Raw genomic sequence first — 112,729 nt, forward strand, 5'->3', positions numbered from 1 at the left:
TAGGATGGGCATAAAAAAAATGGTAAATTTATGCAAAACAGTTGTAGCATTCCGTGTGCGTATATATACCAATATGTATTAATGTGTTCTAGCAATCCGTGTAACATGTGCCGAAACGTGTTAGGTAAGCAATAGGATGGGTAAGAAAACTTTGTAAATATCTAAATAAAATAGTTGTAGCAATCCGTGACAAACTTGACTATCATATTCCTAACATAACACGTATTGCTGCATGTTACACGGATTGCTAGAACCTTGCACACGGATTGCTACAATTATTTTAAATAAATTCGTCGATCAAACGATAGATATATAGAATAAAAGAAAAATGAGCCCAACTAATTTAACTGGAGGTTGAAAAAACTGCTGTTTATCTTTTGTCGATTCTTAATTTCTATATCGATACCTTTAAGCACGATTAATTCAATTATTGTCGTCTGCTTTACAAGTTTCGAAACGAGACGAACTGTAATATCACAAAGAAGACTGAACGATCACTTTTTTACACTTACGAAAAGTATTACAGCAAATAAAATGATTAATTTGAAATGTGGTCGTCGTGTAAAGTGTTAACTCTGCTGTTGTCGTGGCTTTCCATTCCACTTTACGCTGATTGACAGGTAAATAAAACTGAGAAAACAAATGGAATGATTATTGGAGGTAAAATAGAATAGAAAACCTGTTACAAATTTCTGAAATTTAATTGTTTTCAACTAACATTTATCATGTACTGTCACCTATCAATGCAATGGCAGTTTGTTTGCTGTATGTAACCTTTTTCCTTTGTGTAGATTTGAGCAGCCTGGGTGAGCTTTCACAACAACACAAAATGCAAGTTGTGTTTGTGCCGGTATTGATGTGTCAACAACAACAATCTCGGTATGTTCGCTTGGATAATGGTTTGATTTGTTCCTGCGACTTGTTAGATTTTCAATGAAGCATGACTTGCACAAATGCATTTCATGGTAACCTCCAGTTCTCCTTTTATTAACAATAAGGATTTACCCTCTTTCATACTTTTAATTTTTTCTTACTTGTTGTTTCTGTTAAAAGTTTTTGTAACCAATTTTTCATTTTCATTTAGATACAAGCATCCCTATTGATTGGAGAACCTACTGATGTCGGATTATGGATCTCTTCTTCCCCTTTCTTTAAATCCCCTCTGTTCTCGTGTACGCCCATGTGAGTGTGGGTGTATTCACGAGTCTGAGGCCCTTTTTCCTATCGCCCCTCTTGTTGGATTCAACTTTTCAGCGGATGGATGGAGCACTTGCGGATTCCTGGCCGTACTTCCCAGTCATATTTAAGGTAGGAAAAATCTATCCCTATTCTTCATTGGTGGCATTAGGTTATAAATCGTGACAGAGATCAGAGTACGAATATTCCTGAGCTAACAAGCGGTTGACTGGGACAATTTTCTCTTTACGTTTTTGTTCACTCAGTCAGGGTTTTTTTAAATAACTGAAATAATTATAAACTTTAAGAACTTAAATGTATTGTTATTTCTCTGCAGGTTTATACGAAAACATAAACACTTTAATGCATTTTGCTAGAAAAAAATATGTCACTTTACAGAATTATTAAACATAAAAAATGTTTCAAACTTTGCCGTACAAAAATACGGAGAAAACGTTTCACGAGGTCTTATGGCTTGGCGAAAAAGACTGGTTCCAAATGAATTACATCTAGTTCTTTGGTTCCATTAGCTCGATGCTCAATCTGAATTCCAATCTCGTAGAACTCGAACAAAAAACGATCAATCAATTCCCTCTTATATTCGTCCGACATCGAAATAAAGAGCTCCGGCTGTGGTAAACAAATAAATTTTTAAAGTGCCAAGCTAAGTACCAAAGTCTTAAAAGTTTCTTGGCTTTATACCGTAATTTGACCGAATATTTGAACAGCAAAGTCGCCAGAAATGCGCAACCACTTCATCGATCCGGTCGAGTCGCCAATGGAAATGTTGAAATCAAAGTAATACTCGTCGTTTGATCTAATATTGCGACATGTTTTGTTGACGCACTGCTGCACGAAATCCTGATCAAAATATCCAATCCGGTTCCCGCAATGCCCACTGTAGTAACATAAATACTTGATCAGCTAAAAGGATCAATACGTAAGAAAGGGAGACGATGTTGTTACCATTTGACGCTGATTGCTTGATCCAAATTAAATGTCATAATCATGACATGAAGAAGAACAGCTTGCTCGACGTTGCCGGGACTAATTCGACTAATAAAATCACCCAGAGCAGCAACATTCCCTTGTTTGATAGCCTTGTTACCTTAAAACATAATTTGGTATAAAATTTTAATTATTAGAACATTAGTTTATTAATTTTATTTTACGGAAGAATTGTTCTGGTTGGATTTGCTGAGGGAAAGCGTTCATCAGTTCCTCCGGATTGAGCTCAGTTGCATAGTTGGCCAATTGATAACCCTCTTCCGTATTTGGATCGATCGTCATTATAGTGCTGGATGTTGTGTCCAAAAACTTGCGGTTCATGTTCTTGTCCACCTGCAGTATCACGTCGGTTAGTTGAATAACTATGACGAAAAAGCCAAGATATAACTTCATTATTTCAGTTAGCATTATAACATCATTACCGGTAGCAAAGGGTTCCCATTCCATTGTGTACGCTTGACAAACAGAATCCCACAAGAACAATGATATGAACATGTCTTTATCTGATTGATCGACGAATTTAATCTCCTGGCGTCGGGCTTTGCGATCGTTGACCTTTAAATCCAAAATTGGACCCACCTATGCAGGCAAACAAAATTTTAGACAAATAAAACAAAAACATTGTAAATTAACTTCATACTTCAGCTACTAAAACAGTTAGGTTAACGAAATCGCCTTCTGAAAGTTGTGGATCAAGTATCAAATTTCTAATAGACACTTTTTTCGATGGGTCTCTTAGTGTTGGTTGAGTGTGGAAAGAATTTTCGTGTGCGTTGGTGATGGTGTAGTCGTCATCGTCACCGTAAGTTTCATTCCTTACTGAATATTCTAGTTCCTTTCTGAATAGTTTTTCGCATTCATCATATTCATCGCATTCATCATATTCATCGCATTCATCGCATTCATCATATTCATCGCATTCATCATATTTATCGCTTTCTGTGGTTTGATTATATGAACGATTTGCCACGTCACCGGTGCCACGGTTATTATCCTGCTGATGAGGAATGGACGATCCGTCGTACAAGTAGGCTGAAGGAGCCGTAAAATCACTTCGCCTAGGAGAAGAGGAAAGGCAAGATTGTTCCCTCGACGGTGGTGGTCCAATTGGCAGCTGGAACAGCCCTTGAACAGACATTCGTGGTGGTCCGCTCTTACCCATTTCCAGTGGCATTGCTTTGGTAGCGAATCCTGTTACTTGCTGATACCGCCCTTGGCCTCCGATCGGTTTGTCACCGCCTACAGACCCTGGTCGATGATGTTGTTGCGGTGGATGCTGCGGCTGTATGCTGGAGACATGAGGCGAAGATCGTTGGAAAGGATGAGGCAACGATGGTCGAACTGCTGGGGCTCCGGAAATGTTGACAGAAGTACGTGAACCGCTATCCAATTCGGTTTCGATAGGACTCGGATGAACGGCCGTTCGAGGAACCTGATCTTGTTGTGTTTGTTGCAGGCGATTCTCTTCGTGTTTTTTCTTGAAACTAAGTGGAAGCGAATAGTTTTTGTTGGGCAGCGAAGGACGTTCGTTTAAAGAGTATCCACCACGGCCGGATTGGGGTCTTTCATCGGACTGGTAAGAGTCCTGAGATCTTTCATCAAAGAGTCCTTCCCTTCTCTGGTCTCGCCCGGAATTCTTCTGCGCTTGGCCTTGGAATTTAGGGTTGCCGGGCGGTTCTGAACTCTGTCGATAACCAGGTGACGGTGATGGCGACGGCGAGGTGATCGATAGCGGGCGACGAGAAGTGCTCGTTGAAGCGACTGCGTTGGCTACGGGATTCTCCTCTGCAATCATCCCGTTCCTGCTGGTGCTGCTCTGAGGGCTGGAAGTGTGGCGACTGCGACTGTTACCAGTGGCCTGTAAAAAACCACCACTTCTAGTTGTTTCAATTTCAGTAATTAAATTGTCCAGCATTTCCTAAATAATTTTAAAAAGAAAATAATTAGCACACCAACAAATTAAAGTAAATTTTTGTCTTACCTTTAACTCTGGAATCAAAAAAACAACAAAAGTTTCTTGTCCAAGTAGTTGGTGTCTCATTTTCTCGAGTACTTGTTGAACCTTTTCATCTGACAACAAGTCAGCGTTTGTGTAGTACTCTTCAACACATTTGCCAAATTGATTTGAATGTTCTTTTTGCAAATGATTTGTTATTTCGGCTGAACTTTTGAAAACGTGGATTCCGGAACAGAATTCGCACATGCGACCCTCATACTGTTTCTGCTTCTTTTGAGTAACTTTCTTCAAATTATGAATAATAGTTCTCATTTCTGGAACTTTGAGATTTGGCTCCAGTTTGTTGATTTTTTCTAAAAAGTAATTACAGTTGAAATGAATTATTTATCATTATTACTTCGAATATTTAAAACAATTCTTAATCAAGAAATTAAGAATTTCTTATACGTTGATGACGTGAGTTATATCGCTAGACGGTAAACAAAAGCTTCATTAAATCATTTGATAGCACTCGAGAGATGCGCGCGCAATGTACATATAACCAATTTAAAGAGCAATCTGTCCAATCCTGCGATGGTGTCTGATTTCTGATGCTGCTACCCAGGATAACGATCTTTGCTCATTTATAAACGGTACTGTTAATGTATCACGTACACTCTCTTTCTCTGCTTCACAGTGCAAACTAGTCTACATCTCATCTCTCTCTCGATCTTTTGGAAAATTGAATTGAAATCAAAGAAACGGTCAGTTATTTTAACGAAGTCTTTTATTATAGAATTTGGTTTTAACTTTTTCTCAGATTATTTTCTTTAGATGTGAAATGCGGGTTCACCTAGGATTTCTAAGCCAGAAGAGCTCAGAGTCGCCTCTGTCGACTTGACCGCTTCCGGAAGAGGCCAAGAAATGGTCTGAATGTTTCTCGACCCTCATGACATCTAAATTTAATTTGATTCGCACTCAAATCTACTTTCGAATCTTTACTTAATGACACATTTTTATTTCTACAGATGGATCGTCACTATACCGGGCGTTTTTACTCAGCGAATACACAAACAAGAACCTGGTATTTTGGCCGGCCGTCGAATATTACCGCAACACCAAACCCAAGAAGATGTCAGCCAAAGCACAACAGATTTACAAAGATTTCGTGGCCGTCCAGGCACCCAAAGAAGTACGTTTTCAATCCCATTAACATTTAATTAAAATGAATTATTTTTCAAATCTCTTTTTGATTTGAAAAATATTAACATTCGACAGATAGCTAATTCTTTACTCTCAATTGTTGACAAGAGAAAATAGATGCAATCATCCGCCTAGTGTAATTATATAATCAAGTTTACTTACTTATAAGGTCGTCTACTGTTTTCATGTGTTTTTGTATAACAACATTTTCACGTTGTTTTCTAACACTGGCGAACATTGCTGATGCTATCGAGAGCCGTTCACAAATCCCTTTCGATTCTTCATTTAATTCCTAAAAAAAAATTATTGTTTTAAAAAAAGTTAAGAGTAAAAATTTTAATACAATTAGAATACTTTGAATTTATTTCTGTAGTATCCAACCATGGTCTTCGAGTTGAATTTTTTGAGGTAGTGAACTTCACTGATCTTTGCAAAGCTTCCTAATGGTGTATAGTGAGTTGTGATAGCTTGTTTGATCAAAGACAGTTCAATATTCCTCTTTTCGTCAGCAATTTTTTTCCAAATAGTAGATATCTGGAAATAAACGTAAAATTAACGTTCAGGAATGCGATTTTAGGCGAGTGTAGGTTTCAATCAGTTGTTTTCAAGGGGGCGGAAACTCAAAAAAAGGGCGCAAAAAAGAGAGAAAAAAGAATATATCGCCGCTTCCCTCTCTCTCTCTCGACTAGACTCGGATGCGCTCATCCGCAGCAACAACAGCAGCCACTTTAGCCGAAGAGGAGGAAGTGGTCGGTCGGTCGGTTGGCCGATCACAAAATTAAAAATAGACACCCATTGCTGTTCTTCTAGTCTTCTTATTCCCTTTTCGAATTTTCTTTTTATCCTCATCGAAAAGAGAAAAAACGAGGAGTTAAAGGGACGGCTAAAAAATCTGTTCATTTTTTTTTTGTTCGTTGCAGCTCCACACAAATAACAACAACAATATACCCCCGCCAATTTCCTCTCTCACTCGCTGCCCCATATCGCAGCGGGAGGAACCCACAAAATGTTGAGCAAAGTGATGACATATCCGTGTCAAAATTGGCTTCTCCTTTTTCTCTTTTCCACCCACCCCCCGTCAAATGTTGTTGGTCGGCCAGGAGGGCAACGGAAAGGAAACAACATCGCGTGGGCGGTCGCCGACGTATGACGGAACCCTAAAAACCACTCGCCACCGCAGAGCCAAAAACAATCAAACAATATAAAATCAACAACAACAACAGCAAAGAGAGAAATGATGACGGGTCAAGTCAAGAGTCCAACAGCAACAAAGAAAAGGAAAACATCAAAACCCAGTATTTGCGTCATTGCAACAACGGGCAACCCAAAACGGCCCAGTTTCCACATCTCTCCAGCAACAGTCAGACGACCCTTTTTTGATTGATCTTCCGTCAACAGCCAAAGCTGCTCCGTGGATTGCTAGAAGTTGATCGATTGACCACACCACCACCACCACCGCATCGGCGCTCGCCCAAACCTCATCACAACAACCAACAACAACCGACAATAACATGGGGAATGGGGGTGGCGGTGTGTGCTGCTACTCCTCGCAAGGGCAACGCAACAAACAAACCACCACCGACACCACCACCAGGATCCATTGGCGATACCACATGACCGAAAGCCATTCGGTGGAGCAGAGAGAGTCAACGGACTCTGCTGCCCAGATAATGTCCGTCGTCGGAAACAAGTGGGAAACAAGAAAAGATGCAAAAGAGAAACAAGAAACACAATTGGGAAAAGATATTTCCCCCCACCGTCAAAAGATATGAGAAAAAAGGAACCGGTCATGCCAAAATTCGTTCTCGTCTTCCCAAACAAAACAAAACAAAAGATAACAACAAAAACAGGAGCAATAGGAGACAGCAACCGACTGCGCGAAATTAAACGTCAAGTCCTTGTTTGTTATTGGGCTCTCTCCTTCTTTGCTCTGCTCACGATAAAACTAATTTATCCCAGGGTCGTTTGTCAGGTCGTTTGCCGTGAAACAAGTCAAGTAAACCGGACACCACCACACCTAGAAAGGGATGTGGCCACTCGACTACATGTTGGTTTTTTGTCCAGCCCGTCACCTCCACAGGCAACCGGCCAAATGTCCAAGACCGAAATCATGTTACATTTCGCTCAATTGTCCGTGAGCTTTTTTGGGCCGGCCAATGAAAGCTCTACTACATTCTGTGAACTCGGCAGAGAAGTCTGAGTTGAGAGTTTTGACCATATCAGCGCCGTCATTGCGCCAAACGGAAATGGCGATGTGGCCCGCAGAGTTGCACATCCTATTGGCCAGCGACCAGAGTTATCATTTTCTTTTCACATGTTCTTCTAGCCCACAACAAAAGTTGATAATGAATTAGAGATATGAATAAGAGGCGGAATGGTCTCGATTTTTTGTCATTTCTTTATTATTTATTTTTTGTTTTTCCATCATTTCAAGTTGTTTTTTTGACAGAGTAAATAAATGCACTGACAGGACAACAACAACAAAAGCGCTTCGGATTTTCATCATTCAATTTTCATCCAAAAAAAGGTGTTTTACTGTTTTTCATCGTCGTCATCGTCATTTGGTTTGCTCGTCGTTGACAATCAAATAATTGGCAATTCAATGGCATTGGCACACACAATTAAAAACACAAACGGATAAGATAAGAGTCTGCCGGCAAAAAATATATGTAGTAATTGAATGAAAACGGGCCGAAAAGAAGAAGAGGCAAACGAGTGCGGGGGCGGACTGTACATTATGTCATTGCGAATAAACAGATTTCGGGTTGAGGAAAAAAAATGAAGGTGGTGGCTCTACAATACGCACTTGAATGAATATCTATTTATAAACGATCGAACAGAGTGTTGTACGTGTGTTCAGAAAAAGACCCTTTTTTTCCTCAGAAATCAGAAAAAAAATCCTTTTTTTTTTAAAGGAAAACAAAAAGAAAATGAAGACAAGGACTCAAGAAGGGGATTCTTTGCTTTAAAAAATAAAAATTCCCTTTAGGAGGATTGTGTTGAACCAGTTTTGTGATGAGAGAGAGAAAGATGAGATGAGATGAGATGAGAGAGATGAAAGATGAAGAAGATGAGATGAGAGATGAAATGAAGAGATGAGAGAAAAGATGAGATGAGAGAGAGAAAGACAATGATTGGTTGCGGTTATAATAAGAGAACACACAACTTCTCTCTGCTAGGCTGTTGCCCAGGTTTTTTACTTCTTCTTCTTCCCTCGGCTTTTTTCCCAGACACGCGATCCCCCCAGCTCTGGCTGCGCTGGCCCGGTTGGCCCTGTGCGGTGTGTAACGGCTGTTCGGATGGCTCCTCCGTCTGCTGTCTCACAAAATCTCTCGACAAAACAACAAAATGTGAGCTGTTCCTCGCGCATCAGTGTTCGGCGGCAGTTCATATTCAGTTCACCACTAACCGAGAAATCGAAAATGAGGGCCGACGTCATGCAGGCGCTGCCAAATAACAGGGGGCCAAGCAACAACAGCAACAACACAAGGAGGACATCACAAAAAGACACAACCGCAAGAGCAATTTTCCATTTTTTGCGCATACATCTGTCGCTCTGGGCTTTTACTTTAAGAAGAGGTCGTAAGACAAAAGGTCACGGCGGAAGATCATGTCATTTGATCCGGCCTCAATGACTCGGAAAAAATAAGCGACTCGACGTCTTGTTCATTTCGAGACGTGAACGACATCACGTTTTTAAGCAAGAGAAAGAAAACTCTTGGACGGTACTACTATTGATTCAACGCAGCTTGTGAGAGTCGGGCCAACACAGCAGCCGAGGGCAAATGCCCTCGGCTATCATTGATCTTTTTCATCTTCTTTTGTTTCACAACCAGGTCTGGGCTGGGCCGTTAGGGGACATCAAAGGTTATCACCATTAGTTTCAGTTTTTTACCTTTTGGCGGGAAAATGGTTTCTTTCAAAAAGACTCGCCAGAGGGGGTCAAAACAAAGTCAACAATTACAACACACACGCTCTCGTTTAAGATACCTTCGTCCACAGAGACCTTTTTTTCAAACTTTTTACAGGTACAATAACAGCCAACTAGAGAAAGAAAAATAGGTCATCAGTAGTTGTTGGTGTAACCCACGGTACTTGTAGCCTACATTCTCTCCCCCTATCTTCTTCACTTGTTAACAGTCCGAGAAATAAAATAGAATCAAGAGGGCGGACCAGTCGAGCCGTGTAATTGCAGCTCAAAGTTTCTTTTCTTCTTCTTTGTTACCCGAAAATCTGAAAGCTGATCGTTTACCTGCCAAGAACCGTTCCTACCTATTACCAGCCCAGTGACAGAGTGTAGTACAACAGTTGTCCGAGTTCAAATCGCCAGAGACAAGGTTATGACACACACTACAATTTGTCCAAACGGCGTGGCATTGGAAAAAGAAAAAAGTGAAACTCCTGAAATTTCCAAATTATATCGACGACTTGACAGAAGTAACCTGACTCTGAGTCAAAGTCAATTCATCATCATTTCAAAGAACTTTGAATCATGTCGGCAGTTGTAAAAAGAAATTCCCCAGCCAACTTTCCAAAAACAAAAAAAAAATGACACACAAAATTTTTTTTTTGAGATTCTTCCCCCTCGGTTGTTTTAACAATCAAAAATGAAAAATGGTTCACTTCACATACCTCATCTTTTACTGAATTATGAATCTGTCTTGTTGCTAAGTATTCCTCGTATGAAATGGTTGAAGTTGAATTATCTTCTTCGTCACTACTACACAGATCAACAACGAACTTTGAAAGCGCCATTGTTTACGAGAAACAAAAGTTGTGGTACAAAAATATGAAGAAAAACGTTTCACACGGTCTTATGGCTTCGCAAAAAAGACTGGTTCCAAATGAATAATATTCAGATTTTTGGTTCCATTAGCTCGATGCTCACTCTGAATTCTAATCTCGTAGAACTCGAACAAAAAACGAAAGAAAAACAAGCAAAAGTTGCAAAGACTGCATCAAAATGACTATCGTCAATGTGACTGTCGCATGCGCCACGAAATGTAACTGCGCGTTTCTTCGACTGCCGTCCAGCGTCCACTGCCATTTCCAGTGGACGGAAATGCCGTGGACGGAAATCCTCCCGCCATTTCCAAAAACGTTGCCAGATTTTGGCGCCAAAAAAACTGGCGCGCGACTCGTGCCTGCAAACAACATGGCGGATGCAGTGTGATCTCTAATCCCGCCCACCAATATAGCCTGGAGGTATATTCATCGTTCTCGTGGCATTTCTGTGGCGTGTGTCTACGGTTACACTTGGTTTTTTTGTTGGTCGGATAACGGATAGTTCTACTCTTTTTTCACTTTCGTGTTGTACGATTTCTCATTTAATTTCAATCATCATGAGTAGCTACATTTCCAAAAAGGAATTGGTAAGGAGACTGAATGCGAACATACAGTCTTGTTCATCGGGATTTACTGGTGAAGATCATCTTAACGGCGCATTGGCCGCCAGCAATTCCAACAACGCGGACGACATGCTGAAATCATTCCACGAAACAAGTAAATCTTTTCTCCTCAACATTTATTTTTACATGTTATATGTTTACAAAATAAAAGTGGTGTGAAATTATATGACAAAAATACGAAGAGAAAATTTAAAAGTCGATCTGTCTGCATGGAATTATTGTTAGCCACGGTGTTGTTGGTAATTTTCATTCGAGCAATTTCTTCATCGCGCTGCTTGACCTAGTCTTCCTACTTCTTGACCATTTCACGCAATTGATCCACCAACATCTTGCGAGATGGTTCGTTGGCCGTCGAGAGATCCAGCTGGACTTGGCAACCGATTTCTTCCATGTCTAAGCAAGGCGGATGTAGTTTGTCGACACGACTTTTCTCGACTCATTTTCAGCTGCTATGAGAGCTCCAATTGCTGCTAGTAGTAGAGAGCGAACTGCTCGAATGTTGTTGCTGGGCGTCGTGATTGACGCCAATCATCAGCGATTGCGAAAGAATACGAGACAATTCTCTGCTTTGCAGGATGGAATGCTGCAACGCTTGTTGACGTTTACTGCTAGCCGACCAATTGCTCAGATTGAGCAGCTCTTTTTGGCTCATCGCAAAAATCTCTCCCAGTCATCTCTTCAAGCGGCGTACGTAACAAATCACAGGCATTGGTTGAATCTGCCAAACTTTGTCGTCAACGTAGTCAACTCCTTTTTGTAGGTTTCACACTTCATGATCACCTGCACGCATAGACCAGTTGAAACTCGTTTCTGCTTGTTTCTTCCAGCTGCGAATCTCCGCCTTGTGACGCTGTAGTTCTTTATCCATACGCTCATCTTTTTCTTGTGATTTTTCATACCGTACTTTCCATGTCGTGTAATCTGTCGGCTCGCCAATGTCATTTTGATAGGCCAACAGCTCGTTTTTTAGACTTTGTACAATCTCGGTAAGATCCTGGCGCTCACGGACGTAGGCTGCCAATTAGGCAGCGAGGGCAGTATGTTGTTGTTGTTCTGTCGAATTCAAGGAATCGAACACCTGATCGAATGGCTCGAGAATGTATCTCTTGTTGAAGATCCACCATCTTGTGCTTCAGGGTGGCCATCTGCATCTCAGCTTCCGCCACAGCTTGCTCCTTCTGGCCTATTTCTATATCTTTTTCGACAGCCGGATGACGGATTTTGCTTATTCTAGTGTGGTTGTCCTGCAGGGAAGTTAAATTAGCTATCTTCAAGTTTTTTTCAACTTGGTTGTTCTCCATTTGAGTGATGTTATTCTCCAGAGCCTGGACTCGTTGCTGGAATTCTTTCATTTAGGGACTCTTTCAGGGGACATTGAAAAGGCGGGAGCGTTGTCGTTGATATCGAGAATGAAGACGTGAATCCGGGCTCTGTCCCGCAATCGGATCACGCCATTGACAGAGACGACAACCTCCAGGACGATGTAATCCTGCCCGGTGGTTTGGAGCAGTCGCTCACGATCGAAATAGCGCAGCGTTTTGATGAAGCCGTTCTTTGGATAGATGCTGAAATCACTTTACGATGTGGCGATCGAAAATGTCCGTTCGGCGTTGCGACCCACGTCGCGATCCGTGGCTGTCATACGGCCGACGTAAGAATCCGTTGCCTCGTTTTCCGGAATGTAAAAGGAGAAAGTTTCGTCATTGAAAATTGGCGGGTTGTCGTTCCATATCGATGATGTAGATCGTGACCGAGACGGACGAACTCCTTGGCGGCATCCCTCCGTCCTCGGCCACCACCGTCAGGGCGTTATAATCTTTGGCTTCGCGATCCAGCTTACTCTTGACGTACAACATTCCGTCAGGAAAGATCCCGAATTTGACAGCTTCGTTCCTCTCGCTGATGAAATAGGAAACACGTCCATTCGCTCCCTTGTCCCGATCCATTGTTGATAACGAGAAAAATCGCTAATTCACTGAAATTAGAAATTACAATTAAATATTTAAACCAATTAATCCACAATAGAAAATATTACAACAATATTACTAGAAATTTGGCTTATAATAAATAATAATTTTTTTAAATTTGCTTTATTACTAGTGACAGGGAAAAAAGGTCCCATTTCACGTCTTCCGAAAATGGAAAGTGGCTTCCGCACTCCAATTGGCGGAGTCATCGGAGTGATTGACGTAAATAAGGAAGGCTTGGGTGTCTGGTGCCAGGACGATGGTCATCAAGGGCAAGTGGATAATGTGGACATGTTTCGTCATATTTGCATTGGATGCAAAGAATTTGGTCCACCAATAAAAACCACTGGAAAATGGGTTGTACCTCCCCTTAGTCTTCTCCAGTCGTCCGCAAATGTATTTTGCGTAGTTCTTACCACGAGATCCTCATCCGGAAAAGCGATTCCTGTTTCTTTTTTTAAAAAGTTACAAGACACTGTTGTCGAAAATTCTCCGTAATTTTTCACTTATACATGTCATGTCGTTCACTTAATAACTGTTGTTTTAATTATTTCAGGCAAATTAAAGCTTTTCTTCGTGAGCAAACTGGACTGGATTATGAAATTCACATAATTCAAGAAGCTGGTGGTCGCGGATCAATTTTGAGCACCGAAGAACGTCAGGTTAAACATGATCGTTCAGCACCCGGCGAAGAAGATCTACATCTGCCATTGGGTTATGTTTCCTATCTTTTTGCTTACCATTACGCCGAAAATTGGAAAGTCGGCTATATGATGAATTGTCCCGGCGATTACAATGCCAAGATAGCTAATTATGTAAGTAACTGTAAGTTATTCTTATTATTAGTTACTAATTTTTTTTTAATTAGGCGGCGAATTTGAAGAAATTACAGAATGCTGGCATCGAACCGTCGTCCGTCATTTTCATGACTTACGGACTAGAGGTATCTGAAAAAACAACCGATGACAGTTTTTTCGGGGTTCCGAAGAACTTTGGCATTTTTACTGGTCAGCAGTTGCTAGTATTAATTGATGAATATCATTCGTCAAACGTTATTCCGCAATCGAAAGAACCAAACGCCAAGGGTTTCCTCTCTGTCGTTTCCAATGGTAAGGGAAAAAGTTTCCGTTCTTAATTTATAATTGTTTTTCATTCTTAAATTTCAATTTACTGTAGATGCAGCATCGCGCATGACCAGAATGTACAATTATCGCAAAACGCAGGCAGCACCCAAAAAGAAAAATTGAGAGGAAGAACTTACATCAAAGGGGGTCCGATGTTTTCCATGTTACGCGTAGGCAGACGAAGGATGGTATCTTTGCCAATTTGGTGATGAGTCAAGCGATAAATGTATGTGAAAGTTGCGATGACGATGGAAGAGTCATGGGCGGAAATAAACTCGCAGGTACGGACGTCTTTGTTCAAAGTCATACCAACAGGGCAGGCGCAATTGTAGCCTTGAACGGTTGATGAAAGAAGACAGAGATGGTTACAAATCACGTTTCGGCAGGGGTCGGTGAGATGGCTTTGCTTGGAAGGATGATGAACGTGGATGCCAGTTGGAGTTAGTGAAGCTTCCTTGATTAAAATCTGAAAATATTCAAAGAATTCAAAGAGTGAACTCGCCGTTATTGACCACAAAAATTTGAATATTAGCAATACCTTGTAATCCTTGCCGGTAAACTTGTTGACGGAAAGAACTTCATGCTCCAGAGGATCGCACCAAAAAATGTTGTTTTCAAAGATGTTGAGAGTGTACTGATGGGTCACTTTAACGGGAAGGATATTACGATCTGATCCATCAATCCTCGAACTTTCAATGCGATTAAGTTTAGCGTCTCCCCAATAAATGCGTTGAATGGTTTCATCCACAACCAATCTATTAGGCCAGATAATGTCTTTTTGATTCTGTTTGTCAGCTGCGATCCATCCATGCCAGCAGAACCAATGTGTGGAACTGATTTATCAAAAATTCGAGTTATCCACGATCACCATTAGAAAAAATATGCAGTTGACTTACCACATTTTTTTTTCATGGGACCCATCAGCACAGGCTTTGACACCATCACAGACCCACTGGTTTAAGATGCATTCTTTTCCACATTGAAATCCATTTTTGCACTCCTAGTAAAATAAATAATTTAACATAGGTAAAAAAAAACAGAATAATCAAAGTCTTAATTACTGTTGTTGTGTTATAATTTATCTCGTTCCTCACATCAGATCAATCATCCATGCCATCACGTACCCAATTTTGAGGGATGCACACTTGACCCTCACAGTGGAATGTGTTTGATGGGCAATTCAGTGTTAGGCCATACAACTAATAATATACACAACACACAAGTTAATAAGCAAACCAGGGTTTAACACCATTACTCTTTAGTTACCGTCCTAGTGAAGTTGAATCTGAATAATCAGTTGTTATCCGAGGAGATGAATTCTGGTAAGGTAAGGAACTTGCAGAATTGTTCTCTACTGGATTGATGGCTATCAAATTGTGATTGCCAAAATGACGCTGAAAGCCCTGTGTAGAATTTTATTTAGTATGCGAAATCAATGTACTAGGTGCACGAAAAATGGGCTTGAGAAGCCAGACTTACTGCAGTGCTGCAAACATTGTGTTTGGGTGACAAACGCTGGCCTTGCAACACAATAGGTGGAGGAAGTCTTTTTGCACACAAACTTTTGAGGGCAGCCAAACACAAAGCTTCCAACTCATCTTTGTCGTCTTCTTCATTGTTCCTCGACATAATGGAGCATCCACCTTGTTACTGACTGGCAGATCTCATTTCACTGAAAGCACAAAAAACTATACTAGTTGAGTAAGATGATCACTTTTTTACATGCAAAATTCGCAAATTTGTGCATTCAGTAGTGTAGTGTATCGTTTTTTTTTTTTTTTTTAATAATAGGTGTTGCTATGGACGCAGCCGCGCGGTGGCGCGGGGGTCGCTAGCATTGGACTGGCGTCCATTATCACCACCAGGGTGTAGTGTATCGTTAAATAAGACTAATTGGTGACAAGAAAGTGGCAGCAAAACAATCGAAATGAGGGCTAACAAAAACAGTGTGGGGAGGAAGTTAATATTGTAGTCGAAACTGCGTCGTCCAAGACCTGCCAAAACAAAAACTACTCACACCAATTTGACGAAGCCACTTCTTGCTCGTTTGTATTGCGCCGCAACAATGAAATCCCCCTTCCCTTTTTGGCTTTTTTTTCCAAATATTAAATAACTAATTTATATAAAAAGACTTGGCTCATTTTTCTTTTATTCTATATATCTATCGTTTGATCGACGAATTTATTTAAATTAATTGTAAAGTTGACGCTGTTTTAAAATTTTACGAAGTTTGACGCTGTTGGAAAGCAATATGCAAAGTTTGATGTCGTCTCGGATTTCAATTAGAGACACGGTTGCACACATTTGTATACTAGAATGACATTACAAAATTTAAGAAAAGATTATCGTACCTACTGATTAGTCTCGGCAGTCATGCGTGTATAGCTGTGAGACAAGCTAGCTTCTAGCTTTAAAATTGTTTTGAATTACACATCACGCGGTTCTACCATGGACGATACATGCAATATTTCATTTAGCTCTATAGGCTAGCTGCTAAATAGATTTAGGAGCGAATAACAGCTTCAAAGTTGAGTCAGTGTTCAAATTAATAATGTGACTGTCAATTTTATCGGGCATGGGCTGATGGCAAACATGTATTATAGTCGGCTAACAAGATTAATACAGTGGGAATGAAGCTTGACTGACAATTGCACACATGTCTACGTTGTTTATCTATTTGGATGGCTGTGGTTTCGATTTGAGAGTCTATACTATAAGAAGGATGAAAAGCAAACTAGGTCATAAAAAGAAAAACGAAATGAAATAAATAACTTGTAGTAAGGCAACTTGCATCGCTTCGGATGGACCCTCCAACCGGCGAGAACTCTTGAAACCAGCGCCAGTCCTCCTTTTGTTGAGCGTGAGTTTGCAACCCCCTCCAATCCTCCTCCTATCCCTTTCCCTTCTCGTGATATAAAACGACCAGCACGAGATATTCCAAGAAAGATAAAAAAAATAAGGTCCCACCGAGGGTTGAACTCGGATTGCCAGATTCAGAGTCTGGAGTGCTAACCATTACACCATGGAACCTTGGGCAAATTCTTCACTACTTTGAAAAAATCAAAAAAGCAATTGAACAGAGATACATTTATTCAAATTTTAAAATAAATTAAACATTACATTTAATGAATTTAGAATTAATTGGCAATTGTCTTGCCCAAACTGAAATTGAACGAGACTGCATCTATCCTTAAATCGCTGTGATCCATGAAAACCCGGACCCAAACCCGTTGTAAATAGGGAAAACCCGAAATACGGGGAACCGTCAAGGAAATTTTTTTCGGTCGGGCCGACCCGAACGGTGGCGTTATCTAGTAGTCAGTTAGACAGTTGGGCTCAAACGAAGGTCTAGGGGTAAACGAAGGTGTCAACAACAACAACTATCCAGAACACAGACGAACACAGGACGAACATAAAATATAATCAATTAATCATACCTGTCAAGAAATCCAATCGTCTAATTTTCACCATGACCGAATTCGATGTTGAAGAAGTCTTTACCGTCGCATTGAAAGCAGTGAAAGATGCAGGAGAAGTATATGATTCTAGTCAACATGTTATTATGATATCATATCTAATTTTATCTTTTTGTGTCGTCATCAATTAGATTATCAAAGAAGCATTCTACAAGAAGAAAGCTGTGCTCACTAAATCATGTGCTGTCGATCTCGTAACCGCAACTGATCAGGCGGTGGAGAAAATGTTGATTGGTAGAATCAAAGAAAATTTCCCTAACCACATGTAATGATTTCATTGTTTGCTGCGGTGGTGTTTCAACTAGTGATAACATTCAAATCTGTGGTTTCCAGGTTTATAGGAGAGGAATCAGTGGCAGCAGGAGAAAAGTGTGACCTGACGGATGAACCCACCTGGATTGTTGACCCAATTGATGGAACAATGAACTTTGTACACTCATTTCCTCATTCCTGCATATCACTAGCAGTGCTGTACCATAAAGATATCCACATTGGCATAATCTACAATCCAATTTTAGACCAAATGTTCACTGCCAAACTTGGTCAAGGAGCTTTTTTAAATGATAAACCCATTCAGGCCTCTGAAGAAACAGGTATCAAAGGAAAGGGAAACTCTCCTCTACTTTCACATTTGAATTTTCTTTCAGATTGATGTATTTTTTTTTTCTCCCAAAGAATTGGGAAAATCTCTTGTCATTGCCGAGTATGGTTGCGGTTGGGATATCCAAACAATGGAAAGTGTACTTAAAAATATAACAGCGCTTATGAACAAAGTTCATGGGTAATAATTTATGATACCATACTTTGTTAAATAGCTGTGCAAAGAATTTTGAGGATGAAAAATTTTCTCCTTTCGGAGCCGTAAGACATCGAATTCAGCTGAAATCTGATTTAATTGGCAGGCTTAGAGCTATGGGAAGTGCTGCATTGAACATGGCCTCGGTCGCTTCGGGTGGAGCAGACTGCTACTTTCAATACGGGAGCCACGTGTGGGATATAGGTAAAATTATCTCCTCATTTTTGAAACAGCAAATTTATAAATGTGCTTAATTTATTTCAGCCGCTGGAACGTTAATTGTAAGGGAAGCTGGAGGTATTTGTATCGACACGGAAGGTACTTCATAATAATTCTCCGTTTCCGATTACAAATGATTCTATAATTTTTTTTTATTTTTTTTATTTAATAAAGGAGGACCATTGGATCTGATGTCTCGGCGGATGATTTGTGCGTCATCTGAAAAACTGGCCCTTCAAATCATTCCTCTTCTTACGCCATTGATATTAGAAAGAGACTAACGTCGACTAACACAAAATTATGTTCTTATCTGGCTTAATTTCATTTGAAAGTTTTGTGGTGATCTCAAATGTGTCTGCTTAGCTATCAGGTAATTTGCACTTTTGCAGATATATTAAAATGTTAAGATTCAGCGGTATTAAATATTTTCTTATTTGAATGTCTGGTCCTCTGAAGTTTCCTCAGTCCAACAGCAACTGTTCAACCAAATAATGCCATGACGTTGTATAGCAGAACCATGGTTATTTGGCTTCGAATCATGAAACTTCAATGCTGAGTTAGGGCTAGGAAAACTGTCCCGATAAATTTATAAAAACAGACTTGTCGTCTTGCCATGTATGATGGACTTGAGTGTTTGACTGTAAACAAGAAAAGTCCACATAATCATGTGAGTGCTTCGCATTTTTGTGAACTTATATATTCTAACAGCTATTGTTGTTCTCATTGTCTATATATTTAGTTGGTCTCCAGTCGACGACATGTTCGAATATTGTTCAGATACAGAGGAGCAATGAAGAGAAACAGATCTATATCTCAAATGCGAGAGTCACAAGGCGCAATGTACGCTAACAGCCGCAATAGGAGTTTGAATCAGAAGGAAATGGCTGAAATTACGGATGCGTTTTTGCGTAACACTTCCATCCATGGAATGCGATACATAGGACAGCGAAATAGGCCCATTTTCGAAAGGTAATTGCGCTTTTTTTGTATTTTCTTTTTTTTTTTTATAAAACTCGTTTTGTATTTCTAAAAAAGAATATTTTGGATGTTGCTTGTCGTCGTGGGTTGTGTCATTTCGGTGTATGGATGTTACCTAGAATGGATTAAATGGAGCGATTCTTCCATTTTGATCACTCGTGATCCGTCAGTTACAACCCACGACCCAATAAACTTTCCCGTCATGACTATCTGCAGTACAAACAAGATTTCTTCGAGCAAATTGGAGGCCGTAATCAACGAACCAAAGTTGTTATTTTTATTTAACATTGTCGCAGGTTCAATAATGGCAAACGAAGATGAATGGGCTGCTTTTCGAAATTTGTTTTTATAGATATAGCTGGATGAATTATTCTTCCATGGTCATGGCTATACGTTACTTGACAAAATTTGACGGTCTGGTAAGCAACACTGAAGACGACAACTTTCAGCATTTGCTTCATGAGCTAAACGAACGCAACATTGACATAGAAGATTTGGTGGAAGTCATCCATCAGGTGCACCCTAGATGCAGTGATATGATTGTCGATTGTCAGTGGTTAGTAAAAGATTTGTGTAGCTCTTACTACACGTTTCGGAACTTATTTCTCATTCTGCTATTGTTAACAACAGGAAATCAAGTGTTGTTTCCTGTGGTCGCCTCTTATCACTTCGGATGACTGATGATGGTTTTTGTTGCTCGATTGACGTGGGTGTCTTCGACAGAGACGATGAAAATGGGTATGTTAAATGTCAATGAATAAAATTATTCGTTTGTATTTTTATTTTAAAAATTCGAATATTAGAACCACCGGCACCGTATACGACTACGGAGTTCATTCCGCCTTTCGAATCATCCTTGATCCTAACGTTAATGACAATGTTCTGAGCACCATTAGCATTGACGGTTTCAAAGTAACTCCCCTCCCCCTTTTATTTTTGCCAAGAGTTGAATAATGTGATTTTATTTAAACAGATTTTATTGCACAACAAAGACGAATTTCCTGACGTGATTGAGCGCGGGTTCATTGTCGGATCGGGATATGAGAATTACGTGGCTCTTAACAGCTATTCAGTGAGTTATACACCTGTCATCCCATCTGTTTCGTTCGAAAAGCGCCAATGCTACGTCGAGGGTGAAGGGAAGCTGAAATATAATTTGAGTGGCCTCATTTACACCCGTTCTAGTTGCCTTTTCGAGTGTCGCACCGAAAAAATTCTGGAAGAATGTCAGTGTTTACCTTACTTTATTAAAGGTGTTCAATTAGAAATGTATTTTTCTTTGCTATCACTTTAACATGATTTATTTTGTTCTAGTGAACGTCTCCGTCCCTAGTTGCCGACTACAATCTTATCCTTGTGTCGTCAAATTTTATGGTTTCGCATTATTTGTTTTATCCGACGATTGAGAATTTATTTAACATTCATTCTTTCTGTCCATATAGTTCGATCCGTTTTTATGGCATCGATTGCTAATAACTGCAGATGCCCTGCCACCTGCAAGGATCAGTGGTTCACGACCCAGATTTCCTCAGCTCCGTTATCTCTTTCGGGGTTTTCCTCTTCGAGAACTTTTCAACGCATATCCAGGAGAAAGAATGTGGACGCCAATTATAGTGTGAGACCTTTTTCTCACAGGGAAGCTGCAGTCTTTCGTTCGATGGTATATTCCCGTACAACGTCAACATAATTTAAACAACAGTCGATACATGCCTCAAAAGGTTGGAGGCATACACACAGCCGTAGCCGTATAGCCAGCGTCAAGCACAAGAAAGACACAAATACGACAAGTTAAAAACGGGGATCGAGCAGGCCAGTAGCAGGTCGAATTAACGGCCTGACACTTGACTCGCGAAAGGGTGAATCAACACTAGACTGGGTGAACAGCCCAGCGTTGACCAAAGAAAGAACAGCAATCGATGGGGTTTTATACGACAAACAAGGTCAACGCGATCACCAACGCAAGGTGAACGTAATGAAAGGATGGAAAGGAAAATGACTTGTTTCCAGAAAGAGGGGGAGGATATTTTTCCAAGAAAGAGTAAGCAAGTGCATTCCTTACATGCCTCGGGGACATGGGAGATTGCGTCCCGCAATCTAGCAAAATAAGACAATGACTGAAATTGGAACAGCATGAGAAATGTTAAAACTGACGGAAACATCGATAAGCGTTCCAGCGAACGTAACTGTGCGACTGACCGGGCGCCTTGTGGCCGGTGTAACAGTCGAAATAAAAATAACAAGTGATAGCGAGTAGAATGTCAGTGGTAGCAGATCTTGTAGAGCAGTATGTGTCTTGTTCTTGTAGTGGCTCGATATTTTGAAAGTAAGGTAAATGCAAGCCCAGCAATCAGTTCTGGTCGATAAAACGTGGGTTGGATCGATGGTGATGATCATCCGACTTCTTGACACCAATATGTGAGACCTTTTTCTCACAGGGAAGCTGCAGTCTTTCGTTCGATGGTATATTCCCGTACAACGTCAACATAATTTAAACAACAGTCGATACATGCCTCAAAAGGTTGGAGGCATACACACAGCCGTAGCCGTATAGCCAGCGTCAAGCACAAGAAAGACACAAATACGACAAGTTAAAAACGGGGATCGAGCAGGCCAGTAGCAGGTCGAATTAACGGCCTGACACTTGACTCGCGAAAGGGTGAATCAACACTAGACTGGGTGAACAGCCCAGCGTTGACTAAAGAAAGAACAGCAATCGATGGGGTTTTATACGACAAACAAGGTCAACGCGATCACCAACGCAAGGTGAACGTAATGAAAGGATGGAAAGGAAAATGACTTGTTTCCAGAAAGAGGGGGAGGATATTTTTCCAAGAAAGAGTAAGCAAGTGCATTCCTTACAATAGGTAATACTTTAATAAATATGTCCTTGTCTTTTCTACGTTTATTTCTACAACTACGTGCAATTAATATTCGCCATCGCAGCGTGAAGCTGATTGGACTTCGAATCTTTTTTAAATACAACGCTGGTGACAGTTTTTCTATGGATGTCCCGTTCGGCAACAAAGAACTGATAGGTATTAAACATGACAAGATTCACATTTAAGTAATGAAATATCTTATGTAATATCTATGCATGAAAGCTTCAATTGGTGGAATATTGGGTCTCGGATTAGGTTTCAGCATGATTAGCGCCATCGAGTTATGTTATTTCTTGTGCTGCGGATGGTGTTTCCGCAAAAGAAGGAGAATGTCGGAATCAACTGACAACTGGGTGTTGCTGGGCGACGTTCAATTTCCCATCAAACATAAGCGTTCGCATCAGCCTAAAAAAATTCCCGATATTCCTGTCAAGGTAAATTCTGTTCTCAAATATGAATTTCTATCCATCCGTATCCATCTCATATTTCTATAATTGGATATCGCTTGTAACAGAGAAGAACCATCGTCAATGCTCGGGTCAATACTATCTCCGATTGATTCAATGACACTTACAAGGGCCTCCATCAGTATTATTAAATTCTAAAGAGGTCAGTATGTAATCCTAGTTTTAATGTGTAATATTGAATAATACATTAGACAATACGCCACAGTTATTCCTCGTTTTTATGGCGATGTTGGCTTGATAACGATGTGGGGGTGCTAAAAAAATAATGCGTTACTTGACATTATTATTTGGTTGCGATCCTGATGTATTCTTACTTGTGTCTGATGCCTGCTGATAAACTTGGCAAGAATATCTGTGGCTGAAGTCCCTACGTGACAAAACCGTCAACACATTTACAGCGGCTAAAACCACTTCAAGGCGCAACTTTCCCTTTATATCGTGTTCTCATTTGTCTTATGTTATAAATTCTTGCTTAGTGACGTCGAGGAAAAGTGTTACGCAATAGTTCGAATGAGTTTATTCTTTGTACGACATTCTTAATTCTCTCAATTCTCATTTCATGTTTCTTACGATTGGGATATTTTGTGCAATACATCCGCTATCATATCGAAATAGGTAGTCGGTCATACTGACATATACCGTATACTGTACATGGTAACATGTAGGCCTAAATACATGACATATACAAGTCATGAAAAGGTAGAAGAATCGTTATCCCATTGTTGGATGGGCGTAAACGCGAATATAATCAATTTGAAGGGCGGAATCATCAACGGAACACTGAGACCAAGTAGGGTACCTAAAAGGGCAGAAAGGCAAACACTATCAGTAATCATAAGAATTATCATAGAACTTTTAAATTATTATTGTTAACGATATCAACCACTGATCCTTCTTCTCCCAAAAAGAACCCATGGAGGCGTCTGGCGAAGAATTGTTCCATGGTTTTGGGTACGGATAATTCTCGCAACTGTCGGGGAAAAAATCACCACCCACGGCAACATTGATTGCGATGAAAAACTACAAATAGATAATCGACGACGAATCAATGTTTTTGTTAGTTTCAGAATTACAGTAGTTTCTTGATATAAATTGTTACTTCTCGGTCAAACGGAGCCATTGAAGTGCCATTGATCCAAGGATTATCAACTGTGTCATTAAACCGGGATAGTTCCCAAAATCCTTCTATAGGTGGCTCCAAAGAGCCCACCATCTGATCATCGACAAAATAATGCATGCTACTGGGATTCCATTCAAATCGATAGGTCCGGAAATCGGAGGAGAAACTATCATTACCTTGCGCCTCCCTTCAATTAAGTATAGTTCAATAAAATATTATATGATGCCGTGTTTTCGCAACAGGTTCGTTACTTTGTCCACGTTATCGATTTGATGTGGTCTTCGTTTAGTCCCCATTCCAGTGACGATTCCATCACGTTATTTCCAGCTGATTGTCCGTTACACGTAAATGCATTATTTCCTCTGACGGACACCAAGCCGATATAGCCGGATCGTGGCCATTCGCCGTAGACATTATTTTTCGGCATCAGGGATATTTCTGTTTGAAAAATAAAAATAAATCAACAAATTATTCGGAACGATTTGGGATTGAATTAAAACCTGGCCAGAGCCAATCGCCCCGTGGCATCTTTGCTCGAATCTCGACAGTCCCGTAAGTGAAAGTAAATGTTGATTTTGTCACTAGTGCTGCTGACTGAATAGGATTTGCTATGTCATGATTTGCTTTGCTGCGTTAGATAAAATATGTCAGCAAACTATAAATAAAAGTCAATATAACGTGCACGTACAGTACACATCCACCGTCCACGGCCAGATTACATCCTTCTCTTTTCAAGTTGTACTTGCCGTTATGTAAAAACTTTTCTCCGAAACGCTCAGTCGTCAATGTTGGTTTAATGAATAGTTTTCCATCCTTGATAAAACTAAATGAAGTACCGTAAATTAATGAAACACTCAAAAAAGATATTGCGTGATTTTATTTCACCTGTTTTCTGGTCGACGGGTGTAGTACTGAAACTGATTCTCGTTCATTCGGTAAGACGTAACGACATTGTCCCACCTTTCCATAGAATCGAATTCCTCACTTAACAGAAGTCTCCGTTCGGCAGACGATGGACGGGCAAAACCGACTAACACAATTTGCGCAATCAGCGCAATTGCGACAGTCATGTTTGAACAAGAAATACTGTGGTGTTGGGTAAGAATGAAACTGGCGTGTTGTTGGGGAAAATATGTCTATCGTCCCAGTTTCTCGACTTGCAATCATTAACGCTCGCTGACGTGCGTCTTTGAACATGTATGTTTTATTTCAAGCATTGCAATCACGTGCTGCTGTCGGTCACATGACTAGGATCGTCAAACGAACTTGACGAAAATTTCACCAGATAAATCTTGATTTTTTCTCCAAACTTAGATGCATGATTAAAATATATTTCAAAAGAAGATAGCAACAGGTGGGTACAGTTTAGTTGCCATCATTTTAAGCTCATTAAGCAGTAGAGCCAATCGGGCCGAATCTAACGTTCGAATATGTTACGGTAGAATTGGGATTATTTGGTTCAACCGGACAAGGTCCATAGGGTTCTTGGTCAAGCCACCCCATATAAGTATCATCTGAATCTCCCCAAAGGCTAAAATTTAACACCACTCCTTTCTTCATGCCCGGAGTCGCTCCATCAGTGATTCCGTGAAAATAGTCTTCGTATCCTGGCGGGAATGTTGGAATGTAATGATAATCACAAAATTCATCCGAAAGGGTTGAAAAACCTCCCTCAACCTTGAAATAAAAATTGCGTGGCAATGACAACACAACTGTTAATGTTTCGTAACGAAACGGATTCAACCTGTATTAATTATAATACCTCAGGTGTGAAAATCATTTGGCCGTTTTGGACGTAAAGCTGTTGGACTTCCTTTAGATCACCCGTGTCCATTCCGTCGGTTGTAATGAATCGAGTGATGATTGTAAATGGTTTAGTCGTGTCTACTGCATAATTTGACCCACGACCGTAAAAGTCTTTGTGTCCCAGCGGATAAGCATTGAGTCCGCATCCATAAGCACTGCATTTTCCGGCAGTGGCGTTACACGGATGAGCCGTAAACATGGTGGCCAGACTATTTGCTTCTATAATGTCCATTTCAAAGCAATTTGGAGGATCGTCCTGCCCATCACAAAATCCAGTTCCGTAAATAGCTCCAGCGTATCCGAATTCCGCATGACCTCCGTCCGCTGGCATACCGGCAAAAACTAAGGCTGCGTTCCTGCCACAACCGACTGTCGACATATCCACGTCAAAGGTGATCTCCCGATTCAGAGGGTAAAAGATTTTATATCTAACAAAAGAAAGTACAAAATTATTTAGTATGAATATTAAAGAATTGTACTAAATTCCATTGCTATGAGATTTACTGGTCTCCACTCCCCATAAAGAGCCTGGCGCCGCCCCTTTGGTAGTGCGCGAACGTCATTTCATCACCATTCGTAATGGTAACATGGAGTTGTTTTTCATAAATTTCTAAGGGAGCTGTCTGAATAAATTATATTTCAAATTTTTTATATTTTATAAAAAAACATTTTCTAAATTATATAGGGAGGGGGAACGTTGTTTTACCTCGTTACATGTTACTTGATCTTCGCAGACATAGAAGTAATCTGCTATTAGACGTGTTTGTTCGGGCTGACAATTTCCCGGACTGGTGCAAATGTAAAGTGTAAAATCCAATCCTTGCGGAGTAACTGGCACTGCAATAGCCACCATCAAACAGGTGATCAAAGATTTTATATGCAACATTTTTGGAATAAAGATGGCAACGAATTGATGTCTTTAACTTCTCTAATTAGTCTTTTTAACACTAATGAGAAAGCTTTAATAGCATTCTTTCCTTATTTTAGTTACCCCACAACTATAACTCTAGCGATAAGACACCATAGATAAGCATTATCAGCCTATTAAACGCGCGTTCAATGTTTGATGAACGTGTTATTAACACACCATGTTTACGAAATCGTTTATCTAATAAAAAAGATTATGTTTTGACTGTGTACATTAAAATTATTTTCAGTTTCTTTATCAACCGAAATAAAATCGGAGTTGGGACAATCTGGGGCATTTACCTTCCATTTTTTTAGAGCTCTATTGTTGAGAGTAATGAAAATTATGGAATTGTGTTTTTTCCTATTATTACAGAACTAAAAACTTCTTAAAAAAGTTAAGAGAGAATAATTCTTGCCTATTAGTGACGACAAGGAAAACTAGGCAAAAATTTGTTTGTACAACATAGGCTAATTAATTCTCGGCAGTGGAGATATGTAGTCGGTCTTGTACTGACATAACGTGTGTAGGCTTAAATTGTATACATGGTAACATGTAAATACTTGGAATTGTCGAAATTTTTTTTCCATCAGATGAATATTAATTTTTTCTACAAAGGGATGTTTTTGTCATTCAGACATTCATCTCTCATTTACTTGCATGATTAAAATATATTTCCAAGGAAGATAGCCACAGCTGGGTACAGTTTCGTTTGAATCATTTGAAGCTCATTAAGCAGTAGAGCCAATCGGACCGAATCTAACGTTCGAAAAAGTTACGGTAGAATTGGGATTATTTGGTTCAACCGGACAAGGTCCGTAGGGTTCTTGGTCAAGCCACCCCATATAAGTATCATCTGCATCCCCCCAAAGACCAAAAATTAATACAACTCCTTTCTTCATGCCGGGAGTCACTCCATCAGTGATTCCGTGAAAATAGTCTTCGTATCCTGGCGGGAATGTTGGAATGTAATGATAATCACAAAATTCATCCGAAAGGGTTGAAAAACCTCCCTCAACCTTGAAATAAAAATTGCGTGGCAATGACAACACAATTGTTAATGTTTCGTAACGAAACGGATTCAACCTGTATTAATTATAATACCTCAGGTGTGAAAATCATTTGGCCGTTTTGAACGTAAAGCTGTTGGACTTCCTTTAGATCACCCGTGTCCATTCCGTCGGTTGTAATGAATCGAGTGATAATTGTAAATGGTTTAGTCGTGTCTACTGCATAATTCGACCCACGACCGTAAAAGTCTTTGTACCCCAGCGGATAAGCATTGAGTCCGCATCCGTAAGCACTGCATTTTCCGGCAGTGGCGTTACACGGATGAGCCGTAAACATGGTGGCCAGACCATTTGCTTCTATAATGTCCATTTCAAGGCAATTTGGAGGATCGTCCTGCCCACCACAAATACCAGTTCCGTACATAGCTCCAGCGTATCCGAATTCCGCATGACCTCCATCCGCTGACATTGCATGGAAACCTGCGGCCGCGTTCCTGCCACAACCGACTGTCGACATATCCACGTCAAAGGTGATCTCCCGATTCAGAGGGTAAAACATTTTATATCTAATAGAATAAATTACAATATTCTAATACGTGAATATCAAACAAGTTTTTTTGAATTGCATTGCTATGAGATTTACTGGTCTCCGCTCGCCATAAAGAGCTTGGAGGAGCCCCTTTGGTAGTGCGCGAACGTCATTTCATCACCATTCGTAATGGTAACATGGACTTGTTCTTCATACATTTCTAACGGGACTGTCTAAATAAATGTTTGCCAATTTTTTTATATTTTATATAGAAAAATTTTCTAAATTATATAGGGAGGAGGAATGTTACATACCATACCTCGTTACATGTTACTTGATCTTCGCAGACATAGAAGTAATCTGTTATTAGGCGTGTTTGTTCGGGCTGACAATTTCCCGGACTGGTGCAAATGTAAAGCGTAAAATCCAATCCTTGCGGAGTAACTGGCACTGCAATAGCCACCATCAAACAGGTGATCAAAGATTTTATATGCAACATTTTTGGAATAACGGTTGCAACGAATTGACGTCTTTAACGTCTCTAATTAGTCTGTTCAACACTCATTATTTTGTTTATCATACTCTAAAACTCTAGTGATAAGAAACCATATAGATAAGCAATTATTAGGCTATTAACAAACTCGCGTTTAATGTTTGTTGGACTTGATAATCAACAAGCCATGTTTACGAAATCGTATATCTTATAAAAATGATTATTTTGTATGACAATTATAGTACTAGTGCCATTATTCGTCCCTCCACCCAGCTATTAAGCATCACCCAACCTTGTAACCCAGTTATGTTATCAATTCACCCGCTATCACCCTTGACTACATATTTCAGCCCTTTTTTAGTTTTTTTTTTAACAGTCTTTTTGGCCAGCGTTTGCTGCATTCTAACGGACGGTCATTCAAATGACCATACAGGCTCTACGGATCAGTGTCCTATGTCTTCGCTCTATACGCTCTACGGGTCAGGTCACTATTCTATGTCCAGCTGGTGAGAGTGTCCAGCATGTCCAGCATGTCATTGTCTCAGTATCCATGTCTTTATGGCTGTTTAAATGTATGCCGTTTCTGCTGCCTTTGGTAGATGGCAGCAGAAACTGGCCAAGAGAATGTAAAAAGGGCTGAAATATAGTCAGGGTGATTGCGGAGGGACTGATACTCGGACCATGGTCGCACTGATAGCATGGATGCAAGGTTGGTCGTTGGGTGATGCTTAATAGGTGGGGAAACACCGAGACAATTAATGGTACTAAGTACTTATGCCACATAGTTTTGACTGCGTACATTATTTATTTTCAATTTCTTTATTAATCGAAATGAAATGGGACTTGGGGCAATCTGGGGCATTTGTACTTTCAATTTGTTAGAGCTCTTTTAGCTCTATAATATGAAACTAAAAAAAAATATGTAATGGTGTTTTTTTTTTCCCTATTATTACAGACCTTAAATACTTCTCAAAAGTTTAGAGAGAACCATTCTTGCATAATATAGTGACGACGAGGAACACTAAAAAAGCAAAAAAAAAAAATTGTAAGACATTTCACATTATTAATTCTCTGCATTTCGTTTTTCTTACGATAACTATTTTTGTGCAATACGTTCGATTTTCTGATATCGTGTCGATAGGTAGATCACGATGGGTAGATAGTCGGTTATATACTGACATATACCGTATATGTCTTGGTATATGTTGTATAGGCCTAAACATGGTCGTAAATACTTTGAATAGTCGAAAATTTTAAACAGATGAATCTTGATTTTTTCTACAAAGAGATGTTTTTATCATTAAAACATTCTCTCTCAGTTAGTTGCATTGTTAAAGTATATTTAGAAGTAAGAAAGCCACTGTTGGGCAGCTGTCGGGAATACAGTTTCGTTTGAATCATTTGAAGCTCATAAAGCAGTAGAGCCAATCGGACCGAATCTAACGTTAGAAAAAGATACGGTGGAATTGGGATTATTTGGTTCAACCGGACATGGTCCATAGGGTTCTTGGTCAAGCCACCCCATATAAGTATCATCTGCATCCCCCCAAAGACCAAAAATTAATACAACTCCTTTCTTCATGCCCGGAGTCACTCCATCAGTGATTCCATGGAAATAGTCTTCGTATCCTGGCGGGAATGTTGGAATGTAATGATAATCACAAAATTCATCCGAAAGGGTTGAAAAACCTCCCTCAACCTTGAAATAAAAATTGCGTGGCAATGACAACACAACTCTTAATGTTTGGTAACGAAATGGATTCAAACTGCCATTATTAATACCTCAGGTGTGAAAATCATTTGGCCGTTTTGAACGTAAAGCCGTTGGATTTCCTTTAGATCACCCGTGTCCATTCCGTCGGTTGTAATGAATCTAGTGATGATTGTAAATGGTTTAGTCGTGTCTATTGTATAATTTGACCCACGACCGTAAAAGTCCTTGTGTCCCATCGGATAAGCATTGAGTCCGCATCCATAGGCATTGCATTTTCCGGCAGTGGCGTTACACGGATGAGCCGTAAACATGGTGGCAAAACTATTTGCTTCCATAAGGTCTATTTCAAGGCAATTTGGAGGATCGTCCTGCCCATCACAAAATCCAGTTCCGTACATAGCTCCAGCGTATCCGAATTCCGCATGACCTCCATCCGCTGACATTGCATGGAAACCTGCGGCCGCGTTCCTGCCACAACCGAATGTCGACATTTCCACGTCAAAGGTAATCTCCCGATTCAGGGGGTAAAACATTTTATATCTAAGAAAATAAAGTATACACAATTATTTTGTATAAATGTCAAACAAAATTTCTGAATTGCATTGCTGTGAGATTTACTGGTCTTCGTTCGCCATAAAAAGCCTGGCGCCGCCCTTTTGGTAGTGCGCGAACGTCATTTCATCACCATTCGTGATAGTAACACGAAGTTCTTTTTCATAAATTTCTAGGGGGACTGTCTGAATAAATTATTACAAATTTGATATCGATAGAATTATTTTATTAGATTTTAAGGAGAGGGAACGTTCTTATACCTCGTTACATGTCATTTGATCTTCGCAGACTAATTTCCAATCTGCTATTAGACGTGTTTGTTCGGGCTGACAATTTCCCGGACTAGTGCAAATGTAAAGTGTAAAATCCAATCCTTGTGGAGTAACCGGCACAGCAATCGTCACCATAACACAGGTGATCAAAGATATTATAGACTTCATTTTTGGAATCACAACGAATTGACGTCTTCAACGTCTCTAATTAGTCTGTTCAACACTCATTATTTTGTTTATCACACACTATAACTCTAGTGATAAGAAACCATCGATAAGCATTATCAGGCTATTAACAAACTCGCGTTTAATGTTTGATGAACTTGATTTTCAATATGCCATGTTTACGAAATCGCTTATCTTATAAAAATGATGATGTTTTATGTGTTGATTGTATTTTAAAATTATTTTCAGTTTCTTTATCAACCGAAATAAAATCGGAGTTGGGACAATCTGGGGCATTTAACTTCAATGTTTTTAGAGCTCTATTGTTGAAAGTAATGAAAATTATGGAATTGTGTTTTTTCCTATTATTATCAGAACTAAAAACTTCTTAAAAAAGTTAAGAGAGAATAATTCTTGCCTATTAGTGACGACAAGGAAAACTATATAGGCAAAATGTTTGTAAAACATAGGCTAATTAATTCTCGGCAGTGGAGATAGGTATTAGTTGGTTTTATACTGACATACCGTGTAGGCCTAAATTGTATACATGTAAAAACATACATGTAAATACTTGGAATTGTCGAAAATTTTAACCAACATATGAATCTTAATTTTTTCTTCAAAGAGATGTTTTTGTCATTAAGAAATTCTCTTTCATTTACTTGCATGATTAAAATATATTTCCAAGGAAGATAGCCAGAGCTGGGTACAGTTTCGTTTGAATCATTTGAAGCTCATTAAGCAGTAGAGCCAATCGGGCCGAATCTAACGTTAGAAAAAGTTACCGTAGAATTGGGATTATTTGGTTCAACCGGACATGGTCCATAGGGTTCTTGGTCAAGCCACCCCATATAAGTATCATCTGCATCCCCCCAAAGACCAAAAATTAATACAACTCCTTTCTTCATGCCGGGAGTCACTCCATCAGTGATTCCATGGAAATAGTCTTCGTATCCTGGCGGGAATGTTGGAATGTAATGATAATCACAAAATTCATCCGAAAGGGTTGAAAAACCTCCCTCAACCTTGCAATAAAAATTCCGTGGCAATGACAACACAACTCTTAATGTTTGGTAACGAAACGAATTTAATCTGTCATTATTAATACCTCAGGTGTGAAAATCATTTGGCCGTTTTGAACGTAAAGCTGTTGGACTTCCTTTAGATCACCCGTGTCCATTCCGTCGGTTGTAATGAATCGAGTGATGATTGTAAATGGTTTAGTCGTGTCTACTGCATAATTCGACCCACGACCGTAAAAGTCTTTGTGCCCCAGCGGATAAGAATTGAGTCCGCATCCGTAAGCACTGCATTTTCCGGCAGTGGCGTTACACGGATGAGCCGTAAACATGGTGGCCAGACTATTTGCTTCTATAATGTCCATTTCAAGGCAATTTGGAGGATCGTCCTGCCCATCACAAAATCCAGTTCCGTAAATAGCTCCAGCATATCCGAATTCCGCATGACCTCCATCCGCTGGCATTGCATGGAAACCTGCGGCCGCGTTCCTGCCACAACCGACTGTCGACATATCCACGTCAAAGGTGATCTCCCGATTCAGAGGGTAAAACATTTTATATCTTATTAAAAAACGTATAATTTTTTTAAATATGAATATCAATAAAGTTTTCTGAATTCCATTGCTATGAGATTTACTGGTCTCCGCTCCCCATAAAGAGCCTGGCGCCGCCTCTTTGGTAGTGCGCGAACGTCACTTGATCACCATTGGTAATGGTAACATGGAGTTGTTTTTCATACATTTCTAAGGGGACTGTCTAAATAAATTATTGCCAATTTATTATATTTTATTATAGAATTAATTTACTAAATCATAGGCTGAAGGGAAAGCGTTCTTATACCTCGTTACATGTCACTTGATCTTCGCAGACTAAGTTCCAATCTGCTAAGAAACGTGTCTGTTCGGGCTGACAATTTCCCGGACTGGTGCAAATGTAAAGCGTGAAATCCAATCCTTGCGGAGTAACCGGCACAGCAATGGCAACCATTAAACAGATGATCAAAGATATTATATGTAACATTTTTGGAATCACGGTTGCAACGAATTGACGTCTTCAACATATATTATTAGTCTGCTAATGACAAAGAATGTTTTAGGAGCTTATTTCCTTATTTATTCATCCCATAGTTATTCTTATCACTAAATCTAGTGATAAGAAAACATTGATATGCATCAGGCTATTAACGAACTGGCATTGTTCTATGGACCTTTCGCCCTGATAATAACAAGCCATGTTTACGAAATCGCTTGTCTTATAAAAAATGACTGTTTAGACATTGTTCTTTTAATATATCAGTCTCTTTATCACTTGAAATAAAAATTAAAGTTGCGACAATCTGAGACATTTATTTTCAATTTTATTGAGCTCTCTCATCTCTGTTAGTTGAAAGTAAAAAAATAAAATGAAATTGTGTTTTTTTATTACTTCACAATTTTTTATACTCATAAGAAGTTAAAAAATTCTCCGCAGATTTGTGTTCTGCAGTCTTCGTTCGTCTTAAATCGCAAAAGTAGCTGTTCGTGACAAATTTAAGGAATGAGCTCAACGGCGACTTTACTTTACGTTCGTGAAAATCACGCTAGATGACTGTTGCTTTGGTCACAGACTCACAGTAGACAAAAGAAAAGATTTCAACATGCACGTGCTGACAGTTTAGTCTATCTTCCCCTCTTTCCCCCTTTTTAAAACACTCAAAGGCATTTGAGACATACTGGCCTTGTAATCAGACGCGCTATGGACGTCCTCGCGTTTCTCTTCGCAGTTCGCATACACTGGATTCAACGTTTGACGCTTGTAAGTAGTGCTCTGCGATATCTTTTATCTCCTAGTTCACATACGTTTCATTTTATACGTCGAGGATAATATCCGCTAGTTACGATAAGGTTGCGTCGTCATAATGGTTCAGCGAGAACTCTAGTGTCTGCCGGTACCATGGCTTCGGCTGTTGCTGATGTGAACCAACTTGTTATTCCGTGCATATTCCTAGATCAGTGTCGCTGCTCAGCAGAGGAGGAAAATCCGGCCATCACGAGTATTGTTTTGAAACATGGGAAAACGTACGAGTCAAGTCAATAGTGAGTACACCACCATTTATTTTAAAATGATGAGACCGGTGCAGCATTTACTCAGTTTTTTCAAGTGTGTTTTTTATGTTTAAAATGTTTTCAGTGCTGGAATATCTAATATTCCAACAATCATTCAAAGCACCCCAATGTCTGAAGATCAAAGGCACATTAAAAAAGATTCTGAAACAATCAACAAAAATGCTTCCATATCCATGAATAAAACACGTGGTCAAAGTAAGTTATCCACTTTTTGAATATGGAAATCTAATTTTCTAGTGCCTCTCTCTATTTAATGCTTGCATTCATTACATTAATTTGCTTCACAACATAATTTGATTGATTCATATAGAATAGTTAATGTGGGTGATTGTAAATTTGGCTTATGCCAATGTTTTGTTTCTCATTTTAGGAACAAGGCGACCGAGGAATGAAAAACATTTACGAAAAACTGCCCAACCGGCTAATAAAACGAATCCAATAGCAATTCAGACTTTAGCAGAACCAGATGTTTTAACTCAGTTCCAATTCTTAGTAACGGGATGTGAAACACGTATTTCAGAGCTAAAATCTGCCGTGGATCGGTTAAAGAAAAATCAGGTACGCGCAAAAGTTGTATTTATTTTTAAATATTGTTCATAATATAACTTAATGTTTATAGGAAAATGGGAAAAACAAAGCAAGTAAGCATCAAGAAAGTATGCCACATGTCATTATTCTCGAGTCCAAAATCGACGAGTTGGAAATGCAAAAGAATGGTGCCCAGTTTGGCTTCCAGCGAGCTTCCATGTGCGCCGATTCAGAGATCCGCAAGAAGCGCGAAATATTCCGGCTCACTACACCCCTTCCAGCTTTATCGAAGAGGCAAGATTTTGAGAATGCCGTCAATAATAATCAGTTTGTTGTTGTAATGGGTCAAACGGGATCAGGCAAGAGTACGCAATTAACGCAATATTTGGCTGATATGCCTCAGTTCGAAAGACAGTTTGTAAGTTCATTATTTATTCTTAATGATGAGCTGTATTCTAATTTTGTGACTTCTACTTGTAGGTAATTTGCACTCAACCAAGAAAAATTGCAGCTGTTACTTTGGCGCAAAGAGTTGCATTTGAATTTGCGGCAGGTAAAGAATCAACAGAGTCGAAGAAATGGGTCGGTTATCATGTGGGAGGTGAAAATCGACTTCACTTGAATAATCGCATCCAATACATGACGGAAACTGTCCTTCTAAATCAACTCACTCAAGCAGAGTAATTTTAAAAATATGCATGTATTTACTGTAGATTTTAACAAGATTTATTTTGAATCCAGGGTATCAAAAGAGGATCCATTTCAGAATTGTGCTGCAGTTATCGTAGACGAAGCTCACAGCCGGACGATCACTACGGATGTTTTACTTGGTGTCCTCAAGAGAAAAATCCATCTATGGCCCCATTTGAAAGTGATCGTCACCTCCGCAACGATTGACACAAATTTGTTCTCGGAGTACTTAGGCGGCTGTCCCGTCATTGATATCCCCGGCCGACTATTTCCTGTAGAGGTCATTTATCGCCCTTTTGACCGTGATAACGGCAAAGTCATCGAAGCTGTGGTCAAACAGGCAATCACGATTTGCAACGAACATCAGTCTGGGGATATTTTGTGTTTTTTATCAGGACAAAATGAAGTAAGAATTATAATTTTATGACAATATTGAGACTCTGAATTGTATTTCCTTATTTCATTAGGTAGAATGGGCAACGCAAAAGTTTTCAGCGTCCATCAAACCCAGCGCTTCCAGGGCGAAAAAAATTGTCGCTTACTCTTTGTACGGAAAGCAAACGCCCAAAGAACAACAATTGGTGTTCCAAAAAACGCCAGATGTGCAAAAGGTCATCTTTTCCACCGACATAGCCGAAACATCGGTCACAATCGATGGCGTGAAATTTATTGTGGACAGTGGACTGACTAAGAATCTAGTTTTTGATAGCGCTCGGAATATCACGAGCCTCAAGGTTTGGAAAATAATTCTCCTTTCTCAATTAAGCAATGCTTTGACATTTGATGACTTATAATTTCATAAAGGAAATGATGATCTCATCGGCCTCTGCTGAACAACGCAAAGGAAGGGCAGGTCGAACAGGACCAGGCATCTGTTACCGGATGTATAGCGAAGACGAATACAATTCCCTGGCAAAGTATGACAAAGCGGAAATATTCTTACGTCCTTTGAGCATCACCGTCACCTTATTGAAGGTTTATCATAAAAAATAAAAAGACGTACTAATATTTTTTAAAATTTGTTTGAATAAAACAAACGTTGTTTTCTCATATTAGGCGATGCGGGTCGATCCGATTGATTTCCATTGGCTAGAAAAGCCTGACAGTGTCGCTCTAGAGGCGGCCACTGAAGAATTAAGTTTGTTGGGAGCATTGGATCACCGACAAAATCTTACTCCGCTTGGCCATCTCATCGGTGATCTGCAGATTGATCCAGGGATCGCTCATATGATTTATTACTCCTGTTCCAAAGGACTTGGTATGTCTAGCTTGAATATGTAGCTCTCTAAAAGTTATTAATGAACATGTAATTAATTCATTAGGAAAAGCGGCTACCATTTTAGCTGGTCTCTTCTCTGTAACGAGCATGGTGTTTTGGCGTGGCGGAGATGATGAAACTCGCCAAGCTTCAGATGAAGCCAAGAAGAAGTACTTCAGTGATAGGGGAGACATATTTTCTAGTTATCAGGTCTTTACTGAATGGCTCACGCGAAAAGAAGCCGATCCTTCTCTGAAAAGTAAGATTTATATAATTCATTCTGTTTGAAATTTTTTAAATACTTACTAAACAATTTCTTATGGCTGCCAAAGCATGGTGCATGCAAAACTACATTAACAATAAAGCAATGAATATGGCTTTGTCGACTTCTCATGAAATCCAATTGCATCTCAAGAGAAGCGCTTCTCACATTTGGAAGAAAACCAATCAGGATCGGCAGGCGACTGAGGAAGAACTTCAAAAACTAATCGCCCAGGCCTTCGTTCTAAACGTTGCCTATCAAGTCAATAAAAATTACGTGGCTCTCAGAGCGGATACTATGACATATGTCCATCCTGGTTCTGTTTTCTTTCGCCATAAAGAACCACCTCAAGTAAAACATTTTTCCCATTTTTTTTTTCAAATGATAACGTCTGATCATTAAATTCCTGTGTTTTCGACTCCGTAGGTTATAATATACCAAAGTATTCTGCGAACTTCAAAGACATATGCCTTGCAAATAACGCCTATTGATATGGAATGGATTCGTCAAGAGAACGGAGCCCTTCATGCCCTTTACGAAGAGAGAGCCACTCAGGTCAATATTAAAGAAACTCGGGTCACTCCAGTGTCTCGGGGAATTCTCCGTTTTATTCTCGGCCCGGCTAATCGCAATGTGGATGAACTTAACCAAGAGCTCGACTGTCTAGTTCACAGTGATTACGATAATGACGCCCTTGTTGCTTGGTGTAAACCACACGCATGCAACTTCGTTAACAGGTAAAGTTAAAAAACTACCTCCTGTTTGATAGTAGTAGAGAAAAACTAATCATTTTTCTGGCCTCAGTGAATTATCGCGTAAAGTGGAATCCCGGAAGACAGAACTAGAAATGGAGATAAGAGAAGATCCAGTTGTTGGAGAAACGCGAATTGTCTGGGGCTGTGGTGGAGAAGCCAAACTATTGCTGTTTTATGGCAACTACGTCGGCATCAACGTACGCAACGTGCTCAATTCGTGGAACTTGTCAGATGTGGACTTAATTGTCCGTCAAAAATTAAGCCAGTCTACAAAGGATTCATTCCGGAATGTTTTCTTCTTGCCAAAAAATTCCGATCAACAGAATAAGACTGCCCGGATTGTATTTGACGATCCCTATAAAGCTGCGACAGCCCTTCAGGTAATTTGTCACTTGCTTTGTGCAAAATTCCTTATATTAATGTCGTATATTTTATTTTTGTATAGGAACTATCGGCCGGTGGCGGTGTCCGGGGTAGACTGGAATGTTCTCCTGCTCTTAGTAACCGCCCGTCAGTCTATAAAGAGTCGGAAGCTTGGTTGACCATCACTTTCGCCATCGCACCGTCACTGAACAGTTCCATCATCATGTACAATTCAATGGAAGATGCGAATCTTACGATACGTCTAGGATGTCTAGGTTTCCGCCCTTCAAAATCTAAAGCTCCCAATAACAGCTCGTCAATTTACAATCCGACAGAAGAAGGTGGATATTTCATCAAACAAGCCAATCCTTTCAATGTTAGGATGACATACGTTCTCTACGCCAATCGACTTCCTGCTATGTTTGATGAAGTAGACGTGGAAAACGAGCTCAACAGGTACGGATGTCCAAAGCCAACTTACATCAAAATTATTCGAGGAGGTGAATTGAAATTTGAACATCCTCATTACTTACCTTCAACCAAGACGGAAGAAACGGATTTAATACTTGACTACGCCAAGAATAATGAACTTTTACCGCTTTCGGATAAAGTTATGAAGACTTTTGTTCGCAAAGATCCCAAACGGAAATTGATTACCATCCGTGCCAGATATGAATCGATGGACCAAATTGAAATGATTTACATATCTAGATTGTGTGCTAGCACCCTCATTAATCAACCGGTCAGACTGAAAGCTCAAATCAAAACAAGCCTCAGACTGGAAAAGAATTTGTGGGAATTCCGACAAAAAGAAATCGAAGAATATGTGAAAAATCTGAAAACAAAAGATGTCTTCTGCAAGTTCGAAACTAGGCCAACCACTCATGTGTGGCTTCATCTAGAAGTCCCGCGGGCGGAAAACATTGATGATATTCGCAAGAAATTGGACGATTTCCTACAATTTCGATTCTACAGAAACAGTGAGTTTCAGCTGTTTTTCACTCACTACGGTCAGAAACAGCTTTCAGCTTTTGACGCCAAACCGGGATATCTTCACTTCAATGCTGCCACTAAAACGATTAGAATTTACGGCAGCGAGACGGAACGGCAAGAAATCAGCCAAAAATTGGACAATCTAGTTAAAACTCTCAAGTTACTTCGCATCGATGTTCCCCTGATTGTTCGTAAAACTAGTTTGAACGTCGTGGGAAAAAATTTGGCTAAGTATCGTAACCCCGGATTACGTGATGAGCTCCGATTGTTGTACAACCGCCTGTACGCAACCGGTACGGGAAGATGGAATTGAAAAACTGAAATACGATTTGAAAGATCACATTATTCAACCGAGAGGCGACATTGACATTGGGGATTGCGGGCTATGTTTTTCTCCGCTAGAAAATCCTACATTTCTCCAGGTAATTAGATTGTCGTAGACTATTTTATTATATTGTTTGAGTGAATAATTTCAAACTTCCGTCTTCTATTTCTAGATGTGCGCCCATAAATACTGCTCAGAATGCATTAAGCACATGCTTAACCAAGAAACAGTCCCATATCCAATTATATGTCCAGCTGAAGGATGCGGGGCCAAGGTTTGCTTAAAAGACATTCAAGCGATCGCTCCAGCTAATGTCGTAGAAAAAATCGCTGAGACTGCTATTAATGCAATACTGCTTGACCCAAAATCTAAGGACAAGTACCAATCCTGTTTCAAAACTGGATGTGAACAGTGAGTACTTTTTTTTATTTCACAATTTCACGGGAAATGTTTATTTTATTTTATTTATGATGAAAGGTACATACCAATCAAGGAGTCGAAACTTGAAGAGAAAGAGCAGAGAGTAAGCGGCGGAGACACGGTCTTTTGTGATCAATGCAATCTTCATTACTGTCGTACCTGTTGCAATACGTTGAGGAAACCCGTTGAACGCCATAGAGGAGTTACGTGTGCTGCAAACCAATTAGGTGATAACAAAGACGTTGGTTTTCACCGCCTTTACATTCTGGACGAATTGTGCAATCTACGTTGTCCTCGTTGCAGAGCGGTAATTGCAAATTATTTCTGTAGCTAGTAATAACATCTTATATCCTTATCTTCTCTCAACAGGTTTTTGTCGATTTTGTTGGCTGCTGCGCTCTGTATTGCCCATGCAAAGCGGGTTTCTGTTTCTTCTGCCTTGAGGATTGTGGCAATGATGCTCATAGTCACGTAAGAAGTTGCCCGAAGAATACCGGTCAGGGAGTATTTATAAGTGCCTCGCAGAAGAACACTGTGCACAGGGAATCGAGGAAGAGAGCCATCGTCCAGTATTTGATGAGAACGTGTTCTGATCGTGGACTACGTTCTTCAGTCCTTCACTCAATCGAAAGAGATTTAAAAGACTTGGAAATCATCATCAATCCTAGTGAAGTAGACTTGGCTGGTTTCACGCCTATAGCCGACACGTCCAAACATCGCCAATATATTTTGGAAGAAATTTGCACATTGCGATGCCCGCGCTGCCGCACAGTAAGTTACAATTGGCTTATATTATAGTGTAATCCATCTCCAATTTATCAATCATTTTGGGAAATTTTAGGCCTTTTTCGACTACGAAGGCTGCTCGGCCCTTCAGTGCTGGAATCAACAATGCAAAACCCATTTCTGTTTCTTTTGCCTCGAGGATTGCGTTGATGACCAGAGAAATCACGCTCACGTCGTCAGATGCCCGAAGAACGTCGTTCCCGGCCAACTTTACACTCCCACAGATCAAATTGAAATGGTAAACTGCAAGCGTCGCAAGGAAGGAATAGTCAAGTATTTAATGTCGCATTGCCCGGATCCTACTGAACGTCAAGCAGTCATCGACTCGGTGTCGATTAATTTGAAACACTTAAATATTGTCATCCGCCCTGAAGATTTCACGCCTCCAGCTACTCGAGTACCACTTCGTCCGTTTGAATACCCCAGGCCAGTAGATTATAGACCCGTTCCTCGAGTACCTCCTCGCCATGTTGAAATCGACAGGCCAGTTGATTATAGGCCCATTCCACAATATGTACCACAACGACCGTTGGTTCTTGAAAGACCAGTATTTCCTCCAGTGGTTCCTGAAAGGGTAGTATTCCCTCCAGTGGAACCCATTAGACGTGCTCCAATGCCTCAACCAGCCGAAAGACCACGTCAACCAAAAAAGGACTGTGTAATTTTATAGAACTTTGCGCAGATAGTCGGGTAATTCTCTTATTGTTAAACAAAGAAATGTTGTTTTTCTGTTTGGGTTTTTGGCGGTACCTTTCTTTACATTTATCAAATATAGTCTTCTAGCAAATCATTCGTTTGCTCAACACTTGAACGCTTTCCAAATACTCTTTGTCAACAAGCTGAAGTGAAACGGAGTTGCTAAACAAATAAAACCTTGACTTATTTCATGGTTGTCTTAACTAGAAAAAGTAACCAACACAATTTTGTTTATTTTGTATTTTCAGATTATTCGACATTCAAAAGAATTAACAATTCATCATTCTGTAATTTAGACACCGTGGTTTTCACGAAGAAATAGTTTAATGTCGGCGGACAAATTCCTGCAGACTGGACGGAAGCGCTCGAATGTCAATTTGGTTTTGGCGGATGACTCGGGCACTGCAGCAGCTCAGCGGAAGCACGCGATTGATAAGGGCTTGCAAGCTAGCGTCGAAACTTCCCTGACGGATCAGACAGCGCATCCGATATTTGAGTCGTTCAATTACGGTGGTACCGAATTTATTGGCATGGTCGAGATGTCCTCCGAAATCCATGAGGATCCGAGCTGCATTCGTATTGAAATGTGTCCACTGATTCTTGGCCAGCAAATGAAGCGCCGTATTTCCATCCTCGTCAGTCGCATTGGGGTCGGCTCCAAGTTCAAGCAAGAGCTGAATAACATCGTTCGGGATAACTGGCATCAAGCAAATCATGTGCAGCAGATTTCGCTGGTAGGAGCTCCTGTGATCCAGTGAAATGAAACGAAAAATGCTCTGCCTGAAAAGATGTTTCTCCTGCTGGCTCAAGTCCATGTCGTGTAGTAAAACGATCAAATCGCCAATGTAGTTCTCTGGCCAAAGTGCCCATTCGTTCATGCTGTCCATTGTTCTGGCTCGAAATGGCTCATTCGTCCGTGAACGACAATGTGCGAAAGCGAAATCGACGACCTTCATCAGATTAGCAAAGGAAAGCTCTTCATGGCCATTGGTGTTTGCCGACTCTCGCCGCAGCATCAAAAAACTGTTGGACACGATGGTGAGTGCGCTGTTGATGATGTCATTCATCCCATCAAAGTACTGATCCTCGTCGCTCAGGTCAAACGACTCCAAAATGAGCATAGTAATGCTTATGACACGACCGTACTCACTCTCTGTCCAGTAATGTCTACTACAACTCAGCAATTGCGTGCAAGTACAGGGATTAGTACCGGGACTGATTTTCTTGAGAATCCGGTTGCTCACGATATTAGCTTGAGTAATGAGCTGCATGTGCGGTTCGTTGGTCAACAGGTGCAACTGCTGGGGCGTATTAAACTCAACAGCGTCACCCATGGCTTTGCGAACAAGTTCTGAAGGATGATGGAGATTCTTGGGTATCTCCGGCTGGCCTCTAGTTGTCGACTGACGAAGAGTCATGGCTTGCATCCAGCAGGGCAGTCCGAATCCACGGGCCGTCTCTTCTCCGTAGAAAATGTAGGCAGAACCCATCAGTTCAAGCGCGTCTATCTTCTCTTGTCGACTGATGGAGCTCGACATGATGGAACTCATAGGGATCGACGGTGTATCCAAATTTTCGACGCTAATAAGGTAGTCGACGATGGCAACTTGGCCGGAAATGATGGCCGCGAATAGCGGTGGAATTTGTGAGTGATCAAGGCCTTTCCAAGTAAATCTACCGCTTTGACCAATGTCGACTTTCAGTTCACTGACCAAGAATTTGACGACGCCGATGTGTTTGCGGCGGATGGCCACCAGTAGCGGAGTTTCCCCCTGTTCATTGTACGATTGGGCTGCATCGATCGTAATTTCCCGTCCTTCCGCCTCCAGTATTTCACGCAATTCAAGTTCTGAGCCAATGCTCACAGCTGCGAAAAAGTGGTTGCTGATATTTCTATTAGAACCCATGGTTGATGGAACAATAAGAGCACATGTAATGAAACAATAGTCAATCTAGTCTGCTTATATCATCTTCCTCCAATTCGATTCGTCGTCGCAAGTCCGATTTTCGTGATTCTTTTACTTTTAATTCGTTTGTGCGGATCAGTAGGAAAAAGAATAGATAATAAAATGCTTTTAATTATATTAAAGCACATTGTTCAATGAAATTTCATCTCAAAAACGAATTTTTAAAAGCTGAAAATGAGTTTTATTGTTTCATGGTCGGGAAGGTCTGATCACAGAGACCATTGTCCATAAGAACCAAAATATGGGTAGAATATGGCCATGCAGCCTTCCTTATTTAGACTTTCCTATATTTTTCGAGTATTTTCTCGTGCGTGACGCAAGCTCATTCATTTTAAGCTATGAAAACACGACATTATTGACATGAAAATGTCGTAATAATTAATTCACTCGGACGTTTTCTCCTGAATATTGCAGCCCTTTCGTTTCCTATTTAAGGGAGCTAACTGCTGACAAAGTTCTTTGGGAACTTTTTTCTCTAGGAACAATTTTCTTCCTAAAAGTTTTGGCTTGATTTCAAGATAACTTTTCTCCGTCTCTAAAAAACCTTTTTCTTTGGGTTAAGTAACGTGTACAGCATGTGCGGAGAAAAAAGTCTTATCAGATTTTCTTCATCCGGAATCTTATCGCTCCTCAGGCTCGCAGCGAAGGGAAAGAAAGGAAATTTGACCACAACCCAGATTATGACCTTATTGCACTTTGAAATAAGAAAAACTCGTAAACGCCTAATGTGATTGACGGTAATGAAAATGTTGGGGATTCACGTTCTGTTTCCCTAATAAGATTCTGTGGCTATCAGCTTTCTAATTTACGAAACATCGTCATCCAATTCGTTCCGAGGCATTTATCATTGTCAAAATCAAGATTTTTCCGCCGAACAATGGGTTCCCATTTTTTTTTACAATAGAGTACGAAATTCCACCGTTAGATGGCGTTTGGGTCGCAGACGCTCGTCCAACTCTCACTTGATTCCCCACAGCGTTTACATACACATTTGCCCAGTGTTCCTTCACGTTGTGTGTAACTAAAAAGTAACTGGTGTGTGTGTGTTTGGCAGTTGGCTGTGACGAAAATTCCTAATCTTGACGCGGGTTTCCAAGCTCCACTCCCGTTTTTGAAAAGCAACAGTGACTGCCACTACAAGGAGAGAAAGAAGAAAAAAGAAGAAGCAACCGTTTTTGCCCCCATCTCGAGTGGTGTGTGTGTGTCTGCTGTGACAACGATGCAGAAGAGCGGTAAGTTGTTGTTTCCCCATTTTTCTGTGAAATCACACAGCCAAATTATTTCTGTCGAGTGCTGTAGTCTTTTGGAAACAGTCAAGTCGGTTGTAACGAAAAAGAAAAATGGATGGCTGGACAAAAGAATAAAAAGCCAAGGAAACGGCATGTGCAACTTGTCAGTGGCCTTCTTGAAAGCCTTCACTTTTTAGTCTGGCAGATCCATTTTTGTTAAAAACATTTTTCGATACAACTGGCCGAAACCTGGGCGTATTTGAAGGGTGGGGATATTCGAGACGGCTCGTTTCGAAACCGGATTCCAGCATTTTCCCCTTTCTTTTGGCGTGCATATTTGAATTGATTTGAAAATCTCTATCCTTGGTCACAGTGTTACACGCCCTGATTGAAAGTGGATCTAGAGACTCATCTTTTTTTATTTTTTTGTTTTTGTTTTCTTTTTAAATTAAATAATCGATCGACATCATCGCCCCCACGTGGTTCCTGACATAAAGTGGTGAGTGTCACTCTTTTTTTTGGTTTTATTTTTCTTGGTTTTTAAGTCGATAGATTCAAAGCGAGAGTGTTATAAAACGGCAATCTGGGTTGGTTTATCTTGTCCCGCTAGAGGCGCCACTAGTCAAAACGGGCGGCGTGCTACTATGGCGCGCGCTCTCAATCCCGCCGGTCAGTTGAATCGGAACGGTCGTTCCGACTTCAAGTCTCAAGCGAAAGAGACTTTAGACGTTACCAAATTGTTTGTGTTTGCTGCTGCTTATCTTTTTTTGGTTTTTTCATCCCGACTTGTTCTGGTGGTGCAAAAGTGAACTATCATTTTCCGCCAGTGTCTCGGTGAACTGTGAAAAAGGAGGCCTCTTTTTATTTGATTGTGTTTTATTGTCTTAACTACTTGCTGTTGCGGCTGGCTGGATCTTGTCCGGATTTCCTGCACAGGTGTTATTGTTGTACCCAGTAGAAAGGGGGGTTTTTCTTTGAGGTGTGTGTGTGTGTTTGTTGACCGTGAAGAATGTCTGGAAGGAATCACGGTTATACCACGGGGCGAAGGGTTCAGAGAGAGAGAGAGAGAGAAAAGTCATCATCGCTATTCTTGGCTCCGATTCTTTTTTCTTTTCTACTGGCTATATGCGCACACCTTTTATCACGACCCACAGAGTTGCCAGATACACACTAACCACTTGAGATGTAAACATGTATTCATAAAGTAAAGAGAAGAACAGGAGACGAGGAGGGGGGAATAGTTTTTTTTTCAAGTGGCGTTCAATCTTTTGCCCCCACCGAAAATGTGTGTTTCAGTTTAGGAATGACTCCCGAATTCCATATCGTGTATCAGTTGAAGGATTTGAACTTTGGCCAAAGATCGGCGCATTAGCGGCAGACGTCGCAGTGTCTGCGCCACTGAGAGACAGAAGAGTTCATCTTCGTTGTACGTCATCCGAGGGCTTGTGCTCCCGCCGTTATTGAACGCTGACGACCTTCAATATCAGAAAATGGGAAAAACAACAAAATAATAATAATCCTTATATGGTAGCCGATTCTTTTTTAGGGTTTGTGCTGCCTCTGCAGTTCTTTTTTTTTTTAAATTCAATTTTGAGTTTTGGGTTGTTTTTACCGGTGGTGATGGTGGTGGTGATCAACCGCTCCACCTCCTCCTCCTCGTAGGTAATCTGAAGGTGTGCCTGAGCGAGGTGGACCTATGTGATGGTGCCCGTCTGTTTCCTCGATAATGACCATGGGGTAGCATTCGGCCGCTGCGGCACTTTGCTGATCGAATCCCGGCGAAACTGGCCCGTCAGTTTCATCCGACGACGTATGATTATTATCACCTTCAGACTGTCAGAGATAGGAAAAGATAGGATTATCGTGTGTGTGTGTGTCCGTTCGAATGATAAAGCCAGCCACTCTTTCAATCATTGAGGAAAGTCTGGCGTTTGTTACCTTGACGTGTTGTTGGCGGGCACCTCGTGGCGTGTTTGTACCATCAGACGTCGCTTCCTGCTGGCCGCCGCTGCTGCCGCCACCGCCGCCCCCGCGAGCCTTGAATTTGAAACTAAACAAAATTCCCCCCCCCCAGGAAAGGAAAGGAAAAGAATCATCGCCGATGAATATTCTATTGATTCCCAGCTTTAAAAACATCGTCACTTGTCTATTTTCGTTTTATCAGTAGTAAACAGCGCAGGCAACTGCTCGTAAAGGCCATGAGACTTTCCAACCGAGTCAAAGAAACTATTAAGACAAAACTACCGAAGAAAAACGTGTGTGAGAAAAAGTCGTGCTCTCTCTCTCTCTACTGTACCTGCGGTGTTTGATAAAATCCTGGATGAAATGCATTTGAGAAGCCAACGGCCAGTTGCCTCCGCCTCCCGATTTGCAGCCGTTGGTCTGCTGCGACTTGCGCTTGCGCTCCCGCGTGTACCGGTCCCGCAAGTAGCGCCAGCGGTGCTCGCACTCGATGGCTATAAAGTCGACAAATAAATATATCTCTGAATGGTTTGTTTGGGAATTTTTTTAAGAAAAAAAAGGACAGCAGACAGGTGCGGGTGGGAAGCACTTTTTTCTTTCTTTAAATCGTTTTCCGTTGGATTTTATTTTGCGGGGAATATTTTAACGACTCGTTAGATTTCCAGCAGAGGGAAAAGCCGATGGCACACGGCCAATTTGACCGAATATCTTTTTTTTTTATTCCATCCTAATCGATTTACAACCTCCCTGACCGTTGCGACAGTTATGTGAAGCCGATTGTCACCATTTTCTCCACCTGAACGAACATTGTCTGCCAAGAAGAAAACGTGATTCTGAAGCGATTCGGAAATTATTTTATGGTGATCTCTTCTTATATTTTTATTTCTACGTCGAGGGAAATTCCGATTGCAAGTTTGTTTAAGGGCGGCGCATGCGCAACCCGGAGGCAACTCCCTCCTTAAAACCCCCCTCGTGAACGCAATGGCGCTGGCCCTCCTTTTCTCTACGTAACGGTAGGCAAGAGGACGCAGACTAGCGGACGGGGGGGAAAAGCGGGGGGGTTACGTAGTTACGGTGTACGTGGGCGGCCGCGGGTAGCAACCACCGAAAAAAAAAGAACTGGGAGGGCTGCACGCTGGCACACACACATACACACAATACACACACAATGGCTGAGTTACATTTGGAATTGGCTTACCGGACATGCCGACGTTGTTTGCGATTTCTCTCCAAACGGCGGCCTTTCGATCAGCGTCTTTGTATTCGGTTTCACGCGGATCGTAGAGGCACGAATGGTCGCGAACGTGACGGATGATGAGCTCGTCCGGAAAGTTGGTGGTCGAGGTACCGCCGGACCCGGTACCACCGCTGGCCGCCATCTTGAGCGACGGATCGCAAACTGATGGAGCGCCCGCGTTCACAGCGAACGAGCCAGAGAGAGAGAGACGGAGGGAGGAGATGGGGGGTGATGACATTGAGAGTCGGCCCCCTACCCCTCCCTCCTTCACCTACTTTCATCCGCGCGCGTCCGGTCTAACCGCGTCGTGTCGCTTCGGTCGCGACGGCGAGAAACGTAAACGCGGACGGCGCGGCCGAGAGCCGTTAACGGACGCCAGGGGCCTCCGTCGTTCCAGACCGACAGGCGGCGACAGTTTTGTTATAGTTTTATTTGGGCAGGGACTTTGGGGAAGAAGGAGGAGGCCTGTTATTGTTTTGTTTGGCCAAATAAATTTCCCAAGGGAAAATTAAACTTAACGGAGAGTCGCCCCCCAACTAACCAACACACACACAGAGAGAAAAAAACCTAACGGAATTAAAGACGTTTGTTAAGTTCGGGGGGAAAAGAATTTCATTTCATTGACGTTGGAGAGTTTGTCCAGTTTAGACCGGCCCTACTGACTCTCTCTCTCAAATTTCTTTTTTGTTTTATTCTTTTTTCAATTTCTTTCGGAAAACATCAGGAAAAGTGGAAACCGGAAGGAAAGAAAACGTGATCCGGCTTTGTTTTGTCGTGTTAACGCGCGCGCACCAGTTCGTTAAACCAAAAAATCACTTTGCGGAAGATTTTAATATTCAAGAAAAACGGAACCGAACCGATTCGGAAAAAGAAAGAAAAAAAACAGTTGGTTTGGGAATGCCCGTCATTGTGGCGCCTCGTGAATTTCCGTCGCCTGTTGCTTCCGTCACGCACCTCCCTGTCAACTTTGTTGGTCTCGCGTCGTTGATAAGTGGATAAACACACGCACAGAGAGAAACTGGCGCTCACCCGAGCTGGTCCACACAACGAGACTTGTTTATTCTCTCCGTGCGTTGCTGTGCGGATTGACGTTTTTCTCCGTGGCTGTTTTTATTTTTATTTTTTCCCCCTCACGTTTTTGAATATTCGGCTTGACGTAAGTGACGCCATCTGTCGAAGTCGATCGTCACTGTGCGTTTGAAAAAGGAGGGGAGAGAAAATGATGAGTGAACAAGCGGCGATGATGAGTAGTAGTAGTGATGGCGTTGGTGGAGTAGTCGGTAGTGGTGCAGCTGCAGCGGCGGCGGCTTCGAGACGGGAACGACTGCGCCGTCCTTTGCCCAATCCGCCGGAACCGAACCGCGGTTCAGCGGCTCAGTCAACAGCGGCAGCTGCTGCCGCTGCGGCCGGCGTCCGCGGCGTCGTAGCCAGTCGTCTGGCGGCCATGGCCTCGGCTGGATCTCCAATTAGTTCGGTGACATCATCCTCCTCTTCCTCATCAGCCGCAATTTCGTCGACTTCCACTTTTGCTGGAGGGACCACAACAACAACGTCGGCGACAACCAATGGCGACAACAACCTCCCGCACAAGTTGACCACATCCTACAGTGTCGATTCCAATTCGCGCATACCCAGTTATCGATTATCCAGTCTGGATCGGTTGGCCCAGCGTCAGCGTTTGTTTGAAACCACGACCGCCACTTCGGTCCAGCCCAACGGATTGCCCACCACCGCTCATCCTCCTTCAACTTCTTCCTCGTCCTCTTCGACTTCTTCTTTCACATCCGCCACTAATGTGGCCATTGGAGAGTCACTCGCCGTAAGTTCTTCTTTTAAAGAAAGAAAAACGAAAATGTCCTACTCTCTCTCTGTGTGTGTGTCTTATGTTTCTCTCTACTTTTCTGTGTGCTCGGGTAACTTGAGAAGGCGACACGCCATTTTGACCCCTTGTCGGAATGGGGAATGGAACCTCGAAACAGTTTGAAGGAAAAGAGAGAAAGAGTGGGGGTGGTGGGGGGGGACCAGAGTCCTCTCTCCTCTCCTGTCAGTGTGTGTGTATCACGATCCGGCATTGCGGATGCGCCATACTATACATATACTCAACTCATGTATAGGACTATATAATCTAACGCTGGGGTCGCTCTCTGGCTATTGATTTATTTATGTATAGCCGTAGCGCTGGAGAAGAAGAAGAAGAAGTCCATCCCTTTTGGATTTGGGGGTCCAACTTACTACACCCGAACAAAGTTGATAATCTCCGGATATGGTGTGTTGGGTTACCCACACGGCAGTAGTATCCAGTTGAAGGAAAACAACACCCGACGAGCCCTAAAGGGGTTTCGGATGGTGATGAGTCATTGGCCCATCCGCTGATTAAGAAGGACTGTCCAAACTGCCAAATTCTCTCTGGAAATTTTTCTTTTCAACCTAACCTCACGCCTCTACTTTCTGGCTGCATTACAATGCCCATACACACACACATGGCCTCCATGTGTGTTTTTCCGAAAAAGAAATGCACCTTTCTAAAGTTAGCTCTTCCCCAACACACAGGAAAGAAAGGAGGAAAATATCTTTAGCGGCGTCCGGAAATGGAGGAGAGAACGGATATCATCCGTCTCCCAAGTCTTTAAAACAGCGAACTAGGCACAGGAGGGGGGTTTAAGTACACACCACAAAGGGAAAAAATTTTAAATAAAGAACGAGAGGGTTCCTTACGCCATTGCTCCCAGCATCCCACGGAAAAATATCGCCGGCTTCATGTCTTTGCATTTTCATTAAAAAGTTGGAGGAGAGAAAAAACCAAAATAAATTAAGGAATTCCTATTCGTGTGTCTTACGTGTAAGACGGCGCAGCACACAATTCTTTTGCGCTTTGTGGAAATTTGTAAGTTTTCCAAAGACGAACCCAAGAATATTGTTTAATGTCGAGAATCCGACAAACAGCTGTGTTTGCGTGTCTACATTTCAAAGTGTACGTGGGAGTATTTGGGGTTTGTCTTGTCTGTTTAGCACATCAACTGGCAGTTGTTGTTGTTGCCGTTAAAAAAGAAACCCCCTGAAACGAACCCAGTCGGGGATGATAAGCGAGAAACTTGCAACTCGCCTACAGATGGAGTCAAATTCATTTCAATACGCCATACCGTTTTCTTTTTCCCGTCTCAACTGACTATCGATCGGCGCTGTTCTCCCTTTTTCTGACTGGCGTCAACCAAATCAATTTCAAGACAGACGAAGAAGAAGAAAAGAAAACAAGAATGGGGCTAAAGTGACTTGCGTGCGTATCGATTGTCGCATTGGCTTTTAACCTACCACCGAGGATGGGCGAAACCAACCCGTTTTTTGTTTTTGTTTTTGGTTGGTCTTTTCTTATTTCCTCATTATTTTGTTGTTGGGAAACGCCTCCTATACGAGAAGAGGCCTCCGGCAGAGACATCGTCTGTTGTTGGCACGATCCTTTGGATTAGGAAGACGGACACGACCCTGTTTTTGTCTGTGTGTGCCCGCGTCTGTCGGGTGGTGTCATGGGACCGCCGCCCATTTTTTCCGAGCAATTGACCCTGTTCTGACCACCCAGATATTTATTTCCTGCCGTTAAAGGGGAAGGAGGGCCCTCCTTGATGATGTGACTGAAAGTTTCGTCTTCTCTCCGTCGTTTCATTCAATTTTATTTGATTTTGTTGTTGTTTGGAATTCGACAGTTACAAAGTAAGCGTGAAATGTTCTTCAAGAGCGATACGCTGCCAGCGGGTGCTGGTTTGAGCAGCTCTGCCACGGCCTCGACAGCCAATAATGCCACGCCCGCCTCTTCAGCAACTGGTGCTCAACAGCCGGTGGGCAACATTGCTTCGCTCAAGGAGAGTTTATTGGCCAACAAGGAGAATCACACGACTGCGACGACGACGACGGGTGGACCGCAGACGTCATCTTCCTCGGCAACCTTGACTGGCAGCATTAGTAATAACAGCAGCCATGGCAGTGTGCCCGGTTTGGCTAGCACCGGAAGCAAGGTATACTTTTTTCTTTCTTTTTCTTTCTTGGAAACAAACATTTTTGATGGATGACGAGGAAAATTTAAACAATGAAAACATTTCAATTCGACAGGTGGAGGCGTTGAAGCGGGAATTGACGGATGACAGTAGCAGTAGTAGCAGTAGCACCAGCAACCGGGTTATATTACGTGACCGACTGGCTGAGAAAGGTCCGGCACCCAGTCCGCCAGTCATCAATAAGACACGCGAAGTGGATTACGTCGGCTTTGCCAAGTATGTTCGATGATGTCCTCATGAGATGACACACATTCTTCTTGTCCGATGAACTGCAAGTCGATAGATTTGCGACAAGGATGTGAGCGATAACCGGCCCGTCTTGTTTCTCTTTTCTTTTCTTCTAGTCTTCCCAACCAGGTGTACCGAAGAGCTGTCAAAAAAGGATTTGAATTCACCTTAATGGTTGTCGGCGAGTCGGGACTGGGCAAGTCGACGCTCATCAACTCCATGTTTCTGGCCGACATTTACTCGCCGGAATACCCTGGCCCGTCGCACCGCATCAAAAAGACGGTCCAAGTATGTTTTGGCATTTTCCTTTTCTTTTTTCAAAAACTTTTCCCTCTTCTCAAGTAAAACTGGTTTTTTTCTTTATATTTTGACTATTTTTATCTTTCTCATTTCGTAACTTTCTTTCTTTGTTTGTGTTCGCAAGGTGGAACAGTGCCAAGCTCTTTTGAAAGAGAACGGAGTCAATTTGACACTGACCGTAGTCGACACGCCCGGATTCGGTGACGCGGTAGACAACAGCAACTGGTGCGTGTGTATTATCATTTGTTGTTTTCCTTCAACTTGGAGGGCAGCTGTCGAATGAGGTGGAAGTTTTTGCTCCTTGATTTTTCTCATTTCTTGTTTTTATTTTGGGGGATTGCAGTTGGCAGCCGATCGTCGACTACATTGAATCCAAATATGAAGAGTACCTGAACGCCGAATCCAGGGTGCAGCGCCAACCCATGCGCGACCACCGTGTTCACGTCTGCCTGTATTTCATCCAGCCGTCGGGTCACGGTCTCAAACCGTTGGACATTGAATTTATGAAGCGACTCCACGATAAAGTCAATATCATCCCCGTCTTGGCCAAGGCCGACACCATGACGCCAGATGAGTGCACCTACTTCAAAAAACAGGTCAGCTCAGCTTTTTTATTTCAAACTTTCTCGACAACTTCCCGTTGGTTCTTAATCTTGAAATGTGTCTCTCATCATCAGGTTCTCAATGAAATTGCTCAGCACAAGATCAAGATTTACGAGTTTCCAGACGTTGATGACGAGGAATTGCGCAAATCTCAACGCGCCCTGCGAGAACGAGTGCCGTTTGCCGTGGTCGGCTCCAATACAGTTGTCGAAGTGGACGGGCGGAAGATTCGTGGACGACGTTATCCGTGGGGTGTCGTCGAAGGTGAATTTCGAATCTTCTCTGAAAAATCATCATTCAGCTTTATTGACATTTGATTTTGCAGTGGAAAATATGGAACATTGCGATTTCATCGCTCTACGAAACATGTTGATCCGGACCCACATGACTGATTTGAAAGAAGTGACAAATAATGTCCATTACGAAAACTTCCGCTGTAGGAAACTGGCTGGAGTGGGAGTGACGGCCAGTGACGGAACGCTGGGCAAATCTAATCGGATCTCCAACAAGTTAGTTTCGTTCTTTGTTGACTTATTCCCTGACTTTTTTCTTTGCCATTTCGAAACACAAATTGTTATTCTGAGTCAAAAAATGAAAAGAAAAAGGAGAGCATGGCATGTTGAATCGTAGCTGGCACCGTATAAACACGTTCATTTTCTGTTGAGTCGAATATATAATCTGGCAATTTTCTCCAGTGCATGCTCTCCTTGGATAATGAGCCCATTTATGATGGTTTGGTAAGTCATTCATCATCCGGCGGCCCCTTTCTACAGCAAAATAACGTCCATTAAGTTCTGGATGGCACTAATCAGAGGCTCATTTATCTTTTCCCTCTTCGTTAGGAACCCGTTGGCGCAAATGGAGGAAGAGCGAAGGGATCACGAAGCCAAGATGAAGAAAATGGAGCAAGAGATGGAACAAGTTTTTGAAATGAAAGTCAAGGAGAAGACGCAAAAGCTCAAAGACTCCGAAACAGACGTAACCGATTCAATTGTAGCCTTCCCATTTTTCATTCATCTCATTTCGTATCCTTTTGTTGCTTTTTTTTTTTTAAATTTTACAGTTGCAACGTCGACACGAACAGACGCTCCGTTCGCTCGAGGCCCAGAAACAAGAACTGGAGGAGAAGCGTAAAGCCTTTGAGAATGAAAAATTGGCCTGGGAGAATGCTTCCGGCTTGACGCTGGAGGAAATGCGCCGACGCAGCCTCGAAGCCAATTCTAGAGAGTAAGTCTCGCAATTTCTTTTTGTTTTTATCTTCTTCTCCTTATGGGTTAAAAGTTTTCTCTTAAAAAGGTCAGGATTTGGACGTGTAGCAATTTTTTGGGTTTTTACTTTTTTATTTTATTTGGCAAGTAATTTGCCTTTTGGGGCGGATTCGTTTTCTTTTTGTTTTGATGGGGTCGGGATCCTATAACTTTTTACGACGTTATTTAGCCTCGAGTTGTTGGTCATTCTTGACTGGGTTGTTTATGCAGTACGTAGAATATATATGTGTACATTTATTTATTTTTAAAATCCTATTTTATGGGTTTCTCCTTAACCGGCTGCTCTCACTCACTTACTCACTCACTCTTTCTCGCTCGCTATAGCCAGCACTAATCATTAAAAAATAAAATAAACCCCTCACAAAACCGCCGAATAAAACAAAACAAAAAAAACAGCAAAAAAACAAAACAAATCACCGGTGAATGCATATTAATATTATAAATTAGGGGATTGACCGTTGCTGATGAGCCAAAGCGGTCCATCAGCGGGGCTGCGAATCGTTTCAAGCGTTCGCTCTCTTTGCGCACGGCCAGCAAGCCCGAAACCTACTCCCAACATCAGCCAGCCGCTAACCAAGAATGCAAACAGCAATGAGAAATTTGATTTCTCCTCCTCCTCCATATACATCTCTCTCTCTCTCTCTCTCAATAATCTCTTGACTGCCAAAACAAACAAACTCATGATGCATCTTGTTTACATCACATGAAACAAAAAATAATCTTTTTTTAAAAAATTTGGAATCTCTTTTTTCATTTTCCTCTTTCTTATTCTCTTTCCACTTTTTCTCTTAAATTTTTCCTTTCTAAAAACAAAACCTCTTTTTGATATGAACTTGCATGCGCTCGAGCCGTTCCTACTTAACTTTAGTTATTTTTTTCTTCTCTTTCCGGGGTGGGGTCAAAGGCACTTTAACTTAAATTGTGAAATCTCACGTCTGTACTTGCTCTGCAAAGGTGATCAAAGAACAAGCGAAATCAAAGCTGAAAATTTACCTGTCGTTAAGCGCACATTGCGGAAATCGCATGCTCTAAAACTTAATTCGAACAAATTTGTAGCCATATTTTTTTTTTCTTCGTGTAGTCTCTGACTAACCAAATGCCCCCTATATCTTTGCAGGCAAGTAGACGGCAAGGACAAGGAGAAGGTGAAAAAGAAGAAGGGACTCTTCTAGGAAAGCATAAAATTCTAGATCACACACACACACACACATTTACACGCAGACACGAACTTCTATCTTTCAATTTAGCTTCTTAATTTTTTTTCCTTTTTCTCTATTCTCTGCTCTGTTTCTTGTCTCGCTCTTTGTGAAGAAGTTTCGATCGTGCAGTGTGTGTCTACGTTGTATTTTGTGTCTTGTTTCTCTTTTTCTGTGTATAGTTTTGTGTCATTCATGTCCCCCTCTTTTTTTTAATACCTCTCGGGAGTAATTATATTCAATTTTTTTTTTGTGAAATCAATTTTTCTTTATTTTTTCGAATATTTTGAACGTCTACTACCTCCCCTCATTTTTCAGATTTTTTTTTGTCTTCTTTTTCCCCCCTTCGCAGTATGTGAGTAAATGGAAAACAATTTGGGCTTATATTCTTCTTTTTTTGGTTTACATTTTTGGAACGTTTTTTTTTCCTATTATGTAGACTGGCATTCCGACGTCAATTTTTTTTCTCGAGTTCACCCCGACCTCATTCAGCTTCCCTTTGTGTGCCATTTCTTTATTTTGGTGGCAGTATTCTTCTCTCTTTTCTTTGAATTTTTGTTCATAGGGAAGTTTCAGCCATCTGATGTGTCTCCCGTTATGGGGTCTTTATGTCACGCAAACAAAAATAACAAAAAAACAAACATGATCATACTGAATTTCAAAACAAAAATACCCTCTTCTTGCAGTCCTGTCTTAATTTCATTGCATTTTTGGGTTGTCCTCATCGTCGAAACACTCGAGTCAACCAGGTTACCATTTTTGTTGGGTTCGATCTTGTCATTAATTAAAAAAAAGAAAAGAAAACAGAGATGAATGCTGACAAAATACAACAAAATTTGTAATTTAAATAATGAATTATTCCCCCCGATCTTCCATATCGACTACTTTGTGTCAAGTGTCACGGCTGGAGGAGAATACAGAAACATTAAATAAACTAATGAAAACCGTATGATCACATTCATTTGAAATCTTTGGTATAAATGATTAAATTGCAGTTTCAGCATAAAAAATTGGTAAGTAAAGTACTTCAAGGAAAGCTGTCGGAGCTGTTATCTCCGCCATTCTTCTGTTCCTATGCGTCCTCATCAAACAGCCTCTTTCTGGATCAGCAGGAATATTTTATACTTACATAATCATTAATCAATTATACACATAATCCAACATCGTCGCATGTTAAAATTTCAATAAGCTAAGATTATTAAAAAATGGCTAATCAAATATGCGGAGCTAGACTAATAATTCCAGCCGGTTTGTTGCATTATATACAACTTTCGGGAAACTGTAGCGCGCTAACTCATCCTTTCACTTTCCGCCTCAGGTAAGTTTCTTTGGTCTAGTATAAATAATTATCCAAAAACTTTTTGTCCCCCGTTACCCGTTTTTCTTATACTTTCCACTTCAATTTGGATTAGAGCTCTGTATGTCACAAATATTTCATGTTGTTATTTGTTGGTACACACAATTCAGTATTCTTAATTATAACAAACTATGTCTATTCAAAAATTGGAAAATTTAATTTACCTTTGTAAACATTTTTCATTATGTAGGAATATTTATTCTTTACTTGTAGAACATAGTTAGTTAAAACATACAAATGTTTGTTCTTTCTTCTTTTTTTTATTAATTCACTTACACTACAGTAGAAACTAGAAATTTCCAATCATCGGACTACATAATCATTAGGATAATCAAATATTTTGGGAAAGTTGTCAACATCTTCCTTACTGTACTCTGTCAGTCTCTTGGGTACAGGCATGATTGGTCTGATTTGCCCACTAATGTTACGTTTTATATCTTCTGGAATCTGTGATCCTGGGAAAATGTGTAATCTCTCCATATTAGTTCTTCGAATAAGATTGTTGTCCATGGCTTTGTACACAGCTTTTTTCATAACCTACCAAAACCCAGAAATGACTTAAAGAGTAAAAGATATTGTCTGAAGAAAAGAATATTATATACCATTGTTGGATCTTTTTCATGCACTTGCCAGGCTAGTGTCCATGATGCTCCTTTTGGATAGCCGGTGTGATGAAAGTATACTCTTTTCTTCCATTCATCTCCCCTCAAAGCTACTTCTTTACTGTTGATCACTACAACATGATCTCCACAGTCATCTGAAAATATTGTGAAAAAAGGGTATTCACCTATATTTAATGCATGTGATGCGTCTAAAAACAACATACTCATTGGGTGATAGATAGGCTTGTTTTGGCCGGTAAGATATAAGGCCAAAATAGGAGCAGAGCGGAATGGATCTTGCCACTGAGCATCAAAAAGATACCACATACGAGACAAAGTCGCCCATTGCTGAAAAAGAAAGAATACATTTATAAGAAACAATAAAATTTTGATAAATTCAAAATTACCTGCACACGTTTAGCAGCAGACATCTTTCTTGTGTTCAAAATCAATCGACGATTTTATTCGACTAGAGCAACCATCGGATGAAAGCAATGTGAAGAGGTTGTTATGATTCCGTTGAGTTTTTTGAAATTATTCGCTTTTGAGCACTGGTGTGACTTAATATATAATCAGAGTTTGAGCGCAAAATTCACTATCATATAGTCTAAAAAGTAGATGAAATGGATCACCAAGCTCTTCTTCGAGCTGTTGAATCATCTGATTATACAGTTTTCATCGAGTGGTTCGAGAAAGCTAAATCTCAGGTAAAGAGCAACGTGTTTTACGTTTCGTGTATTAAGCAAGGCTTCTCAGATTTTAACATTTATCTTTTATAGAACAACTTAGCTGTCAAAGAATCAGTTGATCGTCTGTCCAAGAATGAGTTATGTGGAATATGGACAGTTTTTATCAAATGGGTGATGGACATGACAAATTCTTTGAAAGAAAACCCTGATTCACCCGAAAAGGATTCAATCATGAAAGTTTTACTAATTATGTCTTCCATGGCAACTTACACAATAGAGAACATTTCAAGAAATGAGCCTCAAGGATTGAGCCCATCGTTAAAAGCTATGAATGGATCTCTGAAATTGGTTACATGCAAGAAAGCAGGAGCAAGTATTTGTGAAATGAGCGAGCATTACTGGAAGGTTCATCCTGAACTTGAAATGATTCTCTCTGTAAATGTTATCTCTTGGCTTCTAACCCATGCTCTACATCCAAAAGCAACAGTAGGTTATACATTAGTTGATGTTACAACTTAAATAATTTAAATAACTTTTGTGTCTGCAGATGACTTCAGTGAAGCAGTTATGGAGCCTAAAAGGATCTATTGGAAAGTTGAATCCCCAGATTCTTGAAAGATCTGGACTGCTAGAACTTTTCCTTTCTAGTATTTCAAATTCAAAATTTATAAGCTCCAATGAAGGTCGAAAATGCATTGCCTGTCTTTTTAACTTTGGCCCCTCTGTTGTGCAGGTAATGAAGCGTTTCATGACAACCAAATTGGCTTTCGTAACATTTTCTTTATTTAAACATTTTTATCTTTACGGACGCACATCAGGCATTGCAGAAAACAATAAAAAAGTTTATTCCACTTGCAACAATATCCGATTGCGAAGCATTGGGAGAAATTTATTTTAAAGCGTGGAGATCGGTAGTTACTGAAGAATCCCGAGCAGACATAGAATTTTCTATTCAAGACATAATGTACAATGCTGTCATTGCCTTTCGAACACCAGTAGGTGCGGTTGAAGGTGGAATGAATAAGGTAACAGTTTTGAATAATTCATATCTCTTCTATGTGGATTAAAAATTTGTTTTATCGTTTTCTTGCAACAGGTACCTATGAACAAGCTACTCTTCCATTTGCTGCATGCACTTCATCGTCAGAGAAAGCAGCGTACTGTTGCGATTCTTATTAACAACCTCTATAAACCAATTCTTTGGCGCTATTTGGAAGCTTCTAATGGTCTGGTAATGAATTAAAACTATTGTAATTAAATTGCTTACCCAAATAATAAGAATGGTCTTCTGACGTTGGAAAATAGGTTCGAGCAAATGCGTTGTGTCTGTTTTTTGACGCTTTCCCTTTTGAGAGTGGCGAAGGGGTGGAAGAAGATGAAGTTGTTCGTAATAAGCAGTGGCAAATTATGCTTGCCGCTCTCATGGATCCCGTTCCTCTTGTTCGATCAATCGCCATACAGGTTGGCTTTCCCTTGAATCTGTTGATGTTTGCTTGATGAATCTACCTTTATTAATGCATGGTTATTTTAGGGCACGTGTCGAATTTTAACAGAATATTGGGAAATTGTTCCGGTCCACATTATTCAAGATTTTATTACAGCATTGTTGAGAAAGTTATTATATGATTCTTCCTCTGCTGATGTCCGTGCCAACGTTGTTAAAGGACTAGTTACCATGTTAGGAAGTAATCAAACTCATAATCTCCTCGAGAAAATGATCCCCCTTACCAACAAAGTACTTCATGATCCCAATGAAAAGGTACATTTGTATAGATACCCTACTGTAACACCATTTCATAATTAATTTACCGCAGGTTCGGGCTGAATATGTTTTTTTGTTAACTCACGTCCAAAAGTTAAAAATCAGCAAATTGTGGGAGGTGTGTATGCCCGGTTAGAATTTATGTATCTAGGATTCGAATAACATTCATCTTCGTATCATTTTTTCATTTTTTTTTAGGTGATTGAAGTAAGTCATTTAGTCGCCAGACTTGCAATGGATTCATCGAAAAATGTCTGTCGTCGTTTAGTGGCACTTTTGGCCCCGTTTTATTATCCTAAAGCTACACCAGATATTGTGTTCCAACGCTGCTTACGACTTGTCATTGTAAATTTTATAATCTGTAAACTTTTAAAATGCGAAATAACTCTAGTTTGTTATTGTCTTGCAGGATAACCGGGAAGCTTCGAGAAAATTTTATCAGCATATTGATAACTGCGTGGGAGTTGAGCAAATGGCAGAACTGATCTTAATTATATGGAAGTTTTTACGGAATCATATTCACAAGAAATTGGAACAGAATAGAATTAGCCAAGAAAGAGAGGAAACAGCTCGTCAGAATCGTTCCCGCGTGGCGAAAAGGTCTCGAAGAGGAGAGCAGGTTGAGAGAACTGAAGAGACGATCGGAGACGAAGATAAAGAAAATCAAGGTTACTCACACACACTTTACTCTATTTATTCTTTTCCTGAATCCCTATATTTAATTTATTTGCAGCAGATGAATCCACCGACGGTGATGGGGAAGACGATGGCAGCAACGAGGAATTTAATGAATCGAGCATCATTGGACTGATCGATGTTATGTGCATCCTACTGAGTGGCAATAAGACGAAATTTAAGGCGCCGCAAAATGTTGCGTTCTGGGATGAAATTAAGTCTCGTTTCCATAAAACGTGTTCCTTATTTTTCCGCTATTTCAAGGTAAGCCTGTTTTTATTCCCCTCGTGAAATTTTACGCTTCATTATTTTTCCCCCTATTATTTTCTTAGAATTCGGACGGTCTCCGTTCGCTCATCTATCTCTATGGATTGATGTCATCCACTGCATCTACTTTGGTGCTAAGTTTCGTCAAGTCTCAGTTGAAATCACTAACTGACGAAGCCACCTGTAAAGAGTTTGGTCATTTGGTGGACGTCATGTGTAATTGGGGTCGAGGAGAAGATTTATTGGAGTTCATAACTGATCATCTCCATGAAATTTTAATTTCATTTGTATCCGATCAGTCTTCTGAAAATTGTGATTCTCGGACTAGAAAAGGTACAGTTTAAGAAATCTAGTGTTGAAATAAGACCTCAATCTCCTCGCAAATTGTATAGGTACTGGAAAGAAGCGGGTTTCCTTTAAAAAAACCAACAAGGGTAAACCTATGCTGGGATTACGTTGTTTGATTTACATCTTACAACATCCCTACAATAAAAAGATCATTTTGCGCAAAAATCTCATACCAGTAAATATGCTTATTCTTATTGTTACATTATTACCTTTAAAGCTGCAGTCATCATGTATAAAATAATTTCATTGACTCATATAGATGGAACAACTGTGCGACAGCTTAAAGGCTGTGACGTTGATCATTGAAAACAATCCCGAGATGTTAAACAATAAAGATAGTTTCTTGTTTGTGGCGGCTTCGGTGTATGTGAGAACTCTTCTGGTATTAACCTCCTTTTACAAACGAACAAAAGATGAAGAATTGAAGTATACAGAATCACAAGAAAAAATCTTAGGAGTTCTCGATTGGATAACAAGGTTTTAAAAATGATTTTGACATTTTATCATTCATATTTATATATATATATTTTTTTTATTATTATTTTTAAATAGATTAATGGTAGATGAAAATCTGAATCCATTAGAGGGGGATCTTATTTTTTCCGTCGTTGCCTCCATTAGCAACTTAGTCGTGATTCACTCTATGAGTTCGGAAGTCCATCGCCAGTTTTTGAGTACTGTTCTTCAAGCGGTTAAACGATTTCCGTCATCTAGTCACTTGACCCTCGCCATGAATTGTGCACATAGTTCCTTGGTTTTTATTTGGACTGAGCGTTCGATTGGAAATGAATGTGATGCTGAATGTGATCGCCAAATCAACGATATAATTTTCTACGTGTTAGAACGTCCCTCAGCAACAGAATCTTCTGAGACTAGCGAGGAAGTGTCCTTGAATGAGGTATGTAAATTAAAATTTAAGCATCTTTTGTTTGAAAAAATTATCTGGTTTTGAAATTTCAACAGGACGATTGGATTGTAATGAGAAATGTTATAAGAAAGATCATGGAAGAGTGCCATCGACATAGTCCAGAAAAACACGAAAGTATACGTACAATCGTACGTAAAATGGGAGACACCATACGAAAAGAAATGTTCCAATATCAACAGGTATTTCCCATTAAAATAAAAAAATTTTATCTTATTTGTAATTTCGTATTATCGTTGAACGTTTAAGTCTGAAGAGCAAGGCGATGTAACTTGTCTGCATCAGATATCAAAAGCTATCATTGCAGCATTCCGGGTCCGAAACGTTTTGGCTAAGATGATGTTGGACGAAATTTTTGAAGCTCTCAAAATCGACGAAGATGAAATGGTAGTATATATACACTTACACCTTTGGGAAATTTTTTTATTAAACGGCTAAAACACGTATTTATTCCACCACAGGTATTATCCAATTTGGTTGCGATTACCAGGCTTCTTGAACATTTGAGTCAGGATAAAGGTCAAATTTCAGCGGGCACCTTTGTACACGCCATCAACTCTTTCGAGCGCTGGTGGTCAACTGTAGGAGAAATTGAAAAAAGAGCTAACGCGGATTTGGTTTCACATGTTAACGATACAGTTAAAGATCTTAAGAAAGCCTTTTCAATATAGTTCTAGAGTGGTTTGTACTTTGCGACTGGACAAACAAAATGTTATGCACAGTTCGCGTGTTTTGATGGAACTGCAGTTATTTAGTGAAAATAAGGTCCTTCATTGTGGAATTCGAGCAAACTGAAAATAGAAATGAATCATTTTCACTGGATTTAAATTTTTTGAAAGCCTCAACTTTTCCATCTAGTTGCATAGAAGCGAACCATGATCGCTTTTAATTCTTTCATGCAACATTTTCCACATCCAACCTCTTTTAAAAACGTGAATCCCGTTCCGGTGTGCGAGGTAAATATGAAGTAAATCATAAAAAAAGCTTAAGATAAAATGAAATTCAAAATGATCCGCCACTCCTGCCCCCTCCTGATTCATCATACCGTTAGATTCATGATTCACTATTCACAACATTCATTTTGAAATTCATTTTTTTTTTTTTTTATCATTTGATTTTTTATATTTTACTTCACATTTCCTATTCTTACGGGAACCGGAACCTCGCACACCGGAACGGGATGCCACATGCCAGCACATCACTAAATTTTAAAAAAATTGTTTTGCCTCACAAAACTAATTGCGTTTCGGACTTGGATTGTCAGAGGTGTCCAATAGTTGACGTAGGTGTCGTCATTTTTCATGTGGTGGCAGATTGGCAGATTGTCGAGCTTCGTTGTCTAGTTTTCTTATTTTTCCATGAAAATTAGCGATGATTAACGATGAATTCAAAGTAAATTCAAGTTTATTTCTGTGCAACTTGTTTGCGATGTCATTTATTCCGTTTGTGTGTTGGATCACCTTTCATATATCTTATTTTAACTTGTAGCCGCTTGTAGGAAGGAACGCCAAAGGCAACTAGCCTAGACAAGTAGCCTACCATCAATTTTTTTCATAAAATTGTCGTTCAGCTGAATGCTTCATGCTGTTAAAACAGGTAAAACCCGATAATAGCTTAGTCACAATTTTGTGAATTCCTCCTTACATTCTAGGATAATATTCATCGTAATTATCTGGAGTTTCTGTTGATATTGGTAGGTCAGTCACTACCCCAGTGTGGACACTTGTTTTTTTTTTTAAACATGTTTTCTACAAATAATGCATTGACAAACAATAAGTATTGTTCTTCCTTCAAAAATTTTTAACTTTTATATGATGCTGTAAACTTTATTTTCAGTCATAGAGAAAGCTATGGAAACATAATCAAGGCCATGGGTATCTTCAGGTTTATTGCAGAAACTTTGGGGAAGTCACATGAAAAGATGCAGGTCACATACCAACATGTGTTGTATTTATCTGAATTTTTTACTCAAGCAGTAGGTTGCAATTAACTTAATTTTATTGCATTAATGTTGTAGTAATATTTATTGGAATATTTCCTTTAGATTCAACATGACTGTTTGATAACAAAGTAAGTTAGTTCTGGAACTCGAACTCAAACACATATAACCGTTGCTGCTGCTGCCTTACAGTCACAGCCAGGAAAATTATTCTTTTCTTCAGAAAATTGTAAGTTTCATTTTTTGTCTGGACCCCCATACCCCCAATCTCATCAGATTTATTTGTATGTGATGTGTATCTGATTATCCATTTCTCGCGAGTCGTGATGTTAAGCCTCGGAAACAGAGTTCAGATAGCAATCCATCCGTTCCGTACCGTACTAATGTGGTAATCGTGAGGGAATCTTTTGGCCGTCAGTAGGTGGCTAAAATGGTTTATCCCTCATCCACCAGGTGACGCGAGTGTCTTCGTGAGGACGAAATATTAGTTCCGAGACGCTGACTGAAAGTGTATTCCAAATTCATTACGGAATTGCGGTGTCGAACTGTCTACCTACATTTTCAGACATGAAATGTAATTGGTAGTGCTAGTTTGGATTTCTTAAATTTGATTAATCTTAACGTTTCTGTCTGAATTTACAGGCAATCTGGCATATAATTTCACTTGGCCAAATAATGTGACGACGTGAGTCGAAACTGCTGTCCATTTTGCCGAAATGTCGGCCATTGTTAGCTGTACCTATTCGGCTGTACGTCTCATCTTGTGCAGAAACACTTCAGAGCTGGTAAAGTAATTTTGTTGATAAATTTCCCTGCAATAATGCAATAATATAGGTTTTATTAGTTGATGTTTAGTTCAGAGACAGAGATCTCTTTGCTCAACTGTTGCAGAAATTGAAAACACAACAAAGTCAGAGCTTCATGGCTGTCGTTCATTAACATGGTTGTGTTGCAGCCAGCTGATGAAAGGTGTGATCGAGTCAAGTTGAGGTGCAGCTGCTGCGTGCAGTTTATCAAGCTGGTGTTATGTGAAGTGTCATTGCAGGAAGACTTCTTGAATAGGTAATTATATTGATATTATTGGTTGTATTGGCAATTTTTGTTTTTTCTTTGTTTGCTTGTTTTTTTTTTTAGTTTTATTTTGTATTCAACAGACAAGTTTAATTTTATGTGATGTAGAAAATTAGGGTTTATCCCTTCAAAAATAGCCACATTAGTGGTCAGCTTCCACTGAGTTTTTTTTTTCAATTTTCTTCCAATTAAATTAGTCCCACTAGAACAAAAATCCCACTTAGTAATTAGTATTACCAAGTTTTTGTAACATATTGGAAATAGATGTACAAAATTATTTCCTGGTTTCTTTTTTAATTTCTATTTATTATTATTTTTAAATTTAGTAAATTTTATTATTGGTACCCTTTTTCACATTTCAAAATGTTTTTGTTTCATTAATGTTCTTTTGCTTTGTAGGAGTTTGTGGTTGGTTTGATGTTTATGGTGTTGCTGTTTGGTGTACAGTGGTTTTGCAGCCCCTTTCCAATTGAGAGATCCTCTGAAATGGAGTTTGGTGCAGACTTGCAGTTCAACATCACACTTAAATGTTTCATTTGCCTATGTTGGTGTCCATGCAGTATATGCAGTGTTGAACAGTTGGGTAAAATAGTCAATGTTGCCTGATGGCTGTCGGTCTTATTTTATCGGCTGCATTTTGTCGATATGTCGTCTCTTGGTACCGGCGTTGAGGTAATGCTTGATGTTTCGTTCAGTTATTGACTTTTAATTAACATCTCTATTCGTTTTTCAGTTTCATCGTTTGCTGCCGTTCCATAGACTTGATCCATTGGTAAAACTGAGGAGAGGTTGCTGAAATTCAAGACTCGTCAATAAATAATGTAGATGTAGAAAAATTACAAGTGCATATCTGGGCTCTCTTCTTCAGTGGCCCCGTTTCCCTAAATAACCACTAACCAACGCGCGCCGGTGGTCACTCACTCGCTGCGACAACCAGGAGGAAGGGAGATGTTTGGTCGAACGGGGACTTGCAAGGCGCATGATTCGATGAAATCTGTTGCTCATGAGTCTAAGCCGGAAGTCTACTATGATGCATTGCTCTCTTAAAAGCTGTTCCTCGGCTCTCTTCGCTCTTTTTCCGGTGTCTCTTAACCATGGCCGGGTAATCTCCCTGGTTCAGTCAATCACTGCAGTGTCTCCCCCCGCTTTGATTGGCTGTGTATTGAACCGGGCGGTCAGTTTAATAAACAATTCTACATAAATTTTGCTATTAATATTGATGATTCTGTTAAATGTAATGAAAAACGTACGAAGAAATAACTATAAATAATTTATATAGTTTATTTTCATTCATTGATTTTCGTTGATTTTAACCATACATTTTATAATTCATTCATTTGTTTATTGAACTTAGTCCGCTCGATTGCGACCGCACGGGGAAGTTAGACTTCATAAGTGACTTCTGCATGTTGCATCTTTAGATTCTTCTACGAATTTACAATCTGATTTTTTCCTAGGTGTACATTCTATGATGGACTTCCTTTTACTGGTTGCCTTTATTTCGTGATTTCAAGTATGAAATTGAGCTTTGCATGTCATGTAGGTTTATCTCGACCCAGTTTTTTTATGTTTATAGCCCAACAATCAACTTATTTTTTTCAAATTCTAGATGCATCCTGTTTCTAGGATTTATTCTAGATGAAATCCTCCACCAGGTGCCACTGCAGTTTAATAACAACAATGACTGCCATGGTTAGTGCATGGTTAGTTGCTGTCTTTCACTTTTCGATGAGTATAAAGTGAACTATTAAACATTTCAAAAAGTTTGTTAAGTAGCAAAATGTGGTAAAGCAGATTAAGTGTGAAACCAACACTATAGGTATTCTGCTTAGTTGATTTAACAATTTGTGTTTTTTATTTCCTTGACTTGCAATCTCACACTTATCAATTCTTTTGATGTCTGATTTTTTTTAAACAGTGAGATCCTTGTGATGGAAAATAGCATGATCCAGGCTGTTCTTCAATTGCAAAGAAAGAGAATTATGATTGAAACAAATGCAAAATTTCCAACTGGAATTCTCTTCATATTCGTGGTGTAAGTTTTACTGTAAGTTGTAGGCCCTACAGTAAAGTTTATACTAATTCCTTTTACTTCTTCTTTTGATCATGATCAGAATTTTGGAATTCCAGAGAATAACACCTTAAAAAGAAAGAACTGTGGCTGTGCTAATGTAGCAGTATTGCGTGAGTATTAGGTTTATTATTACCTGTTTTTGTTTGGTATGATTTTTTCTTATTTAAGTATAAGTCTCCATTTAGCTAGAGCAGGGATCCTTTTCATTTTGCTGTTTAAAATTTTAAACATCTCTTGTTTACAAAGCTAGACGATGGCTTAGATCGTTTTTCATCAGTCAGAAAAAAACAGTAGTTTCACTGTTTCAGTTACTTTTACTTTACGCAATTCTAAAGACATTTATCGGCAGTTAACGTTAATTTTGTGTGATAACTGACCGTAAGCCACAAAGCTCACTTGTTAGACTTTGGTAATTTGCTTGTCTACTTTCGGATTTTAAAGGAGTTAGTACTTCATTTAGTACTTATTTACATTACAGCCGAATGTGAAATTCGGCTTTTTCCTGAATTAATCCTGAATTAATTTCCTGAATTTTTCCTACTACAGAATATGGCATAAGACAACAATTAGTGCATATTCTTGATTTGCTGATTTGATTCAATATTTTTGAAGTGCTCTCCATTGTTTTTTGTTGACTTGTTTCTCTACGCCTCATAATAGCATCATGCTTGTTATTGATTATGATTGTTCTTGTTATTGATCAAATCCTACTTAAATCTACTTTTAGGTGAATCTGTCGCCGCCATTCCATAGACTGACCCATTGGGATGGTGAAACTGAGGAGAAAACGCTGAAATTCAAGAAAATTATGTTGATGTAGATAAATTAAAAGTGCATATCTGGGCTCCCTTCTTTTCTGTGGCCCCGTTTCCCTAACTAACCACTAACCAACGCCCGCCGGTGGTCACTCACCCGCTGTGAAACCAGGAGGAGGGGAGGGCTCTGGTCGAACGGGGACTTGGAAGGCGCATGATCCGACGAAAACTTTTAGAGGGTCATGAGTCTAACCCGGAAGCCTAGTAGTGACTAATCGCTCCCCAGTAAAACTTGCCTCGCACTCTTCTCTCCTCTTCCATTTCCAGGTAATCTCCCTGGATCTACGCCGACACTGCATGTGCGAGTTTTAGCAAGCAATCCTCCACCCAATTTGACAAAAAGTGATAGTTTGTTTTCACGGAAATTGCGTCAGACGGTTACAAAATTTCTAATTCAACAATCTGATGTAGAAATTTGCATCTAGTCTACTGGTGCAAATTGCGATTCTTTAAGTTTGATTATTTAGGATATGTGTTAAAAAAATTGTGAGTAGCAATAAATTTAACTAATTCGCTTTTTCAGAATATTTTGAAGATAGATCACTGCTTGTGATCTATCTTCAAAATATTCTGAAAAAGCGAATTAGTTAAATTTATTGCTACTCACAATTTTTTTAACACATATCCTAAATAATCAAACTTAAAGAATCGCAATTTGCACCAGTAGACTATATGCAAATTTCTACACAAGACTGTTGAACTAGAAATTTTTTAACCGTCTGACGCAAATTCCGTGAAAAAAAACATCACTTTTTGTCAAATTGGGTGGCGGATTGCTTGCTAAAAAGCCTCGCACAATAAAAATTGTCTTGAACCGGACGCTCTGTTTAATGAATTTTTTATTTTGTGAGTGTTCCAGAGTAAATATAGTTTACACAATTTATATACAATGACATTTTATTTATATATATAGAGATGGTTATAGATATACAACAATTGTGTGAGTTTGATTGGGCAATGTGGGGTTTGAGGAATGGATGTAAGTAGATGTGGGATTTGATGTTGGTACTTAAGGGGTTTGAGGAGTGGATGTGGGGAAGGTTATATAGGTGAACAGATTTTATCACCAAGTACTGCACATTAAAAATATACCTCACTTCTTTAAGTAAATCATAATCAAGTATCCCACCCCAACTTCTTCCTCATTCCCCAATCGCGGACATGTTTATTATTTGTTTGACATAAACTTCCCCATATTACTTTTTTTGTTCCTTCTCAATATATAAAAGGTAAACTGCATAGGCAATTTAGGCATGAATGGCAATTTAACACAATACTGGATGTAACTTCCGTAGCACAAAACCATCACCTTGGATGCACAATGAACAGCAACTTGATGAAGGTATCTTTCACCACCATAGGCTGCAACAACACGCCACATTGGACAGCAACACCACTGCTATGTAAACATGAACCTATAACCAAAGTAAAATTAATCTTCAGCATCATTGGAAATTCTGTATGAAATTTAAAAAAAATATGCTACATTATATCACTTCAAAGTTCAAATATTCAACCCAAATATTATATGGCAACATCATATTATACCTATCATTGAAACTCAATTTATGTGAAACTAGATGACTAATTTAAGATTTAAATACAAATTCATTTAAACTTTAAAGAATACTCTACAGTGGAACAAATAAACAAAACCTCTTTCAGTTTCTACCTTTCTTGCTTACAACAAACCCCCCTTTAAAAAATCCATAACAGAACACAACCCTGAAGGAAATATCTGTTGACTTGACAAAATCCCAAAATGTTAAAACTAACCAATGAATGCAAAGCTTAATCAAACTTTAATTGTAAAATCTAAACTGGATAAGATTGTCACCTTCAAATGGTGTATGTGTTCATGATGTTCACACAAAAGGTAAATGTGACTTCCATGCAGCCCGCATGATTGGATGGAAGCCCTAGATGGATGGCTTCAGTTCCTTTTATTAAGAGGAGCCTGCAATCAAACATTACAACTGTTATGATTCAAATGTATTGCAATCAGTTTAATTGTTAATTTTACCATTGAACACACAGAATGTTACTCAGCTTCTCGACGTGGTGGACAGCATGGTTTCCAAGTCTTTCAGCATCGAAATTCGTCTACAAATAAAAAATGAAATTAAACACTTTCATTCAGGCCACTTTCATTGCACATGAATATAATTTAATCGAATCAATTATACCAAGAATAATAGCAAGCTCACGAACCGCCAAACCGAACCAACTAAGACCCATCACAAATTCTGAAAAATGCCTAACAAGTAGCAATCAAGCTAATTAATAAGCTACATCAAAACCTCAAACAAATAAAAATGGCGACTCTTTCTCTCAGAAGCCCTGATTTTATTTCGTCCTCACGAAGACACTCGCGTCACCTGGTGGATGAGGGATAAACCATTTTAGCCACCTACTGACGGCCAAAAGATTCCCTCACGATTACCACATTAGTACGGTACGGAACGGATGGATTGCTATCTGAACTCTGTTTCCGAGGCTTAACATCACGACTCGCGAGAAATGGATAATCAGATACACATCACATACAAATAAATCTGATGAGATTGGGGGTATGGGGGTCCAGACAAAAAATGAAACTTACAATTTTCTGAAGAAAAGAATAATTTTCCTGGCTGTGACTGTAATAAGGCAGCAGCAGCAACGGTTATCTGTGTTTGAGTTAGAGTTCCAGAACTAACTTACTTTGGCATCAAACAGTCATGTTGAATCTAAAGGAAATATTCCAATAAATATTACTACAACATTAATGCAAAAAAATTAAGTTAATTGCTACCTACTGCTTGAGTAAAAAATTCAGATAAATACAACACATGTTGGTATGTGACCTGCATCTTTTCATGTGACTTCCCCAAAGTTTCTGCAATAAACCTGAAGATACCCATGGCCTTGATTATGTTTCCATAGCTTTCTCTATGACTGAAAATAAAGTTTACAGCATCATATAAAAGTTAAAAATTTTTGAAGGAAGAACAATACTTGTTTGTCAATGCATTATTTGGAGAAAACATGTTTTAAAAAAAAAAAGTGTCCACACTGGGGTAGTGACTGACCTACCAATATCAACAGAAACTCCAGATAATTACGATGAATATTAACCTAGAATGTAAGGAGGAATTCACAAAATTGTGACTAAGCTATTATCGGGTTTTACCTGTTTTAACAGCATGAAGCATTCAGCGAACGACAATTTTATGAAAAAAATTGATGGTAGGCTACTTATCTAGGCTAGTTGCCTTTGGGCGTTCCTTCCTACATTAAGTTAAAATAAGATATATGAAAGTTGATCCAACACACATACGGAATAAATCACATCGTAAACAAGTTGCACAGAAATAAACTTGAATTTACTTTGGATTCATCGTTAATTTTCATGGAAAAATAGGAAAATTTTCGAGTCGAGTGGTAGCACGTAGTACGAGAATTTCACTATTTTCTTGGATCTCAACACTCATTCCTGTATCCATTACCACCGATGACATTCTATGTCTGTGATGGTAGCTGCTACAGTGCTACTCTTCTGAGATCTACCAGCATTTTCAAGGATTTTAAAATGGCCACGACTGAAGGTCCACAAACCTGTTTGAAAATAGTTCAAATTACCATAATCTCTTGAGCGAGATTGAATTAACCTGAAGTATGCAGCATTCCTTGAATTGGCCAGGTTCAATGTTGTTTTAAAATATTTGCATGCATGGTGATGTGATGCATTCTATATTTATAGGCCCTTGTTTATCTGTTAATTAACAAATAAGAATTTTGTAAAAGTTAAAGGAACAAAAAAATATAGCAATAACCCAACCTACACATACAATAAACACATTTTCATGAAGCAGTGGAAGGACATAGAATAAACTGATCATGTCACAGTTATAGTTATTGTAGACTCGAGGTAAATGGTTGTGCACAGTTATGAGTTATGAGCCAATAGAGCCATCACTTTTCTCAATAAACAGATTGTATCCTAAATAAAAGCTTGCTGTCTCAAAAGTTTGTATGCACTTTGAGCCCAAAATCAACAAACATTTTATCCTAAACATAAAATAATTTAAATAAAATAATTTTTTTGTCTGTGTCTTCTTTACTTCCCAGATTTCTCTAAATGACAAATTATTCCATAAAACAGTGGTAGGAACACGAAAGCAAATTTTCAAGTTTCTATTCTTCGGTCATAACCCGAAGCCTGAGCCTGACAAAAACAAACACCACCCAGCACGCGGGAATGACGCAGACGACAAGGCTATCAAGCATGATTCGATAAAGCAGTACGAAATTCCTCTACTAGGTGCCTGATTGCGGCTTTTTCAAAAATTTATCCTTGCATCTTGTAACGTACACTGAAGACCTGTATATACGTAGGGCCTTTCGCCCTCTTCGTCTGAAGCCTCTCTCCAATTATTTTCAGGTAAAATCATAAAAATAAAAATGGATAATAAATCATGATGTAATTTTTTAATCTTGCCAGTAGTGAGAACCAGTTCTTCATCTAAGGAATGAATGTGTTGCCATCTCATCTTCATCCCAACATGAATAAGGACTGGCTCATTTCAAACACATTTATCTAAGATATATACGTATATACAGTACTGTATTAACAAGGCTCTTGTTCCTTTCTCCCCTATAATCTATCACCTTTATATGTAGTATACCACCTACTCTTGTTGAAACAGTCACAGTGCTCAGGATTTATGTTCTAAATGGCTTAAATGCGCTGGGTGGTTAACAGTATTTTAAATTATAAGGAGAGCTATAAAACTTTAAATAATGAAAATATGATATAATACGTCCACTCTATACGGTAATCAAATGTTTTGCGATGTTTTGTACGATCCTTAGAAACAAGTTTATAATTGATGAAAATAACAGTAGGCGCCAAAGCAATCAGAAAAATTGAATAATCCGAAGATGAAAATAATGACGACGCAACTCTGATGCAAAAGATATAAAGATATTAACGGTATCATTTTAGTAAACCAACACTAAATTACATGAAATAACTTGCTAATTCTAATGTTGCTGCTGCTGGCGGCGTGCTATGTATACAAAAGAAACGATTGGTTATTTCCATATTGGAACATAACAAAATAAAAAAAAAACACATTGAATGATTTATGTGTATATAGCTTTTTCTTTAAAATCTTTCGTCGAGTTCGAATGGCCGATGCTCAATGGTTTTTGAAACTATGTGGCCGTTATTTCAAGTCGTCAGTAGACAATCGATGCGGATTGCGGACCTCCTGGGCTCTTTACTCGATACTAAAATGCCACGCACGTATGTGTGCATACTCTCGTCTACTGCTGAGACGCTGCAACATTGCGGATAGGAATAAATGGTTAAAATCGGTTAAAATAATATTCCGTTCATGGATCCAGTCTTTAGTAAGACGTTTCGCTAAAACTGTTTCATTTTTTCATGGTTTAAAATTGCCCATTGACAATCATTTTCCTTGTTTTCATTTTTAATTCTGGCATCAATTCAAGTAGGAAAAAGAGTTCTGCGGTCGTCCCTTGATGTATTAAATCCGATAAGGATTTTTGTGTGCTGCAAGTAGGCTAGACCACCGTTTTTGGTTTCGGTTTTTAGTTTCCATGTCATTGGTGAAGATGGGAGCTGTAGAGATGAGTCCTCAATCTCTTCATTGCATGTTGAGACTATATCTGTTTTTTGTTTTGTTTTTTTCCCTTTTATTTTTCTTAACTCCATTCCGGTTGAACAACATTGTCGGAGACTTATAAGCACGCGGCGACGTATACCAGTGTCATTCGGCTTGGGCGATTTCCCCTTCAGTCAGCCATACTGCGGACCCGCCAGAAAGAAATCCACCAAGACCTGCAACTCACGAATCTTTAATTCGTCTATCCAATTTTGGAAAGTGATTGAGCTATTCATCTCAGCCCTTAAAAGGTGTCAGCTGGCTGAGCGGGTCCCAACAGTTGATATACACGAAATATTTCTCTTCCGTTATTTTAAACGCCTACGAAATGAAACGTTTTGCGGCTTCGTGAGCGCACGAACTCGATTATAATAGTTCCGAAACGAAACGGCGCGGTTATTCGGCAAGAGATTTAGTTTTTTTTCTTCTTCTGATTTCTCAGCTGAAAACGAGAAGATGAAAGTGGACATGTAAAGTGGAGAAAGAGGGGAATAAGGAGGAAAGGAGGAGGATTGCAAGCATGATGACGATTTGTAGAACGGCAACCGCACCAGGACGTGAGCTTTCCCAGCACTTCGACATTCCAGCAGCAGCACGAAAGTATATAATATCTACTAAGAAACGGTTCAAATCTTTTTTTTTTCCTCTCTCTCTCTTTTTCCGCCCCACGGAATATGCAGCAAAAGTAGGCGGGATATATGGACATGATCCAAGTGATGTGAGAAAAAAAGAACAAGAACTATTTATACATGAGCGCAAATAGCAACTTTCCAGCAGCAGCAGTCAAAAGATGGATAATAAACCGTTGCTGAGCCAGCCCCGAACCGCGCGCATCATCATCATGCAACGTGACTATATGGTCTGTCGAGCAGGAAAATCAATGAGCACGTGAAACCATTTCCACGGTACGGCAGCAGCCAGCCAGCCTGTGTACCCAGCCAGATTATACCGTGAATTCTATATCTTCTCGGTTGCGCAGTAGGTCACCCACGACTCGTGATTATGCATGTATGTACAGCCCTACACAATACATAATACTGCGACTAAGCAAATATGTACTTATAGACACACATACACGCCAAAGATAAAAACAAATGATCATTTGGTTCTTCTATAGGAGGTGCAGAGACGCGAGTGAATGATGAAGTGCGACAAGAAAAGTGCACAGACACATCTGCATGCGCATACATACAAATCTCTGTGTGTGTAGATGTAATAACAACCATCTTGGGTGTTTGCTCGAGCGATGCTGCTGGTGCGTGGTTGAGTTAGGTAGCACACACAACAACAAAACAACAACAACAACAAAAAACGCACGTCGAAATGAACGCGGATATCGCCATTATCAGTGAGTCTCTGATTTCGGTTGTGTATATGTGGACTATGAAAGCGGAGAAAGCTGCGACAGAGCCCGCCACATATGGAGTGAGCCCCCTCCAACAACCTTGCCTATAGCTCTCAATATAACATACCTGATGACCGAACCCGCTGGCGGGTTGTGAAATATTTTTATAGTCCGATGACTGCGGGGAGAGTGACGTCAGGAGAAAATCACCGTTTCTCGGTCTCCGCCTTTTCTCAGCTCGCCAAAAACCGAAATTGTTTCGTTGGCCATCTGGGCAGCAGCGCGTTTAAGAGCGTAAGAATCCAAATGGCAGCAGCAGCAGCGTTCAGCTGGCACTAAACGTCACCCGGGCAGCCAGTTACAATCAACAAGGGCGAGTTTGGACGTAGTTTACGCAGAGAAGACTGGGCCTTTCAAAACTCTTGATGCATCAGAACCCGAGTTATAAGATGAGAGAGAAAAACAAAAAAATAAAATAAATTTGTCGGAAGACGAGAACCGGACTTTTGCGGCTGTAGGGAAATTTGTTTTTTGTTTTTTCCCTTTCACAAACACCACCCGAGAAAGAACTTCGCCTGTAGCTTTGTGTTTTTTGTTTCACCTTTTTTTTTTTGCTGCTTTTAATTATCTCCATCCCCGGTAGCTATAGGCTCTATCTCTCTCGGTTTGAAGTACATCATCATTGATTGATAAACTGTCGCAAGCTTCATGTTTCTTCTCACCTACCTATAGCGCAAAACCGAAAACAAAAATTACGGTTGATTTATAATACCTTTGTTTCAAAAGCTTTCCTGATATTATTACCTCTCCAGAGGGGGGATGCTCTGTGTTACCCTTGTGTGATGGATGAGAATCAGAACAAGATCCCAGAAGAGCATTTCGTTCTCCGACGAGGAGAGAAAGAGAAGAAAAGAAACCAGAATCCATCATCACAAAATCCAAATCGAATCAAAAACGAAAGCACACAGCACACAACAAAAAAAAAGGATAAATATGATAAGATGTATAAGACGGGATAAAAATCGAGACAGGTGCGGGCTGCACGATTAGAAAGTTAATGACCCCGGAAAATCATTTTCCATTTCTCTCCAATTTCTCATCATCTTCGGAGCAGTGCGGAAGAAGAAAAGAGGCGGAAAAAAAGATGATGATAAGCGCCCTGCGAAAAAATAGATATAAGATGCGCGCCCATATAGTATCGAGTTGGCTCATATGTCGGCTGTAATGCGTAATAACTAAAGAATACGCACACGCCATTGGAGCGCACGTAACGTCCGCGGCACCCAAAAGAAATATCCCGCCGCCGACGAACGCGCGGGTGACGTCAATTTCTACGACCAATATCTCAGCCAATTTTATTCGATAAGTAAAAAAGAAAAAAATACCTTCACTGTATAAATATACACAACATGAACCGCGCTATTAATAACGACTGTGGGTAATCTGTCGATGGGTTACAGGCGCGCTGGGGGGAAATGATGAGACAAGTCGAAAAAAATTAACGAATATCGGAGGCGATCCTTTTCGCTTTCTCGCATGTGCCGACGAAATAGCGCCGGCCAATATTTATACGATAGCCTTAAAAATAAACGTACGTGCCATAAGAGAAAAGAGTCTGAAAGCGACGGCAGTTTGGACAAGAAAGAAAGAAAAAAAGAAAGAAGAAAATAACTATTTATTTGCATATCAATGTGGACACCGCTGCCTGGCACGTCAATAAACGCTGCGAGTTAGGCGATGTCAACGTCCATGTTCGTCGGAAGAAGAGAAAGAAGGAAGACTTTCACCTGTTTTCTATGTCAGCACAGATTCTTTTTTTTTTTCTTTTTGTGGAGGGAAATATATATTAAAAAGACGTGAATGGAATGTCCTTTTTTTTTTTTAATTTTCTTTTCTGTGTGTACACACACACACACCGGTCAAATAATAATAGTAAAATAAAAAATAAAAAATCCAACGAGTCACGACATGATGACTATTACGAATTCCAGCAACGGACCTCCCCGGAAAATGTTGACACGATTCAACGGGTGGGGAGACATATAGGAACGGGATTTGAGTCACAATTAGTCATCTCTTTTGATTTTGATTTTCTAATTTTTTTTTCATACCTTTTTTTTAAATTCTCCAATGAACATGCAAATAAATCAAAAGGCAAGAACGAAAAAAGAAAAAGACAAAAAAAAAGTATTCGGTCACAGCGCATTGCTGACGTAGCCGGAGCGTGAAAGAATCCTTTTGACTGCTGCTGCTGTAATAACATTTCGGCACAAAAGTTTCTGCTTTCTCCCGACGGCCGCGAAGCAAAAAAAAAAACCCACAAAAAAAAAAAATCCGAGTCACTTGTTGACGTCGCCCCAGCTGACATAACACAACGAGAGTCGTGAACGAATGAGCGAACGCTTCCACCCTATCCACCCACTTCACATAGTGCAAACAAGACCGACGGATATTATTCACCAGTCAACCGCAAACATTTTCGTTTTTTTGTTTGGAAAAAGTCAATAAAGTCCGCAAATCCCTGGGAGAGAGAGAGACAGGGACAACAAATATATAATAGCGTGAGTGAAAGAAAACGAGAATTTATTACATAAGAGAGAGCTAAAAGAAACTGAACTGTGCAGCGTTTAGAATTCGATTAAGATGTACTATTAACCACCGCATCAGCGGTTGCTGTTTGCATTCCCATGTCTGATACGATGATACGTGGATATCCGTGTGTGCCCTTCTGCGGTCATCCGATGATCGTTTTCATCTTCGTGATTGCCAGCAAAGCAGATAGATACGTATAAAACCGGCGGAGGGAGAGATGGAAAATGGTGATATCACGCGGGGCGTGTTTTGTGCGGGCGAAATGAAGGCATAGATCATTTTGATTCGAAAATGAAATATCCACACAACCCAAAAAAAAAAAATTTATTGTCCTTTCTCGACAACATCACGGGCGTGTCATTGATGGAAAGCGGTTTCAAATCGTCGAGCAGACCGTGAATCCAATCATACGAGAAACAAAACACAAAAGCAAAACAAAAAACTAGACATTTTCTATTTTTCGTGTGTTTGTGTCAATGCCGATAACAATGGCCATCCATTCAACCGGGGACGGAGGGGCAATCTTGACCTGGGACCTTGTCGACTTGGATGTCCGTTAGCCGCGTTATGTTATGGCCTGCGTTGGACGGCGAGCCGGGCGCGTATGTAAAACCCACACAGCCCCGACAGATACGATCAAATCAAAGGGAATAGAAACACACAAAAAAAATAACCGAGAAGAAGAAGAAGATGATGAAGAAAAATGAGAAACAGGTTCTTATAATATTGGATAGTGGATCAAACGGGGGGAGGAATTTATTACCGCCTATTATAATAAACATTTTCTGATCGATTCTCTCTTTTCCCTTCGTGACGTGAGTATACCCGGTGCGAAAGTGCTATGCTCTGCTGTCTTCTCCGTCAAAGAGGTGAAAGCTTTCCCCAACCGTCTTTGAGAAGACCCCAAAAATGTTTCGGCTGACAACAAGAGACCCGGGAAAATCGTAAACATCCAGCCGGCTCCCTCGTCCGTCGAGCTGTGCAATAACAACGGGCAAGAGATATCACATGTGGAAAGAGAGAGAGTGACAACTTAATGGGCACGGACACTATCTACATAACTCTCTGCTGCGAAGCGAATATCACACACGGGGTATTATATATCTACGACGGGCCGTCAAGTTTTCATCTCCAATTTATTATTATGCGCCGGGCCAGCGCCATTGTGGACGAATATTAACGCGGGATGGAGACTCTTTCACGCATCGCTGCCGTCAGGTGACATTTGGAGTGATTGCTGCTCGACATGTGTGTACACTTAGTTAGAAAGTGCCGACTCATTTGTGGACACGGGCATCGGGAGCGCGCTTGCCAATAAGTTTTCTTTTCATCTGAAAAGAGAGAAGAAGAAAAGAAGCGAAAATAATGGAAAAGGCGAGCGGACGAGAGTTTTCATCATCATCGGGGCGCTGAGCCCGTCGACGAATGAGTTGCCTGACTGCACATTGTCCAATATTTACTGGGCGTCTATGTATTTTATATTAGCCGATTGAATTACACGTAATGAACACGCCACGCTCAAGGGCGGGACCTCGCATTTGCATAATAATCGACGTGCCAATACACAATTTCTTTTCTCTCTCCTCCTAGAACTTTTACGGCGCACACAAAATCGAATCGACATTTTTGTTGTTTCTTTTTTAACTTTTTTGGGGGAATTTCCATCGTCGTGTCCAAGGGCGATGTGAAGGAAAAAAAAACCAAAATAATCCAATCGACAGTTATTTACCCGAGGGACGAACAGCAAGTAAAAGTTTGACCGTTAGCGAATCGGCTGGAACGGTAACATGAGAAAAGTAAAAGTACCGCTGGACACAGCATTCCTGATATACAACAAGATGTTTATTAGTCTGTGCGTGCGCGTGTGTGGTCAATAATATCGCAGGCCCATCCAACGGTGCATGCAAGTGCAACTTTTATCGAATTTTATACAAGTGGGAAAACAAAAAGGAAAAGTTTTTCACCGACATTGCGTGATGATTTTATTGGCCGGGCATAACCGTACATAACCATAGAAGATATTGGTTGTTGTATATACGAATTATTATATGACCGGATAACGAAATCAATTGCGCATCAAGGACGTCTGGTTTCAATAAAAAAAAAAAACAAATTGATTGCAGATCGCTTGGGATTTTTCATATGTGAAATTTTATTTCATAACATTTGCCCCAAATATTTTGGGTTTTATTTTTTGTTTTCAAAATTTGTAACTCAAAGCGACACAGACTGTATAAGATTTCCGTGTGCTCGCAATTTGTCACACAGAGCCAAACACGCAAGACTAAAATAAAAAGAGCGCTTTTGCGCAAATATTGTGCGCGTTCGCCATAGCGCGGGGCTGGATGGTATTTGGTTCTGCTTCTGCTCGACTTCATCCCTCGCGGAGGAAAAGACTGCGGCGGAATGTAGGTTAAAAGCCGGTGTTAAAAGCTACAGCGGATAAACACGTGCGTGTTTGCTCTGTAGGTTGTTGTTGTCTTTTCTTCTTCTTTTATAGACTCGTGGCCAATGAAACTGAATAACGAAACAATCGAGATCACAAAACTCCATCGGCACGGTGTACATATGGGCAAACTCCTTTTAGGTCTAATTGTCACGCGAGGAAAGAGCACACACAACCTATCCTCCCTAGTGAAATGTGAGCCTATCCTTAATTAATGCCTTTTTCGGTCGCTTATGTTTTTCAAGAAGGAAGGGAGGGGGGGAATGTTATACGGGGCGGGGGTATATCACGGAGAAAAGAGCTAGCGCTTTTTTAAAAAAAATTATTTCTTTCTTTTACCTTTTTTCACTCTCTCGTTCCTCTTAATTGGAGAAGGGAGAGAGAAAAAGCCATTTGGCCCGTAACGTAATCGTGAATTTACAGTGTACACTAACCGAGAGAGGCTGATATGGGCAATAGACGACGAGAATAACACACAGACACAGCGCAGAATAGACAAGGATGTCGGGAATAAGGGGGAAAGGATGATGCAGATTGCATGTACTATAGACGGCACGGCACAGCTGTCCTTTTTGCGCCGGTGCGGCGTGCGTGTGTGTTCGAGTCGGGCCACCACCGGCAAATCTTTGAACGCTCTCTCGGACGCATTAGCCAAACGCGTTGCGCTTTCTCCGAGCGGAAGATAAAAAAATCTCTACTTGATCAATGGATAATTGTTCACGCTTGAGAATCCAATTGGCATCGTCGTTCATCATCCTCGAGCGAAATCAAAAATAAAAATAGCCGCATTTGAAATGGACGGAGAAAAAGAAACGAAAACCTTTTTTGAAAAAGTTATATAATACAGGATGATATAGCTGCGTAATCTGGCGATCGCCTAAATCAAATCAAGCACACAAGAAACGAAAAAAAGATTGCTGAGATTTGAAAATGAATTTCATCAGTCATCGTCGGAATAAATCGGGGCCCGCATATCAATTCTTCTCTCCTCCAATAATTTCGGTTTCGTCGCGCGACCGGAGTTCAAAAGAAAAACAAAAGAATCTTTTCGTGTTCATCTGCCATATCGTCGCACAGTATTTTTTTTTGTTTTAAAGCTGCGTATTAACCGAAAAGTCAAAGAGGCCACACGGCCAAAGCTGCAGATTCTAATAATCTCCCAGTCCATTTGTTATGTGTCACAAGAAAAAGGCCATGAATAATTATTCGACTTTGTCATTTTTCGAACGAACGATGACAGGCCAACACGCAAAGATCACGCGGCTCTATACTATATAGACGCCGTCAGTCGCTCAAAGACCCATGGAGCAACAAGCGGATGGAACCAAAAGGTAAAAAGCCGTAAAAAACAAAAGGGAAAAATAGAAACAGGTCTGCTGGTTATACTATAAAAAGGAGCAAAAATGTATACACGGAGAGGAGAGGAACGTCGGGTTGCGTGCGATTGTCTTGGTCTTCACCCGCGACGCGGAAGAATAATAAAAAGGATTGTATTATTTTTGCCTTTTTCCTATTTCCAGGTTGCCTACTTTGTTAGAGCGCTCGTTTGTCACGTCGTGTGTGTGTATTGTTGATGACCTCCTTTTACCGCAAAAAAAAAAAAAAGAAATAACACACGAACCCTGCGCGACCTTTCTCTTAATATTCTTCCCAAACGTTAAAAAAAAACGAATTCTTCTACTCCGACTTGGTTTCATGTTTTTCTTTGCTTTTAATTTTCGTCGCTTCCAGCTATATATGCCTTGCCGTATTTATAACTTTGGAGATGCGTTCAACCGGGAAATCTACAATAGGAATTGCAAACGAACTACTTAGCTGGCCAAAAAATAAAAATAAAAAAGATATAGACTTTGGCCATCAGTTTTTGAAATGCAACAGCTAAGAGAAAAGGAAAGAAAGATGATGACAAATTGCGCACACGTCACTTTTTTTTGTTATGCAACTCCCCCCGGCCTGCACCTGTAATTTATAGCAGGAGCAGCGGGGGCAAGATGAGGCAGAATAGGGAAATATTAGATTGGACGCGTGAGCGACGACCCGATTCTAGCCGATTGCAGCAGCAGCAGCAGCATCAGCACAAAGAGGAGAAAATCAGATAATAACGACTTCATCATCCATTTTCTCGACTCGTTCGTATGGGATATAAATAGCGCGATATGTGGCGTATAAAGCCCCCGAGGAAGATTCATTTTTTGTTTTGTTTTTTGTGTGTTTGTTTTCCGAGCACTGCGAGTAACGGCCGCAAAAAACAAACATCGTCTCGCTCGATTGAACGGATCAATCGTCGATTTAGAATTCTCCGTGAGTGGAGAAAGCGCGGCGCCTCTCTCTCTCTACGGCAACAACAACAACAACAACAACAACGTCCCGCGTTGTAGCATACAACATCTCTGCATGTCTCTTTATATATACGTTTCCTATCTACAGATTCATTAAAAAAGAAAAAAAAAGGGCCGCGTTTTCTCTTTGCTGGCAGTTTTGATTATTTCGTGATCCGCGTGCTCGCAACTCGGATGGTGGTCCAAAACTAAAGAAGATTCATGAGCAAAAAGGAGGGGGGAGGCACATTTTTCGTTGAGTTAGTAGAACACCACTGCTTAAATATATACTACTACCCGGCAAAGAATCATCATCATCATCATAATAAAAGCAAACAACTTAACAAAAAACGACGAAAACATTTCTTTAAAACAAAAATGAAATGTATCTATAGAATATAACATGCATTAGACCATTCTGCGCCTGCTGTATTGTAGGTGTGTACATATTATATACATCCTATCCGTGTTACATCTAAAAGCTCAAGAGCTCCGCTGCTCTCTGTAATCACCGCCAGGCTGCAATATGCGTGCACTGGAACCATTTCCGGACATCTCCGCCATATAGTCTGCTGCTGCTGCGCGGCGCAGTATTACTATATAGGAATTATATAGTTTACGTCTTTTCATTTTTACTTTCAGCGTGCAGTGAGTGCTGCTGTTGCTGCTGCTGCTGCTCAGAGAAGCGGCAAAACTCATCAGTGTAACTTTGTTGCATTACAACAAACCGAAAAAAGTCGAAGCCACCTGTTATGCGCCAGCGCAATAGACGCTGGGGATTTTTTTTTAAAGAGAGGGGCGTGACGCATGACGGCGTTCGCCGAGAGAGAGAGAAACAAAAAAAATTCCGAAATAAAAACGAACAAGACGACAAACGAGACGAAGAAAAAATAACAATTGTCCTGTTTTCTTGTATTTCCTCTTTTTCTTTTTCCCAGCAGCAAGCAGAGCTTTTGATTTTTGTTTGTTGTTTGGTTTTTTCCCCTTAAAGCTGAGCGCTCGATTACCAGCAGCGCAATTCCAACCTTCTTCTTCTTCTTTTTCGATGTTTCTATTCTTTCTCAACTTTTACGGGTTCTTAAAAAAACAAAAAACATTTTGGAAGTAAAAAGATCTCGCGACCTTTCCACTCTCTCTCTCGAGGGCTCTTCTTATTTCCACGCCGTGCACAAAAACCCCCATCTAATACTCTAATCATTTGGGAACCAACTGCGTAAAGCGCCCGCAACATTTCTGCTCTTCATTCTGACTTATTTCGACTCCCCAAAGAAAGAAACGGAAAAACTTAAAAAAATCAGGGGGGAGAAGAAGAAGAAGAAGAAGAAAAGATGTCGGTGTAAAACGAATAAGAGGAAAACTTATTTAGTCGGTCGTAAAACAAATGGGAAATGAAGTCCGTTCATACGGTCCGGAAAAAAACCCTCGAAAAGAAACAAAACAAAAGAGGCTATAGGCACATGTAGGATACATCCCAAAAGCTTAAAACATGTATACACCAGTGTATATATATAGATATACTTGTATAGGGCCTATCCATCCATCATGGCCATATTTCCCTCACGGCTTTTGGATCTTCTTCTTCTTTCCCTTTTGGTGCGGCAGGTAGCGACAAGCGCCAGCAGCGAAAGATCTTTGGAATAAAAATATAAAAATCCCCGCACCGACAACATCAACACAGGAAGAAGAAGAAGAAGAAGCCAACTGCTAAAAGGACCAGACCAAACAAGCTAAAAGAAGAAGAAGAAGAAGAAAAACCAAAAGGCAATCATAGATACGTTTGGTGAGGCCGCGGTATGAGCGCAACTTTCACCTGCGGTCAGTTTGCTGGGCGCGCTAGCCACGGACGTCTGAACACAGGAATGATTACACACATACACAACTCGGCCTCTTCTTGTAATATTTTTTAATAAAAAATGTTTTTGGTTTTTTTTTCCTTTTTCCACCCTCCTCTGTAGCCAAGTCCGCATAAATAATAGACCCGACAGAGAAACAAAAAAAAAGTGTCTGGTCTCGGGACTCTCTCATTGTCTGACTGTCCATTATGTAGGGGGTGGATGAGAGATCATTTGCTGCCCTTCTCTACTTTTTTGTTTTTTCTTACATTCTTCTAATATCATTTTTGAAAATTTTTTGTTTTGGCGGGAATCGGATGCTGAGAGAGAACCCCTTGAGCGCGTTCGGTTATTATATTTGGATACAAGAATGCCTGCCGTGCCGGCCGTTTTGATCACGAAATAGGCATCCTTGTCTTGATTGTTCTATCTCAATCAACTGATTTGTTGTATGCCCGTCATGTTGTTTCTCATAACCCCATGAAAGAGAAAGAGAGAGAAAAAAAGAAAACACATTGTACGTTGTTCCTTCCTTAAGTGATGGGGCCCATGAAGTTGCTGAACGTTTTGATCATGGCGCTGTGATCTCATCACGTTGGCGTTTCAACTCGAATCCCCCGCCCGTTTCCCAGCAGTCTCCTCGATGGTCGTCGCGGCATAAGCATAAACTGTGTCGGAGAAAGTCCACTTTTTTTTTCGACTTCCCCTCTGGTGCGGGTATGCGGTGTATACGTATAATATATTATTTACAGTGTACACACATGTTCCGCGTCCGTTTTGTCTTCCCTAGCGAGAGATAAGGAGAATGACCATCTTCGCTGTTGCCACCACCAGCACCTTCTTTATTCGTCAGTCTCACCCGGGCCAGCCATAGTAGCCGTCTACAGCACAACAAATTTGGCACTCGGTGGGTGTTTTGCCCTTTCCAGAGAGACCCCCCTCCAGAGTCCTGGTAGGTTTCCTCTTGTTTTTGTTGGCCCAACACGTCTGGCCTACTCTCTCGAATCCCGGCAGAGATAGAAGCTAAAAGAAAAGAAAAGAAAGAAAAGGCTTGATTCTTTTTGTATGCCCTGTGTGCTCGTGTGTGTCATTGAGATCGTCTAAACCAATCAAAGCCGTGCCTAATAAGGTGCGCGCAGGAGGTCTTTGGCTAGTCGTATACTAATTCCATCTGAGAATGGAGAAAAGAGAAAAGCCCTGCCGTCAGGAGAATATGTATCCAACCCAAAGAAAGAAAAAGAGAAACAATCTGACAATACAAGAACAATATCACTCAAAAAGAAAAAAGGGGAAAAAAAAAGCTGCGGCGCCGGACTGGATGTATAATTTCTATATGCCATTTATAGGAGTCATTGACGCGCTCCTATTTTGGCAGATTTATTAATTTTTTTTTTTGTTGTGAGCTCAGACGGACCCAGAGGAAACTTGGGGCTGCTGGGAGAGAGATCACGCGCGGTGAAAGTGGCATTTCGAACGTTATTTTTTTGTTGTTGCTCTTGTCGTCGTGCTGTCCCTTAGCTTTTTTTTTTATATTTGCCCCCCTCGAGATGTTCTTCTTTCCCTTTCTATTCTTTATGATTTCATTTTTATCTGCTGCTCACTAATTCGTCCGACTGCTGTAGTAATCTTTCTCTCCGGTGGAGTGATACACGCTCCACTGCTCGTTTGAAACAGCCCCCTTATAGATCGGAACGCATTCCGTCCACTCTATACTAGCAGATGGACACGAGTAGGCAACTGATATAATGACCGTGATGAGCTCTCTTGCTCGGAAAAACCTGTAAATATTCTTCTTTTTTTCTCTCCCATCTTTCTTATTTCTCCCCGTGTAGAGACTTTGGCATTATTAGCTAGCGGCTAGCTCCTCACTATCTATATATCTCTATACTCGACTCCTTATACCGTCCGTCCACCCAGAGAGGCGCAGCAAGAAGGGAAAAAAAAATAATAACGATTCATTTTTTTCTCTCTCTTTCATTTTCCTTTGAAAAATAAGAATCCATTAATGTGAAAGTATATTTGACGGCGGAACGGGAGGGGCGGGAGCCGTTGATGATGATGAGCTATGGCCGAGCTGCTCGCCCGCCGTAGGGTTTCGTCGTCGTTGAGAAATCACACACAGCGACCTTCCGCACGCAGTACGTATACGCAACCGTTGCTGGTTGCTTCATGACTTTCATTGAAACCCAGAATGCCTTTACCTTCCAGCAAAGTTGGAAAAAAAAAAAACTTTCGATGTTTTATTTTTGGGGGATATTTGTTATTTGGTTGTCCCTCGGATTTAACAAGGACGAGGGATGGACGCGAGTCGTTCGGTTTCGGATTGACCGCGCTACATGATGGACGGCTTCCCCCTACAACTCCGGTAAGATCCATCCTAGTTGTGTGTGCTGTGCAGCCAGAAAAGTCCCAAATGATGGAAGACGGTCGGCCAAACTAGTCACCTGCCATCAGATGCAATCAACTCCACGCGTGTGGTCAAGCGCAACTTTTCTCCTTGTCAGGTTATTAGGAGAGGCAATAAGGAGAGAATGTAATAATGGATGGGCGGCCATGACTGTCTGCCTTTTATCCAAGAGGAGGAAAAAGCCAAGGCATTTTCATGTTTCAATCCACGTCCCGGGGAGGCAAGAAGAAGGAAAAAAAAGATGATGTTGTACAGCAGAAGAAAGTTTATCGAAAAACAATTATGAAGAGTTAGTTGTATATAGCTGTCGGTTAAATCGGGACACGAAGGGGTACGCAGGGAAGAGCGGAACACACAGAAAGTCACGTCTTCATTATTCTTTGACGTAATACAGTCTGACCGCCCGAGCTTCCAAATCCATCGCCGGCAGCCATCGATTCGAGTGGCTCTAATCGCAATCATCGTCTCAACGCAATGAGAGTATAGTAGCGCCAAGAAAGAGAAACAACTGCGCTGCCCAGCAACAAGAAACAAAAAAAAAACTTTCAGATCCAGCGGTGAAGAATACACTAACATATTCTTCTCGCAAAAGTTTCCGACTCACAAAATCCAAGCCGCACATTTTTCTTTTTATTCCGACCATAAGAAAATGGGAAACACATAACGAGGTCGTCGCAATGCAGTTACACCAGCATATGGGCTCCGAAGACAATTTGATTATTCTCATGCATTTTCCACAAATTGTTATTCAAATCGAGTCAAGTATATGACAATCAACCGGGTTCAACGCTAAAAAGGAAGCTTGATTGTCTTTATATGTTATTGCCAAGAGAAGGGAAGAGGAGTGGGGATATTAGGTCCATCGTCATAAAATTAAACTGCGAGATGTTTGAGTGTTATTGGGCGTTTGACTAAACGAGGTCATTTCATTTAGAGGAAAAAGCCAATGGGGGGAAAAGGGAATTTGAGTGCCGGAGCAACTGTATACCTGCCACTATTGTAACACACGGGGATAGGAGCGGGCGACATTTAATAGACATTTGATTCTCTGCTGGAATAAGACGAAGAGAGTTAACAATCAGGCAAAGAGTGAGAGAGAGAGCAGACAGGACTTCTTGTGTGACACGTAATAGGTCATTAAGACGCTCATTTTCTATTCGTAAAAATAAAAAGTAAAAACTGTTACGTGAGACTCTCTCGGATTGGCTTTCTCGCTGGACTTCCCGCAAGAGGAGAAGCGACAGGTGAACAAGCCGTATCATTCGTTTTTTATTTAAAATGTTTAATGCATTTGAAATTCTTTCTCGGTATTTCCTTATATTCCTATATACTGCGATGATTACTAGACGCAAGAGGCCAACGAGTCTATACTTAAATTTTATTTCATTTGTGGAGGGGCTGCGGGACATTTGGTGTTGGGCCAGTCATATGGTGCGATGCGGGCTGTTGAATTCACGCGCGCCGAACGACCGGAAAACAAGTGGCCGGTTGGCGCTGGCCACTGGACAGTGGCGACGGTAGACGACGCCAAGCCAAGCCAAGTCAAAAACAAAAAAACAAAAACCAAGCCGTGAAAATTCAGAAAGACTGGCTGTAACACCAATCTGTTGAAACTCTGGGAGAGAGAACGATTTCAGAAAAGAAAAAAAGGGGAGAAAAAAAGAGAATATGTATAAGTACATTCCCTGCGTGAGTCAAATAACCAGTCTCGCCCGGAATGATGGAAGACGATTGAAAATGTTGTTGTACGTTTTCAAATAACAAGGAAAGGTAGAATGGGGGAAAGAGATAGTCTCCGCTGGAAGCGATCGAAACCCCTTTCGTTATGAATTGGAGTCGGGCCCAATTTCTTTTGGTTTTGTGGAAATTTTCAAAAAATAAAGAAATGCTCGGGATGTTCCGCATTCCCAGCGGCCTCTCTCTCTCTATCGTAGACGCAAAACAAGAATAAAAAATTCAACTTGATAATCTCCAGGCTGTTGTATATAATAAGCGGCGTGACAATCTCCTTCGGACTCTCTCCATCACATCCCAAGGTTTTTGTATCAAACGAAAAAAAAAAAAAATCAAATTTTTCGGAAAGAAGGAAAAATAGGAGGCGGAATATAATGGCCGACAGCAGCGGCGCTGAGTGAACAAAGTTCTTTTTTTATTGCTCCGGCCGAGAGTTCAAAATTTAGTATACCCAAATTCTATTGAATAAGGAAAGTTCTCGTTTTCACGGGAATCGGTAGGGCTTGTTCGATCGCAATCAGGTTCGATGACGAACGTATCCAATTCAAAAATCCCTTTTGAGTGAAGTGTCGAGTCCACGAGTCATTCTCTTGCATTCTGCGCCGGATTCACGGATGTATACGGGGAAAGACATTCCCGAGAAAACTAAACAAACAGCGCCGACTGAAAGAAGCTCAGTCAATATGCAATATAATACCTAAAGGGAATAATTAGTTTGGAACGGAATTTGTTTCTGATTGTTTTGGGGTAAAATTGTGTTGCCTTTTGCTCTATTCTTTTAGAGTTGGAAGGGATAAGGCCGGGGGGGGGGATGACGAGGAACGTCGCGGTACCTTAACTAAACCCTTTAGGCCCCGTCGTTCCGGGCGGATTATCAACATCACAACTGTCGGCCGCTAAAAATTCGTCGAAAAAAATAAGTGGTTCAAGTCGAAAGAAAGACAAGACCATCGTCGAACTGAATTCGATAAGATTTTTCAGCCGATTTCCCCCCCCCCCCCCATCTTGATATGGTTGATATATTTTTATAGAACTTTTAGGTCGACAAGTTTCTTATGCGTATAATCAACACCACCAAATAGCCAAAAAAGGAAGAATAAAGATAAAGGTGTCCTACCTTTAAGCCTGGGAAATACGGCCAGGCATCCACAAGTGCTCCATCCGCAGAAAAGCTGAATCCACCAGGCGGCATAGTTATGCGGTATGTCCTCGTGAATACACACACACATGGGCGTACACGAGGACAGAGGAGATTTTTTAAAAAAAGGGAAGAAGAGACACGTAACTCGGCCGAACATCCGGGGGATTCTCCAATCAGCCAGAAGATGATGTTTCTCTAAATAAAAAATAAAATTAGGTTGTATATTGAGCGATCCTGTAAAGACTAAAGAGGTGCGACCAGAATTAACACGACGACCACATTTTTGTAATTTATTTCTTGTGCTTTTTTTCGTGCAACCACGTATGTTTACAAAAAGGAATCGTTCCGTTTTCTTTTTTATAATCTTTTCTTTTGTTTTCGTCTCTTTTTCGAAATTTCATTTTCGGAAGCAGACGACACTAACTTCTAATTAGTCAAACTTAAGACATCGGAATAAATTTTTAAAAATCGATTCACTAAATCCAAACCACTCATAAACGATAGAATCGTTTTTCTCACCGGCGCTCGACATCCGCTGAACGGATCGGGATTATTTTACTATTTAATAGTTCGTCTCATCAAATTACACTTAGTCCCCTTACCATAGTCAAGATAAAACTAAAAATTTGCGTCGCGTAAACCCGCAGGTAATTACTTTTAGGTCGAAACCGCCACAACAAGATCCCGCAGAATCCTCTTGGAAGCCAAGAAGGAATAAACTCTTGAATGAAAATAAACTTGGTTAAAACGCAGGTATATTGTGTATACCTGTGTATTGTATACTTGAATTGTTTGAAAATGAGGAATGCTGTCACGGCTATCAGCAGCCGTTCTTGTTTCTCAACATTTTCACTACAAGAACTTGACACATTTTTCATTTCTTCTTGTTTTTATTTCCAACCGACTTGGACATATTTTTACTATCTTGTGAGTGTGCCTTTCTTTTTACCTGTCACCAGATTGTTATACAGGGCGCGCGGAGAAAGGACACACACACATACGGCAGAAGGGAAAAGAATATGAATGAACGACGGAATTTGAATATCCTTTTTTTCTTGTTTTTATTATTACAACTCGTACAACGAACGCATCAAAAGAAGAATAATAATCTATGCGCTTTTGATTGTGAAGTTTCCGCATTGTGTCGGCCGTTTTCCTATTCTTCCCTTTCTCCTTTTGTTTTCTGGCAGCGCGAAATATAAAAAGAAGAAGAAGAAGAAGTAAACACAGCGTGAGGTCGTTCGTAATGAAAGAGAGGGACCTCGTCAAATTCACGCCAATTAACGTCCGGTTTAATGATACATCGGTGAAAACTTTTTTGATGGCGGATCGAGATGAGTTCCCTTATTGTGTCGCACACACACAGACCTCAATTCGTCGGCGAAATCTTCTCAGTTTTTTAATTTATTTCATTTTTTCCCAAAATGGGAAAATGGTAGAGCGTCCCGTGTGCGTGCGGCTGCGCGTATAGACGAAGAAGAGAAGAAAAAAACAAAAATGGCAGAAGCGATTTGAAGAGAAACAAAAGACAGAAAAAGGAGAGCGCTCCGGTTCTTATCTCAACTCTTTGATCTACTTTTTTTTTTTCGGGGCCTCTCTTCTTCTTCGCCTCGCACTATATACTAGAGTCGGTCCCGACGCTTTGACGGCATCTTTGTGGAGGTGACGAAGATGACGAGACGCAAAAGAATTTAGAAAAGAATAGATAAAACAGCATGTACAGAGAGACTACTACCGGGGGTCGTGCTATAGAAGCGAGCGCCAGCTTTTTGTTGATGGCGTGCAATCACAAATTGAGTCTCAGGGAGAGTGACTTTCTAAAATATGTTTGGCTGGCTTTAGATTTTGTTGAGCTACTGTCGGTATATCAAAACGCGTGGAAACAGTATCCATCTGTTAATGAGACGCAAACACGGCACAATATTTAGTTTCCCTTTTGTCTCTTTACAGTTTTTACACAGTCCGACATCTTTTTTTTAAAGTTGTTTTTCCCCCCCCAGTTCGATTGCTGCCAAAGCTGCGGCCATTAGTACACCGACCGAAACTTGTTTGCTTTTTTGTTTCGTTCCTTCCCTAGCAATTTGACTGTGGAATAGGGCGGGGCGAAGAAAAAAAACAGTTTTGTTGTGTCGTAATAAAAAGACGTTGTCAAAAGTTTCGTTCCAACTAACCAAGTAACCGTAACGAATAAAAATTGCTACCTTTTTCCATCATTTCTTTTCTTTCTTTTTTTTTCCCCCACTTTTTGTTCTTCTTCGTTCGGTCAATGACGACGTTCATTGGAGAAAAAAAAATCGGTCGGTCGAATCGTCGTGGAAGCAACGCTCCAAATAGAAAACGGGTTCAATTATGTAATAACAGTGGGCCCCCCTCCTCCTCTTCAGTCTTCTCAGCAATCAGTCGGATGCGATAAGGCTGAACCCGTTTGAGTCAAACGACTCGGTCGCTGCCAGCGACCCGCTCTATGCGCCACCCATTCAGTGAAACGTGAAATGAGAGAAGACAAAAAAATGTTATTCATTCCCAAACACGGAAAGAAAGGAATTTGCAAGTCGACGAAAGGAAGAAAAAAATAAAAAGAGAATGGTATTGAATTTGTTCGTGAGAGTTCCATTCGAGCGTTTGTTTCCTGGTCTCATTGAGGCTGGCAATCTCTTGCATATGTATAGATATATTTCCTTCTTCCATTCCAGCATCGCCATCGCTTCCATTCTGGCATTAGCCTATCACTACTTGCAAAACAAGGTAGATATTACATTCATACAGCTATGTAGATTCATCGCCTCTTGTTGTTGTTGTTGTTGTTGTATCCTCCCCCACCGTTCCCAACTACAGGCGCAACGCCCCTGCAAATGAGGACTGGCGAGGAGCATTTCACCCGCAAGCGATCGTTTGGTAATCACAAAGAAATTTTTTTTTGTTTTTTTCAAACTGAAAAATAAAAAAGGAGAGAGACAAAATGCGCCAACATGAAAACGAGAAAAGAAAACCGCACGATTTGACGGTTGATTTGAATTCAGCGCGGCTCACGTCGCCCGAGCCGGAGCTTGTATTATTATATACCCCCGAAAGGGAAGAAAACGAAATCAAATGGAAAACAAAGGTATAATATAGACTGCTGGCGAGTGTAAAAAGATACATAACAAGAAGACGAAGAAGCTCGTAGCCTATAAGAAAAGCGCATTTATTTAGTTGCAAGGGGGAAATTCGATTATCCAGAGGCGAGAATGGAGCCCGATACATATAAAAAAAATGACAATACATTTATAGTATCCCGTAAAAAATAAAACAAAAAAAGGAGGCAACGAAAGTATAATTCAAGAAAAGAAAATCTAATAAAAGCGAACAAAAACCAACACGTTGGCAATGACGCAAGCGGCGGCGGACATAATCATATTCCTAGTTCTATACTACTACTATGCCATCAACTATTTAACAAGGTAAGTCGATAAACCTCAATTTGGGCATCGTCTCATATCGTTCTTCTACCTATATATGTGTGTGTGCACAAGTCGACTACTCCTCTGCGTGGCAGCACACAGGTTAATGCTTATTCCTTTTTATTATAGTAATGGCGCTGGTGGAAATAATAATCTGAGAGATCGCGCCATTTACGGAGGACGGAGCGGGGGATCAATTAACCGGGAGGCTGTGTGTTTTCTCCGTTCGTGTGGGCGATCAGAGAGTTGAACGAATGTACACTAGTGATGGCTACAGTAATAGCGCCAGATAACGACACACATAACCATCTCCGACACGCGGGAGTCGAGTGTGTATACGCTCCGTTATGCGCAATTGAAGAGAAAGCGGATCAAATGGACGTTGATGCACGTACAGCGCGGCGACTTGGCGTCTTTTTTTCCGAGTGAAGAAGATGCGCCAAAACAACAACAACAACAAAAAATTTAAGAAAAGAAGAAAAATTAACACAAGAAGAAAAAGCGCATCGGTGCCGGGCGAGATTCATCGTCTGCTCCCGCACATTTTTTTGAAATTTTCTCTTCCGTCTTTTTTGTTTTTTTCTTCTTCCCCGCGTTGTTACGTAATATGTCTGGTTTGGGGTACGAGCGAAAAAAAGACACAAGGGACCGTAAGGAACGACAAGGCATTTCTCGAGAGAAAGAGAAAAGATGTAAGTTGTTGCAAGACGGATTTTTGGGAATTCGGCGGGGACGGCACGCTGAGTTCGGACGCCATAAACAATTCAGTCGGATATATAGTGGCAGGCCGCGGGAATTTCGAAGGATCGGCCTCCCATGCATTTCGTACTGGATTAGAACTCATTCTTCATCTCCGCCAAGCCGAAAAGAAAAAGAAAAACGATTCGGAGGCAAATAAAAATCTCGTGCAAAGTATTTCCCTGTTGGTTAATTTATTGAGCAGGAAAAACGAAATGAAAGAAAAAAGGAAAAGGGAAAAAGAAGAGATATATAGGTGGTCGCACTTGTTATATGTGTTCCACTGTTAAACGGTGGATAGGAAGAAGGGGAAAAAAATCCCCGAGAGGTGGCCCACTAAAAGACACTTTGCTAGGAACTTGCGGCAGTTGCTGTCGACGTCAACTTTCGCCAAAAGTTACAAGAGTAATGGACCATTTCTCTTCTTCTTCTTCTTCTTCTTCTCCATTTCCTATAACGCCGCTGCTGCTGCTGCGCCGAAAAAGGAGTGTCGTCTTTTTCTTTTCTCTTATCTTTATATTCACCTATTGAACCCAATTCCAAGCGTCTTTCTCGCATTCTCTCCTCGTCTTATCATATCCGGATACAAACCCCCCCATCTCGTCTCCCTTTGATTTGATGGACGTGAATTGCGTTACGATTGTTCGAAAGACGCCGGGAAGTACAGCGCGCCGTTCAAATTTTAAAAAAGGGCAAAACCAAAAAGGAAAAAAAAAAAAGTACTGCACCGGCACGACTCAATCAGGAACGACGTCAATAACAACCGCAACAAAACATTTGAAAAATGTGAAATATCTTGTATTGTTTATACATTACCAATACATAAATTGTCTATTCTTTAATAGCCTTTCAGATATATTATTCTCCGCCCCGATTTCGTGCGGATGTAAAATAAAATAACCAAAAAAAAAAAGTCCTCTGAATCTCTTGTTACTGGTAGATGTAATAATCCCGAAACGGCCAAGTCACGATCTTGATGCGCCTTCAATCAAAAGCGTTTTTCGCGTAGGTGCCAGAGCCCCTCTTTGCCCCCCTTCGTGAATCAAGAGGTGGCCCCTTCATGATTCCCCGCCGTCATTTTTTTTAGCCTATCGCCCATATTCATTTTCCCCCCGCAATCTCTCCGAAATAATGTTGACTAGTGCTCACAACACGCCAAAACAACAGTGGTACACAATCACGGTCTTGTGTTTGATGTTTTCTCTCTCCGTTCCGCATGGCCCCGTGAAAGATCGCCGAGTGCGGCGCATAGTACACAGCTGTTTATTGGCCATCGGACTAAAAGGCTCTGCATATGTACATGTACGAATGGATGAAAAGAGAATCTATATATATATAAAAGAAAGAGAGAGGAGAACAAGATTTCTCGATAGACCGACAAGTGAGAAATAGGAAAAAGGGAAAATGAAAAAGTGTGTCAAAGTAACAGGTCATCCTCATTCCCAATACCTGTGGCGGAAATACCTTTTAGAGAAGAAGGAGAAGAAGAAGTACCCTGGACTGGACAGCTCAGCAGCAGCAGCAACAAACGAAAACAAAACCTAATCGATCGCGAGGCATTATTGTGTCCGTCGTTCCATTTCGGAGAGAAAGAGAGAGAGAGAGTGTTCCAGCGACAGATGCAGGTTTTGAGGGCAATCTGATGCTGAGACTTTTTTTTTTATATTCTAGGCTGCTGAGCTCAATACAAGGTTTATTTGATACGCTTTTGTACATAGGCAGGACGAGGGGTTCGTTCTTGATTCCATCCCCGCGACTGCCGCACCGGAATCTACCCTTCATGTCCGTTGGCATTTTCCTTTTGAAATCTAATAAATATTTTGATCGAAACATTTCTTGTTTCTACCCTCCATCGCCACGATTCCAAAAATCACGTACGAGCTTCTTTTTTTCTTCTTTTCCATATAAAGTCACCCGATAGTAGATCCCCGGCAACTTCTAGCTAGCTCCGTTGATGTATACATTACGCTAGACAGATAGTCAGCCAGCATCTGAGAGAGCCGGGCGAGCTGCTGCAGCCTGGACAGACACGCGGCCCGATATACCTTCTGCTGTTTGTTGGAGAAGAGAAAAAAGAGAGTCTAGGTGTCGGGGCGGGCGGAGAGAGAGAGAAGGTAGGCGGCCCCAAGCCCGACTGACCTACATTTTCCCGTTTCCCTTCTAAGAAGAAGAAGAAGAAGAAGAAAAACCCACCAGCACCACCTTGCTGCTTATAAGCTTCTCTACGGCAGAGTATAGTACTACTGACTGAAATTCCCTATAGTCTGTGGAGAGAGAAGAGTGGGGAGGTGGGCGGCAAAGGGGATGGCCAGCCACCACACGTAGCGATCGAAGGTGAAAGGGACTCCCCTTATATATATTTAGGCAGGAGGATTTCTTCAACCTGTTCGTACACGCTCTTGAGATATCGAGCAAGGACGGTGGTGCTCCAGTGTGCTCCTTCATTCTTACATTTCGTCGCTACAGCAGCAGCAGAGAGTCCAGCCGCAGCTACAGCAGTGCGCTACTACACCTCGTTTGCTTCTATTCTAGACAGCCGGCCAGCCGCCTGCAAGTGCAACGCTCGTTTCCCTAAATATCCCGGACTAAAAAGCAACAACTGTCCACATCGACAGGTGAGCTGTCTAATTCTTTCGCCCTCGTTCTCTACCTTGTTTTGCACAAGACGGAGAAACGACAGAACCGCAACTACAGGTCGTTTACCCAACCAACACAGGTACTACCTGCTGCCCAAACGATTCCATTCCGCCGCGTCGTTTTTTTGTCTGTCGAGGGGGGAGAGAACAAGAAGAAATCCAGCGCTCACGCCGGTCAACTTTTACCGAAGAAAAAACCAAAAAATGATTGCTGCCAGAGGCTCTGTCGTCTTCTTGATTGCTTTAATGCTTTCGTCAGCCTTCTCCCAGGAACTGTGGAGCCAAACGAGAGTTAAACGAGATAAAGGTGGCCATCATCATCAGGTAGGATGACCCCTTTCAATATCCTTTTTTTTATTTGTTTCGTCTCCTTTCCGAGACACCACCATCACCCCCCAGAAAAAAGAATAAAATATTTCACATCCGCAAGTGAAAAAAAAAAAAATTCCGACACCAGTGCGACGATTGTCAACTAACTCCTAAATCCTTAACCCAAAAAATGAATTAATAATTTTTGTCTTGTTAAATCCTGTACATATAATTTGTCGATGCAGAGTGAGAGTAATGGGCACCGAATTCTGAAATTTGTGCAGTGGGGTTTTTTTTAATTTTATGTTGAAGAAAAAAAAAAAAAACCATACGGTCTGGTGACCCACAGAGCTTGTCCATCACATCCGGTTGGTTTGGTCTGGTTTTTTTTTCTTTCTGACGCGCCGCGGTCTCGGGAAAAAATTTAGACTCTTCTCTATAGCCGGTGGTTGAATAATTCTCCCGAACAAACTGGGGCAATACCGTCATAGTAATAACAGTGGTACATGCAGACAGTACATACATAGCCCAACCTGTCAGTCTATAGTAATCAGTGGGAGATGGGAAAAGGAAGTCATTCCGCCAACACTTTGTTAGCGCGCGCTGATTGCCAGATGATTTGGTAGTTTGACAGCCGGAAGGCGAATACCTTTCGAGAACTCTACAGTCAAAATAATCCGCCCTGTACAGTAGAGAGAGGCAGAGAGAGAGAAACAGACTTGAACGATCGGATCAAGTTTCTTTTTCGACACTCGGCCGTCCGCTGGCCTTTGAGATTTCCTTAATTCATTCGACGAATAATCTTTCAGTGAAATTGATGGATGGTGGCGGAATACAAAAAAAAAGAAATAGGGGAGAGAGAGAGAAAAAAAAACAATAAGATAAACGAACTCGCACTCTATACACAATCCCGACTTTCTCCTCGCAGCCAGCTAATAATAAATCGTGTGCATAATTTCATTTCTCTTATTCGTTTTTGTTTGGCCACTCCGGGCCGGCCGTCAGCTTCCCGTTGTTGGCAGTTTTTGTTTATTTTCGAGCGGGAGGGGTTGTAAATGATTGGAGAAAACACTAGACAGTCGCTACCATATCAATCTCGACGGGCAAGAATCCAACACGCGAAACGGATTTTCGTGCGTGTGGCATTGATACAAAAATGAAAAAGGAATAGCCCAAAAGAAAAGAAAAAAGAACGGGTTATTTCATTTTTTCCCATTACATAACCGACACGGGTGTGTCTGTTTGAGATATGTACTAACTTTCATTGGGGGGGTCCCATCGTCTTTGATGTTGTACGTACACAGGACGTAGGGCGACAACGTCAGCAGCCACCAGCTACTGCCGGTCCCCACCGGTACGGCTCTAACGTTGTCGTCAGACCAACGACGCCGCTAACCAACAACAACGTCGCCCATCAGCAACTCAGCAGAGAGCAGAGTCTCCAACGTCAACAACATCACTTCCGGAATCCGCCGGTGAGGGGGAGGCCCACCACGGAACTGCAGCAACAACACAAGCGAATGGTTCACTCCGGCCAACGTCGACCCGTCATCGCTAATCAGTTATCTGTATTAACCCCAAATTTAAGCCAGAGCTAAAATTATTGCATTCATTAAATATTATTCACCGCAATCTCTCGGAACGAAAAAAACAAACAAAAAAAATATCCCGTCACGGTGGGAAACACGGAAAAGAATTCTTGCGGGAGCACATCACGTCACTCCTTTTCTCTTTACTTTTCATTAATTCCCCATTTTTTTTATTTTTTTTTTAAATTTTTTTTCTGGTCCATTAATGCACACACAACTGCCATTTTCTTCGACTTCCTTCCTCCTGCTTCTTGCCCTCCTCTCGGTTTTCTCCGAGCCAAATCATCGCCTCCTTAATGGCGAGTTCATGAGAACACCTTCGACCCCGATTTCTCCTTTTCGCTCTCTTCTTCTTCTTCGTTGGTCGTGTGTTGTTTGCCATCAGAGAGAGACCAAGAAAGAAGAGTTCCGCTCTTTTTCCATGTCTATACACCCTGTCGTCTTCTCCACATGTCTATATATGTCGCGCTCTACACACGATCTACTATATAGCCATAGTGTGTAGTAGTGTATACTACTACTGCTACACTACTACACCATTCATATTCTAATTTTTGTTTCTTTCTCTCGTTGACATTCCAGGCCGGGACCTTTGATCTTTTCTCTCACTCGTATATCTTCTTCTTTTTTTATACATGTGTTTAAGCATTGATTAGAGGGGTTGGCACACGGGCTCGTGTTATTGTTGTAGTACCTGCCAGAAGAAAAAGTTTCTGCGTGTGTTTGTTGTTTGTTGCATATTTATCTGATGATGTCGACTGAAACTAACCTCAATCAGACGTGACACCAATTTTTATTTTTCGAATTCCCATCTATTCACAAATTGCACTCGTGATGATGATGCTGGCGTGTTGGGAGTACAGTCGTATCTAATTGGAATTGTTCTCACTTGTTTTTTGACGCAAACAGCACGGACCGATTGGACCGACCCAGCATTACGCTCAACCCCAGCAGAGCCAGAGACCTTCTTACATTCCGGCCATATTGCCAATTTACCTGCGCCCGAATTCCATTATTCTGCCGTCGCCTCCCACTCAATCCTACCAGCAACAGCAGCAGCAGCAACCCAGCGGTTACGCTTCAGCTCCTGTTCCGGCATACAATCAGGGACCACCACCGGCCCAGTACCAGCCTCCGCCGCCACCACCACCACCTCAGCAACCCCAATACCAACAACCACAGTTCCAGCCTCCTCCTCCGCCGCCACCTGCTCCTTACCAGCCACAACCTCAGTACCAACCTCCTCCTCCACCAGCAGCTCCTCAAGTCGCTCCACCACCGGCACCTTATCAATCCGCTCCTCCTCCTCCTCCTGCCCCAGCAGCAGCAGCACCATCTCCTTATAGCGATGCTCCTCTACCTGTGCCTCTCTACGCCCGTCAACCTCAGCAGCAGACGGCCGCCTCGGAAGCTTATAATCCGCCAGCTCAGCATGAGAGCACGACGCCCGCTTCCTACGAGGTCGCCCAGCAACAACAGGAGCCCGAACAATCCGTCCAATCCGGCAGCTACGCCAACTCGGAACCCGTCACCGTCCCGCCGGTGATCGAGGAATCCGCCAGCTACAGCACGTTGGCGCCGGCATCCGTCGATCACGACATCCACACCAACGACATCGCCGAACTCCCAGTTCCTCCACTGCCCGTTCCTGGCGCCCTCCCCGTTCCCGGAGCTCTTCCCGTTCCTTCCGCACCTTCCGCCGACGGTGGCAAAAAGGAGGAAGCCTCCCAGTGGACTGAGGGCTCAATCCCGTGGAAATTGGAGAAACTCGGACTCAACACCTTGAACGACCTTCTGGTTCTCTCCGGTTTGGACGAAATGTTCGACAAAGAAGGTGAGAAATCGGTTGACGCAACACCGTCGATCCTTGTAGGCACAAACCAACATAATAACCCGGATCCCCCTGGAATTTGCATAAATGCAAATCAACCCGTCTGTCTGAATCCCAGTTCCAGACAGGTTTTTCCCTTCTTCTTCTTCTTAACTTGTATAATAGCGCCGTCCAGAAATATTTCCAAATGAAAAGGGAAAATGTGACCTGCTTTTTCTTTTCGGGTATATAGACTCTCTCTCCCTCCCTCTCAATGCGCTGTAATCAAAGCGACAAATAAGGAGAAAAGAGATCAGAACCAGCAGAGAAAGCAATTTAATCCCCTCTTCTTCTTTCTTTCTTTTTTCTCTTTATGTGCCCATCAGGACCTTTTACCGTTTTCGTGCCGGTTGACCAGGCCTTTGAGATCCTCATCCAGAAATTCGGCGGTATGGAAAAGGCCAGCGAAGAGTTCAACAAGAACCCAGAACTCCTCAGTTCGGTAAGTTGATTTCATTTTCTTCAAATTTCAGATACTTGCCGGCGACGATACTCGATACTCTCGGCTTGAGAAAAGCCCAAAAAATGAAGTTATCAAAAGGATGATGATGGCCAGGTTCTCGCTGTCAAAAAGATTGACGGGCGTATATAGAATATAGTGTTACCATTGGCCCTAATTCATTGGCGGATCGCAAACGGTATTATCTATCCCCCATCTGGATTTAACATGCGCTAGCCACAAGAAACCACCAAAACAAACAAACGAAAGAAAAGAATTGAGAGACACCGTTTTTATTTCTTATCGAGTGTTGGTGTTTTGGCAATTGACCAGGGAGAGAGAAAGTCTTTCGTATTCCAACACGGGCAGAAGAAGAAGAAGAAGAAGGGAAAAGAAACGTGTACACAGACCATGTTGGCAGTAGTACCAGTCAGCAACAACACACATAGCTATTTTTGGGAAAAGTCCAAAAATGCTGGAAAATACATAAGGGGCCGTCTATCCACCTTTTTTTTTTTCTTCTTTTCTTTCCTTCTTTAACTCTACAGGTATGCGGGGCTGGGCGCGGACCCGGCAGCTCCGAGGCATCAGTCTGTACCTTCTCTCTCTCTCTCTCATTTTTTATTTGTTGTTTTTTCCTTCTCTCTCTCTCTCTTCTGCCTAGGAGAAAACGAAATTCTTCCTTTTCTCTTATTGAACCGGTCGTCTTGAATGATGGCCGGCCCCTGTTCAGACACACGCACAGGTGAAACGGGGCCCCTTTTCCCCGAGCCCACTGGGCAAATGCACCACTCGGCACCACTCGGAAAAAAAAAAACTTTCACCGGGGAGCGTCTTTTACACGCACGAGAGCCTCTGCGCGCGCCACTCTTTTTCTTTTCTTCTTCTTTTATTTTTGGGCCGTTGGAAATGTAGACGCACACGTACGTATACAACGTGTCTACCTGTTTCACGTCGGCCAGCAGGAATGTTTGGCTATAAAGGGCTCCTCACCGCAGAAATGAGAAGACGAAATAAATGGCACGTTGACGTTACTAAAGAACAGCCACTTGTTGTTTTGCGGTTTTCTTTTGTTTGTCTCCCCTGCTTTTCTCCTTTCTCTCTCTTACGTGTGCAGGCCTGTCAATTTGATTCATATCGCGCAGTGCTCAGACCCCCTTTTTTTGTTCTTTTCTCCCTTCGTCTTCCTATCGTTTCTAAAACATTATCTATATTGACGTTATATTTCTCTCTTTGATTTCCCGAAACAGCTGCTCAAGCACCACGTCGTGGCCGGTTCCATCCCGTCGTCCTCCTTGCAGAACAACGGCGCAATGCAGAGTCTGCTCACCACACCCCTGCGAGTCAAATTCTACGAGTCGGAAGACAGCGAGTGGCGACCATTAAAGGTAAATGCTCAGGTACTATACTCTCATCTTTGAAAAGAAAAAAAATTCTGGCTTTGGATTTTTTTCGTCGTCGTTTTCTTCCGCTTGGTTCGGGTAATTTGCGGTCTCTTTTCGTTCAAGTCCGCCAGGTTTTATTCATTCCCACCTCGTCTGCTCGATCGTATACACGACAGTATTAATAAAAACAGAGAAAAAGAACACACAACTTTCTCCTCTGTTGTAGCCCATATAGAGGAGGCAGTCGCATAGGCCTCATCGCCAAATGAAAATTATTAAAAACAACATCTCAAATAAAAAAAAAAAAAATAGGGGACAGCAGGTGGTCATTCACGTTGCTACTGACCCTGTTGGGTTTTTTTTTTTTTCTTAAATAGTTTTTATTGTACAACAACAGTCTCTCTCTCTTTCCTATGTTAAAACATGTCGAAAGGAGACGGTGCCTGTGGTGGGGCTGCTGCTGTATCGACTGTGTGAAAGTTGCTTAATTCCTTATATCTTTTTCCTTCTATGTCCCTGTAACTTGTTGATAGGGTTGCCTAACAATTTCCCCCAAAAAGGTTTTTCCTTTTTTATTTATTTTCTTGTTGGGTTGGATGAGGGAGAGATTAAAATGACGCATGGGGAGATTGAACGTCCAAGGGAGAAAGTCAGATGACACGGCCCTTTTTTTTCTTATTTCTATTTTTTTTTTACTTTCTTTCCTTCCTACTAAAATTATCTTCTTCTTTTCCTTGGAAATCCGACAGGTGATCACGGTGAACGGTGCCCGTGTCGTGAAACCCGACATTGAAGCCACCAACGGCGTTATCCATATCGTCGATCGAGTGCTCTTCCCCGTGCCTCAGGCCGACATCTACAACACGCTCAAGACCGATCCTCAGCAGCGATACACCACGCTCATTTCCGCGATCGACAGAGCGGGACTGACGGCCGTTCTGGCCAATCCCACGGGTAATTTTCCCTTTTTTCTTCGTTCTTTCTCTCTTTCAACAAGGCTAATGAAATCAAATCACCGTGATGATGAGAGAAAGTATTAACACAACAATTTGTTTTTTATCACGCAGCCGGACCATACACGGTGTTTGCGCCCACCAACAAGGCTTTCTCACTGATATCCCGGGCCGAGCTTAACGGAATCCTGAACGATCCGGCCAAATTGACCAAGTTGCTCCAACGTCACGTCGTCCAAGATTTAATCTACACTTCCGGTCTCCAAGGTTTCCAGAAAGCCTACGCCCTTGATTTTGAAATCCTTTACATCTACCACGCCAAGGGTGAGTTTTCTTTCACATACACTAATGGAGATAACACACAATCTCTCGTCTGATTTCACTTTTTTAAATTAACACAACGACGACTAATTTGTTGACATGATTTCTCTTGACACGAATCGCGTTTCGCAAACAGGCATGACCAAGGTGAACGGAGCCAACGTCATCGACCAGGACAACACGGCGCTGAACGGTGTCATCCACACCATCGATTCCGTTTTGGGACTCTATTGATTGAGGGACCGGCTGAGCCGCCTCTAGTCATACCCCGAAAACTTGATCGACTGAAAATAAACGAAAAAACAAAACAAAAAAAAACGCAACAGTTCTACAAATAAAAAAGTAGCGCTAGAATTATTCTTAAAAAAAGAAAATTAAATATGTTTCCTTCATTTTCCTACACTTCATCGTCCGTCTTTTCTTCCTACTTTACATCTTCGCTCTTCGTGAGTTTGCCCATTTGCCTTGGCCATCGCACTTTCAAAAGTGTCTAGCCATCGACCCGCAAAGCATCCCCCCAGTATACTATGCGAAATGAAGTTTCTCTTTTTTCTCCTTCTGAAATCTTTTGAAACATTTTGTCCATATCGTTACATTTGTGTCCAAGGTGGATGACATTGTGAGTTGTTTTGTTTCGTTCTTTCCTGATCCACCCATCAGCCATTTTTATATATCTCTCAATCGTCATTTTGCTATACAGAAAGAAGAAATGTTACTAATTGCCAAGCGATTGGCGAGATATTACGTCCTCTCTCTATCTCTCTTTTTCTTAACAATATTTTACCATTTTGACATGTATCCATCCCCCGACCCCGAGTATTATGAACAGAAAAATAATAATAATTGAAGTAAAAAGAGAAGAAGAAATAAGACAAAAAAAAATGTATGTGCTCAAATGGCCAGTCTGTTGGTTGGCAGTGTGCGCAAAGTCTTAAACTTGGAAATTAGCATTTTGTGCGCACGCGGCTGAGGGACAATAAACATGGTTTAACTTTAAAAACAAGATAGTTTCAATTATTTTTGAATAATATGGCCACTCCACCAATCATTCACATGGCAAAATAGTCTTTAAAAAAACAAGTCGTATACCAGGAAGTGCCGGAGTGGTGGCAAGACCCTCTTGGTGAAAACAAATTGCTCTAGTTGCACTTTGCTTCAAGTGTTTCTCAAGTTCAAATATTTATGAATTTGATTGTTTACCCAAAGACAAAATTGCGAGGTACAAAAACAGGCCTGATCTGCAGTGGTTCTTCACGAGAGCTATTTAATGAACCCTGACCGAGAAAAACAAAAAGGGCAAGGGAAAACAGTTTCAACCAACTGCATGGCCCAGGAATATCCGTACTCCACAACGATTTATAATAAACGCCACTCAATAGTCAGAAAGGAAAGAAAAAAATGAATTGTTCCTACCTTTAAGCCTGGGAAATACAGCCAGGCATCCACAAGTGCTCCATCCATCCGCAGAGAAGTTGAAGTTGAAGCAAGAAGTTGAATCCACCACAGGAGGGATAGGTAAAAGGGAGTCCTCGTGAATACACCCACATTCACATAGGCGTACACGAGGACAAGAAAAGGAAAGGGGAATTGAAGAGATCCTTAACTCGGTCGATACTGGAAGTTTCTCCAATTAAACCGGATGCTGTTTATCTAAATGAAAAATTTCAACAATGAGTTACGAAAAAAAAAATATTTACAGAAACAATGACAAGCAAGGAAAAGTTGAAACTGAGACAGTGGGTAATTGTTAATAAACAGGAGAATTGAAGGTTTCCACACTGCAATTATGCAAGTCATGCCTCATTTAAAAAATCTGGTAGGTCACATGCGCAGGTTAATAAAAGTAACAAAAAAACCTGTGATTACCTAAGCGATGATACTGTGATTGTTGCTGATGGCAGGAGGTCATAAGTCAAATCATATGACTGGTGGATGACTGGCTGTGGTCCAGCACAAGCAAAAGTTTGCTGTTATGATGGCGGCTGACTCCTTCAGACCTGCACAGAGGAAAAGATTACAATATAGTGCAAACCGTGCAAACAATCTGCCATGCAATGACAAAGGGATAAATAATGGTAGCAGGAAGTAAGAATTCACAAACTTGGAACAAATTTAGCTCGATTCAATTAAGCTGAGCTCCCATTTTTATTCTGCTGAGTATATTTACCCGCCAAACAGCATGGAGTGGAGATCGAGCATGGAAAGCTGCGACACCAAAGTTGACATAACGATGACCACATTTTGTAATTTTATTTTCGTGCATCTGCGTCCAAAAAATTAATCGTTCCGTTTTTCCATGAAATCTTTTTATTATATTATATTAGTCTCCTTTTCGAAACTTGTCTTGAGTATTGTAAACTTATGTTGCACAACGAAAACGAAAGCAAACAAAGCAGACGACACTAATAGTCTAATTAGCAATACTTAAGATATCGATTAGAATTTATTAAAAATCGACCCCTTACCGCAAAAAAGGATAAAAGCGGTTTTCTCCCCCACGCTCAATCCGCTGAACGTATCGGATCGGTGGCGACCAGTGCTGAAAAACCACCGAGTCTACTTGACTGATAGTGAATGCATAGTCTCGACAAAAATGAGATTACATTTCAAACTATTAACTTGCCCATCAAGTAAATGGAATGCGAAAGAAAAAAGAAAGAACCATGCAAATTTGAAGAGAAAGCAAAAGAGCAAAATATCATAGTGAAGTGGATCAGGAGGTCGATTGTCACATGAAAGTTCGGTCGTCGTCTCTCTTACTATTACACACGATGGGACCAATACCAAATGGAGACGAAGAAGATAGTACCCATTTCGTTCTGGAACTGTACCAAAATACGCGACAATAACGGTAGCGCACCTCGTTAAAGTAGCTAATTTGGCGCTTAAAAGTGGTCGACCGGGAACAATTGAAATGGCTTCTCGTATAGATATAATATGCTGTGCTCTGTTATAAATCGAACCTGTAATTTAGTCGGACCGAACTCACATAAAACTTTCGCAGCAGTTATGATTTTGTCGGACACAAAATATATCTGTGCTATAAATAGAAACATGTATTTTCTCGACCACCCAAAACGTAGCACCTTTTCACGAGTTAATGACAAAAACTATATAATGTGTATACTATTATCAACACAAATTGGTCATAAAATATCTAAACCAATTCGAAAAATCATGGCGATTTGGCGCCTTATTATGGTTTTTGAGATCAGACGGATAACTTTCCTTCAAAGAAAAAAAAAATTAGTAGTACTACAACGCAGAGGAATAGTATACAGAGGTGGGAACAAAAATAGCGAAATCATTTCCGAACGAGTTGGACACGAGCGGATGATCAACTGGGTTCGCGGCTTTCCGACAGGACAGAGAGCACTTGCTCAAATTTGACGTAGCGTTGCTCTCTTTCGGCCGACACACCGCGACTACCCCACAAGAATTTGAGGTGGAACTCGGTGCGGAACACATCTGTCAAAAATTCGTCGATGGTGGAGACTTGTTCCAAAGCCTTTCTGCTGTTGCGCAAGTAGAGTGGCAGATTGAGCGACCAAGATCGTATCAATTCCATGTGGCTGGCCAACAAATCCAACCCGAAATCGGGACCCGTCGACGACAGGTGGAAATTGAGTAGGGGCAGCGCCACTTCGTCGTCGTTCATCAGAGAGTCCATGGTGACTGTCCACAGGAGGATGGCGGAATGCAAATCGGGAATGGTGGTATTGGGAGCGTGTGGCACGACTTCTGCTCGGTGACTGGGCCTCAGACGGGTTTCAAAAGTGTAAGCCGTCGATGTGTGCAGCTGTCGCAGGGCATTCCACGTCGCTGTCAATCGTTGAATCTGTCAAATTGGGTCATTGTTTCATTCATCGAACGCGAATTTGTATTAAAATAAATTCTATTACCTGAGGCATACAGAGACCGAACATCAAACCGGCGAATCCGTACATGTTGCCCAGTGCCGTTTTGCTCTCGATGGCGACTTCAATCCACAGATTAAGCATCGCCGTGCGGTCTTCAATTGTTGGGCAAGTGAGAATTGTTACTGCCACAAATAACCTCAGACAGTGTGTTCTGCAGAGAAAAAATACCGCAACCAGTCAGATAATATAATAGTTGCGTCATAATCAAATGGATATTGCGTAATATATACCGTTCCAGAAGATCCAGGCGTAGCTGATCGCCATTGGGTAAGGCGCAGAGTTCGATACCAGATGTGATCCCACGATCGCTGTAGTGACTCTGATAGTGAAACAGAGTGTGATCCAAAGCCGGTTCGGGTAAACCTCCCAGGACATCCAGATCGGCTGCAATACATCCATTTATTTAATTGAGTTTTCGTTTGTAGTTGAATAGTTATTTCATGTTTTTACCGTGTAATAGATGAAGGGCTATCGACTTGGATGAATGCGATTCTAATACGGTTGACAATCCCTCCAGAGAAGTCACGTCCAGCGGCTTGTTCTCGGAATTCGGCAACAAGAGAGTCTGGAAAGGAAGGGGGAAATGAAAGTTGTTACTTTTAATGCAAACAGAATACGCCCTGAGAACATAAGACGCATATCAAACTGCTATCAATCGCAATTATTATACCCGAAAGTTGCCAACGTCGAATAATGTAGGAAATTCACGACCGAGTGGTGATGGATGTTCATCATTGACGTTTGATTGATCGCTCGAATCGCTAATCAACTGGTGCGGTTGATTGAATGCGGCTTCGGCGTCGAAATCACAGCTCCGCCGATCCAGGAAGGAGTTTCGAGTCATGGATACTGGCCGCTTTGCCAAATTCCCAGCTGCCGCTCTCCTACGTGGCAAAGTAGCCGGAAGCTGGGGCAATTGGGGCAAGACATCAACTTCTTCACTGTTGTTCTCATCTTCAACATCTTGGCCGGCACTCTCCGAAATCCGGTTGAGAGGCTGAGGAGGAGCAACAGCAGCAGCCAAGTCGCCCGATGGAATGTCGACGTCTGGCGGGAAGATCTGCGACGGGACCCGGCTGGGTTTGGGAGGACATGCAGGTGACGCCCCTGGCTGGATGGACAGTGAAGGATCACTGGGTCCCCGCCTCATCATCACTCGATTGGAGGCAGATTGTGTAGATCGGGGCAGCGATTGCGTCGAGTACTCGCGCGCTGTCGGGTGAACCATCCGCACTCGACCCGTCACCGCAGGTGTTAGAGGATTCCTGCCGGAGTACAGGTTAGTCGAGCCACCGTATTGGCTCGCGCTGCTGGCCGATGATGGATGACAGGATCGCGAGTCAACGCTGTAGCGACTCGAGTACAACGAAAGTGGTTTCGTTCGATTGATGGGCGTTGTAATTTTGGCGCCGGTGGCGGCCGTCACGGCCTTGCCACTACCGACGTAGCACGTCACCAAATCTGAAATCGTTTCGAACGGCTCCTCTTCCAATTTGTATTGAGTCGACTGGTAGACCGTGTTGGCTTGGATGATCACCTAACAGATTGTCCATTTAGTGAGGACAAATAATGAGGTCAAATAGTGCTGGATTGAGGCCGGGTCGCCCTATTCTTTTGTCAAGAGCTTTTTACCTTGTTAATCATAAAGTGTAGATGCCCTCCAAAATAGGTGGAGAGGACAAGGTCGCCCGGCTGACCTGTCGAAGAATCTCGAATGAGGAATTCGCCATCGTTTTTCAGCAAACTTTCCGCGTGGCTCCGGGGAATCGACCCGTGGTACCTAAAAGATCAACAACAAAAGGGAGAAAGTTGGTAGGGAAATCCTTGGGACCGATCAATGCGTATGTATGTATATACCAAGCGTGAGATTCGAGACATCGCCCGTCCAGTCCGAGTTCCCATTCCAACTGGCGGCGAAGGCTCTCAGCTTCCGACACTTCTGCGCTGGAAATGTTGTCGTAATCTTGCTGTCAACAAAACCAGACCAAATATAAATAAAGGGATAACGTTTATAAAACAGTTTAGGTCTACATATACTACAAGACTTACCATTTGTGAGATGTTGAGAACACTGGCACTGTGCTGCTGAAGCAGACTCCTGTTGTGCGCCGACTGCGCGAATTCCGAACGCGACCTGCGCGCACATCAAACACTTTTTTGTTTCTTTTTCAAATTATTTTTCAATAGAAGGGGAGGGAATCAGCTGAGTCGTGTTGAAAGGCGATCCTTTTTTCTCAGTGAACGACCAACGCACTCGCCTCGGATCGGAATTCAATGATGACTAATTCACAGCAGAGGATAAAACTTCAAACTGAAAATCTTTTTCAGTACAAAAGGCACCCGGGGCGAATGTATCGAATGCTTGACAGTTCTCTAAAGCTCTGCTCGTTTGAACCCCCAAACCGATTGGCTTGCTTCGTTGAGATTTTCGAAAGATATAGTGTATCAGCAGACTAACTGTGGAAAGCTATACGTTTCCCCTGGCATCCTCTCGTTTCCCTCCATTGATACCATCAACAAAGTTGGGAGGGGTGTGTTTGCCGGCTGCTATTGATTTTCATCTCGTCTGCCCTCCAAACTGCTTCCCCTCCCCCCCTCCCAGCTCAATGGAACGGAACGCTATTTTCTCACGTATACACATAATACACAGACATAGTGCGACATCTAGTAGTCGTAGCACTTACTATACTACTCTCCTTCCCAAAAATGTCTTTGCGTGACTCCCGTCCGCCCAATGGAATAAAATAAATAATAATAGAAAAAAACAAAAATAAACATTGACCAACGACGGACACATCCTGTTTGACTGATTTCCGACACCCACCTGAATTTAACCATGCTGGCGTCATCGACGGAGGAAGTAGAAAAAGCCGGCGAAATTCTGGGTTGGTTCTCTTGTTTTCGGAGTCCTGGAATTTCAGAATAAAAAAAGTGAAATCATATCAAGAGAATGCGAATCATATCATCAGGCGAGTCGAGTGCATTTCATTTCTGAAATGTCGGCAACATTATCAGAGCAAAGCTTTGCGCATTACAAAACTAATAAACAGCACGCAATCTTTCGAGCTGCATTGAAAATGGGCCCCGATTTTGTCGATCTGTGTAACGTTGAAGATAAGAACATTTGTTTGCTGAGGCACAGGTGGGGGGAATTGAAATTGATACAAAATTGGTGCCGTGTCAAGGTGAGTGGCTCGCGACGTGAGTTTGACGGGCTTGTGAGCACGAGAGCGCAAGCCCTGAACGAATCACGCGCTTTAAAACCGGCCACTTCCGGTATTAAGCAAGTTGTTTGTTACTTTCTGGACATTATTTCCCCTTTAAACACTTGTTTTAAAAAAATCGCTAGTTAAAAACCATTGAAAACACTTACGAAGATTATGTTTTGCTCTGAGCAACACAAGGCTGGAGACGATTTTGGCCCGGTGAGCGCTGTTCTTGATTCCAATCTGATTCATGATGGCCGATTCGTCCAGATGGAGGATGTCCTATCAATAGCCATTAGTTTCCGTAATAAGTCACATTGTCAACAAGGCAGCTGTGATTTTATCAAGTTGTAGTGATGTAGCCTACCTGTACGCCATGGAAGCCTTCGAAAAGATGCTGGTACTGCAGCAGATTTAACGAATTCAGCCAATATTTAATATCTAAATGCATTTCGTCCGGTGTGCGTTTTGTATTTTTCCACTCACTGACTAACCGCTGACGAAAACGTGCCGTTGACTGAAAGCCAGAACGAAGACTAGTCTCTCCTACGGTACACACTCACCTGAACCGTACATAATCAACAAGTAGGAAGCGGTTCTAATCTCAGGCGCGCCGGGCAAGAGTCAGATTTCCACTCTGCTCCCTAACCTCGGCATTTCAAATAGTTTTAAAAGCCTCGGGAATAAATTTCTTAATGGACTCTCATAGGGACAGAGATAAAGACACTGCAGCCGCTCTGCGTTTTGATTTACTGCCCTTATCGGCTTCATAGAACTACCTGTCTGGTAATATCGAGCAGTTTCAGAGTGGATTATTATATATGCCCAGTCATGTAGACGTAACACGGGAGCGCGCACTCGAAACCTTTTCTCAACCACGGAAAGTTATCGGGCCACTGTATTCTTGGAAATAAACGTTATTACACATCGCATTACACCAGCAATTGAGCAAGTAGAAAAATGGTCCCCACCGATAAATCGCGTCGATTTCTGTACCATAATTCGGGAGTTAATCAGCCTTAAAAAAAGATTAAAACCGGACATTAAAACATGTTGCTTCACGTTGTTTTGCACGTCACGGTGCTGGCAATATTTCAATTGTTCTGAAATTGCTTCAAGGTTTTTGAGAGTTGCATTATTCCTGTGAGATATAATACACCCACTGCGTGACAATCGTGAACTAGGGGACCGAGTTCTCTTCACGAATCCTAGATGGCGAGAGCGTCCGTGCGCATTTCAATAATAATGACGTCTATCGTCTAATAGTAATTTTCTGTTAAGAGGATAATCCTTCAACGTGAAACATAACTTATTTCTCATTGTCGACCGACAAAACTGCAGTTACTTTCAAATAAAAAAAAAGAATACCATGCGTTATAAATATACAGGTCCAAGGTAGAGCTTTGGATTCGCTGCTGTTAAATGCCCGATTTTTTTACGAGCTTTGGCACCGTCTGGAAGCCAAATTATTTTTACTCTGGTAAAAACCGTTTCTTTATTCTTCAATTGTTCCCGGTCGCAATCGCCCGCATTAAAATAACTGAACCGTCCAGCAAGGAGCTCAGGAGCTGGGCTAATATAATATCATAAAGCATCCGCACTATAATATTAGCTACAGCGAGCGCGCTGTATAGTGAAAATGTATCAACATATTTTATGTAGGTGCTGGAACGAGAACGGTTGGAATATAACAAGACAAATGGAGGACTTTGACCGCAGCTTATTTATTTACATTAGGAACTGGGCGTAACCACAGATGCTACTACTACATCTACTGGATGAGCCGTTCAACTCTGAACACATGAGAGTTTGGGAATGCCAACGGCCGTTGCCGTCGTCACAGTCTCAAAAGCGCCGTGAAATCGGCGGCTAAATTAGCGTATCGCACATATTCCGGACCGTCCCGTCCGGTTTAACTACATATCCCTTCCGCTTCCGCACGAAAAAATGTAATTATCTCCAACGAAAATGTAACAGCGAGGAATGGGTATATAAAAACAAGACGAAAGGCCGGGGGAAAAAATCAGCCAACAGGAAAAGGTTATGGATGGGGACGATTACAAGTGATGAACGATCCTCGGGATTGACAGCGGACGATTCGCGTGCATGATAACTGTTTATTTGAATATTTGTGCCCTATGGGCCAACCAAAAATTAAAAAAACAAAACAAAAATTGTCTAAGGGGAAAAGGGGCTAAAGCCACCTGACGCTGGCACTGATGGCCAATGAGTTCCGTATGGCTGGCCACCAATTTGAGTTCATCCACCACCACTGAACAAAAAATAAAAACGAAAATTGAAATAACTTTTCTTCAGTATAACCAGCAAGGACCCTTTGGATAGGCGAGGGATTTTGAACCTTTTTTTTTTACTTTTTCCTTTCTTTGCGGTAAACGCAGCACGTAAAAGAGTATAGCTAAAAAGGTTTAAACCAGCTGTTGTCGCGCAGGTTCCAGACAGGAAAAACAGTA

General features: G+C 41.1%; 16 protein-coding genes, 2 long non-coding RNA genes and 1 other non-coding gene across 43 annotated transcripts; 7 read left to right on the forward strand and 12 right to left on the reverse strand.

Moving 5' to 3' along the window:
• Window positions 1-1,644: 1,644 nt before the first annotated feature.
• LOC124192615 lies at window positions 1,645-4,453 on the reverse strand. The gene is made up of 7 exons (XM_046586019.1): window positions 4,166-4,453; window positions 2,825-4,102; window positions 2,607-2,763; window positions 2,349-2,546; window positions 2,143-2,284; window positions 1,879-2,074; window positions 1,645-1,806 (listed from the first exon to the last, which is right to left on the reverse strand). Exons 1-7 carry the CDS (start codon window positions 4,451-4,453, stop codon window positions 1,645-1,647), a joined length of 2,421 nt encoding a protein of 806 aa, XP_046441975.1.
• A 6,382-nt stretch (window positions 4,454-10,835) lies between these two features.
• Window positions 10,836-15,847, reverse strand: LOC124195631 (vitellogenin receptor-like). Of its 2 annotated transcripts, XR_006875333.1 has the most exons (7): window positions 15,302-15,847; window positions 15,089-15,225; window positions 14,884-15,021; window positions 14,719-14,822; window positions 14,361-14,655; window positions 12,829-14,288; window positions 10,836-12,706 (listed from the first exon to the last, which is right to left on the reverse strand). XR_006875333.1 is itself a non-coding variant. In XM_046590142.1 (3 exons), the coding sequence occupies exons 1-3, from the start codon at window positions 14,721-14,723 to the stop codon at window positions 13,956-13,958; spliced, it is 633 nt and encodes a 210-aa protein (XP_046446098.1). In that variant the 5' UTR covers window positions 14,724-14,738; the 3' UTR covers window positions 13,941-13,955. The 2 variants fall into 2 exon arrangements, 1 of the variants encoding a protein (XP_046446098.1); XM_046590142.1 differs by lacking the exons at window positions 10,836-12,706; window positions 14,884-15,021; window positions 15,089-15,225; window positions 15,302-15,847 and having other exon boundaries at window positions 13,941-14,288; window positions 14,719-14,738.
• A 933-nt stretch (window positions 15,848-16,780) lies between these two features.
• Window positions 16,781-16,852, reverse strand: Trnaq-cug. The gene has a single exon. It is a non-coding gene; the product is annotated as a tRNA-Gln (tRNA).
• A 299-nt stretch (window positions 16,853-17,151) lies between these two features.
• LOC124195763 (inositol monophosphatase 1-like) lies at window positions 17,152-18,749 on the forward strand. The gene is made up of 7 exons (XM_046590336.1): window positions 17,152-17,357; window positions 17,430-17,563; window positions 17,632-17,891; window positions 17,974-18,079; window positions 18,201-18,298; window positions 18,359-18,412; window positions 18,488-18,749. Exons 1-7 carry the CDS (start codon window positions 17,292-17,294, stop codon window positions 18,592-18,594), a joined length of 825 nt encoding a protein of 274 aa, XP_046446292.1. The 5' UTR covers window positions 17,152-17,291; the 3' UTR covers window positions 18,595-18,749.
• Window positions 18,591-23,607, forward strand: LOC124195688 (pickpocket protein 28-like). 3 transcript variants are annotated; one of them, XM_046590226.1, is made up of 13 exons: window positions 18,591-18,683; window positions 18,770-18,980; window positions 19,053-19,282; window positions 19,349-19,558; window positions 19,644-19,847; window positions 19,922-20,029; window positions 20,095-20,203; window positions 20,265-20,544; window positions 20,606-20,665; window positions 20,734-20,903; window positions 22,233-22,326; window positions 22,393-22,604; window positions 22,685-23,607. In XM_046590226.1, exons 2-13 carry the CDS (start codon window positions 18,927-18,929, stop codon window positions 22,727-22,729), a joined length of 1,776 nt encoding a protein of 591 aa, XP_046446182.1. In that variant the 5' UTR covers window positions 18,591-18,683; window positions 18,770-18,926; the 3' UTR covers window positions 22,730-23,607. The 3 variants fall into 3 exon arrangements, with proteins under 3 accessions (XP_046446182.1, XP_046446193.1, XP_046446200.1); XM_046590237.1 differs by lacking the exon at window positions 18,591-18,683 and having other exon boundaries at window positions 18,769-18,980; window positions 20,734-20,905; window positions 22,235-22,326; XM_046590244.1 differs by lacking the exon at window positions 18,591-18,683 and having other exon boundaries at window positions 18,888-18,980; window positions 19,057-19,282.
• On the reverse strand, window positions 23,137-24,976 carry LOC124195711 (beta-1,3-glucan-binding protein-like). Of its 2 annotated transcripts, none has more exons than XM_046590269.1 (7): window positions 24,643-24,976; window positions 24,446-24,580; window positions 24,258-24,385; window positions 24,009-24,195; window positions 23,737-23,944; window positions 23,521-23,657; window positions 23,137-23,436 (listed from the first exon to the last, which is right to left on the reverse strand). In XM_046590269.1, the coding sequence occupies exons 1-7, from the start codon at window positions 24,825-24,827 to the stop codon at window positions 23,349-23,351; spliced, it is 1,068 nt and encodes a 355-aa protein (XP_046446225.1). In that variant the 5' UTR covers window positions 24,828-24,976; the 3' UTR covers window positions 23,137-23,348. The 2 variants fall into 2 exon arrangements, with proteins under 2 accessions (XP_046446225.1, XP_046446217.1); XM_046590261.1 differs by having other exon boundaries at window positions 23,512-23,657.
• A 91-nt stretch (window positions 24,977-25,067) lies between these two features.
• LOC124195750 (probable 1,4-beta-D-glucan cellobiohydrolase B) lies at window positions 25,068-26,554 on the reverse strand. The gene is made up of 4 exons (XM_046590321.1): window positions 26,270-26,554; window positions 26,068-26,186; window positions 25,520-25,991; window positions 25,068-25,434 (listed from the first exon to the last, which is right to left on the reverse strand). The coding sequence occupies exons 1-4, from the start codon at window positions 26,447-26,449 to the stop codon at window positions 25,147-25,149; spliced, it is 1,059 nt and encodes a 352-aa protein (XP_046446277.1). The 5' UTR covers window positions 26,450-26,554; the 3' UTR covers window positions 25,068-25,146.
• A 567-nt stretch (window positions 26,555-27,121) lies between these two features.
• On the reverse strand, window positions 27,122-33,334 carry LOC124195733 (probable 1,4-beta-D-glucan cellobiohydrolase B). 3 transcript variants are annotated; one of them, XM_046590300.1, is made up of 4 exons: window positions 33,065-33,314; window positions 28,124-28,242; window positions 27,575-28,046; window positions 27,122-27,489 (listed from the first exon to the last, which is right to left on the reverse strand). In XM_046590300.1, exons 1-4 carry the CDS (start codon window positions 33,242-33,244, stop codon window positions 27,202-27,204), a joined length of 1,059 nt encoding a protein of 352 aa, XP_046446256.1. In that variant the 5' UTR covers window positions 33,245-33,314; the 3' UTR covers window positions 27,122-27,201. The 3 variants fall into 3 exon arrangements, with proteins under 3 accessions (XP_046446256.1, XP_046446247.1, XP_046446265.1); XM_046590291.1 differs by lacking the exon at window positions 33,065-33,314 and adding an exon at window positions 28,329-28,571; XM_046590309.1 differs by lacking the exons at window positions 27,122-27,489; window positions 27,575-28,046; window positions 28,124-28,242 and adding exons at window positions 31,863-32,230; window positions 32,314-32,785; window positions 32,862-32,980 and having other exon boundaries at window positions 33,065-33,334.
• On the reverse strand, window positions 29,822-31,267 carry LOC124195725 (probable endo-beta-1,4-glucanase celB). Its single transcript, XM_046590281.1, has 4 exons — window positions 31,029-31,267; window positions 30,835-30,953; window positions 30,285-30,756; window positions 29,822-30,201 (listed from the first exon to the last, which is right to left on the reverse strand). The coding sequence occupies exons 1-4, from the start codon at window positions 31,206-31,208 to the stop codon at window positions 29,911-29,913; spliced, it is 1,062 nt and encodes a 353-aa protein (XP_046446237.1). The 5' UTR covers window positions 31,209-31,267; the 3' UTR covers window positions 29,822-29,910.
• A 556-nt stretch (window positions 33,335-33,890) lies between the features above and the next one.
• On the forward strand, window positions 33,891-39,810 carry LOC124195643 (ATP-dependent RNA helicase DEAH12, chloroplastic-like). 3 transcript variants are annotated; one of them, XM_046590161.1, is made up of 16 exons: window positions 33,891-34,018; window positions 34,108-34,299; window positions 34,394-34,524; window positions 34,700-34,887; window positions 34,949-35,275; window positions 35,338-35,537; window positions 35,599-35,953; window positions 36,015-36,281; window positions 36,352-36,522; window positions 36,604-36,805; window positions 36,870-37,064; window positions 37,129-37,418; window positions 37,494-37,804; window positions 37,872-38,202; window positions 38,268-39,600; window positions 39,676-39,810. In XM_046590161.1, exons 2-15 carry the CDS (start codon window positions 34,157-34,159, stop codon window positions 39,489-39,491), a joined length of 4,335 nt encoding a protein of 1,444 aa, XP_046446117.1. In that variant the 5' UTR covers window positions 33,891-34,018; window positions 34,108-34,156; the 3' UTR covers window positions 39,492-39,600; window positions 39,676-39,810. The 3 variants fall into 3 exon arrangements, with proteins under 3 accessions (XP_046446117.1, XP_046446125.1, XP_046446108.1); XM_046590169.1 differs by having other exon boundaries at window positions 33,893-34,299; window positions 37,138-37,418; XM_046590152.1 differs by having other exon boundaries at window positions 33,894-34,299.
• A 1,855-nt stretch (window positions 39,811-41,665) lies between these two features.
• LOC124195701 (protein fem-1 homolog A-A-like) lies at window positions 41,666-43,312 on the reverse strand. Its single transcript, XM_046590249.1, has one exon. The coding sequence runs from the start codon at window positions 43,310-43,312 to the stop codon at window positions 41,729-41,731; it is 1,584 nt and encodes a 527-aa protein (XP_046446205.1). The 3' UTR covers window positions 41,666-41,728.
• Window positions 43,313-44,341: 1,029 nt separating this feature from the next.
• Window positions 44,342-56,390, forward strand: LOC124195669 (septin-7-like). 3 transcript variants are annotated; one of them, XM_046590209.1, is made up of 13 exons: window positions 44,342-44,604; window positions 45,099-45,100; window positions 48,525-49,619; window positions 51,499-51,807; window positions 51,902-52,062; window positions 52,191-52,362; window positions 52,499-52,599; window positions 52,718-52,970; window positions 53,052-53,241; window positions 53,303-53,486; window positions 53,820-53,955; window positions 54,041-54,204; window positions 54,693-56,390. In XM_046590209.1, the coding sequence occupies exons 3-13, from the start codon at window positions 49,020-49,022 to the stop codon at window positions 54,838-54,840; spliced, it is 2,418 nt and encodes an 805-aa protein (XP_046446165.1). In that variant the 5' UTR covers window positions 44,342-44,604; window positions 45,099-45,100; window positions 48,525-49,019; the 3' UTR covers window positions 54,841-56,390. The 3 variants fall into 3 exon arrangements, with proteins under 3 accessions (XP_046446165.1, XP_046446172.1, XP_046446156.1); XM_046590216.1 differs by lacking the exons at window positions 44,342-44,604; window positions 45,099-45,100 and adding an exon at window positions 45,245-45,537 and having other exon boundaries at window positions 55,363-56,390; XM_046590200.1 differs by lacking the exons at window positions 44,342-44,604; window positions 45,099-45,100 and adding an exon at window positions 45,275-45,537.
• LOC124195757 (transcription factor Adf-1-like) lies at window positions 45,780-48,530 on the reverse strand. The gene is made up of 5 exons (XM_046590332.1): window positions 47,762-48,530; window positions 46,898-47,057; window positions 46,540-46,651; window positions 46,214-46,434; window positions 45,780-46,076 (listed from the first exon to the last, which is right to left on the reverse strand). Exons 1-5 carry the CDS (start codon window positions 48,036-48,038, stop codon window positions 45,899-45,901), a joined length of 948 nt encoding a protein of 315 aa, XP_046446288.1. The 5' UTR covers window positions 48,039-48,530; the 3' UTR covers window positions 45,780-45,898.
• A 648-nt stretch (window positions 56,391-57,038) lies between the features above and the next one.
• On the reverse strand, window positions 57,039-57,940 carry LOC124195768 (39S ribosomal protein L13, mitochondrial-like). Its single transcript, XM_046590348.1, has 4 exons — window positions 57,808-57,940; window positions 57,625-57,748; window positions 57,401-57,555; window positions 57,039-57,335 (listed from the first exon to the last, which is right to left on the reverse strand). Exons 1-4 carry the CDS (start codon window positions 57,829-57,831, stop codon window positions 57,102-57,104), a joined length of 537 nt encoding a protein of 178 aa, XP_046446304.1. The 5' UTR covers window positions 57,832-57,940; the 3' UTR covers window positions 57,039-57,101.
• Window positions 57,941-57,966: 26 nt separating this feature from the next.
• Window positions 57,967-62,888, forward strand: LOC124195662 (condensin-2 complex subunit G2-like). Of its 2 annotated transcripts, none has more exons than XM_046590178.1 (18): window positions 57,967-58,107; window positions 58,180-58,575; window positions 58,637-58,822; window positions 58,908-59,114; window positions 59,186-59,320; window positions 59,395-59,550; window positions 59,621-59,848; window positions 59,904-59,969; window positions 60,050-60,196; window positions 60,261-60,519; window positions 60,585-60,790; window positions 60,859-61,126; window positions 61,186-61,316; window positions 61,401-61,618; window positions 61,694-62,039; window positions 62,105-62,248; window positions 62,316-62,453; window positions 62,528-62,888. In XM_046590178.1, the coding sequence occupies exons 1-18, from the start codon at window positions 58,024-58,026 to the stop codon at window positions 62,735-62,737; spliced, it is 3,525 nt and encodes a 1,174-aa protein (XP_046446134.1). In that variant the 5' UTR covers window positions 57,967-58,023; the 3' UTR covers window positions 62,738-62,888. The 2 variants fall into 2 exon arrangements, with proteins under 2 accessions (XP_046446134.1, XP_046446144.1); XM_046590188.1 differs by having other exon boundaries at window positions 60,588-60,790.
• A 155-nt stretch (window positions 62,889-63,043) lies between these two features.
• LOC124195779 lies at window positions 63,044-68,064 on the forward strand. 5 transcript variants are annotated; one of them, XR_006875420.1, is made up of 12 exons: window positions 63,044-63,458; window positions 63,565-63,662; window positions 63,718-63,842; window positions 63,903-64,045; window positions 64,111-64,579; window positions 64,648-64,790; window positions 64,850-65,067; window positions 65,476-65,748; window positions 65,810-66,895; window positions 66,995-67,111; window positions 67,191-67,260; window positions 67,878-68,064. It is a non-coding gene; the product is annotated as an uncharacterized LOC124195779 (long non-coding RNA). The 5 variants fall into 5 exon arrangements; XR_006875422.1 differs by having other exon boundaries at window positions 63,045-63,458; window positions 63,718-63,759; XR_006875417.1 differs by having other exon boundaries at window positions 63,046-63,458; window positions 63,764-63,842.
• A 725-nt stretch (window positions 68,065-68,789) lies between these two features.
• Window positions 68,790-104,602, reverse strand: LOC124195815. Of its 7 annotated transcripts, none has more exons than XR_006875439.1 (12): window positions 104,546-104,602; window positions 89,429-89,647; window positions 71,796-76,141; window positions 71,616-71,719; window positions 71,335-71,562; window positions 71,138-71,235; window positions 70,963-71,082; window positions 70,760-70,902; window positions 70,568-70,694; window positions 69,989-70,068; window positions 69,803-69,922; window positions 68,790-69,380 (listed from the first exon to the last, which is right to left on the reverse strand). It is a non-coding gene; the product is annotated as an uncharacterized LOC124195815 (long non-coding RNA). The 7 variants fall into 7 exon arrangements; XR_006875437.1 differs by having other exon boundaries at window positions 71,041-71,082; window positions 71,790-76,141; XR_006875443.1 differs by having other exon boundaries at window positions 70,764-70,902; window positions 70,963-71,036; window positions 71,786-76,141.
• On the forward strand, window positions 95,878-104,132 carry LOC124195794 (vegetative cell wall protein gp1-like). 4 transcript variants are annotated; one of them, XM_046590378.1, is made up of 9 exons: window positions 96,004-96,245; window positions 96,347-96,590; window positions 97,880-98,143; window positions 99,074-99,998; window positions 100,361-100,476; window positions 101,724-101,873; window positions 102,608-102,812; window positions 102,926-103,135; window positions 103,269-104,132. In XM_046590378.1, the coding sequence occupies exons 2-9, from the start codon at window positions 96,471-96,473 to the stop codon at window positions 103,364-103,366; spliced, it is 2,088 nt and encodes a 695-aa protein (XP_046446334.1). In that variant the 5' UTR covers window positions 96,004-96,245; window positions 96,347-96,470; the 3' UTR covers window positions 103,367-104,132. The 4 variants fall into 4 exon arrangements, with proteins under 4 accessions (XP_046446358.1, XP_046446334.1, XP_046446343.1 ...); XM_046590387.1 differs by having other exon boundaries at window positions 96,005-96,245; window positions 101,724-101,861; XM_046590402.1 differs by lacking the exon at window positions 97,880-98,143 and having other exon boundaries at window positions 95,878-96,245; window positions 101,724-101,861.
• Window positions 104,603-106,173: 1,571 nt separating the features above from the next.
• On the reverse strand, window positions 106,174-110,907 carry LOC124195838 (breast cancer anti-estrogen resistance protein 3 homolog). Its single transcript, XM_046590439.1, has 11 exons — window positions 110,626-110,907; window positions 110,426-110,540; window positions 109,877-109,961; window positions 109,102-109,186; window positions 108,910-109,019; window positions 108,685-108,832; window positions 107,723-108,589; window positions 107,503-107,617; window positions 107,283-107,436; window positions 107,035-107,203; window positions 106,174-106,970 (listed from the first exon to the last, which is right to left on the reverse strand). The coding sequence occupies exons 1-11, from the start codon at window positions 110,707-110,709 to the stop codon at window positions 106,470-106,472; spliced, it is 2,433 nt and encodes an 810-aa protein (XP_046446395.1). The 5' UTR covers window positions 110,710-110,907; the 3' UTR covers window positions 106,174-106,469.
• Window positions 110,908-112,729: the final 1,822 nt, after the last annotated feature.

The sequence above is a fragment of the Daphnia pulex genome, chromosome 1 (genome assembly GCF_021134715.1).
Source record: "Daphnia pulex isolate KAP4 chromosome 1, ASM2113471v1".
In the NCBI taxonomy this organism is placed as follows: domain Eukaryota; kingdom Metazoa; phylum Arthropoda; class Branchiopoda; order Diplostraca; family Daphniidae; genus Daphnia; species Daphnia pulex.

Excerpts from the sequence above, each read along its gene's own strand:
- LOC124195757 (XM_046590332.1), bottom strand. The coding sequence starts at position 48,038 with ATGTCATCACCCCCCATCTCCTCCCTCCGTCTCTCTCTCTCTGGCTCG. Across the intron at positions 47,058-47,761 it reads AAACAACGTCGGCATGTCCG|CCATCGAGTGCGAGCACCGC; the intron begins GTAAGCCAATTC and ends TCGACTTTATAG. Across the intron at positions 46,652-46,897 it reads GATTTTATCAAACACCGCAG|TTTCAAATTCAAGGCTCGCG; the intron begins GTACAGTAGAGA and ends AATTTTGTTTAG.
- LOC124195794 (XM_046590378.1), top strand. The coding sequence starts at position 96,471 with ATGATTGCTGCCAGAGGCTCTGTCGTCTTCTTGATTGCTTTAATGCTT. Across the intron at positions 99,999-100,360 it reads CGAAATGTTCGACAAAGAAG|GACCTTTTACCGTTTTCGTG; the intron begins GTGAGAAATCGG and ends TGTGCCCATCAG. Across the intron at positions 102,813-102,925 it reads CGTTCTGGCCAATCCCACGG|CCGGACCATACACGGTGTTT; the intron begins GTAATTTTCCCT and ends TTTATCACGCAG.
- LOC124195725 (XM_046590281.1), bottom strand. The coding sequence starts at position 31,208 with ATGAAGTCTATAATATCTTTGATCACCTGTGTTATGGTGACGATTGCT. Across the intron at positions 30,954-31,028 it reads ATCAAATGACATGTAACGAG|ACAGTCCCCCTAGAAATTTA; the intron begins GTATAAGAACGT and ends TAATTTATTCAG. Across the intron at positions 30,757-30,834 it reads TTTATGGCGAACGAAGACCA|ATATAAAATGTTTTACCCCC; the intron begins GTAAATCTCACA and ends TTATTTTCTTAG.
- LOC124195768 (XM_046590348.1), bottom strand. The coding sequence starts at position 57,831 with ATGTCTGCTGCTAAACGTGTGCAG. Across the intron at positions 57,749-57,807 it reads CTGCTGCTAAACGTGTGCAG|CAATGGGCGACTTTGTCTCG; the intron begins GTAATTTTGAAT and ends TTTCTTTTTCAG. Across the intron at positions 57,556-57,624 it reads GCCTATCTATCACCCAATGA|ATGACTGTGGAGATCATGTT; the intron begins GTATGTTGTTTT and ends CAATATTTTCAG.
- LOC124195662 (XM_046590178.1), top strand. The coding sequence starts at position 58,024 with ATGGATCACCAAGCTCTTCTTCGAGCTGTTGAATCATCTGATTATACA. Across the intron at positions 59,970-60,049 it reads AAATCAGCAAATTGTGGGAG|GTGATTGAAGTAAGTCATTT; the intron begins GTGTGTATGCCC and ends ATTTTTTTTTAG. Across the intron at positions 62,454-62,527 it reads AAATCGACGAAGATGAAATG|GTATTATCCAATTTGGTTGC; the intron begins GTAGTATATATA and ends ATTCCACCACAG.
- LOC124195669 (XM_046590209.1), top strand. The coding sequence starts at position 49,020 with ATGATGAGTGAACAAGCGGCGATGATGAGTAGTAGTAGTGATGGCGTT. Across the intron at positions 52,063-52,190 it reads GATTACGTCGGCTTTGCCAA|TCTTCCCAACCAGGTGTACC; the intron begins GTATGTTCGATG and ends CTTTTCTTCTAG. Across the intron at positions 53,487-53,819 it reads TCTAATCGGATCTCCAACAA|GAACCCGTTGGCGCAAATGG; the intron begins GTTAGTTTCGTT and ends CCTCTTCGTTAG.
- LOC124195733 (XM_046590300.1), bottom strand. The coding sequence starts at position 33,244 with ATGTTACATATAATATCTTTGATCATCTGTTTAATGGTTGCCATTGCT. Across the intron at positions 28,243-33,064 it reads ATCAAGTGACATGTAACGAG|ACAGTCCCGTTAGAAATGTA; the intron begins GTATAAGAACGC and ends ACATTTATTTAG. Across the intron at positions 27,490-27,574 it reads AAATGATTTTCACACCTGAG|GTTGAGGGAGGTTTTTCAAC; the intron begins GTATTATAATTA and ends TTTTATTTCAAG.
- LOC124195643 (XM_046590161.1), top strand. The coding sequence starts at position 34,157 with ATGGCTTCGGCTGTTGCTGATGTGAACCAACTTGTTATTCCGTGCATA. Across the intron at positions 36,282-36,351 it reads GGAATATCACGAGCCTCAAG|GAAATGATGATCTCATCGGC; the intron begins GTTTGGAAAATA and ends AATTTCATAAAG. Across the intron at positions 37,419-37,493 it reads GCCATAAAGAACCACCTCAA|GTTATAATATACCAAAGTAT; the intron begins GTAAAACATTTT and ends TCGACTCCGTAG.
- LOC124195763 (XM_046590336.1), top strand. The coding sequence starts at position 17,292 with ATGACCGAATTCGATGTTGAAGAAGTCTTTACCGTCGCATTGAAAGCA. Across the intron at positions 17,358-17,429 it reads CAGTGAAAGATGCAGGAGAA|ATTATCAAAGAAGCATTCTA; the intron begins GTATATGATTCT and ends GTCATCAATTAG. Across the intron at positions 17,564-17,631 it reads GAAAATTTCCCTAACCACAT|GTTTATAGGAGAGGAATCAG; the intron begins GTAATGATTTCA and ends TGTGGTTTCCAG.
- LOC124195838 (XM_046590439.1), bottom strand. The coding sequence starts at position 110,709 with ATGCATTTAGATATTAAATATTGGCTGAATTCGTTAAATCTGCTGCAG. Across the intron at positions 108,833-108,909 it reads TGTCTCGAATCTCACGCTTG|GTACCACGGGTCGATTCCCC; the intron begins GTATATACATAC and ends TTGATCTTTTAG. Across the intron at positions 108,590-108,684 it reads TACACTTTATGATTAACAAG|GTGATCATCCAAGCCAACAC; the intron begins GTAAAAAGCTCT and ends ACAATCTGTTAG.
- LOC124195631 (XM_046590142.1), bottom strand. Across the intron at positions 14,289-14,360 it reads TTACCGGCAAGGATTACAAG|ATTTTAATCAAGGAAGCTTC; the intron begins GTATTGCTAATA and ends GAATATTTTCAG.
- LOC124195750 (XM_046590321.1), bottom strand. The coding sequence starts at position 26,449 with ATGTTGCATATAAAATCTTTGATCACCTGTTTGATGGTGGCTATTGCA. Across the intron at positions 26,187-26,269 it reads ATCAAGTAACATGTAACGAG|ACAGCTCCCTTAGAAATTTA; the intron begins GTAAAACAACGT and ends TAATTTATTCAG. Across the intron at positions 25,435-25,519 it reads AAATGATTTTCACACCTGAG|GTTGAGGGAGGTTTTTCAAC; the intron begins GTATTATAATTA and ends TTTTATTTCAAG.
- LOC124195701 (XM_046590249.1), bottom strand. The coding sequence starts at position 43,312 with ATGGGTTCTAATAGAAATATCAGCAACCACTTTTTCGCAGCTGTGAGC.
- LOC124195688 (XM_046590226.1), top strand. The coding sequence starts at position 18,927 with ATGTATGATGGACTTGAGTGTTTGACTGTAAACAAGAAAAGTCCACAT. Across the intron at positions 18,981-19,052 it reads AGAAAAGTCCACATAATCAT|TTGGTCTCCAGTCGACGACA; the intron begins GTGAGTGCTTCG and ends CTATATATTTAG. Across the intron at positions 19,848-19,921 it reads ATGATTGTCGATTGTCAGTG|GAAATCAAGTGTTGTTTCCT; the intron begins GTTAGTAAAAGA and ends TGTTAACAACAG.
- LOC124195711 (XM_046590261.1), bottom strand. The coding sequence starts at position 24,827 with ATGACTGTCGCAATTGCGCTGATTGCGCAAATTGTGTTAGTCGGTTTT. Across the intron at positions 24,196-24,257 it reads GGGCGATTGGCTCTGGCCAG|AAATATCCCTGATGCCGAAA; the intron begins GTTTTAATTCAA and ends TTTTTCAAACAG. Across the intron at positions 23,945-24,008 it reads AAATCGATAACGTGGACAAA|GGAGGCGCAAGGTAATGATA; the intron begins GTAACGAACCTG and ends ACTTAATTGAAG.
- LOC124192615 (XM_046586019.1), bottom strand. The coding sequence starts at position 4,453 with ATGAGAACTATTATTCATAATTTGAAGAAAGTTACTCAAAAGAAGCAG. Across the intron at positions 2,764-2,824 it reads TAACTGTTTTAGTAGCTGAA|GTGGGTCCAATTTTGGATTT; the intron begins GTATGAAGTTAA and ends TTGCCTGCATAG. Across the intron at positions 2,547-2,606 it reads ATGGGAACCCTTTGCTACCG|TTATTCAACTAACCGACGTG; the intron begins GTAATGATGTTA and ends TTTTCGTCATAG.